The 105,829-nt window shown below is 35.6% G+C and overlaps 1 protein-coding gene across 2 annotated transcripts; it reads right to left on the bottom strand.

The window, feature by feature from the left end:
- Positions 1 to 17,114: 17,114 nt before the first annotated feature.
- ITGAV (integrin subunit alpha V) lies at positions 17,115 to 100,028 on the bottom strand. Of its 2 annotated transcripts, none has more exons than XM_063090826.1 (30): positions 99,574 to 100,028; positions 90,291 to 90,421; positions 62,939 to 63,030; positions 61,661 to 61,775; positions 56,817 to 56,878; positions 54,763 to 54,808; positions 51,775 to 51,900; positions 51,040 to 51,084; positions 50,149 to 50,192; positions 50,006 to 50,062; positions 47,412 to 47,464; positions 46,804 to 47,006; positions 42,812 to 43,003; positions 40,583 to 40,628; positions 39,092 to 39,199; positions 37,275 to 37,333; positions 35,583 to 35,737; positions 32,570 to 32,707; positions 29,245 to 29,312; positions 28,459 to 28,606; positions 27,847 to 27,939; positions 26,015 to 26,094; positions 25,540 to 25,620; positions 24,992 to 25,097; positions 24,211 to 24,369; positions 23,258 to 23,371; positions 19,124 to 19,237; positions 18,914 to 19,021; positions 18,098 to 18,220; positions 17,115 to 17,855 (listed from the first exon to the last, which is right to left on the bottom strand). In XM_063090826.1, exons 1-30 carry the CDS (start codon positions 99,756 to 99,758, stop codon positions 17,760 to 17,762), a joined length of 3,147 nt encoding a protein of 1,048 aa, XP_062946896.1. In that variant the 5' UTR covers positions 99,759 to 100,028; the 3' UTR covers positions 17,115 to 17,759. The 2 variants fall into 2 exon arrangements, with proteins under 2 accessions (XP_062946896.1, XP_062946905.1); XM_063090835.1 differs by having other exon boundaries at positions 90,291 to 90,418.
- Between the last annotated feature and the right edge of the window lie 5,801 nt (positions 100,029 to 105,829).

The following is a 105,829-nucleotide window of genomic DNA, read 5'->3' as shown; positions in this document are numbered from 1 at the left end:
GTAACTGACTTTTGGCACACAAACAAAGTGGTGGGGATGAAAAGAGGCGGACATCCAGGAGGACGTATCCTGCTAACTTCAAGTGCCTTAAATGTCAGTTTACGTGTTTTACAAAGGAATGAAAAAGGCCAGTTAATCCAGAAAGTTATTTCAGGTGCATAATCCAGGATAATATTCATGCTTAATACAATAAAACCATTAATGTTATGAATTCTTCATTTTTACAAAAATACTACAAGAACCCAAGAAAAGTGCAATGCTATACACATATTATGTATTTCTTCCCTGCTTAAGACCTACAGCTACCTCCCGGTTGCTCTTAGCAAAAATCCTTAATATAATTTACAAAACCCTTTACAATCTGTGCCCTAACCAGCCAAGCTCATCTTTCAATATTTTTTGCATAAAAACACACATACAGAGAGAGAAAATGAGAGAGAAAGGTGGGGGTAGGGGGCGTGGGGGTGGATTTCTTCTATTCCTTTGGACCAGACTTATTTGGGTTGCCCCTAAACATTTACATATGCGATTTGCTCTGCCTGGAACTCTACTCCCTCATCTGTTTAACTGATAAGCTTCTGTAGAGCCTGAAGGGTTTAGTTTAGCTATTACTTCCTCTAGGATACATTTCCTGACGTCCTTAGCTTTGATTAGGTGCTCCTGCTGCCAGCTTGCAAAGGACTCCATATATTGCCTCATTACCCTATGATTTCAAATGGGTATTTGTTTGACTGTATCCTCATTAATGGCTTCAAAAAGTCCCAGACGATCTTGTCCACAGCTGTGTCTCCAGTTCCTACCACAATGCCTGTCACTGATTGTTTGACTGATTATGTGGTTGATTAAATCAATAAATCAATTTTAAGAGGTAGAACTGGTTAAGAGTGGAGGACTCTGGAATCAGACTGCCATGGTATCTACTGCTCATGAGCTACGTGATTTACATAAGATTCTAGGCCTCAGTTTCCTTATAATAGAACCTGAAACAGGTAACAAAATGAGGAAACATTTAAAATATTAGTCTCTGACCATAGGAACTCTTCAGTAAATGTCAAGTATTATTTCTTTTATTGAAGTTATATATAGTTGTTCTGTTTTGTTTATATATGTGTATAAAATTTCATGTTATATACAGTCAATGCTCATTTTCCTCAGTAGTTACATTTTATAAAGTCACCACAAACTATGAATTAGCAAATAATGAACTATTGCTCCTAGGGGAAATACAGAGTGAGTTTCCCATGGACCTCAAGTCATAAGATTTTTGCAAATTGATCAATATATAACCTTGTTTTAAGTGTGTTTGTGTTTAAAGACACCTTGTTTATGGTATATTATTGGTGCACTAAAATTAAACTCATGGCCAACAGCACTATAACTCGTACCTGGACAAAGTTTATCTAATACGTGTATTTTCTCTATAAGGCACATTACAGCCTTTTCGTGCTTAGGAACACTGGGCATCACTTTAGCACTATGCTTGGGGACCATTTTACACAGCAAAATCACTAACAAATAAGCACACAACTGCAAAAAATATGGTACTAAAAGTTGATGGAGTTTGGATGTGTTGTCCCGTCCAAAAATCATGTGGAAATTTGATCTCCAATGTGGCAGTGTTGGGAACTGATTGAGTCATGGGGGCGGATACCTCATGAATGGATTAATGCTCCCTCTGGGGGAGGAGGGGTAGTGAGTGAGTTCTTGCTCTATTAGTTCCCACGAGACCTGATTGTTTAAAGGACCCTGGCACCCCCTCTCTGTCTCTTGGTTCTTTTCTCTTGCTTCCTCTTGCCATGTGATCAGCTTGTACCCGCTGGCTGCCTGCCACTTTCTGCTATGAGTAGAAGCAGCCTGAGGCCCGTGCCAGATGCAGCTGTCGCAGAATCGTAAGCCAAATAAACCTCTTTCCTTTATAAATTACCCAGTCTCAGGTATTTCTGTTACAGCAACACAAAACGGACTAAAACAATAGTCTACTGAAAGGACACATGTTTCCAGTATGAGAGTTGAAACAAGAAGAAAGTATGACTACAGCTGGGAATGTGCATGTTGGGCAGAAGAAATCATAAGGAACCCAAATAATTCTGGGCAAAAATAGGAATGGTACCAAAAATTAAGACATAACCATTTCTGGTGGAAAGGTTCCAAATTCCACTGCAAAATGATGGATCAGGCAAAAGCACCAACAGATTTGACTATACAGACTCATCCCCTACCTCCTGTGGGAAGAACTCTCTGGGTGAACTTGTTAATCACAAAAGATGATCTGTGGTAGGTAGAATAATGGCCCCTCAAAGATGTTCATGTCCTAATCCAGAACCTGTGAATATCTTACCTTACACAGCAAGAAGCATTTTGCAGATGTTATTAACTGTAAGAACCTTGAGATGAAATGATTATCCAGGTAAGCCAAATCTAATCACAAAATTAATTGTATTTTCATATACTTAAAGTGAACAATCCAAAAATAAAATTAAAAAAACTATTCCATTTACAATAGCTTCTAAAAGAATAAAATACCCAGGAATCAATTTAACAAAGGAAGTGTAAAATTTATACTCTGAAAACTCTAAAACATTGTTTAGAGAAATTAAAAAAGATTATATTAATGGGAAAACATTCCATGTTCATGGATTAGAAAACCTAATAGTGTTAAGATGGCAAGACTCCCCAAATTGACCTAGGGAATCAACACAATGCTTAGCAGTATCCTAGCTGACTTCTTTGTAGAAACTGACAATCCGATTCTAAAATTCATATGGAATTGAATGGCCCCTGAATACCCAAAACAATCTCAAAAAGTAAGAATGAAGTATGAGAACTCATACTACTTAACTTCAAAACTTACTACAATAATGGTAATCAAGACAATGTGGTACTAGCTTAAGAACAGACCTATAGATCAATGACAAATAGTTCAGAAATATACCCATTTGTCTATGGTCAACTAATTTTAGACAAGGTACCAAACCATTTAAGGAGAAAACAGTCTTTTCAGCAAATTCTGCTGAGACAACTGAAAAGCAATAGGCAAAGGAATAAAGTTGGACCCTTCCTTCAAACCATTTACAAAAACTAGCTCAAATTGGATCAAAAACATAAATGTAAGAACTAAAATTATAAAAATCTTAGAAGAAACATAGGAGTAAATTTTCATGACCTTGGATTCAGCAGTGGTTTCTTAGACATCACACCAAAAGCATATGCAACAAAAGACAATAAATAGACAAATTGGATTTCATCAGAATTAAAACTTTTATACAATAAAGGACACTATCAAGCAAGTGAAAAGACAACCCATGAAATGTGGGAAAATATTTGCAAATCATATATATGATAAGGGTCTAGTAGCCAGAATATATAAAGAACTCTTATAACTCAACAATAAAAAGACAACACAATTTTTTAAAAGGAAAATGGACTTGAATAATCATTTCTCCAAAGAAGATATACAAATGGCCAACAAGTACATGAAAAGATGCTCAACATCACCAGTCTTAAGGGAAATGGAAATCAACCAGAATGAAGTACAACTTTACACTCACTAAGTATGTGGAGAAATGGGAACCCTCATGGATTGTTGGTGGGAATATACACGGGTGCATATGCTGTGAAAAACAGTCTGACAATTCCTCAAAAAGTTAAACATAGAATTACCAAATGAACCAACAATTCTACTCGTATGTATATATCTAAAAGAACTGAAAATATGTGCTCAATAAAAACTTGTACACTTATTCATAGCAACAATATTCACAACAGCCAAAAGGTGAAAACAACCCAAATGACCAGTAACAGAGAAATGGACAAACAAAATGTGATATATCCTTACAATGGACTATGATTCAGCCAAAAAAAATGAATGAAAAAATACTGATACATGCTACCCATGCATGGGCCTATGGGCCTTAAAAAAATTATGCTATGTGAAAGCAACCAGTCACAAAAGACCACATATGAAATGATGCTATTTACATTAAACACCCAGAATAGGCAAATTTATAGAGACAGAAAGTAGATCAGTGGTTCCTCAGGACCGGGGGCAAGGGGAAGGCAGAATAGAGGGATGATAGATAAAGGATATAGAGTTTCTCCTTGTGGTGTTGAAAATGTTCTAAAATTGTCTGAAGTGATGGTTGCACATATTTGTGAATAGACTAAGTACCATTCAATTGCACATTTTAAATAGTTGAATTGTACAGTATGTGAATTATAGCTCAATAAAGCTGTTTTTCAGGAAAAAAGAAAGGAAAGAAGGAAAGAGGGAAGGAAGGAAGCAAAACTCTATGGTTTGGGAAATTCTCAACATATCCATACTGCAAAAGATGTTAAGAGACTCACTATCAACAAAGGTTGCTCTAGAAAAAAACACTGAGGCTATACAAACTTTCGTTAATAGCTCAGAAAATTTTCTTTCAAGAGACTAAGCATGTGACTCATAGATCCCCTCAGACATTTCGACAGAAGCTAAAAATAGAGATGATATTGTTTAGGAAAGATCTATGGAGGATCCTCTTGTCATGGGTGAATCCCCATGACATACACAGGAGAATCGCAAGGTTCTTGTGAGTTTTATATTTGCAGAAACACTTCCAGCTTAGTCAGAAAGGGATGAAAAGAATTAGAATGAAAGAATGATGTTGGACTCATAAAATTTTACTGGCAGGAAAAGTCTGATACACTATTCAGCTGCAGACATGTGCTGCAATTCATTAAAAAAAAAAAAAAAAAAAAAAAGGGATGACAGAGTACAAGGCCATGAGCCATAGAGAATTATTCATAGACCTTAAAATTACTTTTTTCCTTCTATTTTCTCTTTATTTTTAGACAATTTATTTCTTTAGTTTCACATATAGTTTAGGTTCAAACACAGACAAGAATTGTACCCCAAGATGGATCAATCCCATGCTACACTCATACTAATTTAGGTTTAGATGATGAGATTTGGAACATTTGAGCTGATGAGATTTAGCTGGGATTTTGAACTTTAAATGGAATGTGTAATGATTTCAGACTATTGGGAAATTTAGGATGAGTTGCATGTATCTTGCATGTGAGACTGATGTGAATATTTGGGGGCCAGACTGTGGTAGACATAATAATGCTCTTCAAAGATGTCCACGACCTAATTTATTGAACCTGTGAACATGTTACCTAACACAAACTTTGGACTTTAGAGTCCAAAGTACCTTAAAGGAACTTAGCATCAATTTCAAACTAATTCATTGTCCAAGGCGTGACAAAGTAATGAAGTGTATTTAGTGACCCAAACTGCATGGATCCAGGAGAGGATATGGAGTAGGAAGAGTGACGAGCTGGATTTGGAGAATTAGAAATGAGAAGAAATTATTTCTGTATGGTGTGTAAAGCAAATTCTCGGCTTTGTCATTGAAACACTATAATACTGCAGCTGCAGATTCAGATATTTCAGATATTTTGGGTATCTTTTATTAGTTTCCAAATCTCTCCTGAAATGCACCTCTTCACCCATAATACTCCTGTTTTTGAGACACCTCTGCCCAGAAGCAGGAAAGAGAGCATGCCTGGGGTCTTAGGAGAGGAGCTGAAGGCCACGGCCCCCTCCACCTTGAAGCAGGCAAGAGAGCATGGCCATGGTTCTAGGCAGAGGCTGAGGGCAGTACCTCCCACCTGAAAGCAGGCAAGAGAGCATGCCAAAAACACCACTTTTGCACGAGTAGCCCACCACAGCCACTGCAACAGCCACAGCTGCCAAAAAAGCTGCTCAATGCCACAGCAGCAGCCACAGCCACCATGCAGGCAGCCCACCAGGCACTTGACTGCATTGACACAAGGAGAGTCACTAGTGGAAACTACAAAAAGAAGAGGATATCTCTCTCCTCAAAGCCCACTCCAGAGTAACAGAAGAAGCAACTGCTCTACCAGATAACCAGAAATCAATGTAGAAATATTAGAAATACTAAAAACTCAAGAAAATATGATGCTACCAAAAGAAACAGTAATTCTCAAATACCAGACCCTATAGAGCAGGAAACCCTTGAAATGACTGAAAAGGAATTTGGAGCAACAATCTTAAGGAAACTCACTGAAATACAAGAAGACTCAGACAACATAATGAAATGAGAAAAAAAAAAATCCAGAATATGAAAGAGGAAATTTACAGAGATTAATACCTTAAAAAACTCATGGAACTGAAAGATTCACTCAATGAAATAAAAATCACAACCAAGAGCTTAAGCAGCAAGCTAGAACAAGCAGATGATAGAATGTCCGATCCCGAAGATAGTCTTTTTGAAATAACCAGGCAGACAAAAAAAAAAAAAAAAATGGAAAAAAGGTTAAAAAATTAAGAAAATCTAAGAGAGTTAGCAGATATCCTCAAGTGCACAAATATTTGAATCATGGGTGTTCCAGAAGGGAAGTAGAAAGGAAAAGTAATGAAAAACCTATTCAACAAAATAATAAGGGAAAACTTACCAGGTATAGGGAGAAACATGGTCTTTCAGATCCAGGAGGCTCAAAGATCTCCAAATACATTCAACCCCAAGAGATCCTCTCCAAGATACATTACAGTCAAACTGACAAAACTCAATGAGAAAGAGAGAATCTTAAAAGAAGCAAGAGAAAAGCGTCAAGTCACCTATAAGGGAGCCTCTATCAGACTAACAGTGGAAACTCTACAGGCCCAAAGAAAATGGGGTGATATATTCAAAATATTAAAAGAAAAAAATCTGCCAGCCAAGAATACTATACCCAGCAAGAAATGAGGGAGAAACAGTGTTGTTGATTAAAATGATCAGAGACGCCAAGGAAGACACAGCAGACGAGATGCAGGTGAAGAGCGGGGGCTACTGCTCTCTCAGGCAAGTAGCACCGACCCAGCCGCTGTTACAGCTTTTATTACATTTAGCAAGCTTGTGCATGCGAGATAAGCATTAATGCATAAATTCTGTTATACTTTTCTCAAGAGCAGAAGGCCGTCACCTCCCTTCTTAAGCACTTGGTTATCTATAATGCGCCTCCTGGGAACATCCCAAGAAAGTGTTCTCACAACTTCAAGCGTTCTCAAGGATTGTTTGCAATCCTTGACATTTGTTGGTTAACTCGTTTGTGAGTTCACCAAGTGAACACGTCCTTGGGTGCTGACCACAGAAGTCCATTAACCATTTCCTTCATAGTGTATTTTCCAGACAAACAAAAGCTGCAAGAATTCACCACCACATGACCAGCCCTACAAGAAATCATCAAGGAAGTCCTGCATCTGGAACCTGAAAAACAATAATCACTACCACAAATACACAAGAAAGAATGAAACCCACTGGTAGAACAAAAATGCAAACAAGAAAGAGAAAGAAACTGAATCTTACCACCGCAAGAAGCCATAGTGACAATGTAATAATGCACCTACTTTATTTCTGACTTTATTAATTTTGGTCTTCTCTCTTTTTTCTTAGTCAGTCTAGATAAAGGTTCACAAATTTTGTTGATCTTTTTAAAGACTGAACTTTTGATTTTGTTGGTTTTCTCTGTTGTTTTTTAATTCCCTATTTTACATATTCCTGTTGTAATGTTTGTTATTTCCTACTTATATTTGCTTTTGGTTTAGTTTGCTCTACTTTTTCTATTTTCTTAAGGTAGAAGTTTATATTACTGATTTGAGATTAAAAAATTTTTTAATATAGGTGCTTACAAGTATAAATTTTCCTCTAAGCACTACATGAGCCCTGCATCATATACATTTTGCTATGTTGTGCTTTGATTTTTATCTCAATGTACTCTCTAATTTCCCTGTGATTTTTCTTTTTACCTATTGTTTATTTAGGAGAGTGTTGTTTAATTTCCACACATTTGTAAGTTTGCTAAATTTCCTTCTGTTATTGTGGTCAGAGAACATATTTCCTATGATCTTAGTCATTTTTTAAAAAAAGGAAAATTTTAAACAAATAAAAAAACCAAAAATATTCCTGTTTTCCGATAGACACTATAACATGTTAATCATAGTTATTTAAAGTCATATCTGCTAAATTGCTTGTGGGTCTGTTTCTATTGACTGATTTTTCTCAAAACTGTGGGTTACATTTTGTTAACATTTTCCTCCTTTTTCCCACTTACGTACATATGCACACACTAGACATTGTGGATGTTACATTGCAGAATCTCTAGGTTGTGTTTTCTTCCTCTGAAAATAACAGCCTTTAGTAGTAGACAGTTAAATTACAGGTGGATCACATTAAACTTGGGAAAGCTTGGTTTTATGCTTTGTTAGGGTGGTTATGATTTGGTTTTACCTTTAGTCCTATGGTAAATTAATTAATCTTAGAATGTATTTATTCCTAAGGCACAGATCCTGCGAGGTTTAAATGGAAAGACTGGGGCTTTTCTAGATCTACTTTCCTCAATTTTTCCTTCTTTCCTAGTCTACATATTCTTTTAAAATGTTTTTTGCCTCTCAATATATAAAACTGCTCAATTCTTTTCCATCTGTTAAGTAAACTTTCCACCTCTGCTTTCTCCTCAAACTTCAGCCCTTTCTCTTCATTTCTAAGCCAAGTCAAGCCACACCCTGCAACTGCTCTTTGTAAGGTCACTGATAGCCTCCTCTTCTCCAATCATTTTACCTGGTCTCCTTATTGTGCTTGTGTCATGTACTCTCTTGGTTTTCCTTTGGCCTGCATAGCCAATCTTCCCAGAAACTCCTTGCCATCCTATCCTCCTTTTAAATGTTAAAATTCCGTGTGCTGCCTTCTTCTCGCATCCTTACCTTACACGTTTCTCCTGAACATCCTCATTCAAGATGATTGCTTTCACTAATTCCTATATTACAATTCTGAATTTGTTTCTCTAGCTTTGATCTTTCTCCTGAATATCAAGACTTATGTTTAGAAGAATTTGCTGAAAATTTCCATTTGGATGTGCCATACGTACCTCAAACTTAATGTACTGCTTCCCCCACCCCCAATCTCTTTGCTCTTCCCAAAATCTCCATTCCTTTGCCCATATCTCCTGTGTCAATTCTCAATCCAGCCAATCACCCAAACTAGAAACCTATGAATTCTATATTATACATATGTCCTAAACTTGTCTCCTCCTTTCCATTCCCATTGTTACTGTCCTGGTTTAAGCCCACATTACCTCTCTTTTTTGACAGTAATATGAAAATATTACCAGTCACTGTTTTACGTCTTGTACGTATGTTAACACATTAATATATATAAGTACTTTGCATACATTTAATCTTCCCTAAGACAACACTACATAATGAGATTGCCATTATGATACCCCTTACACAGGATATAAGAAAAAAGAGGGAGAGGTTAGGTGGCTTGTGCAAGGAAAGGCACAACTGTAGAACACATTAATTAAGAGAGTACTTACCTGGGTGCATATCCAAGCTCTACCACTTGCTATCTGTGAGAAGCTAATCACCTTCTCTGAGCTGATTTTCAAATCAATAAAATGAGGATCAAAATAGTATCCCTAATATTAGCCACTGTTATTATAAAAATTATTCATTATAGAGAAAGTAAATAGAAATATCACCAAAGGAAAAAAACCCGAAAAACAAAAAAAACCCTCAAAAACAAACCCACAAACCAAACGAAACCAGGTGTTTCTTTTTACACCCTAAGCAACTTAGAAATAAGTGGCATAGCACCTCGGGGCCCACGCAGTGACCCAAGGTATGGAGCCGGGGACTGGACCCCCCCTCCCATAGCCAGACACACTGGGCCAGCAACTCGGGGCCTGCCCAGGGACCTGAGACATGGAGACAGGTACCGGACACACCCCACAACCAGGCACACCACCAGCGCCGGGGAGCATGCCAAAAACATCACCTGCATGTGGGTGGCCCACCACAGCCACCACAATAACCATGGCTGCCATGAAAGCAGCTGGATGTCACAACCACCACACAGATGGTCTGCCAACCGCTGGAGTGCATTGACACAATGAGAGTCACCAGCAGAGATAAAGAAAAGAAGAGGATGTCTCTCTCCACAAAGCCCATTTCAGAATGACAGAAGAAGCAGCTGCTCTATGATAATATTGGGGGACTTGATCACACCTCTCATCATTGGACAGATCACCTAGGCAACAAATCAACAGGGTAACAATTATTCTTTCAGAAGGAGAGAAGAAATCTAGGGTAATTAGAGGAGGGAAGGGCAGGGGCGGGAGAGGGGGATGTGGAGAGTTTGGACAAGGGGCATAAAGAATAATTACAATTTGTAACAATATATATGCTAGTAATATTGATTTGATCAACCTATCTCAATGTTGAACCCCCAAAATATGTATAATCGGTTTTGATTCAATAAAAAAAAAAATTTTTTAAGTAAATGGTGTAATTTCTCCCAAAACACATGCATTTCTGTCACTTCTTACCATGATGACTTCAGGTAGCTGAACTTGGTGGTATTTCAGGCCTATTGCAAATGACTCTCTAATGAATGGCTTGCCTAACTCACAATTTATCACCATGTAAGGTTCAGAAAATGTTTAAAATTAATCTGGGAAAAGAGAAGTCCACTGCTCAGAGTTCTCAGACCAACATGAGGGTACTTCACAAAGTACATAGAAAAATTCCTATTACCTTTTAATTCTATTTTCCCACGAACTTTTTGAAATACCCTCATAAAATGAGTGATGATGAGACTGTTACTTGATAATCTCTTAACACATCTTTGATAACCCCCTTTCTTATATTTCTTCATAAAGTTCTCACAACTTTAGAATACTTACTTTTTGGGCATACAGAGGTCAAGCTTGTCAAATGTCAGGGAGAGATTTGAACCCAACTGGTTTGAAGAGTTTTCAAGATGATTTCATGTATGTTATGGATCCTAAGGAGCAGCTAGTAAGTCAGTCAGGACAGAAAGAGTTCTGCACATTTTATAATTCTCACATTCAGAACAAACACTTGCATTCTTACCATGTGTAAGTGCTATAAATTTTACATCTTAATTAGAGCCAAAGTATCAAATATGGAGGTCAGGATAGGGGTTGTTGCTATGACTTGCTGGTCAAAGGGAAATATCACATCTAATTAAGCATATAGAGCTTGAAGTGAAGACAGCTGTTAGTTTTGTGGAATAGGGAGAGTATGACTGTAAAGGGACAGGAAGGGGCTTCTGGATACTGGCAAAGCTCTATTGCTGAGCCCATGTTGTTTCAGTAGGAATTTATGGCAGTGTGTTATGCTACCTCAGTGTAATTTCCCAAGAATCTTAACATTTCCTGATTTTCTTCTCCATGCTTTTCATTTATAGACATTTTATTGTGGGAGAAACAATTCATTTAGCTCACAATTTGGGTTTGTCTTGTTATATAACAAACTTGTATTTTAACATTTCCATATGACTTCTCTAAATTTGACATACTTTCTAATTATCCCAATTGTTCCCCCAAATTAAAACATTTGTAAATCCAATTATAAATTTATATACTAATTTTTCAATATACTTTTAAAAACGTGTATCCTATAATGAATATGCTAATAATATTGATTTGATCATCAAATATTATACACAAATGATAGTCAACACTACCACAAAAATATGTATAATCAATTACACTTCAATAACAACAAATAAATAAATAAAACATGTGTCCTTAGGAACTTCTGAATTTACCTAAGCCCAGTTACTCACAAAGTACTACTTATGTGAACTTTATTCTAGTAATCATAAATACTGGACACACACACACACACACACACACACACACACACACACACACACACACACACACACACACACACACACACACACACACACACACACACACACACACACACACACACACACACACACACACACACACACACACACACACACACACACACACACACACACACACACACACACACACACCCCCCCCCCCCCCCGCCTTTTCTCTTCTTGGTGCCCTCCGTGGTGTTTTGAACTGTCCTATCCTCTAGCCAGTCAGATGTTTCCTTCTCATTCCTACCTGATTGGTTTCTGATTGGTTTCCAGGCCCACATTTGTTGTTTTGGCCATGACAGCTTCTTGATACTTACATGATCAGTTTTAAAACAGCAGCCAGACCATAACTTTCCTCACTTTGACAATGAATATATATCCATGCTGATCACAGAGCTAATTATCACTGCTTCTTTCTGGTGTTGGAAGAGTATCTGTCAAGAAGTGACTATCCAAAAAGAGCCCACATTTGGCAGCATTTATTAAGTGGCATACATAAAAATAAATTTTTGGCATTACCAAATTCAAGGACTAAGCCTCACCTGTTTCCTAATTGGCAAAGACCTGACTTCCAATCCTCCTCAGCTGCATTCTGGAAAGTCAGAGAACTTTTCCACTGTGACTGGCCAGGCAACAGTGGCAAAATGCTACAGTGACCAGTGCTGATAACTCGATGCAGTTAGAGCTCAAACACATTTAATCAACACCTTTCTTTTTAATCTAGTAAAACCTCTTGCCACAGGAAAGCAGTAGGGTTTCAGGCATTCTTCATTTGTTTTTAAGGATCCTAGAAACATATGAAGTTTCAATTTCTGAGTTTCTATGTTTCAGATTTTCCTTTACTATTGAATTAAAAATGATAATCCTTTATGATTCCATGCCTTTCAGAAGTTTTAAACATTACATTATTAGCACTTTTTACTGGTTCTTTAATTCCTATCTTTTCCCCAACCATGAAAATAGCCAATCAGATTCAATTACTATCTAGTTAAAGCCAAAATTTTGCAACTTCTGCTTTATGTAATGATTTCGATCTTTTCTTAGTACACTCAACACTGTCATTTTTCCATTTTCCTCTCATTTTTTAAATGACAAAAGTTAATTTTTAAAAAAATTAATGACATAACTACTGCCATACAAAGATGTGCTGCCGCTAAAACTAATATACCTGCTTTTTGTCTCTGAGAGGACCATTCTGTGATGGTGAAACAGTCATCAAATGAAGCCTAGAATCCTAAATTTGTACACTAGTAGAGATTATGCAGGCAGGTACATTTTTTCAAGCAACAGCAAGGGATAGTACATCTTCATAGTTTGGGGGTAGAGAAGCAGGGTATAAATACAAAACTCTCAAAAGACCGATGAGCAAAGACAAATGCATTTTGGAGAAAATGAATATTAGCAAAACATCATGTTAACGTTAATCCACACCTTTCCATGGAGACTTTTATTGGAGATCACTGGTAGTAAACTATTTCTTTTAACAATATATAATCAACCACTCTCCACTCAGGAAGAAGCAAACCACAAATTAGTATGAAAAGGTATTTTATTTCAAACTTTAACTAATAAAAATAGGTTTCTGTGATATTTGTCCTTGTATCATGTCACTAATTTTAAATCGTATGTGAAACTAAAATCAGAGCGCTTTTCAACATATAGTCTCACTTTTGAGAAGAGGGGTTTCTCTGGATAAAACAGATTTAGGAAAATGACAATCTATTGATATCTTATTCAAAATGACACTATAATTCACCCATCTATTGGTACAAAATTATAAAATGCTTTCTTTGAACACATATTTTATCTGCAAATTCATTTTAAGAAACTATAAGAGGCATATGTATTATTTTTCTGCCACCTTATATTAGTAAAAGTATGTGACTATTAGAACTTTTTATACTAGAAATTGCACGTGTGTGGAAAACTATAAAATAAAGAGGTAAATACACATCTTAAAAGTAATCCAAAGTAAAAATAATAAAGGTCAGTGTAATAAAATTTAGAAATAATTAAATTTGTTTAGAAATCAAAGAATTCTTATATTTCAGGCAAATACATATTTATTTACCTTTCTAATGTATTTTAATGTTAGGTTCCCTTTGCTCTTTCGGTGTTTCCTTTCTTCAAATAATTAACAGTCTTAAGAATTCAAACTTTTAGAGAGGTTGTGTCACCTCTTGAGGTCCTTTTAGTGCATTATTCCTGGCTCACATATAGTTAATAAAACAACATCACAGAAGGAAAGGATAAAGTCCGTACACAAAAGTGGCACCATGTGATCAAGTTTATTGTACAGTCACAAGTTACACATTGGAAATTAACCAGAACACTGTATAGGATTTAACTAACTCAAATCAAGTTAGCAAACGACAATTTTAGAACAGCCTCATTTCATGTCTCGCCCAATGTGGGTGATCACAAGAGAAGCTAAACAAAGATATTTACTTTCTATGTTACTTAGATAGCAAATTAATTTGATATACACAGCTTCCAAGTTACCTTAAGATATCTGTGTTTCAAAACTGGTAAGAAATAGTTCATGCCCAGCCTAAAATAAAATGTAAATAAACTGCTTAGGGGTAAATAACTTCATCTGTATATCCATAGCAGAATCACACTTTCCTGCTAACAAAAATACTAATAAATCTCTGTTTAGATTAGGTTTACTAAATTAATGATGACTTTGAAATTATCGAGGTTTAGTTACATTGTTATATTGCACTTGAGAACAATGAAAAAAAAAAAAAAAGATTCAGTACCTCTCCCAAGAAGTTCATTATGTATCAGAAATTACAATGAAATACAAGCATATAGTCCATAGTCCATAAATTCATTGTTCAAGCTAGCCAACTAACAAATTAAAGGGGATATTCTCCAAAACACTCAGTATTAAGTTATTTCATTTACCTTTTTTATCCTATAATCAATTTTCAAATTTTCTATCTTTTTCTTATTTATCAAACTACTACATATACAAGCTATTCAAGAGTACAAACAAGATGATACTGAGATAAGCAATGGCCACACATAGATACTCCAAGAATAATGTATTCTTCTCCACCAGGCTCATCACTATATTCTACAACATAGGAATGTCTATCAACTTACCAATTCTGCTTGCCTTTCAAAAACCAGCTGATCTGTTATATACTATGCTTTTGCCACATAAATCTGTCCCTTAGGGTCATGATTCACCATCAAAAATCTTTCACTGTCCTTTTAAAGAAGCCAATAAAGTCTCTTTTACTCATACTTGAATCTTCTCTTCATATATATAAATATTAAGTGTTAATGAGACTTAACTATGAATAAGTAGTTTCATAACAGAATCGTGACAATAACATTTTGGCTAATGGTTTTTACCTTTCAGAATCATTAAGAAATTAATCGGAATTACAATGATAATTCATCACAAGAGAAAGGTAATGGGAAGAAAAGGAAAAAATGGCCCTCACACAAATGTTTTTCAAAATATCAATTCTGAAATAAGTATCTATCTTAGGATACTTCAAAAAGTTCATGTAAAAATAGAATTAAAAGATAATATGAATCTTTCCATGAACTTTTTGAAATACCCTGGTATAACAAATCAATATTAGTATTAATATTTCTTACCAATGTCAAATGCTTTTAATATCCTCTAGCACATTCACATTTCTTATTTTTAAAACTGAATCAGACTATAAGAACTTTATACTTATCCAAAATGGATTTGAATTCTCAATAAATCACAAATACAGTAGTATTTAAAATGTTTGGAAATAAAAATTGTTTTCATACGACTGTTTTTTGATATTTAATCAAATTCACTCATATGCTACTTTAAGGGTAAAAATAATCCCAACATTTTCCTCAGAAAATAGGCTTTTCAAATTATATTTCTCCATATTTTTGTAGATATAAATTTTCATTTTTTTCAAAGAAAATCTACACTATTGCTTAAAACTGCACTTCATAAAGGCAATTTAAAGCTTCATGTTAATTTCCAGTTATGGCATCTTTCAATCTTCAGTACAAGATTATATCTTAGCATAGAGGCCATAAAAAGAATAGATTGTGTAAAAGCAAATACTAACACTTCTGTCAAAGAATGAATTTCTATCCAACATATATTTTCAGGAATTACTGCTATTAGGTGGAAAAGCAGATAAGGTAAAAGTTGTTATAGACCAACCTAGTGACTGTTTGGTGGCAGGCAACACTTGGCCCTAGGATAAAAATATTTTTTTCTTAAAAAATTTTTAATTTATTGGTAATAAAAATACTTATTGCATATGATTAAGATTTTTCAAGTTACTAATAAAATCTAAACTCCAAAACCCATTAATTTTGAAATGTACTAAAGCTAAATATCGGGTATTGTCTATGTCCTAACTTGTATAACTCACCGAAATGTGCTATTTTATGACTATGTTCTCGAGATTAGCTCAGTCACTTGTGCATAGAATTATAACACAAGATATGACAAGATACATTTCAATTATTTTTAAAACATAGAAAAATAGTCACTTATTTAAGGGAAATATTTATTATTGTCTAATGAGAACAGCAGTTAAAAAGCTATTAAACTCTCAATTTCTAATGTACAACATGATGTAATTGCACAAAAACAAGTATAATTGATAGTCATCCCTGGGCCTTGAGGAACTATGAATAAATCACATATTCCACTAGAACACTCACCATCCTACAGGCATACAAAATTACAGCTTGCCACCTATGGGGCTTTTATTAAAAATTCTAATAAAGTAATTTATGTTAACAAATCTAAGAAAGCTTTAAAAGGTTTTTAAACTTGAACTGCTTACAAAAATATCTTTTAGAAATTATTCCATAGCTGAGACTGGTCTCACACATTACCTTGCTTAAACTGAGGTAATATCCATGTGAGTAGCATCATGCTCCTGCTAGAAGTTAACCAGTAAGCTACTGCTAGAGTTTGGATTCCGAGCATTTCTTATGGGGTAGGGGTGGGGCATCCAGGTTCCTTTAAGTTGTAAATATTCCTTGTTGATCTTAACCCATTCTCAGTAACAGTTTTGGAAATATAAGGAAAAATACATATATAGGAGGAAAATAAATTAATACCAACTAAAAACGCTGCTCTACTCTAAGAATGTACTATTAATAAGCAACTATATCAAAGAACTACAAACATAGTCTTTTAATTAAAATGCTTTCTTTTTTTGTATTGTAAATAGCCAAACTAAAATAATGGAAAACATGTACTTTGGAAATGATTTTGAATTCCATATGGCTTTAAGCATCATGATGTTTACTAAAATTAAACTATTATACAAAAGAGGCATTTTTGATTACAGAATTAATTTTTAGTAGAGCCTTAAAGGATTTGATATAGAACTTAAACTATACAAGTTAAAACATAATAAAAAAGATTGTGGATTAAATATAAATAAAAATTTAATAGCACGTACCCAATTTTCACATTGAAAAAATATTGTACCTTTACTATTACAGGAAAGAATTTTGATGGTATCATGTTTTTTTTTTCCTTTTTTTTTTAAAAGTTCTACCATATAGGTGGTATTACAATCCAAGTTCGTGCAGTTATAAAGTCTATAGTAGCTTGAAGAGCTAACTGTAGTGTAATTTGTATTAATATTAAGTACCTGTACAAAAGATGTGGATGCTAAGGTCCAAATCTGGGTTGTGTTAAAACAACAACAACAAACAGCAAAATCCAACACACTAAATCAGAAACAGTAATTGTAGGAGGTACTATTTTATATAAAGTAGTAACGCAGGCACTACCTGTCTTAGGTACATCGAATAAGAACTACCACTTGAAATTTTATTATTTAAATACCTAAAAACACAAGTCAGTGTATGTGTATTAAATGTATGTCTGAACTTATTTATAAAGAGAAGTCTGGAAAATATTGCTTTCATTGTGTGGTTAATACCAATGGGCACCATCATCAGTAGAGTCTTTTATTATTAGTCTTCTATTCCTCATGAAGGGAATTTAAATCTATAATGAAGTTGGTAATTCTAATGGGTCAGGATGTAGCATAACTTTAAAAATCACAGTTAAGTTTCTGAGTTCCCTTCACCATTTTCATGAGGTTGAAGCTGTTCCCTTTCTTGTTCCTCTTGAGGTGGCCGGACACGTTTAAAAAAGCCCATCTGTCAGTTGAAGAAAACCGAAGTTATTGTCACATCAGTGTAGAAAAAAAAGTATTTTTTGAACAACCACACTGTCATCAAGAAAATTTAAGTGGTACTTTGTACAATTTCTTTTCCCTCAGGTAAGTAATGCTCATCACATATTACCTAATTATAGGTCTCTCTTCTTCCTTTACTTCTTTTTCATTCTTTCTTCTTTCCTTCTCTCCCTCCCTCCCTTTCATTTTAAGTCCATTACTTACCCTGTACATTACAAATACCAGAACAGCCAGTAACAACAATCCTGCTAGAACTGCTAAAATGATCACCCAGACTGGCACTGGCATGGGCGCTGGCTGGATGCCCCAAGTGACATTAGTGGTAACCTGTTGGGGAAAATAATTTTTTTAGTTTTAAAAATAGTTCACTGACTTAATCAACAAGTCTTTCAGTGCCTGTTACATTTTATTTTCATTGTATTCACATTATATTCTTCTCTTGCATATGATAATTTAGCGATCGCATGTTTGGTATCAAAAGCAGGCATACACACACACAAAACTCCCAATGATAGGTTAACAACTTTTTTTTTTTTTGGTGGCTGGCTGGTATGGTGATCTGAACCCATGACCTTGATGTTATAAGGCTGCATTCTAACTTGCTAACTGGTTAGTTCATCTCATGATTGCACCTAAAGTGACATTTAATAATCTAATCCAGTTTATGATGTGCTGATCCCATTTTTAATCCTGAAAGATCTTCAAATTGCTTTCACTTATTGCAGTTAATTTCCAACTTTCTAATTTTGTGGGGGGTAAATTTCCTAAAATTTCCCCAACATAATTTAACATATACTAAAAAATCCCTCTCCTAGGACAAGATGCTAAAGCAAAAGGTCTAGCTTTAATAATTCTCAGATGGGTGAGTAAAGTATTAATATTAAACTAGGTTGTAATCCTATCAAATAACTTCATCACTTTAAATTATTGAAATAAACTGCCATTTTTAAAACAAAATAAAAACATCTAAGGCATTTGAACTGAGTGTATTTATTCCATTTCCCTGAATTAATGACTTACTAATGTGGAGTTGAAGATATCCTCAATTGGAAGGTTCTTATAGGGAAACTCTATGACATTAAATGAAGCAGATGACTTCAGAGAATATGAATGATTCTGGTTTTCCTTCTGTACGGAAATAACAATGAGATGATTTCCCAGATGTCAGGCCTTTTTTATTTCTTTGAATAAAATGGATAAGTTTGCCAGAGGCTGCAACTGCCTACTTACATTCATAAAGGTCTCAGTCCACAGTAGAGACTTTACATACAGAATTGCACTCTTTCCTCTGTCTAGTCGTCCAACCTGGCAGACAATCCTCAAGCACTGAGCAATTCCACAACCCTGCCAAAACAAATTGTTTACTTACAAGAAAAGGTCATTCCGTCATCTCTTCAATGTCTGAAAATTAGACATTTTATTTTACTCTTTTTATGTGAAGGCTAAAGAGAGATACTCCAGATTCATTTGTCTTGCAGGAATAACAAAATAAATAGGCCAAGAGTTGAGTCTATGAATACTTTTTTGTTACTTAGAAGTTGGTTTTAATGTAACTTATTATAGAAAGATAAGACCTATAATCTTAAAAAATTCATTTTTATGGCTAGAACTCAACATTCTTTAGGCATACTTAGAGCACAGTGATCACAGTAGGACATGAAAATCAGATCATAATATCCCTGGCAGAAAAGGAAAGAAAACAGAGTGAATTTTTAATGGTTATTCCATGTCAGACCTGTAGAAATCAAATGGCCTCTGTTACATTTAGTGTTTTTATCAGTAACTTGAAGATTGGCAGCCAAAGGAAACAAATATTCACCACCTTCTATGTGCTGGTCATGCTGCATTAGACATGTCACCTCACAACAATGCTATACAGTAAGTGGTACCACCAGTTGATGACTAGGTATAGAAGAGAGCTTCCTTGACCTGATAAACAGCATTTGTGAAAAGCCCACAGCTAACTTTATACTTATGGTAAAAGACTAGAAATTTTCCCCCTAAGATCAGGAACAAAACAAAGATGCTCACTGATACTACTTATATTCAACATTGTATAGAAGGTTTTAATCAGTTCAATCAAGCCAGAAAAAAATAAAATAAAATGCAACCAGATTGGAAAGGATAAAGTAAAGCTATCTTTTTGTAGATGACAGAATCTTATACATAGAAAACATGAATCCACACTAAAACTATTACAGCTAGTAAACAAGTACAAAAAAGGTACAAGATATAAGATCAATATACAAATATGAGTTGTTTTTTGGTATACTAGTAAGGAAAAATATTTTTTAAAAGATTAAGAAAATAATTCCATTTAAAACAGCATCAAAGAGAATAAAATACATGGAAAGAATTTAACCAAAGAAGTGCAAAACTAGTACACTGAAAACTATGAAATATTGCTGAAAGAAATTAAAGAAGACCTAAATAAATAGAAAAAACATCCCATGTTCATGGACTGAAAGACTTAATATTGTTAAGATGGCAATACTCCCCCAAACTGGTAGACAAAAAAAGTGTCATCAAAATTCCAACTACCATTTTGGCAGAAAAGGACAAAGTGATCCTAAAATTCATATAGAATTGCAAGTGACCCCAAATAGCCAAAACAATCTTGAAGAAGAAACTGTTAGATAGTTCATACTTCCCAATTCCAAAACTTACTGCAGAGCTACAGTCAAAACAATTTGGTACTAGCATTAAGGATACACATATAGGTCACTAAAACAGAGTTGACAGTCCAGAAATAAACCCAAATATCTATGGTCAATTCATTTTCAATGTGATTGTATGTGTAGCAAGTTTGGAAAACAATTCGGCAGTTCCTGAAAAAGTAAAACATAGCCACCTTGGAAAACAATTTGGCCAGTTTGGAAAACAATTTGACAGTTCCTCAAAAAGTTAAACGTAGAGTTACCATCTAACCCAGCAATTCCACTCCTAGGTTTATTCCCAAGAGAACTGGAAAACATAACTGGAAAACACAAAAACCTGTGCATAAATGTTCATGGTGGCACTATTCAAAATAGACAAAAAGTGGAAACAATCCAAATGTCCATCAGTTGATTGGATGAACAAGAGATGGTGTATCCACACAATGAAATATTACTCAGCCATAAAAATGAACCAAGTACTAATACATGCTACAACATGGATCAATCCTGAAAACATGCTAAGTGAAAGAAGCCAAACACAAAAGACCACATATCATACGATGCTATATATATGAGATGTTCAGAAGAGATAAATCAGTAGGGACTGAAAACAGATTAGTGGTTGCCAAGGGCTGGTGGTAGAGAAGAATGAGGAGTGACCGCTTAACGGGAACAACATATCCTTTGGGGATGACAAAAATGTCTTGGAATTGTAGTGGTAATGGTTGCACAATATTGTGAATATACTAAAAACCACTAAGTTATATATGTTAAAATGTTAAATTATGAATTTTGTGTTATGTAAATTTTATCTCAGTTTAAAAAAACATAATTCTGTAGGAGGACAAAGAGTGTAGGATCAAAAGTGGTGTGTGTCGGGGGGTAATAGAAGGCAGTTTCTATTTCACATGTTTTGATCAGGGAAGTCCTCTGTCATAATGTAACATTTAAGGACACTAGAAGGAGATGGGAAAGTAAGCCATGGGGGTAATCTGGACAAAGAAAATTCCAGGCAGCTGGAGGAGCAGTTTTCAAAGCCTGGAGGCAGAAACATGCTTGGGGCTGTCTGTTCAATGAAAAGCAAGGTGGCAAATGAGAGAAGCAGAATGGGTAAGGAGAGGAGATGCAGGCAGAGAGGTGGGAAGGGCCTAGATTGCAGCAAGCTTAAAGGCCATCGTAGGCTCAGGCTTTCTCTCAGAGTTAGATGGGAAGACAGTGGGTGCCATGATCTGACCTCTATTTAAAAGGTTCACTGTGGCTTCTGTGTGTCAAATAAACTATAGTGGGGAGAAGAACAGAAATACAGAGACCAGCTAGGGGTTTGGCTATAGTCTAAGTGAGGAAGGAAGGTGGCTGGCTTGGGTTGTGGCCGTGGTGGAGCTGGTGAGAAGGGGCCAGATTGTGGGTCTTTTGAAAGTAGATACTGATAGAATTTGCCAAAATATCAGATATGAGATTTGAGAGTAAGAGGAGTCAAGCATGATGCACAGATTTTGGACAGAGAATGCAGTTGATATTTAATAAAAGGTGAAATACTGTGGAAAGAGCAGAACTGGGAAAACTCGAGTATCTTTTTAGAATTAAGTTTTGAGATTCCTATTGGATATTTAAGAGGAGTTCTAGTAGGCAGTTGGATATTGGAGATTAAAAATATAAACCAAAGTCTTCTCTACCAGATGGTATTTATAGCCTTAAGAATGAGAAAGATCATCTAGGGCAGCACTATCTAATAGAACATTCTCTGATGTTAAAAATCATCAATGAAGAGATATCAACACTGCCTGATGGGACAGCCACTAGCCTCGTGTGGCTACTGAACACTTGAAATGTGGCTGGCATCTACAGTGGACAGCACAGATCCAGTCAATGAATGTACGTGTAGTAGAGAAGAAACCTGAGATCTGAATCCTGGAATACTCCAGAGTTTGAAAGTCAAAAAATGGAGATTAAGAAGTAGCTACTGGTGGCAGGTGGACATCCAGGAGACAGTGGTGTCCTACAAGTGACTGAGGAGGTGATTAAGTGAGACGAAAGCTGCTGAGTAGTCAAACTTGATGAGGACTAAGAAGGACCACTGAATTTGGTGATGCAAAAGTAACTGGTGATAGCTACTGAACATAAACACTTTACCAGGTTCTCTACAAGGTGATGATTTGCAGATCTGTTAATTTTCAAAAACTTAGACAACAAGCCTCTTTAAAACACTATAGTCCTTACGCAGGCTGACTCAAGAAAAGTTAATCATAATGCTTATTGTTCTTCCTATATATATATTGGGGGGGGGGCTGCTGACAGGTATCTGAACCCATGACCTTGGAGTTATAAGACTATGCTCTAACCAACTGAGCTAGCTGGCCAGACTTTATTCTTTTAATATATTTTTATTGAGGCCTTCAGGGTTCTTCCTGTAGCATTGCACTAAAGCTTCAAAGATTAGGCTGAGGACAAGAAATAAGTCAGTTAAAGGAGCACAGTCAGAAAAATAAGTGGGAACATTATATATTTTTATTAGCCATCTACAAAAATAGATCTTTTGAACAAAATCTGGCATTAATTAGATTAGAAAAAATTAAAGAGGACAGAATGGTATAAAAATATATGTAGTTGTTTCAAGCACAGCTGTTATTTCTGAAGTATTCTTTGGCATCAGTCCTGTAATCACAGACTTTAAAATGTTTATAGTACCTGTACTTGAAATGGCACTTACCAAAGTTTGAACATCTCCTTCTCGAAGGGCGAGATCCCGCTTAGTGATGAGATGGTTCCAGTCACCTTGCCCAACAACTGTGTCATTTTTTTCAGTTGTCTCCAAGGATGAGATCTAGAATTGCATTAATAAAATGGTGGTACATAAAAATGGAAAAACATTTTGTATTGACATTTTGACATAAATTCTTATATATGATTAAAAAATAGTGAGTGAATATTTGGTATAACAGAAAATTCACCATTTAATATATGGTAAACAATAAAAATAGAAAATAAAGATTAGAATCCTTAATATGTACAAAAAAAGTTAGCATTCCCTATCCACTACTTTCTCCCCTTGCATAGCTGGAGGGGACACTGATGAAACACACAGAAATAGCCTGAAATTCCACAGTCCATCTGTAAGACAGTCAACTATGAACATGTTTTGTATTTCATTTTCTTAACTTTCCTTAAACCATATTGTGTAAAACGCTTCTTACGCAAATGTATGTGCTAGAATAGAGATGACTGTATTCAAAAGTACATATAACTCCATAAAATGACATTTTTCTAGGTCAGGTAAGTCAAGAGAGTCATGAGAAAAATGGTATATCTTATCCCAAAGAGAAATTTCAACAGTAAAACACCCGTAACACTATATTTTATACTGGATAAACCATGATGCAAAGTAGCCAAGTGACTCTTAAATTGAGTCACATGAGAGTATCTTCTGAGGCTCACTAAACACTCCATAAATATATGGTTCACTAGGACTTCACAAAATTATTTCTTACCCATTACACAGGTAATCTAACCCTTACAGTACCAGTTACAAATTAAAATATTTTTGCAGAATAGGTTTGTGTACTAAAATAGTTGTTTCTTTCATGCATTTTTTTTTTTTTACAGGTTTAGGAAAAAAAGCAATAAAATATCACCATAATGAAGAGCTGCTATTAAGCACATTACCTTAATTCTCAAAGGGTTGATCTCCATATCTGAAGTACAGTTCATCGGCCCATCAATATCATAGTGAAGGATGTACAACAAAGTGTCATTGTTATATTTGTAAGGCCACTGAAGATTCAGCATCGCCTTGCTGAATGAACTTGGACCATTGTTTCTCAGCTAATGAAGAAAAGAAAATGCAAACACATTGGGCAAAAATCTATTCTATAATTCCTCCCCTACTTCAACTTTAGATCATATTAGCGACAGGATTTGAATAACAGCAGAGTTTCCAAAGTTAGACTGTAATATCATAATGTGACCATTATTACGCAAAAGAGATCAAACTCAACATTTGTATCTAAAGTAGAGTTACATGTGTTAGAATGAAAATATAAACAAGAGTGGAAAATATTAAAAGGTTATTGATGAATGATGACGAAGAAAATTTTCTTCCTACATAAAATTTTGATTATCTGCTACAGGCATTTTTAAATTTTTAATCAGAACTACAAAATGCCCATGAAAAAATACCCAATAGCCTATTGCTTTTATTCAAGTAGAACTAATTGGTTTTAAACAAAAAATTGCATTAACTGGTTTCTTTAAACACTTAAAGCTATTTGTCTAATAAAACATAAACTTATAAATAGGGAACAAATTTCAAAGAAATCTGTGGTACATACTTAAGCTGTGCAGTTTACATAAAAATTACATAGAATTGTTTTTAAAAAGTAACTTAGCTGTTCCTCCCTTTGTTGGCTCTCCCGCTAGGTTTCAGTTAAATCCAACAGCTGCAAACCTCATAGATGTGCTGAACAACTGGCCCAACATCTTCTTCAGTCTCAGGGTTCTCCTTGTGCTCCCAATTCGGAATTGGAAGAAAGATATGATCAGGACTTGAGACTCTAAACAATGACCAAAGAAAACCTACCATGAATATCAAAATGATATAGTCAGTTCATTTTCAAAAGTACCCTGTATGCAAACGAATAAAATTAGATCCAGTAAAAAAAAATTTTAAAGAAAAAACTAGTGAACACATACATGCACAAAAACTGCTCTTATTAAATCTACATGTAACAGGTGAATTGATAAGGTAACTTGTGTAAAAGCTCAATAAACTTATTTTGTGCCTGTTGTTGTCATGTCTTGTTTCTTTTCAGAGGATCACCAAATAAATATTTGGGGCTTTGGAACACAAGTAGGACTTTAATTCTGCAGAAGCTACTACCCAATAAAATGACTAATAAATGTGGAATGTCTACTGTCCAAAAGAAGCTAATACCTAGCAGTTACTTTTACAAGTCATCATGAGAACGAGATACTCAACTTAGCAATCATACTGACCCTCTTATCTCAACAGCAGCTAAAACAGCAAGGTCAACTTTGTAAGATACAACTGGGCTTACTTTGTCAAAAAGATTAGAGCTGAAAAAGAAAAAAAAAATGCATTTAGGACTAAATTGACCATAATAATCAGTAAAATCATACAGAAGCAAACCCAGTGAAGATAAAAAAAAAAAAAAAAAATTAAAACCAACGAAAAATAAAAAATTTATAAATCAAAATAATTATTTTCATTAGCATTTAATTTCAAAATGATGATCAAGTCTTGTTTCTCTATTTTTAATTTGGTTTCACAAACTAAAAACTGAAGACAAAATTATTCTTATACTGTAAATATTGATTTTAAAATTGTTATAATCAAGTACTAGAATTTCAATCTGTGCTATTCCATAATATTTATATTATATTACATAATATATTTATAATAAATAATATTTCCTCAATAGTTATTATAAGCTAATACACGTTTTCATACCTTTGGATTTGTAAATCGAATTTCACAGAAGTATCCATCTCTGATTGCTGGTGCACACTGAAACGAAGACCAGCTAAGAGCTAAAGGGGAAAGGGAAAAACGATAATGTTAGTCAATGTCTAACTAGTATAATTTCAAATCCAATGTCTAAATAGAAAAGAATGTTCTAAAATAGTGTTTTTCTGAGCTTACAATAAAACTGAACAAAGATAATTAAACTTGATTTTCTATCAAATCTCTTATTTAAAATACTTGGGCCAATCCATAGCAGAACCATTTAACAACAATTATTAATTATAATTATACCTACCTGTAATATTAATAATCTTTCTAAAAAATGCAAAGTAAATGTTTGTTGATCCAATGAAAGTACAGCAATTTAGCACAATGACTTGGTAATAGGAAGCTAACAACTGAACTGTTAATGGGCCAGGAAGGAAGAAATGGATGGTTTACTAGAGTAAAAGAACTGGCTAACACAGGCATGACTATGTCCAGAATCAGAATTTCTCCTTTCACGCCTCTTACAACCCTCCCCCAACACCCAACATCCTAACTCCTGAGGGTGGAAAATTGACAGATTTTAAAGAAAACAAGTGAGCAGTTTTCTTGGGGCTCATATAAATGGTATATAAAAATGGCACTTCTTAGGGACCCCCCTCTCACTCTATGAGCCTGGAGCTGGCCACTTGGAAAAACCAGGATCTGTCTACACTGAATGAGCCATGAATGAGAAAGCTAGAGAGAATGAGAACATGACAAAATAAACAGCATGCTCACTGGTTAATGGCACACTGAATACATATGAAAAAATGGAACTCACGGTACTGTGTTCAAGCCCTCTTTCCTACAATAACATACATCTAGAAATAATAATGATTTTTAATGGAAAATGTATTTAAAGAAACATGAAATGTTTAGCTCCATATTAACATAGATATTTAAGTTGCCAATATCAATGTTCCATTAAAATAAATAAATTTTATTGAAAAAGTAACACAACATACACTGCTATTTTTTCCTTGATGTATTTTGTTTACTTTTTAGAGGATTTGGGAAGAATCCCATTGAGTGATTCTTTTCTAGCTTCTGGGCTCCCTGCTCCACCATGTGACGGGGAGTCTGATCCAACTAACCTTCTCTTTGATCCTCTATGTGGAATCTATAACATACGGTTTTGAGTTAATGAGATAACTCTATCTCACCCAAAAATGACAGTCTTGGTATTTACCAGAGCGGCTTTTGAGGATCCATGAAGGTATCAGTTTAAAATGCCAAAATTATCATTTCAGTCCTTAGTTTAACCCATGTTCTCATCTATTTACCACATTGAAGGCAGTGCAAAAAAGTAACTTATTGAATACGAGTACTTCAAAAAATTCATGAAAAAAGAGAATTAAAAGATACTATGAATCTTTTTTTTTTTTTTTTTTGGGTGACCAGTAAGGGGAACGTAACCCTTGGGGTGGTGTCACCTGCACCGCGCTCAGCCAGTGAGCACACCGGCCATCCCTATATAGGATCCGAACCTGCGGCCTCAGCGGTCCCCAACACCGCTGCGCTCCCAGTGCTGCACTCTTCAAGTGAGCCACAGGGTCGGCCCTTTCAATGAACTTTTTAAAGTTCCCTCCTATAGTGTAATAACACAAACCATTACTTTACTATCTTATAGTTAAAACTAAATTCTAATCATTAAATTGTAAATCAAAAACAATTTAAAGTCACTATTTTGAAGTGTTTATTTAAAAAAATTACTATAAACAAACCCAGAGAAAAATATGACATTCTGTTTGGGGGGGGGGGGGGGGATCCACTTAATTAATATGTCTTACTTGAGTTCCAGCCTTCATTGGGTTTCCAAGGTCACACACCACCTGGCGGGTTTGATTTTCTGTCTTAAATGCACAGGAAAGTCTTGCTAAGGCCTTTGATAGACAAGACAAAAAAAAAAAAAAAAAAAAGGAAATGAAAGGAAAATAAATTAGTGACCAAAAAAAAAAAAAGCATAAACCATAAGACTATAAAGTCCCTACACAGTATTATGAGGCAAATAAATTTATTTGAGTAAACTGGGAGTAGGGGAGAGTCCAGAGTTGTGTACAATTGACACATATAAATAGAAAAGTATTTCTGAAAGATCCCTGGAGGACTTTGATACATAACTATATTGCCTCAGACAGATAATTTGGTGGACAGGCTTAGACACTTTATGTATCTGACCCTGTTTTCAGACACTAGCTTGCAATACTAAAAATGTCATATTAATGCATTATGCAAAGTATTCAGCTTGAAAGGAATTATGTAAGATAGGCACTCTATGGTCTAGCAATTCAGCCTTAGGTAGAATGGCTAAGCTTGTGCTTCACTAAATAGGGAAGTAGATCATTCATTAATGTTAATAAGACCTGTGAGTGCATTTCGATTTTTAGAGGCAGCTTGCTTACTTCACTGTTTCGTACAACACCGATGAAATCAGCTTGCGGTGGAATGGAAACAATGAGCTCAGCTTCATAGGCCCCTTCTCCTTGATTCTGAGCCTTAACGATCAATGTCAGAGGGTTGTCGTCCCCAATATAGATTTTCTTTTGATCACTACAAGTTAATACAAATCTAGTTAGTGAAAAAAAGACTACATGAGAGAATATGGTTGTTCAAAGAAACAAAAGATAAATACACAGACAGCATTCAAGATATTTTCAGAGTACTTCACAGCTCAATAGAAACCAGAAAAGATCATACTGGGAGCAAATTCAATGCTTCCCTCAGCAAAAGAAAACATTGATGCCACTAACATAGCCCTATTGTTCTTATTTATTACTAAAGTAACTTTATATCTCTGAATGTACTTTTTAATTTCTTGATATTTTTCTAAAAGCTGAATTAATCATTTGTCATAATTCTCACAATATTCTTTATAATTTGTATGTCATATAAAATGGAAAAGATATTCCTTAAGAGTATATGTCTACAATGAAGTGTGTCTTTAAGATGATATGATATTACTTTGTGAACCTACCCAAAGCTGAATGGTAATACATCTGTCAACCTGGGCAACTAGTGAAAATACAGTGAATATATTTTTTTGAAATTCAATATCGATAGTGTTATTATCATAAAAAATCATGTATTATTCTCCAACATAACTAATTCTCACTAAAAGATGAACAGCAAAGTGTGTTCATCCATTTAAATTTCTTATTATACTGTTTATTGTCTGGAACAAAACTTACCTGTCTACAGAAATTTCCAGTTTGGGTTTACAGACATTGTCTTCACCACAGTCAAGTAGAATATGAGCCTAGAAAAAAACATTTTATTTTTTCTACATTAAAAAAATACCAAAACAGGTTGCATATGCAATATATATCAATATATGTGGAAATACACATATATACGTATACATATATTTTTATATACATATATATATATATATATACTCATCAACTTGTTTGTATACCTGCAAAAGAGATCATGGCCACTTATGTTTTAAACAGGTCAGTGTAGCTACTCAAGAATGAAAAAGATTCAAAGGATATGATACAATTACATGGAAAGTTTTAATTTTATCTCAAATTAGCTGTCATCATTCTGGAATAAAGTCTGGTGTAAAAGAGAAAGTAATAGTCAAGAAATGAGGGTTCATTGTGACTCTGCTTCTAGCTAAGTTGTGTGATCTTGGGCAAAATAAATACCCTTCTAGAGTTTCTCACTGTGGACGTACCTCTGCCAATATCACAGAAATACTGCTGCAGAGGATAAAAGAAGAAGGAGCTGTAGATATATAGCAGCCATTCAGTCAGGCAGACCAAGGGGAAAGGAAATTGGACAAAATGAGACCAGCACATGCATCTCTTTGGAAAGAGATGAAGGAAAAGGAACTAGAAGAGTAAAAGTTAGGTAATCAGGATAGTTAAAATGAGCAAAAACCTGAACTTTTTCCCTCTAGATCTAGCCAGGAGAAGGTGCCAGCTGGAGCAATATGGAAAGACCAAAAGAGAGAAATAGTGGGAAGAAGCAGAGGAGCTTGGGTGAGAAAAGGAATATAAAAATTAAGAAAAGCCATTCTTAGTTTGTCTCTGTTAACATCCCAAGGGCTTCCCAGAGGCAGACAAAAAGAAGAGAGAAATGGATTTAAAGGAGAAGAATAATGAACAGTATCCATTAATGAAAAGATGATGATGCTGTATACCTCCAAGTCACAAAGGATATGCAGCTACCCAATTATATGATAGGAATCTTAACTGTCAGATTAATTGAGATGAAACCCAAAAATATATGTGAATTAATTCAATTACTTACATGTAAACAGTTGTTATAAACTTCAGGGGAAAAAAAAGGTCACGACTATTAGAAAACCTTGAGGAATGTGATTCTTTAAGTCATACCAAGTATAAATCACTGCTCAATTAGTTTAGGAATAGAGTGTGGAATAATAAATTTACTAGTGATATGGTGTGCATAACATTCACTGTTAGAATGACAGATGAGTATCTGAAGTTTGGAATGAAAAATATGTTTAAAATATTAATAAAACTGGTAAATAGATACTTGGCTAACCACCACTCTACACAGAAGAAAAAGGACTTAGCCGGCATTAGAGCAGCTACAGTATTAAAATACATTATCATTAAAGATAGTTTCAGAAATAGAAAAGCATGAAACAATGTCTTCCATGCCCAGATAACCAAAGCTCTACACTTATATACTCAATACAGTAGCTACTAGCAAGCCACAGGTGGCTTTTGAGCACTTGAAATAAGCCTAGCATGACTGAGGAACTGATTATCAAATTTTATTTAATTTTAAGTATGTTTAGATCAACTTGAGTATGTGAATCTACTTTTTCAACTATAAATTATAAGAATTCTAAATACAAAGAAAAATATTTCCAATGAAACTCTAGGATCTGAATTTTGATGTGCTATAAATGTACATACTATACTGTGGATTTTGAATAGAGTAGAAAACTAGAATGTAAAATACTTCAGTGACATTTTTTTTTTTTTTTTTAAAGATGACCGGTAAGGGAATCTTAACCCTTGGCTTAGTGTTGCCAGCACCATGCTCAGCCAGTGAGCTAACCGGCCATCCCTATATAGGATCCAAACCCATGGCCTTCGTGTTATCAGCACCACACTCTCCCAAGTGAGCCACAAGCTGGCCCTTCAGTGATAATTTTTAAATTGATTACATGTTGAAATGATAATATTTTAGATATTGTTAGGAGCTGAACTGTGTTTCTCCTAAAATTTATATGTTGAAATCCTAACCCCCTGGATCTCAGAATGTGACCGTATTTGGAGATATGGTCTTTAAAGAGGTAATATGAAAGTTAAAATGAGGTCATTAAGATGGGCACTACTCCAAAATGACTGGTGCTTTATGAGAAGAGGAGATCAAGACACAGACACAGAGGGAGGACCATGTGAAGACACAAGAAAAGGTGACCATCTACAAGACAAGGAGAGAGGTCTCAGAAGAAACCAAATCCGCTAAAAAACTTGACCTTGAACTCTAGCCTCCGGAACTGTGAGAAAATAAATTTCTGTTGTTCAAGCCCCCCAGTCTGTACTACTTTGTTAGGGCAGCCTCAGCAAACCAGTACAGATATATTATGAAATATATTTTACCTGTTTTCTTTCTACCTTTAAAAAAATGTTGCTAACTAGCAAATTTAAAACTACAAATGAGGCTCACACTATATTACATTTCTAATGGACACCAGTACTCAATAGGGAGAATGCAGTGAATTGGAAGACCTATTTTAGAGAGAAGTAAATAATAAAAATGGTGGGGTGGGTAATTAACACAGAAATAGGAGTAAATAACAGAGTTAAGAATGCAGAAGGAAAAGTGTCTGAAAGTAAATAGTTTAACTGTTGAAACAAATGTGAGACACAAAGGAAACACACAAAAAAGATTCAAATAATGAAGGATGAGAGCAGGAGGGGAGAAAAAGAAAGCCAAATATTACTCAAGTAATTATTTCCCTCCAAGGGGGCTCAAAAGTTAATGTACTTGATTAGCTGGCTTTAACATGGTACTGGCATTAAAGAGATTGGTGAGTTTGCTAAGAATCAAAAGCAATGGTAACAAGAGAAATAGGAGATACAGTAACAGTATTTAAATACAAGGATTTTCTAAAATTATAATACAGTCTTTCTAAAATTTTATATTGTTTTATTTGGTTTTATGAAAAGATTTATGTACTATAATATGCATATATGTATATATATAGAGAGACTTTTTTTCAATTAAAATGTGCATCGAAGATAACATAGGTATCAAAGATGTTTAGCAAAATACTAAAACACTGTAAATAAACTGGTGATTTGTTGTTTTCCTTGAATTATTTCACTATTTTATGTATATGAAATGCTGCCCTGTCTTTCTCTGCACATCACTGAGTGGCTTTAAATACCTCCGACCTGAAAATTCAGATTCCTTCTCTGACTTCTTTGACTAAACATTTAACAACATCATAAAAGCAATCCCTGGTGATATTTTAAAAAGATCAAAGTAAGAAATTAGTGATAAATGGAGAAAGCACAGTACCTGTCGACTAACGTTGGCAGGAGTGAACTGGTTAAGAATGGGTTGCAAACCTGTTGCATCAGCAGCTGTTCTGTAATCCAACCGATACTCCATAAAAATAGTAATTGGAGTGAGTTTGTCTCTAAATTCGGATTCATCCTAGAAATGGAAAAGCTTTGAATTAATGATGACATCAACTTAAACTATCTGGAGAAATCCTAAGTGCACATCACAAAGCCAGCTGTATTCATCCCTTAATCTTTTAATTCTACCAAAACTCTGAGAAATTATACTTTGTGGTATAATAACAAAGAGTATCCTAAAAGCTTATCATTATTCAGTGAGAACTTGGAATCAATTTTTGTTTTATAATGTAAAATTTGATTCACATAAAAATATACAAAGCATGTTAATGAAATGAGCACTCACACACACACACTCAACACAATAGCTAGGACATCCTCAATACTGCTTAGGCTACCCACGTACTTCTCTTTTCATCCCTCTGCCTTTCTTCTCAGAGGTAAACACTATCCTGAATTTTAAGTTCACCATTCCCTTGTTTGCTTTTCTATAGTATCACTTTTTTGAAATCTGTTTAAACTTCTTTTCTGGTCTATGCATGGTCAATTTTTATATTCCGTAATTGTTGGGTGCCAGATTTTATACAGGTCTGTTAAATCAAGCTTTTGCTATACAGTACGTCCCTGAACAATATGTTCTCCAGTTTTGCTTTTTCCTTTTTTGCTTATTTAAAAATGGGATCATACGTTGTCTTCTGTGATTTGCTTTCTGTTCAACCCTCTTGTTAAGATTCATCCATACTGTTGCATGTAGCCAAGATTAACTATTATTGTTGAGTAATAATTCTTAATATAAATATACCACAATTTATCTGTTCTCCTTTCAAAGGTTATTTGGGTTGTTTTGGGGTTTTTTTTGTTTTTGCTAGTACAAAAATTGTTGCAGTGATTATTCTTATATGTAGTGACAACTAGATCTGTCAGCTCTATATTACCATATTATTTCCAAAGTCTTCATAACAATTTACACTACCATTAGCAATGTATAAAAGTTCTCATTAACTTTTTTCTTGACCAATTAATAGATATTTCCAGACTTCATCTAAATTGAAAATTGTATTTCTTCATATTCATAACTTGAGGCATTTGTCTTTTTTGTTTCTTAAATCATAAATAATTGAAAGCTTTTTCTATACGTAAGACAGTCAATTTTTTTTTCTTCTTTATTCTATTCATGTGGGAAGTTACACTTATAGATACTTAATGTTAATCTACCCTAGGATAAATCCAGTTTGGTATATTTATCTTTTTTTATATAAACTGCTAGGATTTAGTTTGCTTATATTGTTTGAGCAATTTTACATCTATGTCTTTGTGTAAGACTGGGATGAAATTCTCCTTTCTTGTATTATCTTTGACCAGTCTAGGTACCAACTACACAAGTTTCATAGAAAGAGTTTAAAAATTTTTCTGTTTTTCTATTCTTTTGAAAAGTTTGTTTAATATTAGCATGTCTTGTTCTTGAATGGTTAGATTGCGTATAAAATCATGTGTGCTTTTGTGTTTTCTTTGTGTAAAGATTTTTAACAGCCAATTCAATTTTTTAAATGGTTATAGGATTATTCAGATTTTCTAGTTCTTATGGCAGTTATGTTTTTCTAAGAATTTTTCTGTTTTGTCTAAGTACTCCTATATATTGGTATATAGTTATTTATAATATTCTGTTATTTTAATCCCTCTTTTATCTGTAACATGTCCCTATTCAATTCCTAATTTTGTGGGGTTTTTAATTCTTTCTTTCATTTTTTAAAAATCAATCTTGCATTAAAGAGTACACATTTACCTTTATATTTGGCTTCTGTGACATCTACACATTCTGATATGTAATATTTTCATTATGATTTAGTTCTAAGTAAATTCCCATTATGATCTCTTTTTGACCCATAAGTTATTTAAAATCATATTTCCTGTGATTTCCCAGAAAATCAATTTCTCAATTTATCTTTCTGTTACTGACTTCTAAAACTTGCATTGTGATCAAATACCACATTTTCTATATCACTTTTCTGAAGTTTAGACTTCCTTTACAACCTATACATGGTCAATTTTTATATTATCTAATTATTAGGTGCTGGGTTCTATATAGGTCTGTTAAATCAAGTTTGTTAATTATGTTGTTTTCCATATCTTTATTGATGTTTTTGTCTTCTTTTAAAAAATTTCACCCTTAATGTATTTAAGCATTTTATCTGAATTTATATTCTGTAATTGATAATTCCAACACCTAAGCCTTTACAGGTCTAAAATCTGCTTTTTTCTTCTATTGGCCTGTGTTGGGTACTTTTACTTTTTAAATGCATTCATATTTGATTGAACTAAACCTGTAGAAATCATGGGTCCCATACTGGATTGCTCTCCTACAGAGAGGCTTTGCATTTCTTCTTGCTGGAGTCAGGGTGCATCTCTGTCCTGAGAGCACTTTAGACTGAGGCAAAGGTCTGGGCCTAATACAGGCGTCTCAGATTGAGATCCCTGGTTTGCAGAAAGCCTCAGGTGAGTCTGAATCCCTGTGCTGGTGTCTGCAATCACTGCTCACCCTCTCCCCAGACTGCATCCCTTGCCAGCAACCTTGGCTCACACATTTGCTTATAACCCCCAATTCAGACTTAGCCACTTGGGTTTTTTAGTTGATTGCTTATTTTTTTTAAACCCTGGAGATTTCTTTTACTATCTTGAAAGTCCAGCAATATTTAAGAAATATGTTTATCATAATTCATTCAACAGTACTGTCACAGAAAGGCCTGGTATATCCATCCAGTCTGCCAGGTGTAGAAATCCATTACTTCACTGACAGGTTTGACACTTGACAAAGCCAAATTTCCTCAAGTGTATTTTTCTGTGTTTTTCCTTTTGGTATAATACCAATTTACAGAATGTAAAAATCATTTAGATGAAAAAGAAAAAAATAATGACTAAAATAAAAGGTAGTAGATCAGAAAAGTATCTCTTACCCGCAGATATGCTATCAGTTCCTCACACTGCATCTGTCCCCCCCTTGAAATAGTCATGTTCTTGGAATGACCCGGGGACCTGTTATGCAGAAACAGTGCTCGTCGAATTGCTCCCTTTTGCTTGAGTTTATCCAAAAGAAGCTCCACCTGGAAGTCTACACAAACCAAAGGATTTATAACCAACATATTCTTTACAGATACCTATCTGTTCTAGATAGCAAGAGTTTTTCATGTAAACAGATATCTATTCTTTAGAAGTAATTTGCTTCTAATTCATTAAAAATGTCTATACATTACAGCAAGACTACAACATATTAATTCTGAATAAATATTTAATACTAATTAAATAATTAATCCAACTATCCCCAAAGTAATGTCATACATAATTCCAAATAATGATGCTGGCAAACAACTATCAGAGAGAGGAGAATTTTGTCTTTTATTTTAAGCTGAGGGGAGGAAGTCCAGAGGATGAAACAGATGTAAATTAAGACTTTCACCATTAATTCAAGTAGCAAAACTTTTGCCAATTTTGATTAAAAAGTATTTAGTAATATGCATCCATATCATTATATTAAACACAGTGATGAATGAACAGTTTGCATCACTTGCAACTCCTGCTTCCAATGAAGCTACCATGCCAAATTGTCAGATCCATATGTCCTCAAGAAGCAAGTGACCAAGCAGAGTTTAATGAGTCAAGAATCATCTCAAAATAATTGTGCAGCCAATAGTTTGAAGCACCGTTGTTAGGATTAGTGACTCCTAAGATTCAGTTCTTTAAGTAGTTTCTTAAACTGAGATGAGTGTAAGTCTTTAAAACCACAAGTCTCTTCCAAAATTTCTCTAAATGTTGACCTTCATTTCAAATTCAGGTGCAAGACCAGGGCTATTTTGTTTCACGTTCTGTTCTAGGCAGCCACAACGCCCTCTTTGCAGTTTCCCAAACACAAGCAGCACACACCTGCTGCATGCCTCTTGAAATTGCTGTTTCCTCTGTGGGAAATACTCCTCCAGACACCCTGTAGCTCCCTCATTTCCTGCAGGTCTCCACTGAAAAGTTATCTTGCAGTGACACTTTGCTTGGCTACCCTATGTAAACTTCCACACTCATTAGTTTCAGTCCTCTTCTCTGCTTTATTATTATCTCTTAGGTCTTGTCACTAACATACTGACAAATCTTGGCAGTAATTATTTAACACTCCTGCCTTGTCCTCAGGACCACATAAACCATTTTAGGAAAGGAACAGTAGTATTTGCTGTGTGGATTAAACTTAGTGACCAAAATCTACTCTCCTCCTTCTTCTATTTCTAAACCACCTCTATCCTGAGATCGCTGGAGGCTTCCCCAAGACATAAAATATTAACTTCTAAGTAGATCATCTACTTATAAACAATGATACTCATTCCCCCAGAGTTCATTTATCTCACATTGGTAACTGCTTAATTTGCTAAAGGCCATATGCTTGCCATTCTGTGGACTATTTTGTTCACAATGTTCATAAATTATTTCTGAATTGTCTTAAGAGTTACCAAAGAAAGTAATTATGTTGTAACCTTAAATGTCTTTAAGCGTAAACATTCAAATGAAAAACAATAACAGCAGTTTGAATAACTATTCAAATATCTGAAAACAGTATGAAAATGTGTATGCAACAGCATTAAAGTAATGATTTTTCACAAGACACTTACTAAGTTTCCTGGGAAGTGCTCCTTTGCCATCTGCCTTTAAGCAGAACCTCACATTAAAACTGCAGGAAAATAAAATATATATGTAAATCCTGTAATCCCAGTTAGACATATTTTTTAATAACAACCAGATCTCACATTTCTAATACATAGTTTATATTTGTAAAGCCTTATATCTTTCTTCATGTGTTAATATTATTCTTAAAATATGAAACTATAGAGACTAACTCATCCTTCAGTAATTTAAGCACATTTCCTTTCATGGTAGCTTGATAAGAAAGAAAAAAAAAAGTTTGAAAAAGAATCAAACAGATAAACAAAAACAACAACAACAACAAAAGGGGGGGAATAAAAGATTTTCCTAATTTCTTCTCATTTATAGAACCTGTTGATAAAATGATTTTAGTAATGTCTCACTTAATAAAAAGACCCACTACTGAAGCGTCTTTTAATTAGCAAGCTACTCTAGAACAGTGTTTTTTGCAATTTATCAACAGGTCCTGACAAGTCATGAAATTGGTTTAATATGTTGTGTCCAGCTTCTTAAAAAAACAAATTAAATAAATAAAATTGACTAAGTATCAAGGGTTAATATGATTTTGTGAAACTTTAGCTTTAATTACACATGTTTACTAGATTATGAAGTAAAATGTATTTCTTACTATGCCATGGCCAAAATCACAAAAGCTACTGCTTTAGTTAGTGCATTTGAATCCTTAGAACTATTACAAGCATATTATTTGCAACCTCACAGGACATGCAAGGTGAGTGAAGAAAAGAAAGACAGTAAAATTTAAAGCCAAAATCTTGAAAACAATATCATTACCAGTCAATAAAAATGAAGAATAAATATTACTAATTTTTTAATGTAATCCAATAAAAATTTTTCTTTAAAATTTCAATAACTACAATAATAATTCAAAAATACTCAAAAATAATTCAAAAACAAAATCAGAAAAAATATCTTTTGTTAGCTCATTTGAAACAATTTTGCTAACTATCATTCTCTTCTTCATCTGTAATTATCTGCAATTTTTCTGTGCGAGAAAGAAACATGAACGGTGTTTCTCAAGTTGGGCTATAACTGGTGATTTTAATAGTAAATGGGTCAAGATTTTTCATTATTAGTTTTATACTTACTTTGAGATGTATGAGAAAGATTGGTTTCTCCATTTTATTTTAAAATAATTTGAAGTAAAACGAGTCAATTTAAAGAAAATCTTAAGAAAATTTTAATACAGGTAAAATGAAAAGATAGGAAAAAATCAGGAAAGTAGCATGTAAACGATGGAAACTTGAGAAACAATAGACTAGAGAAGATTTCAAATATTTAACTTATGAAAAAATATTATTATTTTTCTTTGGAAAAATAAATTTATTTTATTAAAAATAATAAATGGGCAAGTAAAAGACCAATATGTTACAGTGAAATATTTTTTTTTCATTTGGCTACCCACAGATATTAAATCTAAAAATGAACATATCTTTCAAAAATTACAACTTTCATAGATCTGTTTAGAATAAAATATAAACGAGTTCTAAGATCCCACTAGCTTTTCCTTATTTTTGAATATATTCATTGTTCATGCATAATTCTTAAAAATTCATTTTATACTAGTTTACAGAGTATTTCTGCAGCCTTCTACATATCTTCTTTGGAGAACTACTTCCACAATCCAATCTATGACATGGAAATAGGGTGTATCCATAGAAACTGCTGCAGTGATATTTCAGCCCTTCCCCCTCTTCATTTTCAATTGTTCTTACAATGATTGAACTGATAATCACAATAATAACTATTAGTAAACAAATAAACTCACCAGGAAACTTTGAGAGCTGTTCCAGGCAGTGGGCAGGTTTTATTGTCTTGATTTAAAATGCTAGGGTACACTTCAAGGCCAGCATTTACTGTGATAACTGGTCTAGCCCTAGTGGGTAAAAAAAAAAAGTTTTTAAGGAAGTTTGATTGATGTAAGCATTTTAGGTTCACATTCACTACATATACAGTGCAATGTCTACTAAAGCATTGTTTGCCATAAGAAAAAGAATAGGAGCAACCTAAACACAGGACGACCATCTGTCTCAGTTTGCCCAGGACTTTCTTAATTTTAATACTGAAAACCCTGCATGCTGGGAAATAGCTCAGTTCCAGGCAAAGTGGGACAATTGGCCAGCCTATCTACATTCAGTACATTAAAGCAAACGGTTAAATAAGTCGTGGGATATCTACCTAACACAATGCAATACAGTGGGGAAAATGAGTGCCATAAAGCCATCCGTGCTAGTATGGGGTGATCCCTAAAATACATCCAAGATATAATTTTAGTAGGAAAGAAAAAAATAAAAACCCACAATGTACAAAGGATGTCTACAGGTACACATACATACTTACACATGATTTTTTAATGCATAGAATATTTCTGGTAGGATATACTAATAAAGTAGTAACTGGTGTGAACAGAAGTATATTTTTTTATTGTATGTTTGGTTTTGTATTGTTTAATTTTTTTTACCACTGTTACTTCATTAATAGCAATTTAAAAAACTAAAGCAATAAATTAAAATAAATATAGTTTTCCAAAGTTCAGATGTGCAGGCTTAAATCCTGCACAAAAATATAGTAGGCTCTCAGTGTGCCTGTATCAAAAAGGATAAATCCCTGAAATCTGTGAGTACACATGTTGCCTCTATAGCTATAATTAAGTTGACCCATAACAAACTCTATTACACAACACAAATGTTAGTTTTCCTGCCATGGATAAACTTAGTCTACAAAAGTATAAACATCTTAATCTACTTGGGATTCCAGTTGTTATTCTAAGGTATGAGGAAATGATGAAATACAGAAAGTAATGGAATATGTATGAAGCTGGGAAATAGAGATATGAAAATTTATACATATTTCTCTAAAAAAAATATTCACTTTGGAATTCAATACATACTGCCCTTGTAGTCATAGAATACTTAGGCACAAGCACCAAGTTAATTTCCTGCCTCTTATAAGAAAATGTAAACTCGTACAATTTTTGAAGAGAGATTAAAAACACAGGAGAATACCCTTGAACATAACTTAAAGGACAAAGGGGCAAAACTCTGAACACTTTTCTAAATAAAAAAATTTACAGCTTTATCTTCTTTGGGACTTCATTGTATAAATACTATTTGCCTCCAGAAAATCTTGAATAGGAAGAATAAACAAATATTGTCATTATTTCAAGAAATCAAGCTGATATTCAAACACTGGCACTTAACTAAAAATATTTCAAATAACTCAGAATATTCCTACATTACAGGATATGGAACATGCTCACCTATATAAGACAGCTCGATCTACACCAAAGGCTCCTACAATTAAGTCTTAAGAGAGAAGAAAAACATGTTAATAATAATAATGGTTTTTAAAAGATATACCATTCTATAAAACTTTCAATGCACATAAAAAGATTAAACATATTCACAAAATTATTCTTTAAGAGATTGTAAGATAACATCTATGAAGCTAAAATATGTGAAAATTGGAAATAGCTATAATCAGTAGCAAATGCTCATCATAAACTAGTCCTTTATCCGGGTAGGTAAGAATCTTTTTCACTGGTAATTAGTAAAAATAGAAACAATAAGGAAGTGTATAACCCCCAAACAAACATACCCCGAAAGTGAAAAGCTTTATCAATGCCTGTGGATTTTACAATTTCATTGTAAAATTTTCTTTTCCCCGTCATTTCTCTTGTTTCAAAAACAAAGCAAAACCAAAAAAGCACATTGCATATATGCTGAATATGAGAGCAGATAGCACTCTAATCAGCAAAACCAGAAAGTATTAGTTTTTCTGTGTAATTGGTACAACTGGTTCACGATTCAGAAAAAATGAAATCAGAGTTCTGTAACTCAGTTGAATACCCAAGCTGAATTTGAGGAAGCCCTTTCTAAGCAGAAAAGCACATAAGAAAACATAGAGAGAGGAAGACTGGATTACACAAAAATTTAAAAATTCTTTATGCCCAAAATGCAAATGTGACAAAACTGGGAAATATATACAAGAGTTAAGGAATTAATACCCTCAATATTTAAGGTACTGGGCAAGTTTAAAAAAAAAAATTATAATGAGAGAAAAAAACAACAACATCCCAGTAGAGGACAAAAAAGACATAAAAAGGAAATAAACAAAAGTATATATATATATATATATATATATATATATATATATATATTTTAAATATATATATATGATCAACAAAAATGCTTACTTTCACTAATAATCAAAAATGGTTAAAACAAAATAACATTATCCATCTATTACATAGTTAAAAATAATATTTAAAAGAGGCACAAGTATGGAAAAATGGTATCATTTACTTCTGGTGAGTGCTTAAAAAAGTTGACAAAGCCTTCTTGGGTAGGCAATGGGACTATAATTTGATAATGTGTATCAGCAGTCTGTACACACCTTTGACACAGCAATTCTAGAATTTTGCCCTAAGGAAATAATCAGAGGTATGAACCAAAATTATACACAAAAATATAAATGCTCCAAAATAAGGTAAAATAAGACATAATTTGTTAGAATAGGAAACAAAAAAATCATGTTTTAGAAGAATAATAACATGAGGAAATGTTTCTGATACTTTGAGTAAAATATTCTATATATATTACATAATATAATATATAATATATACAGTGTAGTACATAAAGCATAATTCCATTTTGTTAAAAAAATGTGCGTGAATATATAGGGAAAAAGATTGGAAAGATATGCTTTGCTGTATTTTCTGAAAGTTCTATTGATAAATATATTGTATTTATAACAAAAAAAAAAAGCCTCTGAAATAATGCTAACTTATAAACAAGAATCTACTTCATGTTTTACTTACTGAAACACTTCAACATGCTTGTATATTGAGCTCATGTTAACTATTCGACTGAGGTCATCTAAATTTTCTACAATATATTTCAATTAAAGAGAGGACTCATTTTGATCCTAGATCCATTATAATACCCTAAAGTGTATAAGAACCAGAAAATGCCTTGTTGCTCTACTGGATCAACCCAGGGAGCAACACTGGGCAGATTACCTTTCTCAGTCTCTTCATATCCAGAAAATGGTATAGTAATGAGCTAACTTAGCCTTATTGGGAGAATTAAATGAAATAATATATTTTTAAAAAATCACAACGACTAGTCAAATCCATAAAAATCCTAGATCATTAAAAACAAAACAAGATGGCTAACAATTATAATGAGCATTTAGCTTTGGCTTATTGCATCTGCATTTTTCTCTGACATTTCATTACAGACTTCAAGAAAATAAAAGAAATTCAGAGTATGTGTTTTCTACTGTCCACTCCCAGGAAATAGAGCTGTCTCTTCTTCATATCCCCTTCAGTGATGGAAACAATGCCCTGAATGCAGTGAAGGCTTAACCAATACTTGAAATATTGAATTGCAATGATTTTTAATATAAAGCAAGAGGACAGTAATTGATACTATTTGCTATTAGAACTGAAAAATCTAAGAGCTATACATATTTATTAGAAAAGCACCTGGATATCCATTTTTATCTATATCTGTGGCTCCTTTCATTGAATAGCCAAAGCTTGGTGGCATGCTCCGAGCAGCCCACTGTCCTTCAAGGATTTGAGATGGTACTGCGTTCAAGCCTGTTGATTTTCCATTGAAGATATACACAATTCCCTTTTTATCTTCACCCCCATATGGAGCAGCAATTGCAATATCTGTGGGGGAAAGGGAGGTGGGGAGAGAGAGGAATGAAAGGAGGAGAAGAAAAAGAAGGGAAAGAATGAGGAAGGAAGGAGAGGAGAGGGAAGAGGGCAAGGACAGAGAGAAGTCTTAGTACTTACAATTATTTATATGGAAATCTTAATATTTATAGAAATCACTTATGATAAATACTGATTCAAAGTTCACTGGGGTACTCTTAATTTAAAAGAAATGGTCAAACTGAAGGAGATCCAAGTGAAACTGTGTAGAAATGACATTAATTTGGAGTTAGATATCCTGGGTCTGACCTTGGACAAATCTCTTAAACTTTCCGAACCTCAACTGCTTCATCTTTAAAATAGAGGGGTTGGAGAGTAGAAAGGCGACACATCAAAAGATTCACCTAAAGTTCATTCTAGCTCTCAAAATTCTAGTTAATTTATTTATGCATGGTTTTTGCTTTTTTCTGAATAGAAGTCAATCCGACTCAGAAATTTGAAAGTTATGACTTCATTTTGATCTCGCTCAACTTATATTGAAATAACATAAACAAAGTTTTAAATTCTTAAAAAAAAAAAGAAAAAGAAAAAGAATCCTCAAACACCAAATGGTCACTATGACATTTTCTAACTCTAAAATACATTACAAATACGTCCACTTCTCTCTGTCTCTGCTGCTAGCACTCTAGGCAAGCCACTGCCAACCTTTGCCTGGATCCCTAAGGCAGGCTCCTAAGTTGGCCTCCCACTTCTGTTCTCGCCTCTTGCCTTTATAACCCATTCTCTTCAAAATTGCCAAGTATTAATCATAGCATGTCACACCCCTCCACTTCTTGAAAACTTTCAATTATTTCCCAACATATTTAGAACAAGATCTCAACCCTACCTGGTTTGTCCACCGCTTACCTTGCAAATCTTTCCTCCCCCAATCCCAACCCCAACTTCTTACCCTCATTCACTCTTCCCAGCAATCCTGGCCTTCTTTTCTGTTTCTTAAACTCATGCAGCTAGCTCCCATCTCTAGGTATATATAGTACTTGCTGCTCCCTCTGTCCTAACAGCTTTTGCTACAGAGCTTTTCAAACCTTGCTCCTTCTGTTTGTCCAAATCATGGATCAGATGTCATCCTTCCAGAAGTCTTTCCTGGCCACCCTAGGAAGCAATGCACTTCCCCCTCTCGACCCCCTACTCTCTCTACCACACTCTCTATCTAGGTACTTTCTATCATGTCACCTTGCCTTTTTGTTTGTTTGTTTTTAAAACCACAGTCTTTATCACCATCTGGGTTTCCATTGTTTGTCTACTTAAGCTTCATGAGAGAAAGGACATGACTGTCTTGCCTGCAGCAGCTCCATGTACCAGCCATACCAAACTGCCTCAATTTCCTTCATGCACCCAGACTGTCTGATGCCTCCTCAAGAACACATCCCCTGAGACACCTTGATTACTCATCCTTTCTATGAGACCATTACAACTGGGAACATCTCAAACACCATGATGATCACATTCTAGTGTGTGTTGGTTTATGTTACCCTATGACTGGATGCTGATTTCCTTAAGGATATGAATGGGCTCCGACTTATTCTCTCATTTTCAGCATCTAGAAGAACGCTTGGCCTATGACAGGCACCAACTAAGAATTTTTTATCCTTAAAAAGTAAGTGTTTAATTATGCAAGAGTCCTTCTTTTATCCTTTTTAAAGCTTTAATAGATAAGTGTAACTTCTGAATTGATATATGCATTAAGAAAGTATTTATTAAAATATAATTTCCCAACAAAAGATGGCTCTAGTGTTGAGAGACTCCTTCATAAAAATTAGCCTAAACTTTTCTAAACCCTTCATTATCTTATACATGCTAATCATCTTCTCTCTTGGCTGTTATCTGCCTCGTCTGGGAAACTGTACTTTCTTATGCAATCAGTTTCATCCTTTGACCATTTTAGCTGCTCTTTTCTGTTTTTAGGTTTTTTTCCCCCCCTTCTACTTTTTTGGAGGGATATTGACAAAACCTGCACATAATTACCCTGGGGCTATATAAAATTGTGGAACCTAACTTTCTTGTTTTGTTTTCCATATCCCTAGAGTTTTCCTGATTTGGACAGATGAAAGAGAAGAATACAGAAATATGAGAGCAATGGCACTTAACATCATCAGGCATCAACACAACAAAAAGATTCAGATTATAACTGAAAGCATACATATGTACATATATAATACATATACATATATATAATTTACATGAATACAGATACATATATATAATTTACATAAATATAGCTCAGATTATTTTCCACTGAAGACATTATCATTCATAATCTACTATTTGGGACAATAAGACCCAAGAACAAACCTTGGGAGACCACAATCATCTTCTATATTATCTATCTATAAAAGTAAAACCTCTTTGTAAAGTCTTTGGAAAGCTTCAACTTTTTTGTTTAATAACTGCTCTTATTTATATTTGTTAACAGATAATACCTTTTAATGAAAATACAGAAAGCAAGATGAGATGTTGGCGGGATCATGAAATTGGGGAAAGTTTCTTTAAAGTGGCTGGAGTATCTTTAAGACAAGGTGACAGCAAACAAGTCCAGGCTCTCCCACAAAACCTGGGAGACAGAGGCCCAGCTATACAGCAAAGAACTCATTAACTTTATGCAGGGTAGAACCTCAAATTCGGCCCTGTATTTTCTGGTAGTTTTTGTTATCAATAAGTAATAATTTAGTCTGTTCTACAGTATTCTTTTCATGTTTTATTATGAACTTTATACCACAGTTTTATTTGATTTATGTTAAGTTCTCTTGGTTATAAAAATGTTTAAGACTATTTCAGGAAGGAAAATGTACCTTTGAGTATTTATTCACTAACAATGAAAACTTCTTGAAGGGTTAATCTTCGAGATAACACTTCTAGGCATGACATAAAACTACCCACCAGGCAGGAGTGGAGTCTTGAGGCCAAAGAACATTTCCCTTTCCACTATTACTTGAGAAATTTAAGGGTCATCTGTATTTTCTAAGTTTCTAAGTTTTCCTCTTAATATATAACTTTTCTTTACATTTTTAAAGAAGAACTCCCTATATGTTGTTGATTATACAAACAAATCAACAGCTCATCTCTCCATTCTATGATCTCTAGAAAGTTTTTAATAGTATTCTTTAAAAACAAAATCTTGGTAATTTGTAATCTATATATCATGTTTCTGAAAAAAGTTATATAGTAGAAGCCAGCTCTGCTTTTTAAAGATATCTACAGCTATCGAAATGGGACTATTATGTAACAACAGGCTTATACCTTTTGCATGTCCCCGTAAGGGACATATTTTTATATTCCCTTTTAGACAGACACAATAAAGTTATGGCTTTAAAAATACCAATGGCAAAGCACATTTTTGAGCATGCATGAGGTATGGAAGAGTCAGCACTGCCGTGACAATGTGCCTTGGGAGCATTTTTCACACTTGTAGACAAGTGGACAGTAGAGGGCACTGCTGCTAAGCAGGACACAGAGACAGAAAATCACCAGCTAGCGCTGGGCTCCATGGGCATGAACGTTCCTTTCTGAAATTAACCATTCTGACATTCTAACTTAAGGATGCATGAATAAGTCATGAGAATCAATTTATGAAAACTCTGCTCTGATTTTTAAGGAAAAAAACTGACCTCTCTTTAAAATTAGTGTGTCACTCACTGACACTCAATCCGTCTTTACAGGAAGGTTTGCTCATGTGAACTTCTACAGATGGGGTTATACAAGTTTTCTAGGAGGACACAGAGAATTGGGGACCCACAGTTGGTAAACTTTGATCTTACCATTGAAGCCATCTTGGTCCAGATCTCCCAAAGGAGCTATGGCACTGCCAAACCGTGCAAAGACCTCATACCCATTCAGCTTTGTTGTCTGGAAGTCTCCTGAAGCTCTCTGGAGAGACACTGAGACCTGCCCCACCTCTTGGAGTTTGCCATCAGAGCCACGATCCATAAAGAGAGGTGCTCCAATAAACACATCTGCATAACTAAAAGAACAGAATCTTCTCACCAAAGCAAGATCAAATTCCATCTATTACTAGGCATTTCCTTTCTTTTTAAAATTCAATTTTCTATCTCTCATAGGCACATTGAAGCACAAACAATTACCATGACAGTCATTTCAAATTCAAATCTTCCTTCAACTCTTGTAAGAAACTTTAAATAATTCATAAAACTACTCTGTATTTTCATGTTACAAAAACTACTGAAAAAAATTATGACCAACATAGAGGTTTTCTACTATTCATGATTAAGGCTGCTTCAAATTGTTTCCTTAAATAGAAAGATTAGCAGGAGGGGGACAGAAAAACAGAGAAAAAAATAATGTTTAGTTTTAGTAAAGCATTCATAAACATGAGAGGAAAACTGTTTCTGGAAACATTTTAACTTACTCATCCCCATTAATGTCAGTGGCAGCTACAGAAAATCCAAAATATGCAGCCATCTGGATAACAAGATGAAAAGAAAATGTTTAAATTTCATCCAACCAGTTTAGACAATTAGCATTTGTAGTACACATATCACATAGAAAGTGTTATTTTTTTCTCTGCCTATAGTACTTTGATCTACATATCTTCACATAATCACCATTGGTAATGGGCATGCTGCCAGTATGGGTCTGGCCATCACATCTTGGGCATGAGTGGTGACAGTCAGCTTTGTACCCCATGAATATCATTTATTTATATTCATACGAATATAAAGAAATAAATAAATGAAATGTCTTCTCTTTTGTTTATTCTACAAGCACAGTGACAATCAGGTGGTGAGGCTACTTTATTTTCCTAGATTTATGGACAAAACATATTCCATGTATATCATTCCAAAGTCTTCAACACGTGCCATTTAAGTCCAAGTACAATCAATTGTCCTTCCCAGGCCAACTTTTATTATCTCCCTTCTTCTACAGTTCCCAAAACACACCAGATATAGGCACACTGTATGTAACTGTATATAACAGAATGATACAGTCACAGATATATGTTGTAATTGAACCCAAGAAGATATGTATGGATGGCTATGCAGTGAGAATAACAGATAATTATTAATTATTAATAAAAAATTGGCTCTTCCTATGTGAAACTACTACTACTACTCTACAAAATTACTGTTTGTAAAGATATGGAAAGGAGTTCATTTTTGTCTCAATCTCAATCGATTACCTGCCAGATGATTCTGTTTTTAAATTACACACAATATAAATGTGTCTGGGTTTACTACGAGCTTATTATACATAGGGTGAAGGAATGTCTTCTCTCCCCACAACAGGGGAATACTGGCCATCACAGACAGAGAAGCCTACATGGAAATAAATGTGAAAAGGGAAAGTTCTAAAGACAGTCCAACATGCAAAACAAAACTAGGAGAGATAACAGATTAAAGACGAACTAAGATGAAGAATGAATCAACAAACCAAGAGGGAAAGTTACCGATGCTTCCAAAATTTGATTAGCTAAGCTATCAGAAGGGAATGGTCAAGGAGAATCCTACATTATCTAATTTGGGTCTATAAAGTATAATTGAAAAAATGAAAGGTGAGTTCTGTATTCAATGACAAGACCAGAGTTTGTGTAAAAAAGTGTATTGTGTTTGGGGTACCATGTTGATATACTGACTGGAATATAACAGAAGAATATCCTAGTATCTTAGTCTCTCAGGGTGTTTGGACTGAAAGTATAAAGAAAGAATAGCATTTACGGAGACAAGTTTTGTCTTGAGCACTATGACTGACATGTTTTTATTTGATTCTCACAACTACCCCATGAAGAAGTTACCAGCATCCCTACTTTTATAAATGAAGAACCAGATTTACAGTGGCAAAGACCTGTCCAGTGCAATAACAGACTGAGCACAGAAGGCTCAGGTATGTCCTCACCCAGATCCCATGTTTTAGCCTTGAAGAGGAATAAAGCAACCAACACTAACTGTATGCAACAAGATCCAGAGACAAATGTGGACACACATCAGACAAGAGAAGCTGTTTGAGCTGAAGAAGTCACAACCGCACAAAGAGATAACTTCCCCTGCAGCAACCCCAACTGCTTGTCAACTACAGACCACTACATGTTGTGCATCAACCCTGACTGCCACACAGATGCAAGAGGTTTCTGGGGACCATGAGTCTAATTCCTCATCTTGTCAATCCTCTCCCAAAGCCCAACAATCTCAACTGAACAAGAAGTGGGCTTGACTTCAAGATCTGCAACCTATGAGAAGTTCCTTCTACTTATTGTTTAATTATTCCCTTATCATTACCAGTTTATAATTTAATTCTCTGAGTCATACAACACAGAATACTATAAAATGCTTGTGCTTATAGAGAATGTCTAGTACTTAAAAGTACTACTTTCTTTAAAACTGAAGAATGTTTTATTTCATGTAGTGCAAATGAAGTTTACTTGTAATATCTGTAACACATCTGTGCCGTGCTTTATTTTGCATCTAATAAAATTAAAAGGCATAGACTATTCCTTAAAGGAGAATTTAATGTCATCAGCAAAGAAAAAGGAAGCTTTGTGGTTTTGTGTGTGTGCAGTTTTATTTTGTACTTCCTAAAAAATAAAAATAAAAATAAAGCAAACGAAAACAAGCAATAATATGCAATAATAAAAAGGATTTGCTTAAACAAATTAGGTTGGTTAAAACAAAGGTGAAATATTTTTTATCTATAATATTGAATATTATGGAATCATTAAGCTATTTTGATACTGTCAAGGAAAGTTTTAAGATATTAGAAAAAGCTGATGATAAAGTTGAGTGAAAAAAGCAATACATAAAATTAAAAAGACTGAGTAAGCAATTTTTGTTAATACACACATTCACACACACACACAAGGGAAAGAAATACACCAAAATGATAACAGTTTGGTGGATTATCTGTTTGACTGGATTATAATTGGCTTTTATCTTTTATTTCCCAAATTATCTCCAATGAATATATACTGCTTTTATAATGAAAGGGGGGAATGACATTTTAAAAGCCTACCTGCTCACCAGTAAAATTGTGTAAGGAGGACATGTTCTTCCCATCATAAATATAAACCTGTGCAGGAAAAACAAAAATGTGTGAAATATAGTAAAAAAGAAGACAACTTAGAGGTTTTTCAAAAAACCTTTTAATCTTCCTACCATTCCCAAAGTCCTTGCTGCTCTTGGAACTCCTGAAACAAAGTCTGGAAAACAAAACCAAAACAACAACAACAAAAAACCCTTAATTACTCATTTTTAAAACCAACATTGTAAATTACAGAAGGAAGTGGCTATGTCAGAAAGCTCTAAATTTTGTTTTACTACTTCAGTAGAAAATCAACAACAGATTTTCAAAAATTGGTACTCCATAATAAATAACTGCAGCACTTTTTAAACTGCAAAATCAAAATTTACAAAATATAGATTCTTGAGGACTCTCAAATATATGCAAATAAACCCTCAAGTCATTTGTAATTTTGTTAAACAGGAATAGATAAGATAAAGCAACCAACTAAAGAGGAAAAGCTATCTTTACAGTAATGAAAAATAATACAGAGCATATTGAAATGGGGTAGAAGTGGCTGTGGCACAGAAATGTGATCAAAATCAGGGAAAGTCTATGATTCCTAAATTATGCTCTGAAGGAAGAGAGATAGAGAAGAGATGGGATAATAACCTTACAGACAGAGCCCAGAAGGTAACAAATTAGGTCTAATGAAAGAAGAAACTAAGCCTCTCCAAGAGGACTGACTTTGCTGAGAGCAAGGAGGAGGAAGCTGAAGATGTCACCACCGATAGTGGTGGGGGATGGGAAGGACCAGAAGGGAAAGAGACTAAGGCCAACAGCAGCTGGTTCAATTCCAGCAGCCACTAGAGGATGCGTAACACAGACCGAGCTCGGACTCTCCTCAGTGTACTAACATCTCCCTCATTTCTCCTGTTGTATTCCATAACAGTGGTTTCAAAACTCTCTAATTGCTGAATTTTTTCAATGTCACATGCTTATACTAAATTTTAAAAAGGATTAAATATAGTTCAAGTGCTTCTTACCATCTATGCCATCACCGTTGAAATCTCCAACAGCCACTGAGTAACCTAAATGGGGAACCAAAGTTGGACATAGCATCAGAGCAGGAACGATTACCTTCAGCATATTTGTTGAGTAAGCTTTCCTAGAAAATATTTTTAAGTAACCCCTATAATTATGTAATAGTTTGTCCTCTGGGATAATTTTAAAAAATAATTGAGGTGAATACTCCAATAGATATATCTCTATTGGGAAAAAAATAAGATTGTTTTATTAACTTTATAAAGGAACCTGTTAAAAATAGGGTAAATTTGCAATTCATCAAAAAGAGGCAATATATAACAGTTCCTCTCAATCAACAAGTACTATTTCTCTTGTGTGACTTGTTTTAATAAATAAGAGAAAAATTTAAACAGAGAGAACAAACATTAAATCCTAAAGACCAAAATTGTAGTTTAACATAGTGAATAACAGTTTAGGAGTCAGACTGCCTGGGTTTGAATCTCAGAACAGCAAGTTACAAGTGAGTGACTTTTAGCAAGTTATTTTGCCTCTCTGTGCCTTGGTGTGCTCACTTACATGATGTAACATATCATAAGTACTCAATAACAATTTGAATTGTTATGGTCCTTGTATTTAAAAAAAAAAATCTTAATTTATTTCATGAAAGATTTTTTTTTTTACTTGAAGTAGCATATGCAAATATGGGAAAAATAAATGAAAACTCCATAAAATGTCTATATTTTGGTTTTACCTACCCAAATAACTGTCATCAAAAATAGCTTGTGCGGTCCGAGTTGCTAATTGGTTATTATACTTGATGCTGTAAACATTGGGGTCGTATTTAGATACAATTTCCGCCACTTGATCTGAAATGAGCTGACCTAAAAAATATATACAAAATAATAACCTTCCATTGGGAACTTTATGATACAGACGATGAATGGAGCCTGCATGAAAGAAAACAGCATTAGATACTAGCATTTCTAATTATTAGTCTTATAATACTAAATCTTAAACTTGATATTACTTTTTAACTTACAATTATATCTATTCAAGCCAAGTCTTAACATTAGTCTCTGCTAGTAAAACTTAAGAATACAAGATTTGTCTTAACTCACTAAAAATCAATGTTAAATCACTGAAATAATAAATTCAAGGGCAATTTCCAAAGCAAATCCATCAAAACTTGAAAAATGTACTGAAATAATTAAATACTGTTACCTTTATAATCAGAATAACTGGTTCAATTGATTTTTTTTAACTAGTTATTTGGACACCTTTATGAAGCAACCTGAATGGGTCAATTCACTTTTGTTCACAACCTTATGTTGTTAAGTGGACAGCAAATCTAGATGACCACACAAAAATCAGACTGCCGTCCACCTCTACCCTAAGAAATGTTGGCTAATTTATTAAATGTCATTTCCATAACATGGGGAAAATAATCTCTTCATTTCTGCTGTTTTAGAAAGAAATCTTTTTTTTTTTTTTTTTTTTTTTTTTTGTCTTTTTCGTGACCGGCACTCAGCCAGTGAGTGCACCGGCCAGTCCTATATAGGATCCGAACCCGCGGCGGGAGCGTCGCCGCGCTGCCAGCGCAGCACTCTACCAAGTGCGCCACGGGCTCGGCCCTAGAAAGAAATCTTTAATAGCTAAAGTTTTCAGTCCTGTTCCAACTTGTCCAGTCACACAGGTTGAGTCCATAAGTCAGAAACATTCTCTGGGTCACTATCTTATCCTCTTTGCTTAAAAAGCATCAAAAACATAGGAAGAATTCGATAAGTACTTCTTAAATCAAAGAATACAGGAATATTCATCATCTCTTTGGAATAAAACAACATTATCATCGTCTCCATTCTTATAGGGACAATTCTGAAATCTATGGAAAAATTCATTCTAGTGTACTTACTTATCCAGGGTGAAACTGGCTGATTTTAATCTTGTTAAAATATCTTCTGCCAATTCACTGAGTATTTTAATTACATATTATAGACACTTATAGAAAAATTCTAATAAATATAATATTAATAGTATCTACCTGTCCTAATTTATAATAAATAGGAATGTGCATAGACATTGTGTAATACCCAAGGTATTAAAAGAACGAGTCATTTAAACAAGTTCACAGCTGTGTCTCTTAAAAAGACAGAGTTAAGAAGTGATATTAACTGAGAATATCAAAATCTAGATTCCTTGACAGTTCTGATTGCCAGGCATGCCAATCACACACTTTACTCCCATCCACTGAATGCCTTACTCCGCAATAAAGAAGAAAAGAAATCCATGTTTTTATATTGAACTAGAAAGCATTAATATCCTCTATTTCTTCATATGCACTTTAGAAGTGCAATTTTTGTTTTAAAACAGTAAAACTCAATTACAATTTTCCTAAATCATTTCATTTCCCAATAGATGTATAATTCATACAAATTTTTCAGTTTTAGTATGTCTCACTACTGATCTCTGTCTTCTACACTGATTTTTCTCTTTTCCTCATCCTCTCCTTTGCCTTCCATTTAAACTTTTTATTTATTCCTATTTCTCATTCCTTTTTATTCTCCTTCCATCCCATTTTCCTTTAGCAAATCTCTTTCTTTAGCTTCCTTTCCTACAAAGCAAAAGCAAGCATGCGTTTTACTACAAAGAAACAAGAAAAGCGAAGTGTAGAATACAAAAATAAAATTAAAAAGTACTTTCAAATCAACATAGTCATAGGTTTTCCAATTCTTCCATGTACTAACAATGCTAGAATATCAGAATGCTAATAAACAAGAGGTCTGACCTTGTAAACGGCATTTTTTAGCAGAGACTAAACATGTCAATTATTAACAAATAAATAATTGTGTAACTCTAATGGTAAATGAAACATAAGGAAAGCAAATAAACAGATTTGGTTACCTATTTTCAAACTGTCAGCAATAATAATCTGTTATATATTTGTTAAAACGGTAATTTAGTTAGGCCTCCCAGAATGACTGAAGAATATAATGTAATGTTTTATCTTTACATCAGTAATGGTTTAATTATATTTTTTAAAAACTTAATAAAATCCTCTATTTTAAAAAGTCCCCAAACACTTAAAGAGATCATTGTTGATATCAGTGATTAATAAGAAAATAACCATTTAAATATTCTGATGAGCAACTTCAAAATACTTTTAAAACCCTGAGCTTTCAGAACGCTCCAATTTGCCTGTACAGATTGGTTTGATACACTTCCTAATGACTGCATCATGGACTCTAGAGTACAGTCATGGGAAGTACACATCACACACAATAAAAATGAATTATTTTAAATTACTTTATATATTTACTTTAAAAATATTCAGTTAATTTTCTACTAGGAATATACAAGTTTAATACGTATCATATGTTATATTCTTTTTAAAAAATATATTGTGCAACGGAGTGTTCATACATTTAAATTGTATTTTTCCATTTTTTTCTTTAAAAATAACTTTGAGGGCCAGCCCATGGCTCACTCAGGAGAATGTGGTGCTGATAACACCAAGGCCACGAGTTCGGATCCCGTATAGGGATGGCTGGTTAGCTCACTGGGTGAGCATGGTGCTGACAACACCAAGTTAAGGGTTAAGATCCCCTTACCCATCATCTTTAAAAAAATAAATAAATAAAATAATAATAATAATAATAATAATTTCGAAAATGTCATAGGTGCATGATAAGCCAAGTGAATCAGAGACACAGAGTCAGTATTGGGTAATTTAAAAAATATTAACCTACCTTGCCAATAAAAGCTACCAGGACCTCCAAGAAGTACTCTGTCAGCCTACATTGAATCAAACAACAAAAAGATTTACACTTAAAAACACATATCTGTGTAAACAAAAGACAATGCAATAAACATAAAAAAATATATATGTACAAGTACATTTATGAGGGTCATCAGAAAGTTCATGGAAAGATAATTTAGTATACATATGTAATAGTTATCTACATGTATATTAAAACAAAGAAAATCATACATCTGAAACTCATCTAACTTAGTTTTACTGGTTTTCATTGTACCTTTTCTAAAATAAAATTAAAAAGGAAAGTTATAATACGTTCACTTAACATATAAAAACACAAAAACATTTTCCCCCTGTGATTCTTTGCTGTTGAAATACTAGTGCAGAGTATTATTAGGTTACAATAAAGAAAAAAGGTCAGTTTTTAGTTTTGCAAATTAGATTTGTGACTTTATAAGGCAAATTTTCTAATAATTATTGAAGAATTTTCCACTAAAGAAAAACTATTTTTAGTGTCTTGCAGATCCAAACAAGAATAAAGTTAGAGGGTAAATTTTTCAAGGTGTATTATATACATACAAATTACACTTGTCCAGCATTTCTCACATCTGTAACAAACTGTGTCTATTTCAAGGTATTTTGTGTTTGAGCACAATATTTTGGAAATTTCTTCTTGCTGAAGGTAAAAGAAACTATTTTTCCCTCCAAATGTACATTTAGCCCTTTTAAGCTTTCAAAAGACAATCTTCTGCCCTGGCTATGTAAAAGATACCTCCAAGTTGTCTGCCTTAAAATGATACCCTTTTCTCAAAAATGGGCTTAAGAAAGTGAACAGTTAATTTAGCAACAACTCTCACAGTATAAGAATACTCCTGGGGTTACAGCTGCATAGGCATAAGATAGAAAATATGGACAATTTTTAAAAATAAAACACCTATTTGACAATATATCATGCAAATTTAAACCAAATATTTACTAATATACTTTATCTCTTTTTGTTTGGCTACCTTAAATTTTGAATTATGAGTAACATAATATGAAATTGAGTAAATTAAAAATCAATTACCTAATAAGGAGAGTTAACTAGAATTATCAGTACCTAGTCTAGAAAATAATTTGATAAAATAAAATAAAGATAAAATACAAATTTTAAAAAAATAAGAAAATGCTTTATTAGTCCTTCTGCATCACATGATTTTAGTTTCTGTTGTTTTCATAAATTTATGGCACTCTTCTTTGCTTACATTTTCTAAGTCATAGTAAGCTTACTAAGAAAGCTCTACTTTTAATCAATCAATATATTTATGAGATTTCTCTAGGAGGGATTAATATTCTCAATTTGATATTCAAAATGTTCATATACCCCACCAAAAATAAATAAATAAATAAACACACAAAAGGAAAGTATATGAAAAAAATTACCTAACAAATTTGCCTTTGAAAATATAAATGAAATTCTTATTTTAGAAAAATAGATAAAAACTATCAACACTGAAGTGCGTATTAGCCTGTTTAAAAATAGAGCCCAGCAAATGAGAGTTATCATAATTACTAAATTACTTCAACTTCACTGGGTGACTGTAGGCACATGATGGATGGCAACCATGCATGTTTAGAGTAACTAAACTCTAATTGTGTAACAAAGTTCCCACCGGGGAAAAAACAATTTTTGTAAATTTTTTTCCCATTATAAAGCTTTTGTGAAAAACCAATTTTGGTTGAAAATAGAAAACTTCAATATTCTATTAATTCATATAACTGGAAATTTTATTAGTAAGTCATAACAGTTATCCATCATTTATGGAGGAGATTCTCTATTTTCTTCCATTTCCATTGGGATGTCTCCCTATTTCAAATAAGCAATGTTGACTAGGGAGAAAATAATATAAGGCAAAGAATGTCAAAATGAATGGGTTGTTTTATTAGCTGTTTTCATTAAACAGGTAATAGTTATAAAGGAGCTGAGATGTTGACCAGTTTATGTTTAGCCATAGTTTAGTAAATAAGGTAAATCTGAATCTCATTCAGTCTTAAATGAGAACTTACTTTAGTAAAATCAATGCTGAATCCTCCTTGACAAAATCCCTGTCCATCAGCATCAATATTTTCTAAAATAAAAAGATTGAAAATACACACAAACCCAAAAACAAATAAATAACACAAAGGAAAACATGAGAAAAACCTGATAACACTATAATCAAAAGATAATGTACTAGTGTCTGGGAGTGGTCATTCATTCAGACACTGAGTTATTATCACATTATAAAAAAGTTAGTATACAAGTTTATCAGTACTATTTCTTCAGATACGGGAACAGAGAGAGATTAAAGAACCCAGTCACCAGGGAACAGAAAGATCAACTAAAACGGTGGATTTCAAACTTTTTTTTTAACCACAACCCACAAGATTATAGTTTATATCACAACACAACTCACTGTGTGTATAGATATATATACAAAATAAACAAAATTTCACAAATAATATTACCATTACTATATACAATGCACTCTAATATTATCTTATTATATTTCATTCTATTTTTTTAAAAAATTACTGATTGTGATCCACTATATTGATTTCATAAAACACTAATGAGGTGTGATCTGCAAGTAAAAACTCCAATCTGAAATTCCTCTTTCTCCCTATTGCCCTATAGTTGCTAGGTCTTCACTAAGGTGTTATGAACAACAGCAAAGAGATACATACATTTCCTATACATACATTTTATAGCCAACAACAAAAGTGAAAAACTATAAATTACACAGGTCAGAATTCCCAGAAATGGCAAGGCCCAAACTTAACGGTTTGCAAAGAGCAAAATATGAAACTATCCTCAAAACACGTTTAGTACTCTGGTCCAATTAAAGTGAATATCTTTAAACATGACACTTTTAAGTATTTTATATCCGTAGTTGACTCAATAATTTTGGTCTTTTGTAGTACTCTCATTTTTGTAGTTCTCACAAAAAAGCAACTAATTCTGAACAATGAGCCAATTAATTTAAACTGATTTAATCATAAGTAATAATGTACCTAGAGTAGAAGTAAGGATGAATCTGAAGTCTCTCTCCTTGTTTTATTTTGAGGATAAGAAGAAACAATGGAAAACACTAGCCTTCATTTATCAAACAATTCTTGCAATCAATGTTACAAATATATAAAAAGTTATATTATTACTATATTTGCCACCCAAATACAGGAACAAAAAATATCTATTTTCAGTCATAAGGACAAACTTCCAAGAATTTTTGTCAAATAATACAATCAAAAATTTTGAACTCATTTTTAAAACCTGGGAACTGCCCCAAGATTACACACTTAATATCTAAATCCAAAAAATTTCTTTTTAGAAAATGACCTCAAGAGTGTAATGCTACCCCAGTGTAAATTTTTCTAACCAAGAAGGAGTGGGAAAATGTGGAGCTGGGGTTTCCAGCATCTAGTGAATCATACTAAGGAATTCTGCTCTAACCTCAAGTCAGCCATTTATTTCCCTTATTCAAGCTGCATTGCGAGAATGCTTTCAGACTGTTTATAAAGACATCCTTTTTTCATTATCACATTGTACAATTACCTGCTTTATTTCGTTTTTTGGAACATCCAGTTAAAAAACATGACTGTCTCTTAAAATTTTCTTAACAGGTACATAAAACTGAGTATTTCTCCCAATAAGAAGACTTTTATGTGGACTATAACTTATTTCAGTGAAGGCTTTGGTGTTTATTTCTACAGATGATTAACACTTTTTCCATTTGTGAAGTCTGGCAATGATATTATAAATAGTAATGTTATTGATTATGATGATAAGATCATCTAGTGTTTATTAAGCCCTTACTGTGAGCCAGGTACTATGCTAATTCTACATGGCATTATGTTTTCAAATCTTTACAGCAATCCTATGAGGGATACTATTATTATTCACAGTTTGTACAGATAAGGAAACTAATGCTTAGGGAAATTAAATAACTTGACCATAGTCAACCAGCTAGTAAACAAAAGAATATGAACCTGAACCCAAGAGTGTCTACACCACTACACTGCATTATCTCAAATCAACAATGTATTTATCATTCCCTGAGTAATGAAAAAGGGGAACGAAAAGCCAACTAGAAATCACAACTGAGAAAATCTACATTCAAATAACATTATCAACAGAAAGTAGACAGAAAGAACAAAATACCCAGTCTCAGCATGGAGTTGAAAGATATCATCACATGACTTACAGCTCAGGCACTTTTAGAACAGAAGGACATCTGGCCTATTGCATAATGACAAGAATGGCTACAGATGCCATTACGAAAAGTCAAAAGCAAATGTAGTCAGTAATAACGTTAAGTTAGTGATAAACAGTGAAGTTTCTTGTCCAGGGTGTCCACATAGGTCATAGTTCAAAACCAAACAAACCAACCAGAAAAAAACAAAAGCAAAAGAACTCCAAAAACTACCACCCCAGGCAAGCAAAATTACCAAAAAGTTAGCAATGCAACCCTACAAAACTGGCCTCACCACGTAACATCAATTATTGGGTTGCATAATTTACTGAAGTATGAAGAAGATACAAAATACTAGAATTGTACCTCTGAAGTTTTCTGTATGGATTAGTACTTTACCAATAATCAAACAAGGGCCCACAGTGGTTAAGTGAATTACCCACAGTTATAGCTGAATTGTCAGGAGAATGGGAGAATATAACTCAAGTTCTCAGAATCCCACTCCTGAGTTTTTTTCTCTGTACAGGCTGCCCCTTGTAATTTAAGCCTGTAGGTAGCTTAATATTTCAAAGGCTGAATTGAAAAGCATGTACAATAATTAAGGGTTACTGAAAGCCCAGCCTATTAGGAAGAAAGGCATTCACTTTGCTTCTTTGTTTTTTGAGGTTGTTCTTAGAGCTTTTTCTAAGATTTGAAGTTTTATTATTTAGATCAGAGATCAGCAAACTTATTTTGTAAAAGGCCAAATAGTAAATAAACATTTCAGGTAGGGGCCATATGGTGTGGCAACTACTCAACTCTCACTGCTCAACTTTCCCATTATAGATAACACGTACACAAATGGGTGTGGTTGTGTTCCAATAAAACTTTATTTACAAAAACAGGTCCACGAGTCACAATTGGCTGATGTTAAATACCTTAGAAAATATGGTTTAAAATGACTTTATAATCTGTGTCTAAACCGAATAAGTGAAAGCATTACGTGCCAGATACACAAGGGATTATCACTAGAATGCATGTTTTCAGGAGGTTTCCATGCACACGTCAGGAATTATCCAAACCTATACTCACGAAAGCCAGATATATTCTGTATAGAAATGCTGTGCTTAATACAGAAACAACTGAAATAGAAAGCATTTTCTATTGCTAGTAATGCAAGGAAAAGCTTTCTTTGAAGACAGACAGACCTGGGTTCAAATCCTCATTTGACCACTCAGTACCATAAAATGTAAAAATACATTGCTTCAACTGTCTGAATCTCAGTTCCCACATCTATCAAATGAGAATGAGAGTGATTTTGTATGTGTGTGCATCATATAAATAAGTTACAAACCTGACACACAAGGGTTAGCTCATTCTTCAAAGCTATAAAATCATCTTCCCACAATAGGAACGTTTTTACAGCATAGAAATTAAAAGTACAAATTTAGTCCTCAGATTTGCTGTGCAGTACCAAAGATGACAATACTATGACAAAAATACCACATGGCATCAAGCGCTGAGGATGAAGATGCTGAATTCCTCCATCCTGTGCAGGGTGTGTTTTCTGACCTAATTTTTACTCTATCCTGATACATAATATGGGTCTGAGTACATATTCTTTTGATGTTTACTTCCCACTTGCAACAGGTAGGATCAAGGTGATGGACTAAGAAAATAAGTGTTTTATGAAGTAAGTTTTGGTTTCCCAGAATTTCAACTACTTACAACTTTGAGGACAGAGCAGTTCCTCCGACCTGATGTCACATGTCCCCTAACACAGAAAAAAAGAAACTACAGGAAGAGTCTTACATGTTGTACTTTTGTTACTAATTCTCTCTGCTAAACTACTTGGTGACCAGTCAACATAAAAAGTAATACACTAAAAAGTGCTCCAGGTATAAACACTATACTGCAGTTCAATAATCTATTTTATGCTTCTAGTAAAAAGAAGATCTAGAGTAGTGGCCAATTCAACAAGGGGTCAGGGATCAAAATCTCTAAGGGGAAAAGAAGGTACAGAGTTTGGAAAAGCATAACCAAAATTCTAAGTGCTTAAAATAATCTTTAGCCACAATATTAATTCCAACTGAAATTTAACGTATTATTAGAGAACAGTGTGAGATCTTTTGGATCACCAAAGGAGGGATGGGCTCAGTAGCTCATTAATAAAGAAACTCTGATTAACAGTGGGGGAAATTCAGATTCAAGACTCCTGAGTTCACCTTCCTATATAAACTCTGGCTCTTTAATAGATAATTTTTTATTTTTAAAATCATTAATATAAAGCAGTGGTTCTCAAACTTTGGTATCCATCAGAATTATCTTGCAGAGCTTGTTAAAAATGCATGACCCAGGCCTGACCCAGACCTATTGAGAATCTTTAGTTGTGGGGGTCCCCATCTCTGCTAGAGAAGCTCAACTGAGCATCTTTTGACTAACAGTGATTAAAAATACAGGTTTCCCAAATCAGATATTAAGTATTACTAACCAAGGAAGATGAAAATGAGTTCTTAGGGAAAAAAGATAAATCTGTTTACTTCACATTTGTAATTTCTTTACATTAGGACTTTTCATTTTGCTCTCATCAACATCAGAACATGTCTACGTATTTTATCACGCATACATGCTAACACAAACACTTTTAACAAACTAGGCTTCCAACCTCTCTTAAAGACTGGTCCAACTTCCCATACATACTTGATCTGCAAGGAGCATACTCAACAGTCTTTGTTCCATCTTGAAGAAAGCAGGTCCCAACAGGCTCTCTCTCCTGCTTCATCTCAGTCCTCCAGTGGTACAATGGAGCACAGGCCTAAAATCAAAGTTTAGTCCACGACATAAAAATTATCTGAAAAATTAGTGTTTCAGACAATCTGTACTATTTCAGAATATAATGTTACTTTCTAAGCATTAATAAAAATTAATCTAACTACCCTATACCTTAAATAGTTACTTTAATAGTTATTTTGTTTGTTTGGTTTTGCTCTTTGATGGAGGGTAACAAGAATGCTATTTGGGTCATGTTCATATTGAGCAGTCTATTTAATATCCACATGGAAATGCCAAAGAGATAGTATAGAAATATGCCTTTAAAGATCCAGGGAGAATTAAGAACTAGAGATATGAATTTGGGGATTATGACATATAGATTGTATTTCCAGCCATGGGACAGGATAAGAGCCTTTAAGTAAAAGGTGTATTTAAAGAAAATGAAGGGGCCCAGAATAGGGCTCAGGTACACTCAACATTTGGAAACTGAGCAAAAGAGCCATTAAAGGAGACTACAAAGGAGCAGCTCACAAAACAGGAGAAAAACCAGGAAAATATAGTATTGTGGAAACCCAGGGAAAAAAGTATTTAAAAGTGGGTCAATTCATCTTGTTAAATGATGCTAAGAGGGTGAGAAAGACAAAGATAAATACCAGTGGAAAAATAAAACATCATGAATATATATACAAATATATACCTGAAAGTCAGTGGGGACCTTGTCCTTGCCTATCTGTGCCTGACTGGAGGACATGGGAAAAGAATGCAAAGTGAAGAAGTGGAAAATAGAAAAGATTTTCAAAAAGTGTTTGAGAAGAGGAACAGAGGAATAATGCAGTGGCCGAGGAGAAGATGAGACAGAGGAAAGGCCTGTATTTTTAAAGAGAGGAAATACTAAAGAATTTATTTAAGAATAGAACACTATTCCTAAACTTGGTTGGATAGAAATAAACTGATGGAAGATATCAAGCAGGGCAGGAAAAACAAATAATGTAGGAACAAAGGTGGAAAGAAGCAGAGCCCAGTCCCAGAAGGGAGGGAGAGATGGTTTCCTTAGATACAGTGGCCTTTGATCAGAGCTATCTTATCTTTTTATGCCCCACACCCTTGAGCACACTAAATTTTACTACCACTTTGAAACATAAAACTTCCTGTGTCGCCACATAAATTAACTAGAATCACCTGAGAATAAATATCCTAACGACTTACCAAAATTTTATCCTGTTTTGACCTCACAGATGCTCCAAACCACTGGTGGGACTTGAACTCCAATGGATCATCTTTGGCATAATCTCTATTGCCTAAAAAAGAATATTGTGAGGGGTGAGAAACAAAATATATTGTTCTATGTATATCAGAGTTTCTTTCTTTCTTTCTTTTTTGGTAGCTGACTGATTTGAGGATCCAAACCCATGACTTTGGTATTACAAGGCTGTACTATAACCTACCGAAATAACCAGCCAGCCTGATGGAAAAGTCCTACATCTGGTCAAGGAAAAAAATTACAGAAATATAAGCACAAAGTATTTTGGGAAGGAGAGAATATTTTTTAAACCTCATTTGTTACTCTTAAAGTCTATTTACAATGATCATTCTTTATAAACATGCATTTCAATAACTATACTGAACAAATATAGCAGATAAGCGTCAATTTTAAGAATGCTAGCCAACATGTAAATATTATCAAAAGGTTTAGTTAAATCGTTTCCCTAAACTCCCACCTATCTAAGGTACTGCTTATGGTTATTCAATTCCATTCAGGAGACTTAAGATCAACTGAAGAATTACAAATAATTAATGAGAATTTCAATAATTCTAGGTGTTTTATAGGTAGGGTAAAGGGTGAAACGGTGCTAATTGTATTGTTCTTTTAACTTTTTCATTGTTTTGAAAAAAAAATGTTTAATGCGTTAATCTCCAATGGCCTCTAACAGGAGTCTAAACAACACTGCTCTTTGTGAGTGATCATGAAGGCACCATTTTATAAGTAGAGGAAAGGAAAAAGGAGACATGCAACTAGCTAGTGTGTGCCCCTTTACCATAATGACCAAGGTTCCCAACAGTGAGGAGCTTGCCTTTGACACCTATGTTCACCATACTGTCCACACTGGAAACAACAAACCTCAGTGACTGCTATGGATTGATGTCTCCCCAAAACTTAGTCCCCACTGGGACAGTGTAAAGAAGGTGGGAAATTCTATTATCGTAATTGAAAGGTGGGGCCTTGAAGAGGTGATTAAGTTGATGGTTTAATGGTGGTCATGGGCATAGTTCTGGGGGTTTTAAAAGGAGAATGCCTGAGATTCTCTTTCTTTCTGCTACATCATTTTCTGCCAAGTGAGACCCCTGCATTTGCTGTAAAGCCATGACCAAAGAAGGCCCTCACCAAATATACTGACTGGACTTTGGACTTTCCAACCTCTGAAACTGCAAGCAATAAATTATATTTTCTTACAAATTACCCAGTTCCAAATATTTTGCTATAAGCATCAGAAATGGACTAATACAGAAAACTGGTAACAGGAGTGGGATGTTGCTTATAACAAATATACAAAAATGTGGAAGCAGCTTTGGAACTAGATGTTGAGAAAAGACTGGAAGAATTTGAAGAAGCAGGCTAGAAAAAGCCTAGCTGCTGGTTGGAGTTTAGAAGACAAGAAAACCAGGGAAAGTTTGGAACTTCTTAGAGACTGGTTAGGTGGTGGCAACCAGAGTAGTGATAGAAACATGGACAGTAAAGGCTATTCTAAGAAGATCTCAGATGTAAATGAGAAGGCACTTATTAGAAAGTGGGGCAAAGATCACCCTTGCTACGAACTGGCAAGGAACTTGGATGCATTCTGTTTATGCACCAAAGCTTTATGTAATCTGGAACTTCAAGGTGCTGAAACAGGGTATTTGGCAGAAGAAATTTCCAACCAGTAAAGCATTAAGGAAGGTGCATGGCTATTGCAGAAGCCTATGTTGAGTTATGGCAGAAAAGGCATGAGGTAAAGCCAGAATATATAATTCAAAAGAAAGCAGAGGGAAAAAAATTGGAAAACTTCCAGCCTGGCCACAAAAGCAAGGGTGTAGCCCAGGGACTCTTCACTAAGGAGATGAATATAGAAGAAAGGGATTATCAAGAGAAGGAAAAAAAGATCTTGAAGGAATTTCAGAGATCTTGGAGGATGTGTCTTCTATTACAGGTCCAGAGGTCTAGGAAGACAGAATGGTCTTGGAGAACAGGCCCGAGGCACCCTCCACAGGCTCGCTGTCCAGGGCCACGTTGGGAAACTGCTTCCAGCACCAGCACCCCAGCTGTTTTGGCTGCTCCAGCCATGACTAAACTGGCACCAGGTATGGCTGGACCCACAGCTTTGGAAAACACTAGCTGGAAGCCCTGGCAGTGTCTATGTCGTGTTTAGTCTGCCAGCTCACAGAATGCCAGGGCTGTGGAGGCTTGGGAGCCTCCACCCTGATTTCAAAAGATGTATGGAAAAGCCTGGGGGCCCAGGAAGAGACTGGCCTGGGGACCAATTTACCACAGACAGCCTTTGCTAGACCAATGCCAAGTGGAAACGTGGGGGTGGAGTTGCATCAGAAAAATCCCACCAGCACCATGCATACTGTGGCGGTGAGAACAGGACCACCACAGAGACCCCAGAATTGTGGAGCTACCAGAGTGGAACACCAGCCTGTGAGAGCTAAAGTGTGGACTAAGACCAGGAAAGCCACAGGAGCAGAGCTACCCAAGGACTTGAGGACTCATCCCCACACCAGTATGCCGAGGATGTCAAACATGGGAGTCAAGGTACATGATTTGCCAGTTGTAAGATTTAATGCCTGCCCTGCTGGGTTTTGGACTTGTTTAGGACCTGTTACCACTTTCTTTTGGCCTATTTCTCCCTTTTTGTGTGGGACTATGTACCCTATGTTTGTCCCACCATTGTATCTTGGAAGTAGATAACTTGTTTGATTACACAGATGGAACTTCGGACTTTTGAATTGAAACAAGTTAAGACTTTGGGAATGAAGTGAAATGTATTTGTATGTGAAAAGGACATGAGTTTTGGGGTGCCGGGGCGGAATGCTGTGGATTCATGCCTCCCCAAAACTTAGTCCACACTGTGACAGTGTAAAGACTGTGAGAAGTCCTATTATGGTAAATGAAAGGTGGGGCCTTGAAGAGATGATTAAGTTGATGGTTTAATGGTGGTCATGGGCACAGTTCTGAGGGCTTTAAAAGGACAGCATGTGAGAGTCTCTCTCTGTTTGCTCCACCATTTTCTGCCATGTGAGATCCCTGCATTGCTGTAAAGGCACCACCAAAGAGGCCCCTCATCAGATGAGTTGTCTGGACTTTGGACTTTCCAGCCTCTGAAACTGTAAGCAATAAATTTCATTTTCTTACAAGTTATCCAGTTCCACAGTTCCAAGTATTTTGCTATAAGCAACAGAAATGGACTAATACAGTGACCTAGAGACCACCAAGTAGTCCACATGATCCCTTACATTTCCTATCCTCCCACAGTTTAGTTAAAACCATGAAACTAATTCTTGCCCATAAGCTAGAGCAGAAGTGGCATGTGTCTCTTCCAGGTTGAGTCAGTTAAGGGTGGATATCAGTTCTCCATATTTTCTCTCTCTCATCCATGAGGCTGCTAGACAGGCGGTAGAGTTGCTAGATGAAGGCAGCCTCAGCCCAAGTGTAAGCCACCAAGCACAGCCAAATGACCCACAGTAGATGCTGACATGAGTAAGAAAGAATCTTTTGTTAAGTGACTGAGATTTGTGGATATGTTTGTAATTAAGGCATGTTGTTACAGAAGTATAGCCTAGCATATATTGAGTAAATATATGTTCTAAAAACATCATGTTATTTCTGAAAGAGCCTGACCTACAACCACAAAGAAGCTTAGCCTTTGGAAGAATTGAATTTAATTGATAGTTTTTCAAGAATTTTAACCATAATTTTCATGTTTACAAGTTATTTAATATAATTTTTTTCTTTTACTCTACTGAAAGCTAATTGTATTTTCTTATTCTGTTGTCGGCTTTCTATTTTATTCCTTTCTACAAAGCAAATAAAGGCATTTTCCCCCATCACATTAATGAAGCAGGAGAAATACAGTATGACTATGAAAAAAACAGCTGGCTCTTAGACAGATTCACCTCTACTCACTGCCCCTTGAGACCATAAGCTTCATAAACTCAGGTCATCTTAACCAAATCAAAAAGGGAAGTTAGTTTATGAGCAACTGCACACGGACAATAGTGCAGCACTGTCACAACTGCTACCTCCTGTTTCTGCTTTTATTTTAAACACAGCCTTTTCAGCAAGATGAAACTCTAAAGATGTCCAAGCAGAAGCAACACTTGTCTATATTAGAGCAAATCACAGGTTGAATAGATATGCCACATCAGAGAGGTTCAAATTAAGGCTCTGTATATTTTCCTGTACTCTAAAACTTCCAATGTCAAAATAAAATAATGCAGTGGGACAGACCCAACATCACTATATTCTTGCCAACACAAGTATTCCTGACTAGAAAAAGAAAAAAAAAAAGGAAAAAAACAAAACAAGTATTCCTGCCTACATGACAACTGAGATAGATTACTCAAATATGACAATATCATGAAAGACAATAAAAGTAGGTAACTGTTCCTGATTAAAAGAGATCAATGAGACGTAGCAGCCTAATGCAGGACGTGATCCTTGATTGTGTCTGGTGTCTAAAAAATTTTGCTAAAGTCACAAAAGACTTTATTAGTATAATTGCAGAAATGCAAATATGGAACATAGAATAGATAATAGTATCGTAAGGACACATTTCTAATGTGTGATGATCATACTGTGGTTATGTAAGGGAATGTCCTAGTTCTTAGGTGATATATGCTAAGGTGTTTAGGGGTAAAGCATCACAATGTCTCCAACAGTAGATGAAGCCAGGGAAAGGGTGTATTGTTGTTCTTTGCACTACTGTTTCTATAGGTTTGAAAATTTTCAAAACAATTTTAAAAATTATAACAATCAATGAATACACACTGTATGTACTACAAAGTCAGCAACAGGACATCTATTTCATTTTTATTAAAACTCTATTGTATTTACTCTAATTACAGAAATTTTACTCATTACAAAACAAATATTTTAATATTTTATGTTTTAAAACATAAAATGAAGCTATATGTAAAGATGAATCTAAATACCACACTGCACCATAGAGAAATTACCTCTGCTAACATTTTGGTGTCTATCCTAAGGATTTGTTTCGTGAATATATATATCCTTTTTATGTAAAATAGATATCTTAAGCCACTATTTAAAATAAAATTAAAATTATTATTATATATATAAATATATGTATCTTTTTTTTCCTCAACAATATATCAATATGTCAATAATAAAGTTAGACCTACAGTACCATTTTCATTGTCGGGTAGCACCCCATTATACAACAATACAATAGTTTATTTAATCAGTTCCTAACAGCTCCTTTAACTTCAAATTTAGGAGTATTTCTATTTTGATTTAAGAGACCTATATATTCCCTCAAAGTCACATCTATTTCCTCCGCCAATATACGTAAGAAACTCAGCAAAGTGTATCGTTGGGGTCTGGGACATAAAATAAACTAAAATAAGGTAATAAACCCTCCAGAATATGGTGTGTAGAACAGAATTTTATTCTAACGGATAAACTTCTAAAAAGGCTTTAAGATATACTTATTTTTATAAGTAAGAGTTCCTTATCCTCGGCTCAGTTCCTAGTCTCTGAAATAAGTCATTCTCATTACCACACACAGGTCTTTGTATCCAAGACCCTTTTGCCTGGAAAACCTTTTCTTTCCATTCTGGATTCACATTCTACATGAAAATTCAGTTGTAGATGTCCACTCATGACCCTAATGTATGATGAAATGGTAGTCTGCCTCTTAAGGAAATATTTGCCTAACACAAAAGACAATCGTAAGAACAAGCAATTATGATGGAGGAATGGTAGAGGAATGTGGAAAGAGTTATGGAGAAAAGGTGGCACAGGACAGGTGAGGGGATGTTTTCTGAGCCAAGAGAAAATCTTGTGCAAAGAAATGAAAGATGAAAAATTAAATTTGAAAAATAAGTTGAGCTTTACTAAAACTTAAATGTTCAAAAACAACAGCCCTTAAAGTACCATGCTAAGAATGGGCTTCCTGGGATTTTAGCATAGAGGGATTCCTTAGCATGCCCTCTGTGGTAAGCAATTTTTCTTCAATTATTATATTCCTGAAAAGTTGAAGAGAAGTTTCCTCTTTGTAAAACGTTATCCAATTCTCTTCTTACCACTTTGAAAAAGTGTCTCCATAAAGGTTTTTCTCCACAAATGTACTTTTCTGTAAATGTGCATATGGTGGCAAAAGATGCTGTTGTATATTGTCAAGTAGCATATGCTTGTCACAGACAGCTACCATATTCTATTTTGAAAAAGTATCAAAAACATCCCTTGCCTTTATGATTATGGATATCATTCTTTGTGGACATCAGGCTTAGCTTAATCTAGAAAATGTCACAGAAAATAAGTACAAATTTTATATATCTTTTTGGCTTTATATTCATCATCAAGTATTGTAAAGCACAAAAATCCATAGTTCTTTCCATATAGAAGGCTATATACCAGTGGTATTTAATGAGAATGAGGGAGCATCAGTCAAAGGTGAAAGAGCATCACACACTATGGCTCTTTTTGATGAAAAAGAAAATTTGAAAAACTAATTTGAAAAGTAAACTTGGAGTTTTACTAAAACTTAGATATGCTCAAAAACAACAGCCATGTCTTAAAGTACCATGTGATTAGATATGTTTTCAATTACATTACTAATCAAAAGAAGCCAAATATAACTGGATATAATGTATGGCATGTACTGGCATCCAAAATTTAGTCAATAGTCTTAAAAAATATATATCATCCACTGCCTTCAATGCCTTTAGCTTCAACAGAGTGATAAACTCAAATTATCATCTTTTCAAAAAGTTTGCTCAATAGGAAGTTTTTCTTTACTAATTGGATTTTTTTTTTTCCCCCAGAAACTAAGTCTTAAAATACTTGATTCAATATCATGCAGAAGTTTCACTTACAGGAAGTATGAATAGATGGGTAGAAGGGAAAGGAAAGCCTCTGTTTCTCCACATAGACTGACAGGAAGTTCATTCATGACCTGGCTGAAATTGGCAGCTATTCTGGGGCACGTAAGTGAAGTAAATATTTTGAGTCACAGCCCTGCAGTCACCATTTCAGATGATGCTGGAACTGCACAGACTGTTTGGACTATGCTGCCACCCTGGAAAGGGAAACAGGACACAGGCAACCACAGAAATTCCAGTGCTGGAAGAGCTGCTTCCTCGAGCAACAAGTCAAGAATACAAAATTTCTGTCCATAATTGCAAAACATGTTGGTAGACAAGCTCTGATCACCCAAATAAATTAAAGGAAAAAAGAGTATCTCATTTGATGATAAAAAATGAGAAGAAAATGCCTTGAGTTATATAAATTAACATAAGACTCTATACTATCACTTTCAAAAATACAGAGGAAGATGTTGCTAGAGAAACTTGAAGTTAATTAGCAAATAAATCACTAGAGACTTGAAAATTTAACGTCTATTTTGCCAGTTTTTGAATTTGTTATCTGCATATTATCAGATGCCCATGGTTAAATGCTTAAGGACAGAAGCAGATGAGAAAAGCAGATTGTCATAGCTTTATCAACACCACACTCTAACCAAGTGAGCTAACCAGCCAGCCCCAATTGTTATAGCTTTAGATCTGCCCCTTATGAGCAGCCAACTCTTTTCATTTCTTCAGTGTTTCAAAAGGCTTTGTCAAACATTCAGCATTCAACTTGCTACATGATCACCAAGAATGCTTAATTTTAAGACAAGGTTCCTTATCAGCCTAAAGCTAAAATTTTTGTTTCTTCATTTCATGCCTAAAGAATATCTTTTGGAACAACAAGATTATGTCACCTTTTTTGAAAAGGCCAGAGAGAAGAACACCAAGGCATCAGAAAAGCAAAACAGTATACTTCTACTTAGAAGTTATATGTGATTTTAGTCATTTAGTTTCCATTCATTACCAAAACCTGTAAGAATAATGAAATGATTTAGGTCATTCAAGAACTTATTTTTTGCTAAAAAAAAAAAAAAAAAAAAAGAAAGAAAAAAGAAAAAATAATTTGTTAAAACAATGCCACCCCATAGTCATCCTTTAATAAAATAGACAACTTGCAGACGTCTTCAGCAGCATTTTATCTCAAACATCACTTCTGCTCAGTCATACTTCTTACAACAAATTGCCTGGAAAAAAAGAAATCTCCCAACAGAGCTTACTTATTTATGTAAAAACTGATAGGTCACAGAAAGAAATCTCTCTGATCATTCATTAAATAAATAAATCATGGGTACCTCCCATTTCTAAATGCTAGAAATATAGCAATAAATGAGACAGACAAGGTCCTTGCTTTTCAAGGGGAGGGAATAATAAAGAATTATGGAAGATATTTTCAGAGAGTCACAAACACTATAAAATAAATTTGAGACAATATGATGAAGTGTAATCAGACAGGTACTGTCATCATACATTTACATGCAACCTAATACTACTGTAAAATAATGTATTTCATTGATTCAGAACTACAAATATTCAGATGTTAATATCTCTGAAATCTGAATATGTACTATAGTCAATGTTGACTTATATTCATAATTGCTAGAATTTTTAATACTATATAAATAATACATTTTAACATCAATTGTACCCTTACATTTACAGTCAAGTGAATTTTGACAGTTGCCAAGAAAATTCAATGGGAAAGAAACAGTCTTTGCAACAAGTGGTGCTGGGACAACTGGATATCCATAAGCAATAAGATTAATTTGGAACCCTACTTCAAATCATACAAAAAAATTAAGTCAAAGTAGATCGACAAACATTTTTAAATGTAAGAGCTAAAACTATAAAACTCTTGGAAAAAAAGAGGAAAAAATCTTCATGAATTTGGGTTAGGCAATGATTTAGGAAACCAAAAGTACAAGTGATAAAAGAAAGGACTGATTTTTTTTGATACTCAAAATTAAAAACTACTGTGCTTCAAAAACACATAAAGTGAAATAACAACCAACAGAATGGAAAAACAATATTTGCATACTATATATTGGACAAGAGATTTGTATACAGAATAATCTGGGGGGGAAAAAACAACTCTTACAACCCAATAATAAAAAACAAGTAACTCAATTAAAAATAGGCAAAGGAATTGAACAGATATTTCTCCAAAGGAGATATAATGGCCAATAAGCACAAGAAAAGATTCTCAACATCATTAGTCACCAATCAATGCAAATCAAAACCACAATGAAATACAACTTCATACTCAGAAAATGAGTGTCTATAGGGAGGTGGAGAAACTAGAATCTTCATACATTACTAATAGGAATGTAAAATGGTACAGCTACTTTTGAAACTTCTTTGCTGATTTTTTAAAAAATTAAATATAAGTTACCATATGACCCAGCAATTCTACTCCTAGGTATCTATTCAAGAGCAATGAAAAAGTTTATAGAAAAACAGAATTGAAAAGACAATACAAATCATTCCATGAACTTTTCATTCTAGCCAAAATGTGGAAACAACCCAAATGTGCATCTACTGGTGAACAGATAAACAAGCTGTTTATCCATTCAATGGAATACTATTCGGCAATAAAAAGGAGTGTAGCACTGACACATGCTACAACATGGATGACCATATATTATATAATTCCTAATTATATGAACTATCCAAAAGAAATATACAAAGAAAATAGAGTAGGCGTTGCTGAGGGCTGGAGTTACAAACGGGGAGAGACTAATAATGGACACAAGATTTCTTTTTAGGGTGAAGGAAATCTGGAATCAGATTGCAGTAACGTCTATAAAACTCTATAAATATGGTACAATTCGCTGAATTGTACATTTAAAATCGGTGAATGTTATGATAAATTATTTCTCAATAAAGCTATTTTTTACAAATGACAAACTTGTCAGGTGGAAAGGTAGGTACAACATTGAAAAGAAATGTAGGGATATAATAAAGACTATTTTCCAAAATTAATTAAAAATAAACAGATGTGTCAGTAGAGTAATAGATCCAGAATAAGAGAGAATACAAAAACAAAAGGTAATAAGCATATGAAAAAAGACTCAACTCCACCCAAAATAACAGAAATGTAAATTAAAACAAGATACATGTTTCACTTGTCAGACTACAAAAGATAGTATCAAATTTGGTTCAGAGATAGGTTGTAGCAATATTCTCCTATTTGGTAAATACGTGTCATGTCTTATAAACACATTCTTTTGACTTCTAAATTTAATTTTTAAAAATTAATCCCCCCAAAAACTTAAAAATATGAACTAGACCAATAAGCATGTTCAGTTTTGTTATAAAATAAAACGTCCAACACAATAGGAAATAGATTAAGCATATTATTATTTTACGTATTTACACACACACAGACTGTACACAGGTCACAGGGTACATTCACAAATGCACACACACACACACACACACACACACACACACACACACACAAATACAGTATATCCTATTGCCATGGTTTCCTTAGTGATGGGATTTAGGTGATTTTTATTTTCTTTTTGCCCCTAAGTGTTTTCTCATATTTTCATCACGGACATGCATTATTCATATAATGTTTTAAAAGGTTAAAAAAAAAAAAAGTAGTGTGGATATGTATCCATTAATCTTCACATACAAAAGCTTAGTTAGGTGCTACCACGTAATCTCTTAGTTAACGTAATGTTTACATTTTCATCTCATACACATAAAGGAGTTTTAGTTCATAAAATTCAAGAACATTTTTATCTTCCTAGCATTTTTTAAGCATTAACCTTCCTGGGAACCTCTACTCTATGCCATAGAATCATTTAAAAAAATCAAAATTCTACATATTATTGAAGATGAAAAGAGAGATTAATAAATTTTCTGAATTTGCAAGGAAATAGTTTCTTAATTTATTTAAGAAACTCTGATAAACAATAAATAGTGTTAAGATTTAATATTAATGAAAGGACAATTTGCTTTATAAACTTCCAAAGTGTCTTTATACGTCTCTGGAAGCATAACTGTATTGACTTAAAATGGCAAGTGACAAAGGCCCCCAAATCAAAAGTGGATGGACACAGAATTACTACAAAATTTATCATTTATATATTTAAAAATAAGTTCTGAAATCATAACCCATGAACAGAGGAACCGTTATTCATTTACACAGAACTGCCCAGAAACATCTTTTACATAAAATAAGATACAACTGTTTTCTAAAAGTAAACAAGAAGAGTCAGAAAAGTAGATCTGGAAGAAAAATGGATGAAATTTGTTTCACTGGAATTGGTATTTTTTTATTGAGTTATTACTACCACAGTAAACAGAGAATCAAAATCTCCCTCTCCTTCCATGAGCAATTCCAATGGTTCTGCTGCAGCCTAAGCACGAAGAATACAGCCCTTTGGAAAACACTCACCACATTATCAATGCTGGCTTGTTTCTGTCTAGCAATGAGAAGGAAATGATTCTGAAAGCATCTAACATTTTAAAACAAAAACTCTTTACTGGAGATTTAAAAAAAAAAAAAAAAGCCAATCCAATTTTGTCCTAAAAGACTGGATATGAGTTGGGTCAAATTGAACAGGCAAGGGGATGGACTTAAAAGATCATGTGAGTTTAGTTTTGGTAAAACTAAATGTTAACAAAACTTTTAGTTAAAAGTTTTGTAAATGTTAAAATACCAACTAGCTGCAGGAGTATTAGTTCATTAGTAATAAAGGAATAAAATAATTGGACTAAATGATTTCTAATGTGTCTTACTAGTTCACCAACTGCATAATTCGGTACCTGGAGATGACAGATTTTATCAGGAGAAACATTTTCATTGAAAAAGATTACTTATAAATTTATTTCGTACTAACAAGGGAGGCTAATTTTCTTTTTGTTTTTAACTTTTTAATTTATAGGACTGACACAACTGTGCAAATCTCTAGACACAACTCTGCAAGACAGAAAATTTACCAAGAGGAGGAAGTTAAACCTACAGGAGGCTATTTTAGAGTCTGCCAGTGCTTTAATTGCAATGAGATGAAAATTGTATGGCACAGAGGCTAGAAGACAACTAGAAGTTTTATATTCCCTATTAGATACAAAGCCTAGTAATATATAGAAAATACTCCTCAGCATTTTTCTTGATCAGAGAACTGGCATGGCCAGTGTTTACCCCCAGCCGAGCCTTTCTGGAAACAAATGGTAAGTGTTCCAGCAAGTTTTCTTAGATGGGAAGCAGAGTAATCTGACTTTTGGCCTTCTCAAGGACAGCGTGGTTGACAGGAGGTGATATCCATTCACTGTATATGAAACATAAAGGTAGGAGCTTCTCTTTTTTTTTAAAAGGACATATTTAATAAGCATACAGGTTAGTCTGTATTTCTAAGCAAAGAGACTTTGGCAGTGCAGGTGATATGTGTTCTCCTCCCGCAATGCAGATCAGCAGTCTGTCTTCCTGGAAAAGAAATACTATTGAGAAAACTGGGCAATGATCATTCTGTTATTAACATCTGCTTCCCTAGAAAAAGAAAATATGATATGAAGAGAGGATTTTTCCAAGTGTTGCAACACAGAGGTTAAAATGAAAATAAAGGGCCGGCCCGTGGCTCACTCAGTAGAGTGCGGTGCTGATAACACCAAGGCCCCGGGTTCGGATCCCATATACAGATGGCCGGTTCGCTCACTGGCTGAGTGTGGTGCTGACAACACCAAGTCAAGGGTTAAGATCCCCTTACCGGTCATCTTTTTAAAAAAAAAAAAAAAAAAAAATGAAAATAAAGATATAATCCATTTACAAATATCCACAATATCTTTATTTCTTTCCTTTTCCATAACTATTTACTTCCTCAAAGTTCTAGTATGGACATGATATAAACAATCCTTCCTTGTTTACAAAGCACCTCTATAGACCTTATCTCATGTGATCCATATGACAACCATTTGAAGGATAGGTATGCTTAATAGACAAACGGGAAAATTGAGGCTGGCAAACTTAAGTCACTTGCCAACGTCACACCTTGTAAGTATCAGAGCTTGAATCTGAGCCTACATCTTCTAAACCTAGTTTACATTCCTCATAACCACAACTACCAATGGAAAAAGACAAGAGAGAACAATGCCTACTTACACAAGCATGGTTTGTGCCTGGAAATAGCTTGCAATATAAACAATAGCAATTAACAAAATATATAAAAGGGCACTGTTGTGCATAGAATAATGCCTCCCCTGAGATATCCAAGTCCTAATTCCCAGAATCTTACACATGAATATGTTACCTTTAATGGCAGAAAAGACTTTGCAGATGTGATCAAATTAAGGGCCTTGGAATGGATTATCTAGATTATTTTAGTGGACCCACTGTAATCACAAGAGGGAGGCAGGAGAGTCAATGTTAGAGTGACAAAGCATAAGAAAGACTACAGTAGCCTCTGCTGGCTTTGAAGATGGAGGAAGGGGCAACAAACCAAGGAACATCTGGTGGCGTCTAGAAGCTGCAAAAGGCAATAAAACAAGATTCTCCCCACAGAGCCTTGAGAAGAAATGTAGCATTGCTCACACCTTGATTTCAGCCCAGTGAGATCCATTTTAGATATTTGACCTCCAGAACTGAAGATAATAAATTTGTGTTGTTTTAAGCCACCAAATTTATGGTAACTTATGACAACAGCAATGGGAAACTAATACGTCATGAAGACAAAACTGAGATAACCCCAAGATGAAATTTTCATTTTCACTAATTTCGCAATTCTTCAAAGTTCACATTATTCTGTCAATTTAGGAAAAAGTATGTTTTCAGCCATTATGCAGACCTTCTTTAAAATCTGTAAGTTGTGAGGAGTCACTGGATGAAAGGGTTTAAAAAGCCAAGAGGGCAACTGCTGTCTTAAAAGCAAGCTGTAATACTTCATTCACTATAAAAATGTAAAATAAAAAAAGCAGGCCTTTTTTTTTACATCCTAGTTGTGGCTTTGTTAACACATTATGTCAGGAAAATCAGAGGGAAAAAGAAAAATAAAGAAGACAAACAAGAGTCAAGAGCTTGAAAGAAAACTAACAGAGCACATTTCAAAGCTAAATTTCACAAATCCAAAAGATAACAAATTTTAGGCTGAGATTTCCTTTTGTTCCCAAAGGCTCGATAAAGCATAAATATTACTCAAAAATCAAAGCAGCAAGTAGGCTTGCCATCCTGAATTTAACTTTCTGCTAAATTAAACTTTTCATCACAGAACCTTATATCTTTCCTTAATTGTTTAAAAGGTATGTCTGAAATATTTTGAAGATTTCCATAATATTTATTATTTCATATAACCTTTATAATTCTAGCAAAAAATGACTAGGAAAATTAATACAATGGGTACAGAAAGTATTAATTTCTCTGTAATGTTCATATCAAATATACTTAACATGGCAAGGAACCAAGGATCCAAAGTCTACACACTGAGCTCAATCTTTTTATTTTAAATATAATACTCTATATGCATTAGGCTTTAATGGTGAATTTATCTGGTTAGGCTGCTTGTTTATAGAATATTTTCAAAATTCATTTAGGGCTGGCCAGTTAGCTCAGTTGGTTAGAGTGTGGTGCTGATAACACCAAGGTCCAGGGTTCAATACCTCTACTGGCCAGATGCCAAAAAATTAAATAAATGTAAATAAATTTTTAAAAAACCAAAACCAAAAAACCTCATTTAGAGCCTTCCTCAGCTTACCTCCAGCTTCATGTCTTATCATGCCCTGAACAACTCAACTTCCCCTGCCCCACACACATATAGGCCTTATACTCACATGCTTACAACAGACTTCAAAAAGTTCATGGAAAAAATAGAATTAAAAGATAATACATATTTTTTCCATGAAATTTTTCAAGTACCTCGTATATACTATATACAGATCACATGGAATCACTTTATTTTCACTCATTAATAAGTATGCACATACTGTTTTCTTTACCTGGAACCCTCTTCCACATCTGGCAAATTTCACCTCATTTTTCATTAGCTAGCTCAAATTTCACCAACTAATCTAGCAAGCCATCTTTAAAGTCCCCAGGCAGAGTTAGATATTTTTCAGCTCTGCTTCCTTTATTTGGGTATAAATCTACTTGTGTTGAATGATTGGAGGTAAAGTAGAATAAATTTAGACTGGTCTTTCAAACATATTTTTGAACGCCCCCTCCCCTCACCCCCCCATCATGCTCTGGGGTAGGAAGGAAAGCACATAAGAAACTTAGTGTTATGCTATCTTAAAACCACAATTCAGACCTTCTTCCTTAGCTAGTAGTGCATATCTGAATGCATGTGGCAAGCCACAGTAATGTGGCCTTCTAATAAGTTATACACTACATAATATCCAGGTACATCTTTGGTAAATACAAAGTAACATTAGTCTATGAATTATTGATTAGCCAAACAGATCTACTGTGTATCTGTAAAGGATTTTTTTCTTTCTATCACCCTATTTTCCAACCAAAAGAGACAAAGACAACCTGTTGTTCCTATTCTTTTTCTTCTCTTGAAGGACCCTAAGTTTTCAGTTCCTATACAAGCTCATAATCTTTCCTTTCTTAGTTGTGCATGATAAAACAGGCTTTCCCTGCCTTTCATAGGTGTGAGACTTAGATTCAGCCAATCAGATACTACAATAAAAGCTTTGAATGTCTAGCAAATGATACAGAGAAGCAGGATCAGTAAGAAATTATTCTCATGGTGCTGTTACAAATTCAGCGCTAGCAGTTCAAGCAGTAGTAAAATCCAGCATTAGTGGTTCCTCTGTTATCTTCTCTTGGTTCCTGCCCATATTTTGGAAACGTGTTAGGTTACTGATACCCTTCCAACTAATTCTTGTTCAGCTAAATTTAGCCAGAGTCTATTTCTATTGTTTTTCATGAAGAACCCAACACTTGCATGCAATATACACATCTATGCAACCTACCATATGCCACACACTTCTCTGTACACTGTCAAAGAATAAATGTGTACACTGTGCATTCTGAAAACTGTACACTGTGGTGAGAAGAAATAAATTTGTTCCCTGCCTTTAGGGAGCTTACAGTCTAGTCAGGAAAACATATCATAAGATCATCAGAACAACAACAACCAAAAAAATCAATGTAAAAGAACTCTACTTACTGCACTAAGACTGACAATATGGTAGAACCTGACCTAGAAGGAGAAGGGGGGAGAGGAAAGAACTATTTTACAATATACTATTTAGCACCAAGCAATTACATTATCTCCATAAAACATATTACTGTAAAAGTTTTTATTGTGACCTGGAGCTAGATGAGGTTTGTTCTTTTTTTGTAAAAAGGAATAAAGTCACTATTATTTTTTCAAAGAAGGATAAACAGACTAAGAAATAAATGAGCCTAGAGTACTTCATACGGTTACAGATTTCAAACGTTGATGCAACAACCATTCGGGTTTAATATTGTTCACCTAAACTTTCAGACTCAAAAACTACCAATGGCCACACATAGCACCAGTCTATTTAGAAGGCTATAGGACAGAACCACAGCTTTCCAGCACGATAGGGCCAGACATATCTCTCTGGTGAGAGCCCTTATGTGAATTTTCCTGTATAGCAGTCCGTGCAGCTGTCCAGAGCTCTTCTCTTTGTGCCACCAGGTGATGGCTCAGATATGAAGAAACAAGATGTGGTGGGCACAGGAGCCACCCTGGCTTTAAACAACTCTTGCCCCATAGGAATGATATCTCTTGCAACAACTCCATAGCAATAGCTTCCAGAATCCCCATAAAGGACGTGCCAATTACAAGAGTCACTGTACTCAAGGAACCCCAAAGCTGTAGCATCCCCTTCAGGTTCTTAATCTATTGATAGTTGCTCCAAGTCCTAATGCAATTTACCAACCAGGTGCCATTTTTAGCGTAAACAACAATACCTAGTCAGTTAGTCACTCAGGTTCTCAGTAAAACAGAACAAGAAACTTAAAGGAAGATCAAACTGGCATGCAGAATAAGAAAGGTTTTGATAACCATTTTCCAACAGTTATAATATTATTGGTAATAATCTGTTTTCATGTCTCTATATGTATTATTCAGTTTAGGCTGTATTGTGCTATAGTAACAAGCATCCCCCAAATCTAAAATAGTTAAAAATAACAAAGGATTTTTTTTTTTTTTTTACACATACATGTGAGCAAGATACTAAGCTTCATGTCTTCCTCACTCTGGGACTCAGGGTGACAGAAGCTTTCATTTAAACTATCACTACTGGCTATGGCATCTGCTAAGGGGCAAAATAATGCCCCAGCCCTTAAAACCCTTCTACCCACAATATAAACACACTTCTAATCATGTTTTCTTGGCCTGAAAAAGTCACATGTGCATACCAAGAGTCTTCCCAGAAAAGTTTTAGAAATGTGAATATTGATGAAAAGTGGTAATATCTACCACATCATGCAATCAGAGCTAATTTTCTCAAGATTATTTTGTAAATTAATTTCCCAGATATTAAAAACATGAAGACAGAGATGTTTTGAGCATTAAAATCTGTTCTAAACTCAGAAACACAATAAAGTAAATAAACTAACAATTTAAACTGTGTGATCACCCCAGGAGGGTAGTAAAGAATACAGAAAGGTAGGTAATTTTCCCCAAGTAACATTGGAAAAAATGGCAGAGCCTGGATTTGAACCCAAGTCTGTCTGACTACAAGGCTTATTTCCTTTTCATGACCCTATGATGTACAACAAATAATGGAGTGAATGAAAAAAGAAGAGCCAAAGAAGAAACTCCACAAGAGGCATAAGGAGTTGCAGGCAAAGAGCAGAAAACTTTAAGTAAGGAGGGAATGGGCAATGGGCAAACTGTAAAAGAGCAGTCCAATAAAATGAGGGACAACACGTGTCTGCTGAAGTTGGCAACTATGCTGCCATAAGATCTTGATTAGAACCATTGTTGGGTTGGGGTTGGGTGTTAGACTGAAGTGATTGAAGAATTAGAAGTAATGAAGAGAGATACAGTTTACAAAAATTATGGATGTAAAGAAAAGGAGAAAGAAAGAGAAATGACTAAGAGAAGATACATGTTCAAGGGAAAGCTGTTTTTGATCAGTTTTTCAGGTAGAAAAGACTTAAATATTCCTGAATGTTGGGGAAAAAAGGAAAAGGGCAAATGTAGCAGGGATGTAGAGGCAAATGAAGGGAGAGGCGGGGTCCCTGAGAAGGGAGAAGGGAGAAGGGAACAACAACAACAACAAAGCAGCTTATGTTTACTGAGCCATTTCAATGTGCCAACCCTGTACTACATACTCTACATGCCTTTACTCATGCATAAATTAACTCATTCAGTTTTATCTACACCTATGGAGAGGTTTGATGAGGACACTGCACCAGGGAGATGAAGGAAACCTGACAACAACCTGTGTAAAATCAACAGCTGGTAAATGTCAGGACCAGGATTTGAGCCCCAGGCAGTTTGCTCCAGAATCCACACATATGCACCCAGTTACGATCCCCCTCCGGATGCTGGAAAAGACAGAAGACATTTGTAGTGCAAACTTGTTTTCAGTTGTAAGTATCTCTTCCATGAAAATCAATACATTCTAATGGTGCTGTTTTTAGGCACACATTTTCTTGAAAAGATTATTGAAATTATTATTGTCCTCTTAAATTCAAATAAATACCACTTAGATAAATATTCTAATGCAAAAAAAAATGAAGTCTTAATTTATATATTCTTTTCATGAGGGAAGTCTCAGAAGTTATACAAAAAGATTATAGAACTATCATAAACAGAGACAAATAAAAACAGATCAAAAAATATATATGTGTGTATATTTGGACATACACACATATATATGTACATCTCTGATAACTAAAGGACTTTATTTACTTCCTCACTATACAAAAAGCTCTTATAACCCATTTATTCGTCCATTCATTCATCAATTCAGTTTATTACGCACTGACTTGTGCCAGGCACCAGATATCAGTGTTTCAGTAATGAACAAAACAGTAGTGAACTGTCCTCATGGAACTTAATCTTAATTAAGAGAAAGAGACATTCACAAAAAAATAACTTATAAACAATGTAAACACTACAGGGAAAAATAAAGCAGAGAAGAGGATGGCAATACAAGGTGGGGAAGGGGAGGTATAATTTTAAATAAGATAGGGCATTACTAACAAGATGGTAATGGGAAATTCTCAGAGATGGTGATAAAGGGTACCCCATGGACATTTGGGAGAAGAAAGTTCCCACTGAGGGAACAGCCCAGGCAAGGATGAGTTGGAAAAATGCCTTCAGTTTACAAGTCATGACAAAGAGACCCAATGAATCAAGGGAGGAAGGAAAGTGAGGTCAAGGTTTTATTCCCCTGCTCCTCCCTTCCGGTTATTTTTACACATGGTCCTTTCCACCTCTGCCTTTGGCCTGTCTTTTGGCCTAGAGGTCAAATTTTCACTAATGCTGATGTATAACCAATCCCTGCACAATCCCTTGTAAATAGCTGAACTCTTCCAACTACCCTAATTTAAGTGTGCCACCTTGTTCCTGACAGTGCCATGACTAATTCAGAAGTCTAGGGCAATAGTCCAGATGGAAGACAGTGGTGGCTTGGACCAGGATGCTAGCAGTGGAATGATGAGAAGCAGTAACATTTTGACTTGCTGACAGATTTAATGTCAAGCATGATTCCAGATTATGATGTAAGCAAAAGGATGGAGTGTCATCAACTTAGATCCATTTCACTTATTTATTTTTTTTCCTTTTTTTTTTTATTAAAACATAATTGATTCCATATATATGTGGGGTGCTGAGTTGAACATCAATACCTGTATGCAATACGTGATGCTCAAATCAGAATAATTAGTTTATTCAACATTATAAAATGTAATCATTTTGTGTGGCCCTTTACCATTTTTCATTAACCCCCTTCCCCTTCACCTCACCCTTTCCCACCTATAGTAACCTCAGTTCTGTTCTCTCCTTTTGAAAGTTCAATGTATTACTGTGATTAGCTATATCTCTTTTTTTCTTTCTTTCTTTCTTTATTTTTTTAGCTCCCACTTATGAGTGAGGACATGTGCTGTCTCTCTGTTACCTGACTTATTTCATTTAACATAATTTTCTCTAAGTTCATCCATGTTACTGTGAAAGGCAGAATTTCGTTCATTTTTATGGCAGAGTAGTATTCCATTGAGTACATATACCACAATTTCCTTATCCAGTAACCCACTGATGGACATTTAGGTTGGTTTTAACTCTTGCCTATTGTAAATAGAGCTGTGATATAAACACGGAGGTGTAAGTACCCCTTCAACAAGATGATTTCCATTCCTTTGGGTATATACCCTACAGTGAGATCGCTGCATCATATGGCAGTTCTATCTGTAGTTGTTTGAGGAACCTCCATACTGTTTTCAATAATGGCTGCACTAATTTACAGTCCCATCAACAATGTAGGAGGGTTCCCCTTTCTCTGCATCCTTGCCAGCATTTGTTATTCTCTGTCCTTTTGATAATAGCCAGTTTTGCTTTCCATGCGAATTGATTTCAGGGTTCTCTATTTTGTTCCATTGGTCCACGTGTCTATTTTTATGCCAGGACCATTTTGTTTTGGTTACTATAGCTTTGTGGTATAATTTGAAGTCAGGTATTATAATGTCTCCAGCTTTATTTTTTTTGCTCAGTATTGCTTTGGCTATTTGGAGTCTTGTTGCTCCATATGAATATTAGGATTGTTTTTTCTATTACTGTGAATAATGTCATTGTATTTGGGGATTGCATTGAATCTTAGATTGTTTTGAGTAGTATGGACATTTTCACAATGTTTAGTCTTTCAATCCAAGGGCACAGAATGGTGTTCCATCTTTTTGCGTCCTCTCTAATTTCTGTCAGCAGAGATTTGTAGTTCTCATTGTACAGATCTTTCACCTGTTTGGTTAAATTTATTCCTAGGTTTTTGTTTTGTTTTGCTTTGTTTTGTTTTGTTTTGCTTTGTTTTGTTTGGTGACTATTGTAAATGGGCTTGCTTTCTTGATTTCTTTTCCTGCTACTCATTGTTGGAGTATAAAAACACTACTGATTTTTGCATGTTGATTTTGTGTCCCGCAATTTTACTGAAATAATTTATTAGCTCTAAAAGTTTTTTGATAGTCTTTAGGTTTTTGTATATATTTTATTATGTCACCTGCAGACAAGGACAGTTTGACCTTGTCTTTTCCAATCTGGATGCACATTATTTCTTTCTCTTACCTGATTGCTCTGGCTAGTACTTCCAACACTATGTTAAATAGAAGATAATCCCCATTCAGGATACTGGTGGTGGGTTTGTCCTATATGGCTTTTATTATTTTGAGATATTTCCCTTCCATACCTAATTTGCTGAGAGTTGTTATCATGAAGGGATGTTGAATTTTGTCAAATACTTCTTCTGCATCAATTGAGATACTCGTATGGTTTTTGTCCTTGGTTACATTGACTTGCATATGTTGAACCATCCTTGCATCCCTGAGATGAATCCCACTTGACCATCATGTATAACTTTTTTTAATGTGTTGCTGTATTCTGTTTGCTAATATTTTGTTGAGTTCATCAAAGATACTAGCCTGTAGTTTTCTTTTTTTGTTGTTTTATCTTTGTCTGGTTTTGGTATCAGAGTGATGCTGGCCTCATAGAATGAGTTTGGGAGAATTGCCTCTGTTTCAATTTTTTGCAATAGCTTTAAGAGAATTAGAATTCATTCCTCTTTAAAGATTAGGTATAGAATTCAGCACTAAAGCCACCCAGTCCTGGGGGTTTTTTTTGTTTGTTGGGAGATTACTGATTACTACTTCAATCTCGTTGCTTGTTATCGGCCTGTTCAGGTTTTCTATTTCTTCTTGGTTTGGTCTTGGTAGTTTGTACGTGCCCAGAAATGTATCCATTTCCTCCAGGTTTTCAAATTTATTGGTGTATAGTTGTTTACAATAGTCTCTAATTTGATTTTTCGTATTTCTGTGGTACTGGCTGTAATGTCTCCTTTTTCATTTCTGATATTTGTTATTTGGGTCTTCTTTCACTTTTTAAGTTAGACTAGCTGCTGGTTTGTCTATTTTGCTTATCTTCTCAAAAGAACAACTTTTTGCTTCACTAATCTTCTGCATCATTTGGGGGGTCACTACTTCATTTAGTTCTGCTCTGATCTTAATTATTTATTTCCATCTACTTATTTGGGGATTGGATTGTTCTTGTTTTTCTAGTTCTTTGAGATATAGTGGTAGGTTGTTTATTTGAAATCTTTTCATTCCTTTGATGTAAGCATTTATTGCAATAAACTTTCCTCTTAGTACTGCAAATCCCACAGATTTTGGTATGATGTGTCTTTATTTTCATTAGTTTCAAGAATATTTTTGACTTTCTGTTTAATTTCTTCTTGGAACCATTGGTCATTCAGGAGCCTGTTGTTTAATTTCCATGTGTATGTATAGTTTCCAGAGTTTCAGTTGTTATTGATTTCTAGTTTTAATCCATTGTGGTCTGAAAAGATTCTAGAAATATCAATTTTTTAAAATTTGTTGAGACTTATTTGTGTCCTAATGTGTGGTGTATCCTGGAGAATGTTCCATGTGTTCATGAGAAGAATGTATATTCTATAGTTGTTGGGTGAAACATTCTGTAGATACCTGCCAAGTCCAACTGGTCGTAGGTGTAGTTTAAATCCCGTGTTTCTCTGTTGATTTGTTGCCTAGATGGTCTGTTCAATATTGAGAGAGGTGTGTTCAGGTCCCTGACTATTATCACATTGGGGGTCTATCTCTTTCCTTAGGTCTAATTGGGTTTGCTTTGTATATCTGAGTGCTAGGGTGCTGGGTGCATATATATTTATGATTGTTATGTTTTCTTGCTGGATAGATCCCTTTATCATTATATGATGGCCTTCTGCCTCTTTTTTTATGGTTTTTGGTTTAAAGTCAATTTCATATAAGAATAGCTACTTCTGCTCATTTTTGGTTTCCATTTATGTGGTATATATTTCTCCATTGCTTCACTGTTAGTCTGTGGTGGCTTTATAGGCGAGATAAGTCTCTTTTAGACAGCATATAGTTGGGTCTAACTTTGTAATCCAATCGGTCTGTCTTTTGAGTGGGAAATTTAATCCATTTACATTTGGCGTTGTTATTGAAATGTACAATCTTACTCATGACATTTAATTGTTTTGTATGGTTGATTTAAATATCTTTTGTTCCTTTTTCCCTCTTTTATTGTTTGTCTTCAGTGTTCATTGGTTTTTTTCAGGTGGTGTGGTACAGTTTCTTTCGCTTTCTCATTTGCATAACTGCTCTACCAGTAGTGTTTGTATTTTCTTGTGTATTCATGGTGGTGATTATCATTTTTGGGGTTCCACATGCAGAACTCCCTTAAGGATTTTTTGTGGAGCTGTGTGGTGGTGAACTCCCACGGCTTTTGTTTTTCTGGGAAATACACTATTTTGCCTTCATTTCTGAAGGATAGCCTTGTCAGGTACAGTATCCTTGGCTGGCAGTATTTTTCTTTTACTACTTTGAATATATCATCCCATGTCTTCCTGCCTGTAGGTTTTCTGCTGAGAAGTCTGCTGGTGGTCTGACAGGGGCTCCCTTACAGGTGACTTGACACTTTTCTCTTGCATTAGGATTCTCTGTTTGTCTTTGACTTTTTTTTTTTTTTTTGAGGTTATAATTTTTTTTTTTTTAAGTTTTATTTTGTCGATATACATTGTGGCTGATTATTGTTCCCCATCACCAATACCTCCCTCCCTTCTCCCTTCCCCCCTCCCCCCCAACAATGTCCTTTCTGTTTGCTTGTTGTATCAACTTCAAGTAGTTGTGGTTGTTATATCTTCTCCCCCCCCCCCCCGGTTTGTGTGTGTGTGTGTGTGTGTGTGTGTGTGTGTGTGTGTGTGTGTGTGAATTTATATATTAATTTTTAGCTCCCACCAATAAGTGAGAACATGTGGTATTTCTCTTTCTGTGCCTGACTTGTTTCACTTAATATAATTCTCTCAAGGTCCATCCATGTTGTTGCAAATGGCAGTATTTTATTCGTTTTTATAGCTGAGTAGTATTCCATTGTTGTCTTTGACTTTTGACAGTTTGCTTACAATGTATCTTGGAGAGGACCTTTTTGATTGAATCTGTTTGGGGATCTTTGAGCCTCTTGAATCTGGAAGTCCATGTCTCTTCCAATACCTGGGAAGTTTTCTGCTATTATTTCATTGAATATGTTTTCAATGTCTTTTCCTTTTTCCTCCCCTTTTGGAACAACCATAATTTGGATGTTTGTGAACTTTTTTGCCAGCTCTCTTAGATTTTCTTCATTTTTAAAAAATTTGTTTATCTTTTTTTCTCTTTTTTTTGGTCTGCTTGGGTTATTTCAAAAGACTGTGTTTAAGATCAGAAATCCTTTCTTCTGCTTGCTTTAGCCTGCTGCTTATATTCTTAATCGTAGTTTTTATTTAGTTGAATGAGCCTTTCAGTTCCAGGAGTTCTGCTACATTGTTTTTATGGTATTTATCTCTATGTAAATGTCCTCCTTCATATCCTGGATTTTTCTCATTTTGTTGAGTCTTCTTGTATCTCACTGAGTTTAAGATTACTATTCAGAATTCCTTTTCAGAGTTTCAAGGGCTTCCTTTTGTATGGGGTCTGGTACTTGAGAATTATAGTATTCCTTTGGTGGTGTCATATTTTCTTGTTTTTTCACATTTCTAGTATCCTCACATTGATGCCTAGTCATCTGGTGGAATAGCTGTTTCTTCTATTACTCTGGGGTAGCTTCTGAGGAGAGGGTATTATATATTGCTTGTTGGTTGGAATATTTTAGTTTTGGTTCCCAGTAGACTCAGCAGTTTCAGTAGTTCTAGGTAGACTCATTTATTCTGGGGGGTTCTGGCAGCTACATCCTTGGCAGGGGCTGTGCATGTGGTTGGGACTGTGAAGGTGAATGGGGCTGTTTGGGCAGCTGGGGTGACTAGGGCCACATGGGCAGCCAGGGCAACTAAGACCGCATGGGCAGCTGAACAACTGGGCCCATACCTGCAAGTGGTGCCACATGGGTGGCTGTGGCAGCTGGATGTCTGGGGCCTCATGGGTGGCCAGAGCAGCTGAGACCACATGGGCGACTAGATAGGTGGGCCGAGACAGGTGGGTGTGGCCTTGCTGATGGTTGGGCAGTTGGGGTCTCTCAGACAGCTGGAAGGCTGGTGCCACACAGGCAGTATGGGCCATGCAGTAAGATACATATTCATTTATTTACTTATTTCTTTGGTGGCTGGCCAGTATGAGAATCCATAACCTTGAGTTTGGTGCCATAACACCACACTCTAACCAACTGAACTAGCCAGCCCCTGAGATTCATTTTTAAATATTCAGAAATTGATAGAAAATATGTAAAAATATACTGAGAGTAGTTCACAGGAAAAGAAATACTTATGGTTTACAAACAAATGCAAAGATACTCAGTCTTACCGTTAATTAAAAGAATGTGAATTAATATAACAGACACTATCTTCTCCTATAAAGTTGACAAAGATTTAAAATATGGTGATAAATGGTATTGGCATGGGTGTCAGAAAACATAATTAGAGGGGTATAAGCCTCTGTGAAGAACAATTTGCAGTACCTAACAAAACTTTAAATATGCATACACTTTGATCCAAAAATTTCCTGCTACAACTTTATCCTACACATATACATATTTGTACAAACACCTGTGTATAAGATTTTCACTATAGCAATGTTTATAATAACAAAAGACTGGAAACAACCTAAATATCCATCAATAGAAATATAAGCTAAATAAATTAGGGTAAATATATACAACAGAATACTATCACTGACTAACAAAAAATGAGGTAAATCCATATATATTATATGGAAAGATCTACAAGAGATTTATATTGTCAGATAGGGGGTTGGGTTCAGGTGCCTATCAGTATATTTAGTGTGTTTCTATTTGTGAGTTACCTTTTTTTTTTTTTTTTTTAAGGATTCATACATGTATAGGAGTAAGAAAATCCTAGAAGGATAAAAGAAATTTTTAAAAGTGATTGCCTCTGAGCAGGATGATGTGAGAGAGTCCTATTTTTCACTGTACACTCTTTTGGACTACTTGAAATTTTTTTTACCATGTGCATATATTATTTTTTCAACAGGCAAAAAAACTATCTGAAGTCAAATTTCAAAAAAAGAACAGCAATGAATTACCTTGCAATGCACAAAAACCTATGGTGTTGAGTGCAGAAACATATCTGAACAGGTCAACCTATCAAAACTAAACTACAGTTTCATTTTATTAGTATTCATATTTTGTTAAAAGATAAATGCCCTGCCTTATAATATTCAGAGTCACAAGTATTTCTCCATTTGTGGTAAAATTGAGCCTGTTTACAAACTCTTGGGGTTTTCCAAGTATTAACTATATATGGGGAAAAAAACAGGGTTTAATGTAGATGGTTTCAAATGGAAAAAAACCAAACACATGTGACCTGTTTCTCATTAACAGCTGGCTCAACAACTGACAATCATTTTGGTTCTCATCACCATTTCAAACGGAACAACATACATCATGATTCCTGTTTCACTGACATTATGTTTCCCAGAAATCGGAACCAGCAGGAAATAACAATATGGAAAAAAGGATTAATTTCATTTCGGTTTGTCTTAAACACTCTGTTAGGGCTAACAAATCAGAATCATTAAAAAATTTTGTAAAACTATTGTACCAGAAGAATACCACATAATTTCTTTGAGGACTCTCTAAGCTTTCACAAATACATACAAATATACCAACATAAATTTGTACAAGACTATGGATATTTTATTTCACTGATATAAATATAAAACTTAAGTTATTTCCTAAGTTATTTCTCATCTTCCTTATGCTATTTTTCTCCTTACTATCATAATCCTGACTGACACTGAAATTTGTCCCTGAAAATAAAATTCTCCTGTTATCAGAACATAACCCAATAAATTCTGGACAAGAGTTTTTTTTTTAAGTAACTTAAATCCACTTGAACACAAAAAACGTGTCAACTGGTTTTCATAGCACAACCCAATCCATGATTAGGGAGTTGATCTTCTACAACAGTGAGTCATGCTTCAATTTGGCTGACCACGAAACTACAGAAAGCCTTGCTGCGCCTATGAGCTGCCTCTCCTCAGAAGAGATGCAAAATCATCTTAATAGATTTCTCCAAATTTCTGCAGGTTGACACTATCAGTTTAAAGTGGAAGACATTCAAAACAAATGAAACAATGTATTTTTAATGCTTTCATATGCCACAAACTTGTAGGAAATTATTATATAATAAATCACTTGTCTTTATATAACTTGCCCTGTGGATCTGAAGTGCTTATATACAGTACTTTACTAAACTGTTACACTTAAACTAAAGAAATTGCTTAATAAAATCAAATGATGTAAATTAAGAGAAATGACCACAACACATCAACATTTACCTGTTGCATCAAATTCAATTGGCTGGCACCGACGGCTAGAAGACCAGTCACATTTGAGGACTTGCCCTCCTTCCACAATCCCAGGCTGGGTAGTGTTTGCTTTGGGAGCTCCCACCAGAAGAAACATCCTGCTAAAATACAAAAGGGGTAGACAAGATTTTAAATGATACAAAGCATAAGCAATACCTTATGATTTATGATGAGCAGTCATCTCTTGATTTTATCCACAAACATTTTTTAAAACCATTCCCTGAGGGTATAATAATTATTGTTTGGGTACTCTCTTATACATAAGTACCAAATGAATAATTATTTGGTATAGTTTATTCTTCCTGATAACATTGTAAGGCAACATCAGTGTTACATTCATTAAAAAATGTATGCTAGTCAAATTGTACACTTTAAATATGTACAGTTTACTGTATATCATATATCTAAATGAAGCTGTTTAAAAACTGTGTGCTGGTTAGAGTCAGGAAAGTTTTGTTTTGGTTTGTATTTTTTTTGTGTATGTGCTATGCATTTTCTAAATCCTGAATGTTGAGAAAAATAAACAAATAAATGATTCTAAGTAAATGATTCCAAAGTATAGTAATTCTAAATAGTACCATTTTCCCATTTGAAAAAATTATCTTGATTTAGAACTACTGTACTTCAATGTTTTTAAATAGTGACTGGTAAACGTATCTTCATAAGATTAACTAATCAATTCCTTGTCAAAGATTAGGACCATTATCCAATCTCTTAGCAGGGTAAAATAAACTGAAGACAAGATAATCAAGAGTCAAAATTTTAAGAATAAACAGACCTTTACATTAATCACTTTCTACGTATTCAAGAAAAGACATGAACTGAGTTTCCTGTATGTAAAGCACACTGCTGGGCACTAGAGATAACAAGAATAAAACAACCTGAGTTCCTCAGCTCTTAGTGGGGCTTCCACTCCTTTGGAGTTCAGGAACTAGGCAATGGGGAAACAGGTTACTACTGCAGGTGCTACGAAGGAAGCAAACAATAGGCTGAGAGAGGTTATTTGGGAACAGGGAGGGGAGACCTTTTTTAGATAAAGCAAAGTCATCTCTAAGGATTGGAGGAGAGAGACTTCCTTTAGAGAAAGGGAAATCACTCTAAGGAAATTATCCTTAAAGAATGGGAGGAGAGATCTCTTTTAGATAAACTACTCAGGGAAGTTATCTCTAAGGAATTCACCAGTAAACTGAGATATACAAGATCAGTGTTTGTGTGTTGGGGATGAAGGGCAGGGGGGAAAGGTGGGATATGGGAGTGAGATGAAGAGGTGGATGGAAGCACCCTAGGCAGAGGTAGCAAGATGCTGGGCAGGGAAAGAATTTAGTCCCCAGGAGTAACCAAAAAAAGAGGTGTGGCTGCAGTGAGAGGGCAAGCTGGGAGTGGCACAGGATAAAGTCAGGAGCCTGGCAAAAGCTAAGGTAAGCAGAGCCTTTTAGCCATGGTAAAACTGGATTGTATCCTAAGGGCCATTTGAAGCCTTTGCTGTGTTTTAAGCAGAAGAATGACATTATTTAACAAAGAAAACTAACAGAACGTCACCTAGGTTTCGTTCTTGAGTCTTTTGAGAGAAAAGCCTAGAGAATAGGGAAACAGAAGTCATCTTTTCTATAAACGTTGGTTATAGAAAAGCCATGAATTCCATTCTTAATATGTGAGTTTGGGATGTCTGTGAGACACCTAGTTGGCAGTCTGGAGCTCTGAGGAGAGATCTGCCTGAGAGATAACATGTGAGAGCATCAGGATACAGAGTGGATGATTTCACCCAAGAGAAGCTTCAGAGATAAGAGGGCCAATGAGTGGGCTCTGAGTGGCAATGACACTTACAGTCAGGAAGAGAAAGAGGTACAATAAAAGAGACTGAGAAGAAATTGATTGAAATACAAGAGGAAAGAAAAAGCAGGATAAAGGCAGACACAGACAGCCCTAAATAAATGCTATTGCCATCATCATTTCATTTCATTAAACACTAAGTCACTAAAATTCTTCTGGCAAAGGAAATATTTATAACCGCTTTTCACCTTTCTGTGAAATTATGAACAAACCTACATCTTAAATATGGAATGCATTCATTTTAACTATTTAAATAGATTTCACTTATTCTGGGTAGTCGCTGCCAAATCTCACCCAGACTAGATAAAAACTGGCTGTGTGAATTTCTGGACTACATAGAATCATACTTTCTGACACTCAACTTAAAACCCACAAATTCAAAATAAAAATGAAACTCCCAACCAAACCACGCCCTGTTAAATAAAGCTTTATGCAGTCATATTTGGCATCAGTAAAACACCAATGGGCTCTCTACCATAGTAGCAAAATGATACTGGGTAGGAAATCAACATAGTTTTCATTCAGCAAGAATCTTTTCATAAGAAAAAAATTAGGCTATGAGTAAGAGAGCCCCCACCACCCATGAGTAAGGAAGCAGCTCGCTGTCAGCACAGCTCCCTCCTTTCTTTTTCTAGAGCACAGTTGGTTAACACAGCTAAACTACATATACACATATGTGTAAATTATAATATGTAAATTTATATTTTTTCCTTTCAACGGGTGAAAAATTTGACCATAAAAATCACAAAACTTCCCCTCACATCTGATTTAAATGATTTTTGAGTATATGCTAAAGAAAAAGAACATTTCACGCAAGTGCGCTTTTTATCATAGTGGATAGCTTTTAAAAGAGCTTGGGTCATCCCAGCAGTAGTCCTAAGAAGGGTAACACAAGCACAGATACAGACTTGTTTTTAGTGTTCTGGATAATGCCAGGTTCTAGGAGGTCAGGATAGGAGAGCAGGTTCTCAGAATTGGCCTAGAAACCTACAGGTAAAATTCATTTCTGGACTGTCATCACATCGCACTTTCCAGAACCTTTTATACTTTTTTATCAAAACTATTCTCCCACCTTATGAAGAATTTCTTCTATGAATGTAGAGGTCTCTAATTCACCTTTGTGCCTGCCACATAATAAGAACTCAAGAAATGTTTAGGTTGACAGAGAAGTAGCAAGTAAATTTGATAGCTGTAGGTCTCAATCTTGAACTAACCATATATAAATGTCATTCCTACTCTGTCCCATTCCTCTAGAATGCAGAAATCATTCTCTATAAAACACCCAATTATTTAAATTATCCTTAAAATGTTTTTTTTATGTAACATCTCTACATAATTTTGGATTTCAAATACTTTCTTTACTTGGCACTATAAGAGAGAGCTGGGACATTATTAGGAAGGTAGCCTTCAGCAAAGACAGAAAAAAGGACACAGTGGGAGAGTTCTCTGAATGGAAACTGCACTCTATTGGCAGCACATAGCTTCAGTTCCTTGGATAAGACCAGAAACAAGGCTGCTCCTTTTCATCAGACCATTCGCACATTATAGGCATGAAATGATGGTAATTAGATGTACTAATATGGATGCTCATCAAGCTTTTCTAAGCATACCTTCATGTACAGTCTTGCACACTGGTGAAATGCTGCAGAAATGGTAGAATAATGTAAAAGGAATGTGTGAGCATTGTCATTATCTAAATGCTAGGTTAGTGGGGAAAAAGCTGAGGAATAAAGGTCTTTATCCAAAATGTCATCATGATCTTTAAGTTGCTTCTAAAATATTTAAGTTTCTAAAAGAGAAAAATGGAGAGATGGAAAAAGAAAAATTACCTTAGACACACGTTAGTTTTAAGAGTGAGCTGTGCAGTGAAAAAATAAATATTTGCTTAGAATAAAGAGTACAAAGTGGTAAAAGATACTATATGAGAAAAGGAATCTAAAAAGCAACACATACTACAAAAAACAAAAGTCTGTTAATGAAATGCTTTATAAAAAATTAAACAATTGTTACTTTAAGTTCATCTAAGGATGTCTAATGAATGTCTAACAACAGCTTAATTGGGGAAGAGAAGCAACAGATCAGAAAAATGTTCACAATATAAGCAGCACTATCAAATGAAAACAGTTTGGGACTAAAGGTTACAAACACTACAAATCAATTGGGGAAGTCACTTTAAATCTCTGAGTCCCTGTTCCCTTTTCTACTGAATGGAAATAACAATGCCCACTGTTAATTACTTTAAAAAGAAATTTTCTGAAGGTGGATAGCAAACAAACGCAAACTTAGAAAATCTGAAACCATCACAAAAATACAAGATGATGGCATTGGAACTAAAAACAACAATTAATACAATTAATTGCATTGATTCCCTAACTAAGTAGGAAATATAAAACTTATCTGTTTTCAAAAGGGCTTTTCTTTCCTCAGTTTTCTCAAAGGGCCATTAATCATGAAGTAATTAACTCAAATGAAGGAGAAGAAGGAGGAGGAGGAGGGGAGGAAAGTTGGCTTGCAACATTTCCTGGCAATGGTGGAGAGTTGGGAAGTAAGTACATAGGTTAGGTGAGGCAGACAAGAGACTTCACTGATTAGCAGTGAAAATTTGAAGCTGATCAACTCAGTTTCATATGCCTGCAACTTTCTCCTGATAGACTTCCCCATCCAAAAAGTTTGCCAAAGAACATAAGCAGGATTCCCATCCTCACCATTCTTTATAGGACTTGAGACATTTCCACTAAATGACTCCTTAAGACTCCAGAATTAAGGTTTACATACATCAACATGAATCATACCAAGAAGAGCTAAAACATAAAGGGGGGAGGGGGTCAGGAGAGAGAGGGAGTGGGGGGAAGGGTGAGGGAGAAGTGGGGGACAGAACGATGGAAGGGGAGGGAGGGAAGGAGATAGAGGAGGAAAGGGTGAGGAGAAAAAACGGAGAGACAGGCAGGGAGAGGTACAGGAAAGGGAAGAGGAAATGAGAGAGAGACAGCCAAGAGGATCAGAGAAACCAACCAGGAGGATACCCTTTTCATGCACTTCCTATCCAAAGTGTACTTGAAGGGCAGTTGCTTCAGAGAATGTGACCTTGACTACCAAGGAGGGACAACCTGCCAAAGACAAGCGCATTTTCCAAACCCTCCAGATGAACTAAGTTATCAGCATTGACCGTCCCTAGATAAAGCATGTTTAATGTATCTAGCTGACTCTGGGTTGACCAATGAGACTTCACCAAAAAGAACTCCTGAAGAACGGTCAGACATGTACACAGAATGAAATGTGTACAAAGTAGTGCTGAATGTTATTTTGGAGGTATATTACAGTTTCACATTTACTTATTTACTTTTCATTTAAAAAAAAAATTTTACAGAGTCAGCAATTATATGTGAAACAGACTTCAAATTCCATACATCTTCTCTTTTCCTTTATAATGTCCTATAAACCAATGGTCTTCATCAGGAGTAATCAACACAGGATTTGCTTTCTAAATAAGCCTGTAGTCTACACATGTATATTATTATGATGAGAAAAATCAACCAGAGTCACACAGAACTTTATGAAAATCAGTTGGAGTCATTTGGAAAAGCGTTGTGAAGACAGTTACAACAGTGAGGGGAGAAACGGAACAAGAAGTTTAAAAAATACATACAGGTTGGGACAGACTGCAAGGGGTCTTACCAGGTTAAGCAGTTTAGACTTTCTCTCTGGCAACAGAAGCATTGTTGAGGGAATTTAGCAACAGAATACCTGGACCAAAAAGGATGTTTCAGAGAAATAAAACTAGTAGAAACAAATAAGACGTTTTGCAGGTCTAAGAGGCAAATCATGGGTAGAGGGATGAGGGAGGACCAGAGTGCCACAGACCACACTTGTGATGACTGGGGCTGAAATAAGGAGGTGACAGTAGAAAGCAGAGATATGTTCAAGAAAACCTTAACAAGGAAGAATTTCTAGAACCTTCAGCCTGGTGACTAATATTGGAAGAGTGCAATAGGAGAGACAAAGAAAAATAGAAAATGAGAGGGAGGAATATAAAATTATTTCCAGGGCGACAGAAAATGATGGCACCATTAATAGAAACACAGGTGTAACTGACATCTCTTGGTAAAAAATAGTTCATTTTTAGTCAAATTGAGTTACAGTGGGCTAGTCAAGGAGAAATGATTCACAGGCCATTGGAATATCAAGTTAGAGCTCTACTTTTAGATCTAAAATGCAGTCAGGGCAGAAGTTTTATTTAAACAGCTTTCCAGATATCACAAATATGAAGTTAGGACTGAGAACCACTGAAGATTTAGAAAGACCCTCTGCTTCCAAGACACTCACCATACCTTGCCTTTGAGGTCATGGGCACACAGTAACTGTAAACAAGGCTCCATTAGTGTTTAATGGGGAGAAAAGCAAGAATTCAAATCCAGTAGTATTCATTTTAGCATTATTTTGAAATAAATATATATGTAAAAGGAGAGCTATATAACATATTTAAAGAATAAATAAATTGTTCAATTAATTATCTTCTTAAAAAATTCAATATTTGAATATAAAAAGTAAGTAGCATTTGAATTTCACACCCTGTCTTTTGATCCCTCCCTTTCCCCTCTGCCCCACACCAACCTGCTCAAGCAACAACTAAAGACTACACACTGTCTGGCCTCAGTTTCCTCATCTATAAGAATGAGTTTATCTGCCTCCCCCATTTCCCCTGGTGGCTTGTGTTGTAGAATGAAATGAAATACAAGTAAAAGTGCTTTGCAAATTATAAAACAGGTTTACCAATGTAAGATATCCAATTTTTATTTCTCCAATTATTCTCCACAAGAAAAACATGGCTTTAATTCTGGGCCTGCACGCAAATTTTAAATTTTACCTAAGTTTCACAATATAGTCACCATCAAGTAATGCTTAGAGGAAAAAAAAATGAAATGCTAATTTTTTTCATAACTTATTTAATCACTATTTTTATGAATTTTCACTTCAAACCTAAGACTCAATTCTGGAGGGATTTTTTTTGAGGGACCACCTTAACATTTTGCTTAGCACCTCTTTTCTTTCTCTTTAATAATACTGACTCATTAATTTTCACAATAATATGGAGATAACTCAATAATAATTTTCTGTAACAAGAAAAATGAGACATAAAATAATTCTACAGCTTGCCCAAGGTATTTGGACACCTAAACTGGAAGAAGTGGGGAGCTGACTTCACAACCTCAAAAGAAAGGAACTCTTTAATTAGCAAACACTTTTTTTATTTTGTGAACTTCTTTTTTCCTTTAGAAATTTATAACTCTAAATAACAACAACAAATAAAATATTGTAAATGGCATACCAGTACCCAGCATTCTAATGCTTGTTATATCTAAAAGTATCTTTTTACAAAATTCAGCATAATTTTACATTAATCTCTGTTAAATCTGAAAAGCTCAGTAAGTAGAAACCTTTGTTTATATATATTTCGTTTTTTAAAAAAGTCTCAAAGTTGGTTTTTATTTTTTAATTTAGGCTATACCTAGAGCTCCCTAATCTATCAGTAACAGAGTTGCTGACAAATATTTTTAAATACTGTATGAAATCAAGTTCAATTTTACCTTACCATTGAAGGCTCATGGGTGACGTCATGTAAACATGTGAGGTCATGTAAACACATGAGGTCATAATATTTTCAATGATCATGACTGGTTTTAAAGTAGCCACTATGCTTTGTAACCAACAATAACAAATATCATCAATAGTTCAATATTAATATTTTCCACAGTAAAAACCGGTGAAGTTTATCAGCTTGTCATATATCTTTACACAAAACTCAGAGGGTTGCTGCAGAATTCATAGCAACATTTGCAAAATAGTCGATCAACTTTAAATATTTAAATGACAAAAGACAGATACATATTTTCAAAATTATTGGAGTTACTGTACAAATTAAAAGTGCACCCTGGGGAGCAACTAAAATGCTCCATACCGTAAAGGCATACACTTAAAAATATCTGGAAACAAAAATATTTTAAAAAATAAGGCTGACTAAAACGATAAAATTGAATGTGACGGTGGTAAATGTTGCCCAAAGTTAATGATTATTTTTATCATTTTGGAAAATCTATGCTCAGGTCTCACAGAAAGCACTGTACCTGGAAACTACAAAAAAAAAAAAAAAACAAGTGAGTTTGCTAAATAAAACAATGTCTAGTTTCCTCTAAGTGCATCTAATCTATGTATTGCTGCAAAGGTTGTTACAAAATGAATGATATTCAGCAGCATTCAGAAAAACGCTGATAAAAATAGATCCTGATGAACTTCTAACCGTCGCAGAAAATATTTAGACCACCCTCAAATTAGGCATGTACACGTATGTATTGGAAAAATGGTCCTATCCAAGCACTGACCATCAAAACTATCCTCCCCCCCCCCAAGGATATCTTATAAAGGAAATATACAAAGAGAAATATGTTATTACAATTTTTAAGCGCTTAGAAAGAACCCTAACAGCAGTTTCCATCTTGAAAACAAGATTTAAACATCACAAACTATGCAGTGAACACTCATTAAATCAGTATGAGTATTTCTAAAACTAATATGGGGGTGGGGTGGTGAGAATGATGTCAGCGTTCAGTAAAGTCAGAGACAACTTTTAATCCAATAAAGACATTAACTGTCACAAATCCTGACGGTCCTTGCAGTGCGGAACGCTGGCAGTTTGAAAACATAACTGAATTATTAAATACTGCAGTATTCAAATGACCTGCAGCGAGTGAAAACTCGGCAGTCACCCTTGTTCTTTCTGAACAATGACCTAAATAGTGAATCCCTATAAAAAGAACAGATGACACATTCAATTCAACTGTTCAACCTCGAATGTGCAAAGGTCTGACTGTCCCAGAGATAAGGCACAATGAATTTAACACGACAATAAGGTCATTTTAGTCATCAGAATGTCTAGAAAGGAATGAGGACAAACAGAATCAGACGGAGGCGGAAAGAGTGAGGGAGGGTTTGTTCAGGGAGAGCGAAAAGGACGGGCTTGAGTCTGTGGAGCAGAGAAAGACTAAGAGGTACAGGACAAAAAAAATTCGGAGATGAAAGTGACCGAGTCCCAGACACTGGCAGAGGCGCTACGGAATCCGGTAGGACCAGACTTCGCCGATTTCCCACTTTCCCCGAATTTTAAGCACAGGTCTGATTCAAAGCTCTTCCTCTGCCCCCTGCCAATTTTAAGAGGTAAGGAGTGGGGTGGGACTGGGGGATGGGTGCCTGGGGGAGCTCAGCTCTCCAAATATTTCATCCACTCAGGACTTAAGCCACGGCCGGACGTGGGACGGGTGGGACAGACAAACGCCGGGATCCCGGAGGAGGTCGATCCCTTTGGGGAAACGCAGGGTGGGTGCGCGCGGTGGGGGAGGGGCCGGCTCCCGTTCCAAGTGCGGCGACTTACGAAGACGCGCTGGGCACGAAGAAATCCACCGCGAAGCCGAAGTAACTTCCCTCGGGGCCGGAGTACTCCGCGGGACTGTCCACGTCGAGGTTGAAGGCGCCGCAGAGAGGTAGCAGGAGTCCGGGGAGAAGCAGCAGGAGGCGACGGGGGCGAAGGCGCCGCGGCCGCCGCGGTGGAGAAGCCATAGCCGAAGAGCGCGCGGGGCGCCGATCCCGGAGCGGCGGCCACCCTTTCCCGGGCGCACGGCCAGCCCGGGACGGCAGGAGGGCTGCGCGGCGGGGCGGCCGCCCGCGAAGTGGGGCGCGGGGCGCGCGAGGCGGGGACGGCGGCGCGGGCAGCCCCTCGCGTCCCTCCCGCTCGACCGCTCAACGCTGCGTCTGGGCTGGGGACTGCCAGGGTGAGCGCCCCACCTCCGGCCTGAGAGCTGCCGCGGGCAGTGGGAGGAGGCCGGGGAGGAGGCGGGGCCGGCCCGGGATGCTAAGCCGCCGAGCCCCAGGAGGAAGTGGGGGAGGAGAGTCGTCCTACGACTGCCGAGAGCCGAGAGCACTTCCGCGAGCGCTGTCGCCGTCTGTCCCGAGACCCTCAGAGCCCGGCTCAGCGGCACAGTACCTGGACCAGGGCCTCAGGTTGGGCACCGGGAGGTGGGGTGCGGGGGTGGGGGATTGGCAAGCGTCCCCGGGGGCTGTAAGTGCACCCCACGTTCCCCGGTTCCGCCGGGAACTTCCGTGCGACTTTTGTTTTAAAATGAGGAAAGCTTTATCCGCTTCTCGTGTTTCTGCTACTTAGCCTGGCAGGCTCTCCCCAACGAAACTCTATAATTAATGGCTGTTTTCCTCCCCACTCCATCCCACACACAAACACTGAACTTAATTATAAACTTCCAGAATGCTAGCAGGGCCTGTGACAAGCTAAGCGTGTTAAAGCTGAACTTCGGTGGTGGATGTAAGGATTAGGAAGGCAAAGAATTGGCAGTGGTAGTTTTAAATCAAGTCAGAATAGTTGCGTCCTTATTCCTAGTTTCTTAGGTGGAGTTGTATGGTTTTGGAAAACTGATTCGTTGATTGAGGACTTTTGGGTAGACGTATAATTTTTAGAGCTGGAAGAAGGAATATGCACCATTGAATAAGGCCTCTCGTGGCTTGTTTGCTGCTGTGTTCCACCAATCCCTGTGTTCAGAGTACAAATTGTGTGATATTTTTACTAGTTTGTGTTTGTTTTATAGCAGAAATAGATTTAGTTATCTAGAGAACATGGAGAAACTTTGGCCAAGGGACTTACGTCACTGGTGACATTAGGGATCTGGCAGGCGAAAACACACCCTGCCAGTTTCTGCCCTTTTGAGATATCACAATCTGGTAATGGAGGGACCATCTGAGAAGGAACGACAATGAGATATCAGCCCAGGCCAGATTTCAAACAAAATATAAAGAAACAGAGGCAAAAGCCCCAAGTTGCTGCATCTGTCAGCGGTGGCAGGTTGCTGGCCAGTCAGTTGGATCCTTGGTCCAGTGGATGGAAACAGATCGGAATTGACACTTCTTGGGATGGGCTACTGTCACACAGAGGTGGAAACCAGTTTTGTTGAAGCCCACAGGACCTTTAGCTCGCGAGGGTTAGGACGCTTGAGTGCTGCCTCTGCACTCAGCACTGAGGAGGGACCCAGGTGTATGCTGCTCTCCAGTCATGTTCTCAAGGATCATCAGTTACCCCCCATCAGATGTATCCAGTTCCTGGTGGATGTGAGTAAGGAAAGGACCTCGTGCAGGAGACGAAGATCCCTGACCTGTTTCTAACAGGATAAAAAATAGGAATTGTGTGCAGTGTGCCCTTAAGGGATCGTTTAAAGTAGGCGAGGACATAGAGTAATAAAAAGTACTCTATGTGTTATGTGTGTTATGTGTGATCAATAAACCGTGTGATTCGAGCATCAATAATTTTGTATCGAGTGGTCCTTGCATACCAATAAGGGTCTGCACACAACACCCCAACAACACTGGACTGAGAGATGTTCTTGAGGACAGGAACCTTGACCTTTTTCTTTGTACTGTAATCTCAGTTCCTAGCACCTTGCCAAGCAGATAGTAAACAGTCAAAATGTTGAATCAATGAATGAATGGCAGATGAAAAGAGTAAACCGGGAGAAATGACTCCCATAATGTGTATCATGTGCTAAAGAATTTGGTGAAAAAGGTAAAGGGTAAGTGCATTGTGTGGACTTTAAAATTTTACAAGTACAGGGCAGCTGCATGGAGAACATCCCCAGAGCCTGTGTAGGGCTCCCGCCACAGAACCACATGCTCCCAGAGTTCAAGGTGGAGCGCCCGGGTCCCAGCTTCAGGCAAGTCCTGCCTGTGGCTGCCTCCTGTCCTGCACCAAGCATGAAAGGACAGGCACCCACTGCGTCCAGTGGCTGCACCAGCAACACCAATGTGTATCAACAGGCAGAGGCACCCCAGATACCCAGCACCTGAGACTCTGGTCACACAGCTCCCCAGCCCCTCCTCCCATTGCCTCACGGTCCACCTTTCCCAGGCTACCAGAGACAATAAAGTCATAAAGCTGGTGTCACTATCAGCCAAAAAAAATAAATAAATAAATAAATTACAAGTACTGGAATGGTAATTTTTTTTTTTTTTTTTTTCGTGACCGGCACTCAGCCAGTGAGTGCACCGGTCAGTCCTATATAGGATCCGAACCCGCGGGGGGAGCGTCGCCGCGCTGCCAGCGCAGCACTCTACCAAGTGCGCCACGGGCTCGGCCCTGGAATGGTAATTTTGGACTGTTTTTCCAACCTAACTATTAAAACTCAATCACAATGTACATTAATAAATATTAAATAATCCTGTGAGGGGATATGCGTATAAATTGAAATGAAATGCTTAATTTGAATTTATTATATCATTAAGAAAATATATTTTGATTTTTAAATTTGAATAAAAGATACGCAGCAAAACCTTTGGCATGTTTCACAAGCCATGGTGCATCATCTGCCTAAAAGAAATTATGGATTGAGAAAGGAAATCCTACACAAATACCTATACATAAATACAAATATGCCATTCTCCTCACTGTGTTCCCTAATTCACCATAGAGGCCATGGATATGTATGCATAAGTCCATACATATTTATACCTTAAAAACCTGAGAACCAATCCACATGGAAATCTATCCTAGTAATGAGGACAGAAGACTTTAAACTATGGCTAGACCCAGTAAGCTCCCACTCCTCTATTCGTGATCCCAAGGTCCAACCAACAAAGCTGGGGAAAGGAAGGAAGAAATATGAGAGGACCAGGGAAAGGAAGAAGCCAAAAAAAAAAAAGACTACACACGTGTGCCCACCAAGACGTGGGTGTGCAACACAACCCCAAATAGGCCTGCAAACAGCTACACTTATTCTTGAGCCATTATTTCTTTATGACTTTATTTCAAATGAGCAGTCTTGCAAATCAGGAGTTGTTTATAGAAACAAACATACATTTCTATTAGGAGGCAATGAAGCAGACTAACCCAGTGCCTCATGGAACTTGGGGTTATAAATGCAGGTGTCTTTGTAAATGTGACCATGCTTGAGCAGCCATCCACGCAATGCCTTGCAAATTGTATTATAGAACATATCAGCTCAGCTAGCACTTATTCAGAATCCACATTGTGTCAGGACTATGTGCATGGAACGGGAAAAAGCATGTTTTATTCTATGGAAGAAAGGCAATGCCCCATCCCCTCACTCATAGCATTACTCTTTAAACTATGTTATAAATTTTCCAACTTGAAAGGAGAACTGCCTAATATAGCTACATTAAGTATAATCCCTTTTTAGCACAGTAGCAGTAGTAAATTGTATGACTATCACTACACTCTCTTAGTTCTCCTAGTACCTATCCAACAATTTCTTCAATAACCATAATCAAACCAGTGCTCTGCTTGACTTTACCTCTACACACAAAGAATATCAGTCAGTGGGCCAAATTAATTAAAGAGGAATTGTTGGGGTGCAGAATTAAAGAACACTGTTGGGGTGCAGAAAGCTGTTATCCCAAAATATGGTGTTTTGACATACTGAAATAAAGAAGCAGCCTCAAGGTATATCTGACCTTCTCCCTCCACCACCCATCTCTCAATCCTCTGTTTCTCTCCAAAGCACAGGATGAAGCTGTTCACTTAGCCTAAAGTCTGTACCCACCAGGAAGAAGACAGGTACCTTTGGTCCTGTCCCTATGTTTTCATTAACTTAATTCATATCACAGGAAGGTAGACTGGAGTCTGTCAATACATCTGCAGTAACTTTTATCACAGATTATTGTCTTCTATTTCAGTCCCATACACTATTTTGAAGAAAATCTTTTACCAGTCATTGTCTGCTCTGGGGGCCAAATGGACTTTGTCCCAGGTCATTGTATTTCTCCAGGCCCATTGCATTCCCCTAAGAATCATTTATTCCTATACCCCCATCTTCTCTTTCCCTATGAAGAGGATTGAAGAGCGGTGACCACTGAGCTGCCACAGGAAGTGCCCCAGGCTATCCCGCACTGAGGTGGTGGGGGACCTTAGGCCTTGGCCATGCCCCCGAGACACCTGCAGCCAGCCCAGTGGTGATGACCAACAGCTGCACGAAGCACCCTGGGCTCTCCCAAGCCAGGGCGGTAGGGGTCCTTGGGCTCAGCCAGGACCGCTGAGACATGCAGCCAGCCCAGCAGTGTCCACTAAGCAGCAGCAGGAAGTGCCCCAGACTCTCCCAAGCCAGGATGGTGGGGGACCTCAGGCCTCCACCACACCCCCCTGACACCCACAGTCAGCCCAGTGACAACCACTGAGCCACTGCAGGAAGTGCCCCAGGCTGAGGGCCTCAGTCACACCCCCAGACACCTGCAACCAGCCCAGCGGTGACCACTGAGCCACCACAGTAAGTGCCTCAGGCTCTCCTGTGCCAGGGCAGTTGGGGTCCTCAGGCCTCAGCCATGCTCCCCTGACACCAGTAGCCATCTCAGCGGCGACCACCAAGCTGCCACAGGAAGTGCCCTGGGCTCTACTGAGCTGGAGTGGTGGGGGACCTCAGGTCTCAGCCACACCCCCAGCACATGCAACCATCCCTGTGGTGACCACTGAGCCACCGCAGGAAGTGCCCCAGGCTCTACCAAACTTGGGCAGTGCAGGGCCTTGGGCTTCAGTCACGCTCCCCCGACACATGCACCAGCCCAGCAATGACCACCAAGCCTCAGCAAGAAGGGCCCTGGGTTCCCAAGCTGGAGTGGTGGGGGAAGAGGGCTTTTGCCACACTCCCATGACATCTGCACCCAGCCCAGCAATGACCAAGCCACCGCTGGAAATCCCCCAGTCTCCCCTGTGGGAATGAGGGGGTGCCATAGGCCTCAATCCCACCCCTCCTCCTTCCTCTTTCTTCCATCACATTTCCTTCCCCTTTCCCTTCTTCCCCCCCTCCCAACTGCCCAACTGCTCCACAACAACATCCTAGAATTAATAAAACTACATTTTCTTTGAAAAAAAAAAAGGTGGTCATGGGCATGGTTCTGAGGGTTTGAGAGTACATGAGAAGCTATCTCTCTCTCTGTTCCCATGTGAGACCCCTGCATTGGTGGTAAAGCCACCACCAAAGAAGACCCTCATCAAATGTGTTCCCAGGACTTTGGACTTCCCAGCCTCTGAAACTGTAAGCAATAAATTTCCTTTTCTTGGAAAGTATCCAGTTCCACATATTTTGTTATAAGCAACAGAAATGGATTAATACAGTGATTTTTATTAATGAATCTTTAGAGGTGAAGAGGAATTTTTCCCTTGGTCCCTGCAATGTCAAGGGGGATTCAGTTCATAACCCATGGAAACCCTTCTGAAATCCCCTTCTTCTACTCTGTTTCTCTCCAGAACCTTTAATCCACTAAATCCAGCCTTACAGTTTGTCTACTCTCTCCTGCCTGTCCTCTCCCTGCTGTTTATTAGGAAGATTGACTTTTGTCTCTCTGGCTTCACCTCACTACCCACCACGCCCCCCATGCTGCCTTTTCCTATCTGATCTGTATCAGAAAAGATCCCAGCCAGTATAGGCGCTGCTCAGGTGGGTGGAAAAGAAGAGAAGGATGACACTTGTCTCCTTTCTGGGACTTGTTCCCAAACTACCCTTCAATGCTAGCGTTCCCCAAGTCTGTGTCCTTGATTCACTGCATTCCTCCTTCTACACATACCAAGGGGGATTATTTTTTTTAATTTTTAATTTACTTTTTTCATTGTATGTGTTTATAGG

This window comes from Cynocephalus volans, chromosome 1 (genome assembly GCF_027409185.1).
Source record: "Cynocephalus volans isolate mCynVol1 chromosome 1, mCynVol1.pri, whole genome shotgun sequence".
Taxonomy (NCBI): Eukaryota; Metazoa; Chordata; class Mammalia; order Dermoptera; family Cynocephalidae; genus Cynocephalus; species Cynocephalus volans.
Note: the sequence above shows the minus strand (reverse complement) of the source record. Positions and strands in the feature narration are given on the sequence as shown.

Coding starts and splice junctions, on each gene's coding strand:
- ITGAV (XM_063090826.1), bottom strand. CDS start 99,758: ATGGCTTCTCCACCGCGGCGGCCGCGGCGCCTTCGCCCCCGTCGCCTC. Junction 61,776..62,938: donor CAAAACAGGATAAAATTTTG/GTAAGTCGTTAG, acceptor CTTTGATTTTAG/GCCTGTGCTCCATTGTACCA. Junction 47,007..47,411: donor ACTGACATTAATGGGGATGA/GTAAGTTAAAAT, acceptor CTGTTCTTTTAG/TTATGCAGATGTGTTTATTG.